Source organism: Carcharhinus amblyrhynchos, chromosome 4 (genome assembly GCF_965287045.1).
Source record: "Carcharhinus amblyrhynchos chromosome 4, sCarAmb.v2.hapA, whole genome shotgun sequence".
NCBI classification, from domain to species: Eukaryota; Metazoa; Chordata; class Chondrichthyes; order Carcharhiniformes; family Carcharhinidae; genus Carcharhinus; species Carcharhinus amblyrhynchos.
In genome coordinates this window covers 110,998,279-111,142,457 of record NC_137327.1, presented here as the reverse complement: position 1 = coordinate 111,142,457, position 144,179 = coordinate 110,998,279, and positions in this window count along the sequence as shown.

Here is a 144,179-nt window from a genome sequence, read left to right as displayed (position 1 = left end):
TCCAAGAAGCACGGGGAAGGGAGTAGGAGCAGAGTGCCCAACTGCATTGCCCTTCCACCTGATTTGTCAAGCAGGTGGTAAGGCTATCACTATAGCTTATGTTTGGAAAATTTTTGTGCCTCCTCTGGAACGTCTGGTCTCCGCAAATGCCATGCTCCCATCCTGATGGCAGGCCATCTCCAATTTGGGGGCATGCTTCACACTAATGAATCCTTAATTTGCCAGCTGGCATGAAACCTCAATGTTTCGACATTCACAGCCAGAAGCAGAAGAGCAGCTGCCGATCTGACATGCCTGGCATGCATCAAATTCGGGCCCATGTTTTATCCTGCATCCTGTCTGGTCGTCCATAGAAGGACAGCACACTCAGTCCAAAGATGTGCGGGTTAGGTTGATTGGCCATGCTAAAATTGCCCCTTAGTGTCCTGGGATGTGTAGGTTAGAGGGATTAGCGGGCAAATGTGTAGGGATATGGGGATAGGGCCTGGGTGGGATTGTGGTCAGTGCAGACTCGATGGGCCGAATGGCCTGTTTCTGCACTGTAAGGTTCTATGGTTCCCTGTTGACCATACTGGCTACAACCTTCTGACTCTCTGAGACCTCTCGCTCTTTCTGTTCAAAAACCCAGAGACTAAAAGCCTGTCCAAGTTAGCCCACTTCAGCTGCTATTGCCTTTGATGTCAAAGGCGAATATTTTGCATCTTGCACAGTAAGTCTCAATCTGGTACCCCCAAAGCCCCCTGCATCCAGTCCCCACGATAACCAAGCTACCAGGCCTATTGTTGGGCAGAAATCTGAACAGATGTCACTTTTGACTGTTCTATTTTAACTTGGATTAAAGAGAGAGTTCCAAGGCATAAACATTTAATAAAACCCTGTATTCATAGCAATTTCCAAAAAAAAATTGAGGTTATAACATGAAAACAATTCATTTCTCCCCTGTGTGATGAGAGAAACATTTGAACTAAAGCTTGACAGATTTTGACTATTTCTGTATTGCTCCTATCATAAAGAAAATACGCCAGAGTGGACTTGCTCGTGTGTTAAAATAATCAATTTTCTTTCTTTGAAATCGGTTCACTTATCTAGATATGGCTAGCTTTGATCTTAGGGGCTGCTTGTCTCCTTCTTGCCTTAATCAGCATTTGCAAACTGATCTTGAACATGTGATTCCCTGAAAGTCTTTGTCCTCCCATTGGACATTGTGTTGGCTGTTTGACCCCTATCTATCCCTTACCTTGTCTAGGAGCTAGCCAAAGGGTGTGACAATTAGAATTGCTACCAACCCAATTACAGACCAAAAATTGGTTTGTAGTTAAGTAGCATTCAGTGGATGCATTTCAATATCAAATCTGCTGATGTCTGTGGGGCCAGCATGAAATCACTTCACTTTCACAGTCAAGGTGGGTACAAATACCATCTTAGGCACATCTTCTTGTCCATCTGTACAAGCTACACAATCCTAACAGAAAGTGCAACATTTAATCCCCTGGCCATATCTCTCAAACCCTAGGAAAAAGGAATAGTCTCAATAAATTCCTTTAACAGAAATTGCAGGAGTCAAGCATGGGAATGGCTGCAAATTCATGAGCTTTGTTGCTAGTCATCTTTTAATCCTTCTATTTATACTGATGTACGAACCATAATTATCTAATCCTGGAGCGTATACTCTGTGCTATGTTGCTGGAAGATCACAGTTAAGTTTGGAACTGGGAAAAATCAAACAAATCCTTGTTTGATCAAGGCAGCCAGGGACGGCTGGTGTGGGATCTTGTTCAGAGTGGCAGTTTAGCTGGTGAACAGGTTCACATTCTGGCAATGTTATCAGAATCGAGATGATGGCTGCCGTTGTGAGTAAAGTTTTGTAGGGTGGGTGTCTTGACAATTTTTCTTTTTTTGGTTGGTGGGGTCTGGCCTTAGTGGAAAAATGGGTTGAATTTTCTGAATAACCGTAGTGCTTCAACAGTGTCTCTGATGTGACTGGAAATGTATGAGGCTCATTTTGTTGTGAGACCAAGCAAGGTGTGAGAATCTTTGGGTTATTGGCTCTTCTTTTATCTGTTTCAACATCGCTTACTTTCTTTAACTGTAAAGGCCGCAGCTATTTTGAAAAGTGTGTAAGGTGTGGAGATAATATTCACCCATTGAAGGTATTCTGTTATCAGTGGGGAGCAAGGGCAAACTTGGGTACCTGAGATCTGTTTTATCTGCACTCATCCCATGAGACTGTGTAGCCCCTGTTATCCTCTGTGTGAGAGTATACATTGTCATGCCATGTCTTGGGTTCTCCTGATTGTCCCTCTCTTTGGGGTGTCCTTTCATTGCTCAGAGGTTTTTGGGTGCTGTTTTAGGCACTGATTGCTGTGTAGCTCAGTCCTTATTATCCTGTAGGTGAAGGTGAACAAAGAACAAAGAGCAGCACAGTACAGGACAGGCCCTTCGACCCACCAAGTCTGTGTCATGACACAGATGTCTTTCTAATCTAATATTTTCTTGCCTCTACATGGTCCATACCTATCCCCTGCTTATTCATGTATCTGTCCAGAATGCTCTTGAATGTTGCTATAGAATCTATTTCCATTAACTCTGGCGGTGCATTCCAGGCATTCACCCCCTCTGTGTGAAAAACTTGCCTCTTACATCTCTTTTAAACTTTCCTCCTCTCACCTTCAACCTATGTGCCCGAGTAATTGACCGTTCAACCCTGGGAAAGAGGCTCTGGCTATCCACTCTATCCAAGCCTGTATCATCTTGTAAATGTCTAGCAGGTCCCCCCCTCATCCTCCAATGCTCCAATGAAAACAATTCAAGTTTGTTCAACCTTTCTTCATAGCCTATATCCTCCAAACCAGGCAGCACCTTGGTAAATCTCTTCTGCACCCTTTCTAATGCATCAACATCCTTCCGGTATTGTGGCAAGCAGAATTGTACAATGTACTCCAAAAGTGGCTGAACCAAAGCCTTATAGAGCTGCTACATGAATTTCCAATTCCTATACTCAACAACTCGACTGATGAAAGCAGCATGTCATGCACCTTCTTGATCACCTTGTCCACCTGAGTTATCACCTTCAGGGAAGTGTGGATCTGAACACCTAGGTCCCTCTGTAAGTTAATATTGCTAAGGGGTCTACCATTTACTGTATACTTTCCTTCTGCAGTAGACCTTCCAAATTGCATCACCTCACATTCATCCAGGTTAAATTCCATCTTTCGGCCCAGGTCTCCAGCTGATTTATATCCTGCCATATCCTCTGATAATCCTCCTCACTATCCGCTACTCCTCCGATTCTTGTATCATCTGCAAATTTACTAATCAGACCGCCAACATTTTTCTCCAAATCATTTATATATATTACAAAGCTCCCAGCACTGGTCCTTGTGGGACACCACTTGTCACAGACTTCCATTTAGAAAAGCACCCTTCTATTGCTACTTTCTGCTTTCTATGTCCAAGCCAGTTTTCGCATGGGTGATTGGATGAAAGAAAAGCAAGACTGGCAACTGAGCATTCCAGAATTTAGATGCTTCAGGCAAAATAGAGTGGGTGACAAAAGAGGTGGGGGTGCTGCTTTACTGATTAGAGAGTATATCACAGCTATGCAGAGGGAGGGTACCTTGGTGGGATCATGCAGTGAGGCCATACGGGTATAACTCAGGAACAGGAGCTGTGCAATCACACTGTTACGGTCGTTAAGTTCTCTCAACAGCCAGTGTGAAGTGGAGGAACTGATACATCAACAGATTATGGGAACTTGGAAAAATGATAGGGCTGTTGTGATGGGAGATTTTAATTTCCCCAATATAGGCTGGGCTTCCTTTAATGCTGGGGTTTGGATGAGGCCGAGTTTGTTCAATGTGTCCAACTGTACTTCTTGAGGCAATATGTTGATAGTCCAACTCAAGAAGGGGTTATCTTAAACCTGGTTCAGGGAAACGAGCCTGGACAGGTGATTGATGTCTTAGTGGAGGACCATTTTGGGAAGAGTTCTGTAAGTTTCAAGATACTTGTAAAAAAGGATAGAAGTAATCCCAAAGTGAAAGTACTAAACTGGGGGAAAGCCAACTATGACAATATTAGGCAGGAGCTCGGGGGTGTCGACTGAGGATGGCTATTTGAAAGTAAATCCACATGTGATATGTGGGAGCCTTTCAAAAGTCTGTTGCTAACAATTCAGGACAAGTATGTCTCCATAAAAATGAAAGATAAAGATGGCAAGATTCAGGAGCCCTGGATGATAAGAGAGTTTGTGAGTGAATGAAAAAGAAGAAAGAGGCATGCATAAATTTCAGGACGTTGAAAATGGATAAGGCTTGTGAGGAATACAAAGATAGCAGGAAAGAGATTAAACAGGGGCTTAGGAGGCTAAAAGGAGCCATGAATTGTCCTTGACAGGCAGGATTAAGGAGATTCTCAAAGCTTTTTCTGCATATATAAGCAAGAAGAGGGTGACTAAGGCAAGGACAATGGAGGAATTTGTGAGTGGAGCCACATGAGGTGGGTGTAACAAGTACTTTGCATCAATATTCACAATGGAGAAGGATGTGGTGGATGGTGAGTGTAAAAAGGAGGATATTGAAATTTTAGATAAGAATTAAAAGGGAGGAGGTATTGGAGGTTTTGAAAAACATTAAGATGGACAATTCCCTAGGGCTAGATAGGGTTTATCCCAGAATTTTGAGAGAGATGAAGGAAGAAATTGCTGAAGCCTTGGCCAAAATCTTAGAAGAGTGGATGTTGAGTACATGGACTTTAGTAAAGCCTTTGATAAGGTCGCTCATGGCAGACTGATCCTGCCATTGTGTGATGTGCCCATGAATTTATTCTGTTCTCCTGATCGTCCCTACTCCTACCATGTGAAGGGGGGCGCTGATTGTAATAATTACAATGAATTGGAGCTAATAATCTGAAACAATTGTGATGATAATTGTTGGTCTTTTATATATATATATTTCTTTTTGTGTGTGTGCGTGTGTGTGTAGAGTGATGATTATTTTCTGCTGTACTGGATGGGGGTTTGTTGCATTATGTGGCAAATGGAAACGTTTATTTTTTAAGTTGTGTTGCATTTGGGGGATCTAGAACACAGACATTCTTTTGAGGTAATTACCATGTCAGATCTAACCTGTAACTTCCACTTGAGTTCCTGCCTCTCCACCTCCATCTCTTGCAAGGTGCTAAGAAAATGTTATGCATTGATGATAATCAGAAGTAACTCCATGGTTTTCAAGGATATATAAGGTATATATAGAAGGTCATTTGAACATCTGAAAATGAGCAGCTTGGAAAGTAAAAAAAAATAAAAAATCTGAAAAAGGACCCAACTTGCATCAAACCCTATGGGCAGGACATACCACCCCCATTCCCTTAGCATGTTTTGCAGCAGCAGAGGCAGAATCTTTCATTCCCACCATTGTAAATGGCTTTTCCCATTGCTCGCACCTTCTGCTGACAGCACCCATGGGGAGGAAGTCATCATTGATGGGACTGGAGGGTCCCAGGGAATGGGATGGAAGGGCTGGAAAACTTTGGCCCAACCCAATTATTTTTAATGGAGATGGAATGAGGGCCAAGCAATCCATTCTGAAACTGTGTGTCAGTGGTAGAAACATTTAAGGAGGCTGCATGCCTTTATTTGAACAATCTTTCTCATTTTAACTCATGCTGGCTGGGTTTTCCAGATCTTGGGAAACCTGGCAGGTAGGAGGGCTGCATTTACTGTGATCCCACCTTGCTCTATCATGGGATGTTTTCATTGTCTACCCTTCACCCTCGCCAATTCTGTGGCAGGCGGGGTGGTAAAATTCTAACGAATATGTGGAGAGAGAATGGAGCTAACATGGTTTGATTTGATTTAATTTATTATTTATAATTTATTCACATTCCAAACTCTCCAACCAATTTCCATTCAATCCAACCACATTTGTGTTCTACCTCTATAACTCCCTAAGTTCCACCCAATTGATGCTCTACCTGTCTGATAATGCTCTGTCCTAACACATTGTAGCCAACACCAACTTCAACTTTCACCACGTTTTATTGACTGACTACATGCACTAGACCATGTTCTATCCTTATAGATGCATTACCTGGCTGACCACATTCTATCCCAGACCATGTTCTGCTCAACATTCAATAGCTTTCAGGCTCATTTGCTGATTCCACAAATTTTCTGAATTATTGTATTCCATATCATACTCGCCACAGTAGGTTTTGAAATCATGACCACTGTGTTGCTGGTCCAGCACCAAGACACTAGACCACCATACCCCAGAAAGATAAAATAACTCAAAGTGATATTTTTAAATATGCCAGAGAGCAAAATTTCACAATGGTGAAAAACAAATCTACCATTACATTAGCAATTACACAGCATAAGAAAGGGGAGCAAGAATAGGCAGTTCAGCCGTTCTAGCTTGTTCCATCATTCAATACCATCATGACTAACTTCAGTTCCACCTTTCCACACAATTCCCAAATTCCTTAATCCCCTTGGTATCCAAACATCTATCTATCTCTGCCTTATATATACTCAACAATAACACATTGACAGCCCTCATGAAGATCTGAATTCAGAAACATCTCTTCATTTCAATCTTAATTGGCCAAGCACTGTTTTAAGATTTTGACCTCCCCTCCAATGCCAGACTTCACTACCCACCACCCCACGCTGCTCCCCAACTCCCCATCATGCTACTGCCTTGAGAATATATCTTCTCATCATAAACCCAATTAAACACCTTGAGAATTTTATATACTTCAGTTAGATCATCTCTTGTTTGACTAATTTCAAAGAGATAAAGGCTTTGATTACTGAATCTCACCAATCCTTGAACCCAGAAATCAGCCTGAAGTGCCCTCATTTCATTCTCTCTCAGGCAAATATATCCTACATTAGGTAGGAAGGCCAAAACTGTGCACAGTAATCCTATTATAATTGCAGAAAGATTCCCTCATTTTTATAGTGCCTTTCTAATGCCTGCTTAGCTGCATGTTAACTTCTTGCAATTCATGTACAATGACACCCAGATCCCTTTGAACACCAGTGTTTCCTGGTCTCTCATTTAAAAGTATTCAACTTTTCTCTTTTTCCTTCTGAAGTGAATAACTTCATATTCCTCCACATTACACTACATCTGTCATGTTCCAGCCCACTCACTTAACCTCACAAGATCCCTTTACTGCCTCTTTACATCCTTCTCACTATTTATTTACCCACTTAACTTTGCAACAATGGCAAACTTGCACTCAGTCCTTCAAAGAACAAAGAAAATGACAGCACAGGATCAACCCTCCAAGCCTGCACTGACCATGCTGCCTGACTGAACTAAAACCCCCTACCCTTCCAGGGACCATATCACTTTATTCCCATCCTATTCATCCTGTCCAGCCACCCCTTAAAAGTCACTATCATATCTGCTTCCAATACCTCCCCCGGAAGTGTGTTTCAGGCACCCACCATCCCCCACAAACCAAGTTTCTCCAACTTCTCCTCATAGATAATGCCCTCCATACCAGGCAACATCCTGGTAAATCTTTTCTATACCCTCTCCAAAGCCTCCACATTCTTCTGGTAGCGTGGAGACTAGAATTGAACATTTTATTCCAAGTGTGGCCTAACTAAGGTTTCATAAAGCTGCAACATGTCTTGCCAATTTTTAAACTCAATGCCCCAGCCGATGAAGGTAAGCATGCCGTATGCCTTCTTGACTACCTTCTCCGTCTATGTTGCCACTTTCCGTGACCTGTGCACTTATATACCCAGAACCCTCATCTGAGTCAGTAATACAGATTACAAATAGCTGAGGTACAAGTACTGATCCTTGAGATATCCCACTAGTTACAGCCTGCCAACCTGAAAATTATCTGCTTGTCCCTTGTCTCTGTTTTATGTCCAATAACCAAGTCTCTTTGGTAATGTGTTTAACAGCAGGAGACAGAGAGTAGGAATAATCGGCAGATCCTCTGGCTAGTAGGGTGTGGTGTTCCAAATTAATCTGTGTTTGGGTCTCAGCTATTCACCACATTTATGAAGAACTTAGGGAAAGGAATAGAATACAAGGTAGCCAAAATTGCCAATAATACAAAGGTAGGTAACATTATAAACAGTTTAGATGGCAGCATAAAATTACAAAGACAATGATATATTAAGTTAATGGGCAAAACTGAGTCAGTTGGATCCCGATGGAGAACAAATATGAGGTCATCCATTTTGGGCCTAACAAGAATAGAAAATGGCACCTTCTCAATTGTGAAAAGCTATAAACTGTGGCGATCCAAACAAACGTGGACATAGATCATTAAAAAGTTTATTGACGAGTGCAGAAAATAATCAAAAAGTCTAATGAAACGTTGACCTTTGCGTCTGAAGGACTAGAATACAAGGGATTGAAAATCATGTTTCAGCTATGCAAAACCTTTGTTGGACCACATCTGAAGTATTGTGAGCAATTCTGGACACCACACTTTGGAAGGGATATACCAGTTTGGAGGAGGTGCAGCATTGCTCCACCAGAATGGCACCTGGATCCATCATGAGGAATGATTACATTATACAGGGTGGTTTTTGATCAAATAATTTGATCAAAGTTTGCAAGGCATGAAGAAAAACTGGTAGAGTAGACAGAGGAAAATTAATTATAATATTCAAAGAATCACAGCTATCATTCAATATCCCAGTTTTCTCTATCACTATGCCAAATACACATTGTCCAGCCTGCAAACAGACTCACCAGGAGTGACAGCAGAGTTGTATACGGTCGGGAGGGGAGGGTGGTTCTGGGAGTTCTTAACATTGACGTTAGATACCTTGAAGTTTCATGCTTCAGGTCATATGTGGCAAGGAATCCTCTAACTGATTATAACCAACTGCCTTTTCTCAAATGATGGAACAGCACTCCTCCGCATTGAACGTCATTTGGAAGAAGCAGATGGCTAACAAAGACATAGAATATGCTCTAGGAAGGGATTTCAATGTTTATCACCAAGGGTAGATCAGTAGCATTGTAACTGGTAGAGCCGGCATATCAGGACAAATTTGCAAGACGGGGCTTACAACAGATGATGAGAGAACTCACACAAGGAAAGTAACTCATCATCACCAATCTAAATGGTGCAGATTCATCAATCCATAGCTGTGTTGTTGAGAATTGAGACGAAGTCCCATCTTCACACTGAGGGTGACCTCCATCATGTCATGCTAAATGGAAGAGGTAGCTTAACCAATCTAGCAACTCAAAATTGGGCACCCATGAGGCACTGTGGGCCATCAACAGCAGCAGGATTGCAATCAATCACAATCTGTAGCCCTCATGGCCTGGCACATCACCATTCTACAATTACCACCAAGCCATAGAATCAGCCTGACTCAATGAGGAGTGCAGGAAAATATGACAGGAGCTATAGCAGTTGTAACTAAAAATAAGGTTCAAACCTGGGGAAACAAAGCACACGACTAAATGCATGCTGAGCATTGTACAAGGCAGAGTTAAGAAACCTCACAATCCACAGATCAGATCAACGCTGCTGTCACAATCTTACCACATCCAGTCGTGAATGGTGGTGGACAATTAAACAATGAACAAGAGGAGGATACTGCGTGCACATTCCCATTCTCAATGATGGCAGAATCTTGCTTTTAAGTGCAAGAAACAAAACAAAATGTACAGTGTGGATGATCTACCTCAGCCTCCTCTTGAAGCCCCAAAATCAGAAATGCCAGTTTCCAGCCATCTGGATTCATTCCAGAGATATTCCCTGATGGGTATGCAGATTGGATGAGATGGGTATCAAAGCTGAAAACCGAAACACAAAACACAAAACAATGTAGTTTAATTGAAGCATTTCTTACATCATTCAACAATTCACTTAATTATCTTCTTCCACACAATTATTTTAATTAACAATTTGAATCCCTCATAGGTGAAACACAAATATCTAAATTCGTACAAAATTATTACAGTCAAAAGCTTATTTCACAAGGAATTTAGTTTCATTAGCTTTACTTAGCTTGACGCTCATTTAATTAGATTCACATTTTTTGCTACATGGTTTCTACTAGTCAGTGTCACTATCTAAATCCTCAGGATCAAATTCTACACGTACACCTTTTCCCTCAATGTTTGTTAATACTCTGAATATTACATCATCGATGTCAAACACCTATGGTATCTCTCCCCACATTTTCGGTGTCGCTCTCCATTTCTTCAGTGTTTGTTTACAACATTGGTTATTTCATGATAGACTACATTAGAGGTTCTTCCTCCTTGAGCCAAAATAAAGAGATTACTTGGTGATCCTATTCTGTTGTTATACTTTCTGCTGTTTTTGAAGAAGTGTTTTAATTCTGTTGTTGTTCCAAAAGAGGAATATTCAGTGGATCGGGTGGCGGGGGTTGGGGGGGAAGTACTCCTATGAAAAGAGGGGGAGGAGGTGGAGCCCCATGGTGGAGGGAGTCCCATGGTACAGGGTGTGTAGTGGGTGGGGGGGGGGGGGGGGGGGGGGATGGGGGGAGATGTAGTGGGGGAAGTAGCTGGGGAGTGGGAGAAATCCCCTCAGGGTTTGAGAGTGTGAAGGAAGTCCCATAGGATGTCAGTGTGGGTGTATACAATGGTTACCCAAAATGGTTTTAATCCTTTTAATTTTTTCTGGGTAACTTTTTGTGTAACACAGTCAGAAACATCTGAAGTTTGCAATTTAAATTTTGTTTTGGGATGGTTCCCAGGACAGGGCAATTGCCCAAGGGAAGTTTGCACTTCCTAGGCAATTGCAGCACAATCATTCCCTGGTAACATCCAGGAGGTACCCCTTGAGGTCATCATCATCAGAATCCTGATCTCCAGTAGTCCTCTGAATGTTGGTGACCCTGAGTGTACCTGCTTCCGTCTGCTTTGGATTAGGATCTGTGCAGTGCTCACTAGATTGTGACAATGCCTGCAAGTTTGGAAAATGTAGCTCATTGTGTCTCACAACATATTTTATATGAAACAGAACACATGAAAAAAAAATGAAATATGAAAGTAAGCCAGGGACTTTTGACGTGTGATGTATTCTTTCTTGGTATGTATGGTTGAGGTTGGTTAAAGCATGTCTGAGTTACATGGCCAGGGCAGGACCCTGGGATCCCATGCTTGGAAGTTAAAGGTCAAAGGTAGGGGTGATTATAAGTTGACCCTCTTATGACATACCCCTGCTCCAAGGTATCATCTCATCTAGTTGGGTTGAGATTGGCTCTGGGATCTCAGGGGAATTTGCCAACAAACATTAAGAGACATATTTGCCTTTGCTACCCATCATTACATCTTTTAATCCAGTTTGCCAATGCACCTTAGCCAACTTGCCCCTCATACGTTAGAGCTCACGTACTAACAGGGACATTACCATTCATACACATGCACACACGTGGACTGATGCATGCACCAACACACACACACACACACACACACACACACACACGGTAGACATGTTTATCACTTGCCTGGGCATGTACTTTCCCATACTGTCTCTATCTGTCTTCATGCCTATGTAGTTTGCTTTGTTTAGAATTAAGGCTCAAATTTCAACTAAAATTCCATCATTTTATATTATTCCCTAAAGCCTGCTTTACTACAAAGGTATTAATTAATCCTTTCTCATTGCACAAGGCTAGATTCACACAACGCTAGATCTGAAATAGGCTTTGCCCTACTTGGTTCCAGCATTGATTGCTTCTATTTATATAGCTTTAATGTAATAAAATGCCCAAGTACTTCATCTGAGCATCATGAGGCAAAATTAAAGAGTGGGTTACACAACACAATATGGTGAGGTGATGAAAAGCTTTGCCCAGGAAGTAAAACAAGGATGAAAATTTTTAAATTGAGCCATTGCTTAACTGTAAGCCAGTGTTGGTCAGTGAGCCAGGGGTAGTAGGTGAGCAAGAGTTAACATGAATAAGGGAATAGGTAGCCGAATTTTGGATACTCAAAATTACAGGGGATAGAATATGGCAAGCCTGTTTGGAATTAGTTGACATATCAAGTCTGAAGTAAGAGCGGCATGTATCAGCAGCAGATGAGCCATAAGGTTGGGTGAGTCAGGCAAAGATATGGATGTGGAAAGATGCGACATTATTTATAGCATGGATATATGGCAGGATGCTCATCACAAGGCTGAATATGACACCAAAGTTGTGAACGCTCTGGCTCAGCTTCGCGGAGTTATTAGGGAGGAGAAAGATGAAGTCAAGAGGACATTTGTAGTGGGGATCAGTGCTGTCGACGTTCATTGTGGCCTGCTCTATCTTGGGAGTGGTCCAGCAAGGTCACCAACCTGGCTTGGGATGAGGTGTCTAGTGGACTGCCGCAAGGATCGGTGCTGGGGCCTCAGCTCTTTACCATTTATAGAAACGATCTGAAGGAGGGGGCTGAGTGTAGGGTGACAAAATTTGCTGATGACATGAAGATGAGTGGAAAGGCAAATTGCGTGGAGGGTGTGGAAAGTCTGCAGAGGGATCTGGATAGGCTAAGCGAGTGGGCAAGGACCTGGCAGATGGAGTATAATGTTGGCAAATGTGACGTTATCCACTTTGACAGAAATAATAGTAGGAGGGATTATTATTTAAAAGGTAAAAAGCTGCAGCATGCTACGGTGCAGAGGGACCTGGGGGTCCTTGTGCACGAGTCGCAAAAACCCAGCCTGCAGGTACAGCAGATTATCAAGAAGGCGAATGGAATGTTGGCCTTTATAGTGAGGGGGATAGAATATAAAAGTAGGGAAGTCTTGCTGCATCTGTACAGGGTACTGGTGAGGCCACAGCTGGAGTACTGTGTGCAGTTTTGGTCGCCACACTTGCGGAAGGATATATTGGCCTTGGAGGGAGTGCAGAGGAGGTTCACTCGGCTGATACCGGAGATGAGGGGGTTGGACTATGAAGAGAGACTAAATAGACTGGGAGTGTACTTGTTGGAGTTTAGAAGGATGAGTGGGGATCTTATAGAGACGTATAAGATAATGAAGGGGATGGATAGGGTAGAGGTAGAGAGATTTTTCCTGCTTAGAAAGGATAACAGGACTCGAGGGCACTGCCTCAAGATAAGGGGGCGCGCAGTTTCGAATAGAGTTGAGGAGGAACTTCTTCACTCAAAGGGTAGTGAGTCTTTGGAATTCTCTGCCCGTTGAAGTGGTGGAGGCTACCTCGCTAAATATATTTAAGTCACGGGTAGATAGGTTTTTGATAGACAAGGAAATTAAGGGTTATGGGGAGAAAGCGGGAAAGTGGAACTGATTCACTTCAGATCAGCCATGATCTTATTGAATGGCGGGGCAGGCTCGAAGGGCTAGATGACCTACTCCTGCTCCTATTTCTTATGTTCTTATGTGTCTGTGGCAGTGAATGCCAACTCAGCCCACAGAAGTGCAGTGATACAGTGAAAAAATAAATGAATGATCTCACTATAAACAGCCAGGATAAGTCAATCCTCTCATCCCTTTCAGTTCACACTCTCACACACCTATCAAAAAGTTACTGGGTAACAGCCCACTGGGAGCTCACGTACTAACAGGGAAATTACCATTCATACACATACACACATGTGAACTGATGCATGCACTGACACACACACACACACACACACACACACACACACACACACACACACACACACACACACACACACACACACACACACACACACACACACACACACTCACAGATACAGCACTCACTCAAGGTGGACATGTTTATCATCGCATGTACTTTCCCATACTGTCTCTATCTGTCTTCATGCAAGAAAGACTCAGCCACAACAAGAGCAAAATATCCCAGACCAGTGGTGAGATGCCAGAGATCAGGGCCCTCACCCAGTATGAAGGCTGTGCAGTAAACTGGCCAGAGAAGACTAGGACTGTACCTGTAGTGACAGTGAGGTCAGTTGTGCATATCCTAGTAAGGATCTTGCACCAGCTGATCCTTCAGATATCAAGACTGTGAGTGTAATGTTATGTCTTAGAGATTGTTCCCATGTGCTAATTATCCCTACTGTCTTTCATAGGCACTACAGCGAAGGATCTCAGGGACACCAGGAGCCAGCCCCAAAGATACATCAGAGGAGGATTTTGAGGATCCACTTTTGGAAGACCCATCACAGCACACACACAGATCCTCCACACTTCAGAGACACACGCCATGGTGGGACCAAGACCTAGAGCAGGTTTGATGTCACAATGTAGTGAGCACTGCACAGATTCTTGTCCAAAACAGGTGGAGGCAGGGACACCCAGAGTCACCAACTTCACAGGACTTCTGGAGACCAGGATTCTGCTGATGGTGAGCCTGTGGACTCATTCTTACTGTAGATTTTGGAACAGTAGCAATGGGTGTGTGTGTAACAGGCTGGTTAGTCAGCTGCACTCTGCAGATTGCAATATATGATGGAGTAATCTGTCTGCATTCTGTCTGAGGTTCCTCACCCTCATTGTAAAGTGTACTTGTGCAAGACATTTCATCAACATGAATTGCAAGTTCAAATAATGCTCATTCATGGTTGTGTAAGATAGAGGTTCATGGAGTCCCCGAAATTGTTTGTACTGTGGGAAGGTGAAGGTATTTAGAAGAAGAGATGTAGATGCACATGGAGGAGGGTAATCTTTCCTTGAACTTTATGCTCTGTCATCCATGAGCATTTGCAATCTATAAGCTCATGTTAAGAGGTTGTGTGTGCACTCCTGACAGACTTGTGTATTGTTGACTGGGGCAAATTTTCCTATTCCGCCTCCCAAGGGAATCGGAGCAAGCGAGGGCTGGACCATGGAAAGGTCAGTTGACCTCAGGAGGGATTTTCCTAATTTGGGGCAGCCAGAAAATCCTACCTTATGATTTTACATCTGCTAAGATGACAAATAAGTGTGCACACTTTGCCACCTCAGTGTGTAAGTTCTCTGTCCCCCATGGGCACAATTTTGTCCTGCCATTCAAAACTACAGCTTCAACTTTTTGAACCTTAAAATTGTCTAGTTTTCATCCAAAAGACAATCATCAAAAAGAAGATGCAGCACTGACCCACTCATTGCGCTTAGCCTCCCCTCCGGCAAACAGTTACCAAACTCTCCATATGTTTATCCAGGAGACCATTTGCTTTTGGAGTTACTATCACACTGCGTAATTACCAGGGTTGGTTCAATGGGTTATTGCAGGGAGATCAATGATTCAAATAATTGGAATTAATTTTGTATGGTTGCTTCATCACATTGAAGGCTCCAAATGCCTCCGTAACAATTGAGATGGTCCTAACATGTTTTAGCTGGCATTCCTCCTCATGTGGTAACACAGATTCCTGATGGGTGTGCCTTTAATCACACCCCCACCCCGCATCCCCCGCCAGTGTTGTAACCTACTCCTCCCAGAAGTCCAGACAGCCTTCCTATCAGTGTTTTTCTCTTACTTTCACTTCTTGCTGCACCATTGCTCGCTTGAGTTTTTATTACCAAACTAGCTTTGACTCTCCATTTGTAACCATAATTCTAGAGGAGCAAAACATTCACCTTTCCCTCGTAGCTATTACTCTCAGTCCTCCCCCTGTAATTCTTGATTCCATTGTAATTGAGGTTGATGTCCCTGTGTTACCCACCGAGTTGTTTGAGATGAAATTGCCTGTGCCCTATGCCCTCCTGGTCTTGAGGCCAATTGTACTGTTAAACTCCCCATGAGACCATTGAGTGCCCGCTCCTAAACTCTCCACCTACAGTCTGTTGGTGCCCCTCCCCTGATTGTGGCTATACCACCTATGGTGAGTACGATGTCAGAGCCCACCTCCCACAGACTACAGTGATAATCACACTCTGCACACACTATGTTGGGCATCAATGGACTGCATGCCCTCCCCTCCCTGAACTGGGGCAAGGCATGTCTTTGGGAGCCCAGCACTCTGCACTCTTCCCATTGTGACTCACTATGATTGAGACTCTCCCAATTCTGACCAAAGGATGTTTCCCCTCAACCTCACTTCCAGTCACCTTTCACAGTCCTATCTGTCCTGCCAGTCAAGCCCTTGGCCTTCAGCCCTTTAGCAAGCCTGTGGCTTGTCTTCTCACACCTCCATCAACCGTTGTCCAGCAACACATTACAATCCACTTCTGTCTGGTGTATAGAGTCTTGCCTCTGTAACAATTCTGAAAATGAGGTGATGTTACCTGAGAAGCACAGTGCTGGTTTCTGTGAGTGCTCCACAAGTATGTGAACTAATCTCAAAGTGAGAGACAAAGCACAAGCTGCCAGGTGTGCATCGCTCTAACTTCCATGCCGACATGCTTGGGGATCCAGTCAGGGGGATGATTTCAGCGAGGAGACATTATAATGATGTGCAAAAATATTGAAATTATATTCTTGACGTTCTGTGATGGAAAAGGGGCCTGCCATTGAAAACTGGAGCTCAGAATCGAGACATAGTTTTACCATGCTGTAAAACCAATTTCTGATCTCCTCATGATACTTTCTGCTCCTGCCTGCCATGATGCATATTGTGAATGGATGCAGATAATCCCGGCTTATGTCTTTGCAGTGGCTATTAGATCAAACACATTAATGTTTATCTGTGTTAATAACGAATCTATTTTGCTGTGAATGCTTCACACATTCAGACGTAATACCTTTAGCTTTAACTTATTTCTATTTTGTCCTCATGCCAGTTTGAAGCCCTTTGAAGCTGCAGACAACATACTGGGAAAAAGAACGGATTGCATATCAGGAGATACGTACTCAGAATCTTTTTTTTTGCGACTGTTATCCCAGTTGATATGAAACCTTGTAACTCGTCGATTTGATGCCAGAATGTTTTGCTGGAGCTTAGAGAAATCTGGTTTCACAGGAGGATTTTCATGCAGCTCTAGATTGTTGTACTCAATATTTACATAATTCCCAACCAAGATAAATTCTTGACCTTGGTAATGCAGGTTATTAAAACAACGACTATTCCAACCACGTCTGCATCTGGGATAAGGGAAGGATTTGCTGCATCAACCTGAAAAACAAACAGCAAGAATAGCACAAAAACAGGCCATTCGGCTTAACAGGTCTGCATTTATGCTTATGTTCCATTGTAAGCACCAAGATAAATATCAGGAGGTGTTTATTTACAGAAAGGATGATAATTGTTGGAGGAAATTAGCAGGAAGGATCATTAAGACAAGGCGGCTGGACTCATTAAGGAATTGCTAAATGCTTTGTTGGGAAATTGTATTTCAACAAGATGAGGCAAATGAGCTGAAGACCTTCTTCATCTAAATCTTGCCATTTGACATTTTAGTAGGAGTTAACATACTTCTTCAGAATAGAATGTAAGGAAGGAATGCTAGCAAATACAGTGTTTTTCATCTTAAGATGGGAAATGTCATGTAAGTGTTGAAACTTCTTACACCAAGGTACCTCTTGTCAATAAACCTATTTTATTCTGCGTTGACAAAATTATGAGTGTTGATAGGCATTCCAGATATAAGTGTTCTTCACTCTACAAGAGCAGCTTGTCACTAAGTGGTGGCACCATGGAGAATGCAACAACACAGAAAATACCTGAATCCATACAATACTGCCTCCAAATTAACGCATATAGAAAATAGTGGGAAGGTGAATTTGGACAGACCTCTATTGTACCATAGGAATCATAGACGTTAGATACATGAGGGGGAAAACATGAGTGAAGTGATTAGCAAAATTATATTAATGCAGCTTCAAGGTGCATCTGAAGGTTAAACCTCCTCTAGGACTCAGTCTTGGAGATCCATACTGTGCTGGATAATAAAATGACTCCACTTGATTCACCAATGTGCTCTCAAATATATGGCAATTCATAGCTGTGGCAACTATGGAAAAGAACTGGGCACTGCATTGTTTATTCTTGTTTCAAAATTGGAGTCAAATCTCCTGGCACTCTGAATTAACTAAAAGTAGGAGGGATTTCTGTTGAGAAAGCTTGACAGAAGTGATGGATCTGTTCAGCCAGGTCTCATTCGGGGGAAAGCTAGAATTCAACATCTACCAATTAGATAATAGCATAATGGACACACGTTGGTTTGCCTGTCAGTGAGGCTCACATCAGTTATTTATGAGGACACTATTCAGGCAACAAAAGCCATTCAATGCTTGGTGTACAAATATCACAAGGGTCCTACTAACTCTTCCATCATGCTAATATTCCAAATGCCCCCATTTTCATGAGATCATTCCACAACTGGCATCACTATTAAAGGGCAACAACAAATTAATAAACAAGAACATACAAGCAAAGAAATAATAGTGTTTGCATAAAATAGGAAATAGAAGGTATAAATATTCAAAATACTAAATGAGGAATAAATTTGGACTGACACATTTGTCAATTCTGTCTTTACATGTCAACAGTTATGACCCATGCTTAAAGAAACAGTCCAGTAAATACTTGGAGTCTCAATTAATTGGCTATAATTCACATAACAGTAGATGTAATGATAATTGGCAGCATTGTGGAGTTCAATGTTATAATCAGAATAACCTTAGATGGGTGACAGTTGCTGCTTTATCAATGGAAATCTGTTAATTTGGGATGCCTTTGGTCTCTGATGTTAACAACATCAAGTGCTATCCAGACATTCGCAAAGACTCCAAAAACTCCTCTACGATGGGACATAGAGTTCCTCTCTAATGGATATCTCTTATTCTATCAATATTTTGCACCCTCCAACACACAACAAGCTTTAACTCTACACTCATTGGGAATAACTGGGAGAAAATCCACTTTACTTTTGAAAAAAAAACAAGCCTTTGAATAGAACAGATTGAAACTCAAGCCCAAGGATATGACTACAACAGCAGTTCACATTTATATAGCACTTATGTCATAAAATGTTCCAAGGTGCTTCACACAAGTATTATCAAACTAAATTTGACATCAATAGCACTAGTGTTATTTCTAAGGCTAAAGAAATATTGGTTGCAGGTTATCATCTCCCAGCCATCTGACAATGCCAGGAAATGCCACTTATAAGCATTTCTGTCCTTCATTTACTACTCAACAAAGGGGAGAGCAAATTGTGTTTGCTCTCTGTTAATAGTGGTGCCATCTTAGACCATTTCCCACTTTCTTTGTAGGGTTGATGAAAACATCCGATTACTGTCTGAGTTCTGACTGAAAAGATAACTAACTATGGAGTGAAGCCAATGGGTGCAGTGTCCAAAGCATTTGTGATTACTGGTGTGAGCCTTGGCTCTGTTGCAGAATTCTCACCATTGAGTCAAAAGGCTTAGGTTCAAGACCCACTCTAGAGACTTGAGAACATAACCTAGGCTGATGCTTCAGTACTGTCAGAGTGCTGCACTATAGAAGATGCTGAAATTCTCCCATCCCACTGCATTAATTCCTTAGCGCAGTGAGCTGGGGGATTCCTGCGCAGCCGGTTTGTGGGGTACATGCATACATTACATCACGTTTCCATCCACGTAAGCTCCGTGCCAGAAATCGACGGGAATGCGGGGACATCAATTTAATAACCTATTTGAATATAATTTAAATGAGATTAGCGGAACTGGAACTGAAATCTCTGGGCCCTCGAGCATCTTCCCCACCCTCCCACTTGAGTGGCATATTCCAGAGAGATTTATAGTGGCTCCCCACTTCTGAGGAACTAGTGGCCCAACCCTGCTTGAACGGAGGCAGCAATTAGCGCCCACCACAGCGTCAGGCAGTGTGGGGGTGGAGCCCCCTCGATATTGATAACCTGGCAGTGCCAAACTAGGACCCTGGCATGTCCAAGAGGCAAAGTACCAATGCCCAGAGGCAGATTGGCACTGCCCATCAGGCAGGGGGCAGTGCCAAGGGGACAAGTCCCGATGGGCCAGGGCCTGATGGGGTGATTGGTGGGGGGGTGCCCTTGTCAGTCTGTAGTTGGGATCCATGGAGGAAGAGGGAGGCCAGCGATCGAGGCGGGCTGGGTGTGGGGGGGGGTAGACAACCTGCTGTGGGCGTTGAGACTATGGGGGCATGGGGAGGAGAGTTGGTACTGTGGGGGGGGGGTGCAGGGCCTCAGGTTCGATGCAGACTGTGAGGAAGGGTTCAGGGTTGGCCTGGGAATGTTTTGCGGGGGGCAGAAATCAGGCCGTCAGCAGGCTCAGACAGCATGCAATGCAGGGGTCATGGGAATGGCCAGCAATCGAGCTGACCAGCAATCGGGAGTCCGGCAGTACGGTGCTACTGTGCATGCACCAATCTGGGTGCTAACAGATCAGCGCACGCACAGTGGCCTGCTCAATGCTATGCTGCTGGTCTCTCCAGTGGGAATAGGCCTCACCCACAGGTTTATAATGATATACACATTAGTGACCCCTACAGTGCACAGGGTGTGGGAGATACTTGTCTGAAATCCCACTGAAAGAAACAGCTTGAATTACTCAAGTTTTCACGCAAATTCAAAACTTGTTTTGGGGAGAATTCCGGCCACAGTTTTTGGTAAGACTCTGATAATAAAACAGTCTATGCCTGCATTCAGCAAGGCCTGGATTACATTCAACTTTAGGTTGATAAATGGCAACTAACATACATGCCACACAAATGCCAGGCAATGGCCATTGCCACCATTAGAGATGCAGCACTGGACAGAAAAGTGGCAGATGGAGTTTAACCCTGATAAGTGTGAGTTGATTCATTTTGGTAGGATGAACTCAAATGCTGATTACAGGGTCAATGGTAGGGTTCTGAAGAATGTGGAGGAACAGGGGGCTTTTGGAGTTCATATCCACAGATCTCCGAAGGTTGCCACTCAAGTGGATAGAGTAGTGAAGAAGGCTTATAGTGTGTTAGCGTTTATTAACAAAGGGTTTGAGTTTAAGAGCCTTGGGGTTATGTTGCAATGATACAGGACCTTCGTGAGACCATATTGGGAAGATTGTGTGCAATTCTGGTCACCTCACTATAAGAAGGATGTGGACGCATTGGAGAGAGTGCAGAAGAGATTTACCGGGATGTTGCCTGGTTTGGAGGGTAGGTCTTCTGAGGAAAGGGTGAGGGAGCTAGAGCTTTTCTCCTTAGAGCAGAGGAGGATGAGAGGTGACTAAATAGAGGTTTATAAGATAATGAGGGGGTAGACAGAGTAGATGTGCAAAGACTATTCCCTCGGGTGAATGTAGGGGGCATAACTTTAAGGATCATGATGGGAGATATAGGAGGGATGTCTGAAGTAGATTCTTCACTCAGAGAGTGGTTGGAGTGTGGAATGCACTGCCTGCTGTGATAGTGGAGTCGGACCCTTTAGGAACTTTCAAGCGGTTATTGGATAGGCACATGGAGCACACCAGAATGATAGGGAGCGGGATAGCTTGATCTTGGGTTTGGTCATAGCTCGGCACAACATCGAGGGCTGAAGGGCTTGTACTGTGCTGTACTGTTCTATGTTCTATGTTCTAAATTGTGGCCTTGGCGATCTTTCAATTGGAAATAAAAATTCCCTGGCAATATTTGAAAAAGAATTCTCTTCATCAACAACTAAAAGAGATTAGCTGGTCAATATTCACGTTGTTGTTTGTGTCACTGTGCTGTGCGCAAATTGGCTCCATGTTTCTCTCTAACATTACCATCAAGCAAAGGATCAAGCTTGGTTCATTAAGGAGAACAGCACCAGGCACACCCAAACATGATATGCATACCTGGTGAAGCTACAATACAGGGCTATGTGCCAAACAATGAAAACATCATACTATTGACAGACCTAGGTTATCACACAACCAATGAACCAGGTCAAAGCTCTGCTGTCCTCCCTCATAGAGTCATGAATGACGATAGAACTTGCAGGAGGGAGAAGGTTCACAAATATCCCCATCCTCAATGGTGAGGCAACCCAGCGTGTCAGTGCAAAAGACAAGGCTAAAGTGTTTGCAACATTTTCAGCCTGAAATGCCAAAGTCCATCCCAGCGTCCTCCCGAGGACTCCAGCATCACAGATGCCGGTCATCAGCCAATCCGATTCACCCCACGTGAACATAGAACATAGAACATAGAACATTACAGCGCGGAACAGGCCCTTCGGCCCACAATGTTGCGCCGACCAGTCTTATTTTTAAAAAAAAACATTGACCCACTAATCTAAACCAATCCCTTTTCGTCCATAAACCTATCCACCAATCTCTTAAACACCCCCAAACTAGGCGCATTTACAACAAAAATCAAGAAACATCTGATTGCATTGGATACAGCACAGATGATGGGGCCTGACAACACCTCAGCCATAGCTCTGAAGGTTTGTGCTCCAAAACAAGCTGTTTTCCAAACCCAAGTTATTCCCCAATATTATGGAAATGTGATAATGTGGACAAGTACTTCCTGTTGCCAAAAAACAGCACATATCCAATCCAATCAAGTACCACCCCTTCAGACTCAATTATTAGCAAAGTGACGGAGGGTGTTGATAACAATGCTGTCAAGTTACCCTTACACACCAATAAACTGTTTAGCTCGGCTTCACTGTAAGAAGTGTCACAACACCAGGTTAAAGTCCAACAGGTTTATTTGCTAGCAAAAGCCAATAGCTTTTGGAGTGCTGCTCCTTTATCAGGTGAGGGACGAAGGAGCAGCATTTCAAAAGCTAGTGGCTTTTGCTACCAAATAAACCTGTTGGACTTTAACCTGGGTGTTGTGAGACTTGTTACTGTGTTTACCCCAGTCCAACGCCGACATCTCCACATCATAGCTTGGCTTCTCCAGGGCACTTGACTCCTGACCTCATTGCAGTTTTAGTCAGAACATTGACAAAAGACCTGAAATTCAGTGGTGAGGGAGACATCTAGGCAGCACGTGATCAGTTTTGGCATAAAGACACTCTAATAAAATTGGAGTGAATGGAAATTAGATGGAAAGGTCTCCTTGCCACTATCAGACTGGATACAAGGGAAGATGATGGCGTTTTTGAAGGCCAACCATCTCAACTACAGCACATCGCTGCTCAGGTTTCTCAGCACCGTGTCATAGGATCTCCAAATTCAGCTGCTTCATCAATGCTATTCCTTCCATCCTAAGATCAGAAGTAAGGATGCTCGCTAATGATTACACAATGTTCATTTCCATTTGCAGTTCCTCTGATAATAAAACAATCTATGCCTGCATTCAGCAAGGCCTGGATTACGTTCTACTTTAGAATGATAAAGGACAACTAATACGTATGCCACACAAATGCTAGGCAATGACCATTGCCACCATTAGAGAGTCTAACCACTTCCTCTTACCATCAGTGAATATCGCGCCCCTACCGCCACTGTCACCACTCCCCCACTCCTCCACCCCCACCCTACCTCCAACCACCGACATTCTGGGGGTCATTATTGCCCAAAGGCTTAATTAGGCCAGCCATATAAATACTGTGCCTCCAAAAGCAAGTTAGAATCTGGTAATTCTGCCAAAATTAACCCATCTCCTCACTGCCCAAAGGCTTTCCACCATCTATAAGCCACAAGTCAAAAATGTGATTGAATAATCTCGACCTACCTTGTTGAGTGCAGCTCCAAAAACATTCAAAAACCTCAATGCCATCGAGAACAAAGTGGTCCAGTTGATTGGCACCCCATCCACCTCCTTCGACATTTATTCCATCCACTATTTTCTGGTTTTTTTTAACTCATATTTGCTTAGGTCAACAAATTATACAGTGATTACTCCTTGAATGTGCTTATATTAAACTGGAATTCCAAGTTAAACATCTGAAATATATTCCAAACCCTCTCTGAACATGTTAATTTCTTGCAATCTTTTCTGATCGAGCAATATGCACAATCCAATCCTGAGTACAAAGTGTGTATATTTAATTTAAATTCTAAGTCCGTATATTCACTTCTAATTTTAGATAACAGAAAATGGACCTTGTAAAGTTAAGTTATACGTTTCATTGTTGAGATTGTTTTGAGTTTTTTTACAGAACTCTCAAAATAAACAGTTTACCAGTACAGGCCATCTTTCCAACTTCACTGTGAGGTTTGCAAGTCAGGTTCAGTGACATACTTTATTTGGAGCCAATCACCTGTGAGATAAACTGAATGATAGTACAAGGATCGTCGGGTTGATGCAAATTCTATTTGTCTTGAATCTCACCTTCAGTTTCTTACAATAGCCACAAAGCAGTTATTTTTATAATTTTTAATCTTTAATACAATACATTAGTGAAAAGCTAAATCTTAAGATGTCATAAAGTTTATGTAGATAAAGCAACAATGGTTCACTGAGAGCATTCTTCATTGTCTTATATGGGCATTTAATCACATTGCGGTAGTAGAAAGAATTTATAAAGGTAACACCCTTCAAAAAAAACCAACAAAATATAATTGATAGACTATCAGTTCGATGCAGCCTAAATGGGAGGGGGTGAGGATTCTGATCATTTAAATTGTATAGGTGTTAATTATAAAGAGTGGGGTTGGAGCTGAGAATGACCTTCAGAGAAATATGCAGAGATAAAGAAAAGTGAAAAAACCAGGAACCGAGTAAATGAGATATTGTTACGCCTATGTCATATGCCTGTAAACTTATGAGAAAGATGGATACTTTTATTTTTTTGAAAAAAATCCAGAAAGATGGCAAATCTATCTTGATAAGATGGACCTCGGGGATGGGATGATGATGCAGGGAGAGGGGGCAGGTGGTCAGGTGACCTACATCCATGCATGAACCGACTCGAGGTGGCATGGTGGCACAGTAGTTAGCACTGCTGCCTCACAGGGGCCAGGATTCAATTCCAGCTTTGGATGACTATGTGGAGTTTGCATATTCTCCCCTTGTCTACATGGGTTTCCTCTGGGTGTTCTGGTTTCCTCCCGCAGTCCAAAGATGTGCAGATTTGGTGGATTAGCCATGCTAAATTGTTCCTTAGTGTCCTCAGATGTGTAGGTTAGATAGATTAGCCATGGAAAATGTGTGGGATTACAGGGACTGGGAGGAGGAGAAGGCCTGTGTAACTTGCTCTGTGAGAGAGTCGGTGCAGACTGAATGGGTCGTGTGGCCTCTTCTGCACTGTGGGGATTCTATGGATTGGATAATTCATGTCTGGGTATGTTTCTGGGAAATCATTAAATCTTAAACAACCCTTTGGGGACATTCTTGAATAGAAAGCAAAAGCGCACTTGTGAAGTTAATATTTACTATTGTCTATATGTTAATAGAAACAAATACAATTGTCACCCCGACTTTGCGTCTACAAATTGAAATCTCACACAGATGGGTATGCAGGAAACCACATTATTATATGAAGGTCCAAACTTGAGTATTGCTGAAAAAAAAAGACATGTTAAAGTTTTTCATTTTGCACTCATCAGGACACCTTGCAAGAATACCGATATGAAGGTAAAACAAGAATTTACATTGTATTCTTGCGAAGTGTCCTGATGAATACAAGACAAAAAACTTTGACGTGTCTCTTTTTTCAGCAATTCAATAAATGATTAAGGTGCAAACTGTTGTCACTCATCCTCCTTTGTGTGGATAATGGGAATATCGATACTGTAGTCACATTACAGAAACTGGTTATGATGAAAATAACTTATTAATTCACAAAGACAGTCCAGAGCAGTCATCCTGAAATACAATATTCTCAGAGGGAAACCATCTTACATGGGAAAAAGAATAGCCTTGCCTAAAAATTCCATTTCAGTCAGGCAACTGGACCTACTTCATTTTACCTTCAAGTTATATTTTTCACTATGAGGGCTGAACCATAAATTTGACTGGCAAAGCGAGAAGCCTGCCGTTGCTTGGAACAAACTATTATGAGTTCATCACCAAAAACATCCAACTTCCATTTTTCTAGTGAACTATCGGACAATTCTTAGGCCTGCCACATTTCCAGGGAACATCTTGAAGAAAAAAAGTAATAATGAATTTTCTGTCTCTTCTAAAGATGTGGAGATGCTGGTGTTGGACAGGGGTGGGCACAGTAAGAAGTCTCACAACATCAGGTTAAAGTCCAACAGGTTTATTTGGAATCACCAGCTTTCAGAGCACGGCTCCTTCATCAGGTGAGTGGATTCCATGCTTGTTAACCTAATTCCACTCACCTGATGAAGGAGCAGCGCTCCGAAAGCTTGTTATTCCAAATAAACATGTTGGACTTTAACCTGGTGTTGTGAGAATTCTTACTCTCCTAAAGATATCAGCACCTGCTACATTTTCTTTGTAATCATCTTTTCTTTTGCATGTGTGTATTTTGTGTGAATGAGGAGCAAGCGTCATTGAATCAAATTTCAGGTAACAAAAAAAAGTTGGATCTTTCTTTTAAACTAAACATACAAGATGTTTTCAATTGTCTTTGTCCATTCTTGAGAGTCACAGCACTAAAGAGGGTAAAATACTCCTTCTCTAAAATATCTCTTGCGGTCAGTTGAGAGGTAGGATAAGGGAGAAATTATCCTCCATCACTCCCTTGTGCATAACAGAATCTCATACAGAAACAATTAAATGATTATCACCTTCTGTTGAATGTACAGAAATTCAAATAATACAGCAAGATAATAAAGAGCTGCAGTTCAGTCCATTTCTGAATTGGCTAGATGCAACAAAGGAAAAACTTGAATTTATGTCATGCCTTATGATTCATTCAAAGGAACTCAAAATGCTTTGTGTACAATGAATTGCTTTTGAAGACAGGAGTTTTTGATGCCGACAGCCATGGCAACCATTTCACACACAGCACCATCCCACAATTAAATAGTATAATTCTTAGGGAGCAAGAATTTTTTCAAACAGGTTTGTGGTTTTATTATATCTACGCACAGAGTGAATTTTCCCAGATGAATGGCCACCTCATCGGTTTCTGTTGACACTGGTTGAGGGAGGAATGTTGGCCAGGATGATGAAATTTCAGTTGTTCTGTAAACAATGGCAAGAGATCATTAGTATCCATTTCTTGCAGTTTGTGGGTGGCATGATAGCACAGTGGTTAGCACTGCTGCTTCACAGCTCCAGGGACTTGGGTTCGATCCCCGGCTCGGCTCACTGTCTGTGTGGAGTTTGAACATTCTCCTCGTGTCTGCGTGGTTTTCCTCCGGATGCTCCAGTTTCCTCCCACAGTCCAAAGATGTGTGGGTTAGGTTGATTGGTCATGCTAAAAAATTGACTGTTAGTGTCTTGAGATGTGTAGGTTAGAGGGATTGGTGGGTATAATATGCAGGAATATGGGCGTAGGGCCTGGGTAGGATTGTGTTGGTGCAGATTCGATGGGCCAAAGGGCCTCTTTCTGCACTATAGAGCTCTATGGTTCTAACCAACACCTTGAACTGAACAATTTTTCTTTTTTCCCTCTGCTGTATTTGCTTCGCCATAACCCAAATCAAACAATGATCGTACTCTGGTTAAATTCTTCACTAATGGACGCAATAATTTCCCACAACATCTTGTGTCAATTCAGAAAACCGAAAATATCACATAATTGATAAAGGCTAAGGCAGGGATTTTCCAGCCCCATCTGCAACAGGCAGGAATACGTAGAGAGTGGCCAAATGTCAATTTACGTCTCACCCCATCCATGACAATGCCCATGATGGTAGAGTCAGAAAATCCTGCCCTAAATTACTGTTTAGATTTAGTTACAAATAACATAATACACAGAAGCAAGAAGATATACGCAACATACAAAGCAGCATAAGGATTAAATAAAAAGTCAATCAAAATTTAAATAAGCAAGTGTGTAAAATGAGCAGCCAATTTACTATTCTATATTTTTAACTCACAGTAAACCTTCATTCCAATTGTCTTTGCAAGAACTAAATGTCAGCTGTCAGAGCACAAGGACATTTACCCTGTGGGTCCTACTTAATGTAACAACACATCATATGAAGCCAAAGAAATACTAGCTGCCTTCATTGGTAAGGAGTGGAATTTTACTTTGCAACAAATATTTTAATTGTATTTGTGTCACAAATACGTCAGGCAAAGTATTACATCCATTAACTTTGTCATCATCCTCTCCCATCAATAAAATGTATTTATGCCAATTGAAATAAATTCCCCCTTTATTATAAACAGTCCTTCCATTTTGTACTGATCCCAGTGATGTGTGCTAGTGACACCAGAAATAGGAAGATAAGAAGAGTTAATGTGTTGTTTGAGGCATGCTGCAGGAAGGAAGGCCCTAGGTTCGGAGCAGATGAAGAAGGACGTTGTTAATTCATTCATGGGACATGGGCATCACTGCCTGGCCAGCATTAATTGCCCATTCCTAGTTGACCTTGAACTAAGCGACTTGCTGGGCCATTTCCAAGGACAGATGGAAATCATGCACATTGCTGTGGCTCTGGAGGCACGTGTAGGCCAGACCAGGTGAAGACTGCAGGTTTCTTTCTTTACTGGATATTACTGAACCAGATGGGTTTTTCCAACAATCGATGATGATTTCATGGCCTTCAGTAGATTCTTAATTCCAGATTTGTTTCTTATTGAATTCAAGTACCACCATTGACCATGATGGGATTCAAACCCAGGTCCCCAGAACATTAGTTGAGTTTCTGCATTAATAGTCGAGCGATGATACCACTAGGCCATAAAGACAGGTTTAGAATATGAATGGTTAAGAACAGAATCCATTTGGCTCTGAGGTAAATACCTTTCTACAGTCCTTCCCATTTCAAAACCTTCCACATAAACACCCGTTTTACTTGCCCATATGCACATTTCTTCCACTGATAAGAAGCGGCATTCCACTAACATTTCCAATGTTAATCAGTAAGGAGCACCATGTGGACCAGTCACAGACAAATCCATTGCAGATTCCAGCCTCCAGGTGGTGATGCAGGGCTTCTCTTTTCAGAAAAAAAAATGCTCCTCGACCTTGCCAGCCATGTTATTTTCCCATCTATCAGGTACAGCCAGGTAAATTCTGAGCTTTATTTAATTTTACATTTAATTTACTTTTTCAATTTTTTTTAATGTTTACCCTTTCTGGGGGTGGCTTCAAGTCTTCATGGGGAAAATGTCCAAAAATGAGTTTGAAAGTTGACCAGTACACAAAGCGGATATCCATTATTGAGTTGACTGCTGCTACAAGATACACTGCAGTGAGATTCCTTTGACAGCATCTTCCAAACTTAAACCCTCATGGCCAGGGTTCTCCCAAAACAAAATTAAGTTTTGGCGTACTTACCAAAATAAATTTCTGACACTCTGTGCAACACAGAATGTCTCAACGTGACTCCCTCTGGAAAGCAGGGGGTGGGGCCTATTCTCACCCAAGGGGCCAGCTGCATAGTGCTCAGCAAGTCACTGAGCATGTGCCAGTCTGTCAATGCGGAGATTGGTGCATGTACACTGGTCCTCCATCACCGGCCTCCCGAGCGCTGGTTTCCAGTCACTAACCTGCATTGCAATCACCTTGATTGCCGGCCTTCCAGACCTCCCCCACCCTCTGATCTCTGGCATACCAGACCCCCCAGGTCAGCCTTGATGCCCCCCCTCAACCCGGCCAGCCTGATGCCCCCCATCCCATCACCACACGGCCATCCCAGATCTCATCCCACCCCCCACCCCCAACCTTCCTCAGGCCAGCCTCGATCTCCCTGCTCATCAACTGGTGACCCCCAACCCTGCCGCCTCACCCCCATGACCAAGTCCCTTCACCCGCATCACCAACCCCAATTGTCCTCCCCTTCCCTCTCCCATCGATCCCTCTTGCAGAGTGGCAGTGGGTCCCCCCACCAATCAGCCCACACAATAGGCCCCTTCCCTGAATGTCCATCCGGCCCCGTGCTCTTGGCAGTGCACGATGCCCAGTGGGCAGGCCATGGTGCTAGGCTGGCACTGCCAGGCCATCTCCCCTCCTTACCTCCGATCTCCCAGGGGGGCCTTAATGGCCTATGTTCCCATCAGCAGGGTGAGGAAGCCTGTTCCCCGTTAGTGGGGAGCATTCATAAACCCTGTTTGCGAGGACAACTCCTGGCAGCGTGGAGAAATGCCAGCTGGTCTGGAGAATACCATCCCGAGCTCACTAATCATACGGAAATTATATTTTCCATATGATAATCAGTACCATGCCAATTTCCAGCATGGAGTTGATTGCGCTAAACAAAAGCATTTGGGAGACTCGCTGAAGGCTCGAGCAATGCAGCGGGGCAGGAGAATCCCAGCCCATGTGCATGGGAAAACAAACATCTGCAGGTTCCCCTCCAGCCACACACTGTTCTGACTTGGAAATAAATCACCATTCCTTCACTGTTGCTGGTTTAAAATCCTGATCCTCCTTTCCTAAAAGCAGTGTGTGTGTGTGTGTGTGTGTGTACCTACACTACAAGGACAGTTCAAGAAAGCAGCTCTTCATAACTCTCTCAACGGCAATTTGGGTTGGATAAAAAATGCTGGCCTAGCCAATGATACCCAAAGCCCATAAATGAAAAAATAAAGGATCACATTTTATATCACAATTTTGAAGAAAATGAGGCATAGGGAGTTAGTTTGGACTTAAAGGCAATATACCTATTCCTTCAGAAAACAACCTTATATGTTAATAAAATTCTCCTGCTATTTTAACAGATGTTAAAGTTTCTGATGGTTAGTCTATTTAGAGACACAGATGAGACTAGAAAAGGAAGACAGTATTACAATCCTGTGCAATAAACGTGAATTTCAGGATGTAGATGGTTAAAAGTGTTTGACGGAAAATTAAGTGTTTGAAATGAAAAGGTTTCTTGGAGGCAGCTTCAGCAGCAATGCTAATATGAGAGTTCCATCTCAGATCAGTGAAGATAGGGAGGCCAGCAATGTTGGTAGATGAAAAGGGGCTACAATAAGAGGCAAGGAGATGGGAGCTTCTGGTTAGACATATAAGAGAAAAAAAAGAATTGTATCTTTGATGAGTAAAAAATAGATTTTCATTGCCTCAAGAAGAGTGGTTGGAATACCATGATCAAGTCATCACACTACAATGAGACTGATAGTTAAGAGCATTAAAGGCATATGATCTCAAGAAGAAAACATTTGTGTTAGAATAAAATAATCAATTACTTTTTTATACTAAAAACTTGAATACACATCTTTCACTGTTTAGCTAATCAAGAACAATTGAATGTGCCTCAGAAATCAATGGAAAATAAGGTTTCAAGTCATAAAATACTCAATATTTGTGTATTGATTGATTCTTTTTATTACGTATCTTAAAGCATGCACCGAAGTTCAGCTACAGGAAGCTGCCAGTTTGAGAATCCAAATTCTGTTAGCAAAATAATGTGCCAGATTCGGGTCAGGTGCAGCACCTAAAGAAGCCAGGAATGCATCATTGCTTTGCATGCAATCTATGTAAGAGTTCTAAGTAACTTTTAGTTGAGCTGACAGTTATTCAAATCATTTCAATTTTCTACATTTTCCATTTCATTAGACTATCCTGGTTTTAAACATTTAATTTGTTTCTTTCTGCATTAGAAATATTGTAATATATTGAACACTATTTCATTTTTATTAAGATTTCAGTGTTATAGGAATGTCTAAAAAGTGGGCAACAAGATCATCAAAGAAAACAAAAATTAAGCCTCTGTAATAATAAACCTTTGACTTTTAGGTAGTGTTGGGGAAATATTCAATAAGGCCCAGCAGCATGCCTGGGGATTGCAATGCACGACGACCCTGTTTCTGACGGATACAGGCAACACATCACCTTTAAGCTGTCCGCTTGTCTCCATGGTGCGACATGTAGTGTTCTGAGTGACTACACGCAGGGCAGGGAGCCTAGGTCCGTGTTAGGCCAGCATTAATTAAAGATAGCCTGCATCTCTTAAAGGGGAGGAACATTCTGGATGCAGCAAGAGCTGGAATGACTGGGAAGAGTTCCTGAGTAGGAAAAGACTGGAACAATAGGTAGAGAGAGGACTCTTAATTTCTCTGACGTCACGCTATAATGAGAGAGGTTGAAAGGAGGTCATTCTCCTGCCAGGGTTTGGAATGGGACTGAATGATGCTGAGGGATGAGGGTGAATGGGGTGGGGGCATTAGGACTAGGTAATGCTGGAGGTCAATGCCTTTGGTTTTCATTGGACTCTTCTTCCCATACCTGCGGAGGACTTAGAAGGGGAGTTTGATGGAACAATATATGGGAAGAGACAGGGTGGAATGTACACAAATGTTTGATGCATTGGCAAGCCTTGTAGCGAGCTTGTGGAAAAGGCCCACTTCAACTTGGCACAGAGCTTCCTGCAGAGATGGAGCCCTTGCTTTTCATATAGAAATAGTGTCCAACTGCATGACAATACTTGTAGACTCAGCCATGATGCTGTCACTAATGGCTGATGTTTCATTTTCCATTGCAGCATGGATAGAAGCCATCCGGACCCCAGGGTTTTTCAGCGGAACCAGCAACTGAGGTCATGAAATTTCTATCCCAGTTTGTTGTCCTGTAGGTTCACACTGTGGTCATCATTGCTGCAGAGTGGCATAGACTCAATGGGCTGAAAGGCCATTTTTCTGTGCCATATATTTCTATTACTCTATACCTCTATGATATCACTGCCCAGCAGAGCTTGCAGTGCCCTATCTTTGTATACAGGAGCTTAGTAAGCTACGATGTAGTGATGGTTGATGAACTGTGATATATTGGCAACGTTGTCAGCTGCAACCTTAAAGGATCAGCTATTATAGAACTTGAAAGCCACTGGTGATATTGTCCATAACATGTTCTCAGACGTTTTGGGAACAGAGACTGTCAGGTATGGGCACAAACAAAAAGTGAAGCTTTTTCAAGGAACAAATACTGCATGTCCTTGATAGGTATGTCCTGGGCAGCAGGGAGGAAATGGCCGAGTGAGGGAACCATGGTTCACAAAGGAGGGTGAATGTCTAGTCAAGAGGAAAAAGGAAGCGTATGTAAGGATGAAAATACAAGGTTCAGTTGTGTCGCTTGAGGGTTACAAGGTAGGTAGGAATGAGTTAAAGAAAGGGTTTAGGAGAGCTAGGAGGGGGCACGAGAAATCCTTAGTGGGTAAGATAAGGGAAAACCCCAAGGCTTTTTACTCTTATGTGAGAAATAAAAGAAAGGCCAGGGTAAGGTTAGGGCCAGTCAAGGGGGAACTTGTGCATGGAGTCAGAAGAGATAGGTAAGGCGTTGAATGAATATTTTTCTTCAGTCTTCCTGAGGAGAGGGGCCATGTTTTTGAGGATGAATGTGTGATACAGGCTAATAGGATGGAGGGGGTAGATGTTCTGAGGGAAGATATATTAGCAATTTTGAAAAATCTGAGGGTTGTTAAGTCCCCTGGGCCGGGTGGGATACATCCTAGGATACTTTGGGAGGCAAGGGATGAGATTGTAGAGCCTTTAGTTTTTATCTTTGGGTCCTTACTGTCCACGGAGATTGTAAAAAGTCTGACAACACCAGGTTTTAGGACTAAAACCTGGTGTTGTCAGACTTTTTACTGTGTTTACTCCAGTCCAACGCCAGCATACCCACATCACGGGGATTGTGCCAGAGGACTGGAGAGTTCCTCTCTTCAAGAAAGGAAATAGGAATGGCCTTGGTAATTATAGGCTGGTTAGTCTTACTTCGGTGGTTGGTAAATTAATGGAAAGGGTCCTGAGAGATAGGATTTATGACCAGTTGGAAAGATGCAGTTTAATCGGAGATAGTCAACATGGTTTCGTGAGTGGTAAGTCGTGCCTCACAAATTTGATTGAATTCTTTGTGGAGGTAACTAAGTGTGTAGATGAGGGTAGAGCAGTTGATGTCATATACATGGATTTTAGTAAGGTGTTTGATAAGGTTCCCCATGACAGGCTCATGAAGAAAGTAAGGAGGTGTGGGATAGAAGGAAATTTGGCCGATTGGATAAGTAACTGGCTGTCTCATAGAAGACAGAGGGTGGTGGTGGAGGGAAAATTTTCAGACTGGAGGCCAGTTACCAGTGGTGTACCGCAGGGATTAGTGCTGGGTCCTCTGTTATTTGTGATTTTTATCAGTGAGTTGGAAGAGGGGGTTTAAGGTTGGTTAGTAAATTTGCTGATGACACCAAGATTGGTGGAGTAGTGGATGAGGTGGAGGGCTATTGTAGGCTGCAAAGAAACATTGATAGGATATAGAGCTGGGCAGAAAAGTGGCAGATGGAGTTTAACCCTAGTAAGTGTGAGGTGATTCATTTTGGTAGGACAAACTTGAATGCGGATTACAGAGTCAATGGCAGGGTTCTGAGGAATGTGGAGGAACAGAGGCATCTTGCTGTCCATATCCATAGATCTCTGAAGGTTGCCACTCAAGTAGATAGAGTCGTAAAGAAGGCTTATAGTGTGTTATAGTTTATTAACAGGGGGTTTGCGTTTAGGAGCAGTGGTGTTACGCTGCAACTATACACGACTCGGGTAAGGCCACATTTAGAACATTATGTGCAGTTCTGGTCACCTCACTATAAGAAGGATGTGGAAACATTGGAGAGAGTGCAGAGGAGATTTACCAGGATGCTACCTGGTTTGGAGGGTAGGTCTGATGAGGAAAAGTTGAGGGAACTAGGGCTTTTCTCTTTAGAGTAGAGGAGAATGAGAGGCGACTTAATAGAGGTTTATAAGATGATGAGGGGGATAGATAGAGTGGACGTGCAGAGACTATTCCCTCGGGTGAATGTAGCTGTTACTAGGAGCCATAACTATAAGGTTCATGGTGGGAGATATAGGAGGGATATCCGAGGTAGATTCTTCACTCAGAGAGTGGTTAAGGTGTGGAATACGCTGCCTGCTGTGATTGTGGAGTCAGACACTTTAGGAACTTTCAAGTGGTTATTGGATAGGCACATGGGCCAGAATAATAGGGAGTGAGATAGCTTGATCTTGTGTTTGGACATAGTTCGGCACAACATTGAGGGCTGAAGGGCCTGTACTGTTCTATGTTTCTATGTTTCTACTGCAAGTTTGGTTTGAGGAAGGGACACACATCAGTGATCACTTTATTGGCAAAGTGTTGGTGGCATGGTGGCATAGTGGTTAGCACTACTGCCTCAAAGTGCCAGGGACCCGGGTTCGATTCCAGCCTTGGGTGACTGTCTGTATGGAGTTTGCATTTTCTCCCTGTGTCCATGTGGATTTTCTCCATATGCTCTGGCTTTCTCCTGCAGTCTAAAGATGTGCAAGTTAGGTGGATTGGCCATACTAAATTGCTCCCTAGTGCCCCAAAATATATAGGTTAGGGGGATTAGCAGGATAAATACGTGGGGTAACTGGGATAGGACAGCAAGGTGGGCTTGGGAAAGATGCTCTGTTGGAGAATTGGTGCAGAGTCAGTGGGCCAAATGGCCTCCTTCTGTATGGATTCTGTGAATTCCATGAAGTGTAGCCACCTCAGATGCTGCTGCTGCTGAGTTTCTGTTCAGAGAAGTGTTTTTTGAAGCGGTCTGGTGAAGATAGCCTTCAGAAGGAGCCTTTCTCCTGCCCCTTCAGCAAACAGCATTTCTTTACTGCCACCTCTACTCCATTTCCCTGTGCTGCTGTAGCCCAGCAACTATAACTATGGTCCCCATGCTTGGGAGCAGGTAGTAAACTCAAAAACCTGTCAAAACTACACCACTCCATCCAAAAATCTAGCACCAATTCTTTCTAACTTCTTAAGCTCCTGTCAACTCTTTCTATAACACAGGACTTCAATTAACTTCAATTAGCAGCAAAAAACACTTTCACCTGATGGGGTGCAAGGAAAGAGGAGGTAGTTTGGTGTTGTTATAATGATATAAGCACCAAGCACTCATAAGGGATTTGGTAAACATGTGGATTTATCTATTAGGCTAGGCACACAAGAACATTTATATATGAATAGAAAATTTAAAGTCAACAGCAGTACAGCTGTGTGTATGTGTGCTCTTCACAAAAGGAAATCTGAAACTCAGACTGGACCACATGACACAATTCCCTTCTACTGATGTAATGTTGCAATCCCTAAACGACATTGCAGAGTGATGTGGGCTCCTCAAATTACTGACACCAAGGATTTCCAACAAAGATAGTTTATCATAAGCTCAACAGCTGCAAACAATACTGTGCTCTGCTTAAGATTTCTGGGATGACTCCCACATATGACCTCCTATATAGCTACATCAGCATGTTCTCATGTGCATTCTTGGTCTACAGGCATATTTCAAGATCCCCCTTTCTTTTTCAAGACACTTCCACCCCTTCCAAAAAAACTATTTGTTATACATTTTCACGTTAGTTATTATTACATAGGTGTATATAAACAATGAATCCATGATTCTCTAAAGCATAGAGGTAAACCGTTGATACACTCAGATCATTTCATGGTAACCATGTCTGAAGATTTATTTAATTGCTTATAGTGATCTGTGGGATTCTTGGATACGGTTCCTGGTTGCAGTTGGGATCTTGTCATAGATACAATAGGACTGTACAGTCACTGAGGAGCTGTAATATATCCAATTTGCCCTCAGTTATGCCTCATTGTTGCACCATTTTGTGTAACGAGTGCATAAGAGCTTCGATCTGAAAAAATCCTTGGCACCTCAGTAGATACCTTCTGTGGGATCCCGGATGCAAATTTGTTGTCTCAACTGTAAACATGACAAGTCTGTCTCTGCATTTTTATCATGCATACTGGTCATCTTCTTTTGTAGTTTTAAAAGTCGCTATTTATTATCTAAAGGTTAGAACGGATCATGGATTCATTGTTTATACACACTTGTATGATGGTAACTAAATATGAATATCTATAACAAATAGTTTTTTTTTGGAAAGGGTGAAAGTGTCTTGAAAAAGAAAAGGGGATATTGAAATATGCCTGAAGAATAGGTGTATTGATAGGCACTGCTCTGCCAAACTTCAGCTCTGCTGGTGATGACGGAGTTGCCTTTAAAGGTGTCACTCTCGGATGTAATGTTGCAATGTGTAGATCTTTTTTGGTCAGCCTACATTTGAAAATTACCATGTGAATCATATATTCAGTTAGACCCAGAGTAATTAGTAGAGTAGGTAGTGTGATTGATATTCTATTTCTCATAGATATCCTGAAATGGCTTACCAATAGATTTCAGACAATAATCTGTAATTATCTCTCTTGGCACAGCAAATAAACTGAAAAATGCAGTTAAATTGTGCATGACAATTATGCTTGACATATTGTGCAACGGTCAAATAATGGGTACTTCGTAAAATGGTCAACGATTATGATGAAGTTAGTGCCATAGACATGAAAGGGGTCAAATGCAACTTTTGACTAAGGATGGGTGGTAACTTCACGTGGAACCAATAGTTCTTTATACTGATATGGCATATGCTCTTGACATGCCTCCTACTTCTTGACAACTTCAATGTCATTGTTCATACCTGGTCAATAGGCAGTCTCTCTTGTGAGACTTCTCATCTGATCTATGCCCAAGTATGAGTGATAAGCGTGTTGGAGAATATTAGGTCATTCTGGTATGATGACCTGACTGCCTTTAAAATTGACTCCCCGCCTGATGCCTAGCTGATATGGGTAAAGCCAAAATGATCTCATGCATTCATGAACATACTGAATTATATCAGGGCATACTTTATTTATGGTATCAATCTTGGCAAATAACAAATAGTTGTCAAATTCTTAGGGCAGATCATTTGGATCTTGGCAAATACAGACATTGTGGCAGCCTCTACGTTTTCCATCAGACTGATAGTGTGAAACTGTGTACACCACTCATCATGAATATCATTGTCACTTTCCACTTTGCCAATCACCTCATGTATAGGGTGAACAGTGGGAATCTTTTTCCCAGGTCGGAGATGACGAGCACAAGGGGTCACAGGATCAAGGTGAAGGGGGCAAGGTTTAACACAGGTGTCAGAGGGACATATTTTACACAGAGGGTGGTGGGGGCCTGGAATGCACTGCCAAGAAAGGTGGTAGAGGCAGACACGCTGGGATCACTTAAGACTTATTTGGATAGCCAAATGAACAGACTGGGAATGGAGGGATACAAACGAACTATCTAGTTGGACGCATGAGTGGCGCAGGGTTGGAGGGCCGATGCACCTATTTCCTGTGCTGTATTGTTCTTTGTTCTTTGTTGTTCTTTGTATAGGCTGAATTTTTGGGATGGCATGGGCCATGCCTCTCACTCAGGCACTCTCCAGACCTTCCAGCAACAGCTCTGCAGTGGCCGGAAGAGGAGCTGCATAGAACTACCTGAAACTATACCCCAAGAACAGGAGACCCAGAAAAGTGTGAGGGATTCCAGATTGGTAGGGTTAGGAGCACCTGGAAATCACCGGTCCTTAAGGGGCTTCTAGAATTCATGAATCAGAGAATTCTAATGGAGGCTGGGTGGGAAAATGGCCCTTAACATAGAACATAGAACATAGAACACTACAGTACAAACAGGCCCTTCGGCCCACAAGTTGCGCCGATCACATCAATACCTACCAATCCATAGACCTATCTATAACCCCCAATCCCATTAAATCCCATATACTCATCCAGAAGTCTTTTAAAAGACCGCAGCAAGTTCGCCTCCACCACCACTGACGGCAGCCGATTCCACTCACTCACCAACCTCTGAGTGAAAAACTTACCCCGAACATCACCTCTGTACTTGCTTCCCTGCACCTTAAATCTGTGTCCTCTCGTAGCGATTTAATTGGTGGCTTGAGGACCTAACTTCAGGCAAGTATGGGCTTCCTGTCTGAGGCCTTGCCCATCTCCAGTGTAAAATAATGCAAAGTCAGGTAGATAGGTACATGGAGGGAATCCCCTGCCCCCAGCTAAAAATCTGCCGGGTATGTGGGGGGAAGGGGGGCGGGCAGCGTAAAATTCTGGCTCATTCATTTCTAATGGGATACTGGATGTTGAGTTTTAAAGCTTGAGGGTACCCATTGTGTACAGTCTGTTTTGATCAGCTCATGAATGAATCAGCTTTGCTCTTGTGCAGTGCCACTACCAACAGCTCTTTCTGCCACAGGCCTTGCAGAATTAAAAGAAAACTGTGCATTTTCTTGGTGCATGCAGAAGGATGCATTTTCCACAGGCTGCTAGATTTGAGTGTTCGAGTAAAGTGCATCAACCATTGGGGTTGTACTTTGGACTTGCAGGCTTCATTGGCCTGTGAGCATCACAATATACTATCAGGACCCTGCACACTTACATCCATCCTTGATTAGCTCTTCCATGCTCTATGTTTGGTGGAACGGCAAATTGCGCGGAGGGTGCGGAGAGTCTGCAGAAGGATCTAGATAGGCTGGGCGAATGGGCCAGGAAATGGTAAATGGAATTTAGTGTTGGCAAGTGCGAGGCGGTCCACTTTGGTAGGAATAATGGTAGGAAGGACTTTTACTTACATGGTGAAAAACTGCAGCAGGCGACGGTGCAGAGGGACCTCGGGGTCCTTGTGCATGAGTCGCAAAAACCCAGCCTGCAGGTGCAGCAGGTGGTCAGGAAGGCTAATGGGATGCTGGCCTTCATAGCGAGGGGGATTGAATATAAAAGTAGGGAGGTCTTGCTGCGGCTGTATAGGGTATTGGTGAGGCCGCAGCTGGAGTACTGTGTGCAGTTTTGGTCACCGTACTTATGCAAGGATATTTTGGCCTTGGAGGGAGTGCAGAGGAAGTTTACTAGGCTGATACCGGAGTTGAGGGGGTTGAGCTATGAGGAGAGGCTGAATAAACTAGGCTTATACTTGTTAGAAGAATGAGGGGAGATCTCATTGAGACATATAAGATGATGAATGGGATGGATAGGATAGAGGTGGAGAGGCTCTTCCCGCTCAGAAAGGACAGTAGGACTAGGGGGCACAGCCTCAAGATAAAGGGGGGGCGGTTTAGAACGGAGTTGAGGAGGAACTTCTTCACTCAAAGGGTGGTGAATCTCTGGAATTCTCTGCCTGTTGAGGTGGTGGAGGCTGCCTCGCTAAATATTTTTAAGACGCGGGTTGATGGGTTTTTGATAAGCGAGGGGATTAAGGGTTATAGGGAGAGGGCGGGAATGTGGAACTGAGACACGACAGATCAGCCATGATCTTATTGAATGGCAGGGCAGGCTCGAAGGGCTGGATGGCCTACCCCTGCTCCTATTTCTTATGTTCTTATGTTCTTATGTTCCTGGGACATTTCCATTTGAGTGGATGCAATCACTATCTCAACAGTTTTGTCTGCTAGTTCCACATTTGAAATATGTTAGTACATACCCTTTTCTCTGTATCTGCTGACAAAGTGGTCAATAATTCTGCAGACTGTTGTCAAAATGACTTGAACTCTAGTCAATGAATGGAAAAGTTCAACGAGATTCTGAACCAGATTTCCAATGTAATCCATATCTTTTGGGGATCTTTTAGCTCTTTTTCTGCTAAAACTGATGTGTTTGGCCTATGCAAACCTTCACTTCCAATTTCGAGGTAACTTTGACTTGTTTTTCTGCTTCTAAACCAAAAAACCATGGGATAAGTTTTCTGATGCCACCCACAATGGGAATTGTCCCAAGAGGGACGGATAATTTAACAGATAATTAAAAAGTCCATTGATCTTGGGAGGGAACTCCTGGTCCTCGGGTGGGCAGAATGGTAGATAAGAACATAAGAAATAGGAGCAGGAGTTGGTCATTTAGCCCCTCGAACTGGCTCCACCATTCAATAAGATCATGGCTGATCTGAAGTGGATCAGTTCCACTTACCTGCCTGCTCCCCATAACTCTTAGTTCCCTTAATGATCAGAAATCTATCTACCTATGACTTAAACATATTGAACGAGGTAGCCTCCACCACTTCAATGGGCGGAGAATTCCAGAGATTCACTGCCCTCTGAGAGAAGAAGTTCCTCCTCAAATCTGTTCTATAGCTCTTATTCCGCACTATAGCTCAGAGTGCTGTTTAAAGATGTCAAATTTGGGTAATAAGTCAAATGCATCTCAATTCAAATGTGGGAATTTTGTATTCTGGTAATATCTGTATGATCTTCTCTCTGTTTTGCTTAATTTACGATGACACAGTGGTTAGCACTGCTGCCTCACAGTGCCAGGGACCGGGTTTGATTCCCAATTTGGATCACTGTCCGTATGGAGTGTGTACATTCCCCTCATGTCTGTGTGGGTTTCCTCCGGATGCTGTGGTTTCCACCCAAAGATGTGCAGGTTAGTTGAATAGCTATGGTAAATTGGCCCTTAGTGTCAGGGGGACTAGCAGAGTAAATACGTGGGGCTATGAGGATGGGGGCTGGGTGGGATTGTGATCAGTGCAGACTTGATGGGCCAAATGACCTCCTTCTGCACTGTAGGAGTTCTATGATTCTACTGCTTAGCAGCTCCCAACGCCACCCATTATAATCACAATCTTCTCTGGCTCGATAGTTATGACATTTTTGTTAGTTTCATTTTGTTTGACTCACCCTTGCTCGCTGTTGGTTCAGCTCACAAACTGGTCACTTGCCTGTCCCGACTGAACTAACCCTCTGTGCGCTGTCCCACTGACTGACTGTCAGACTATGCACTGTAATCTCAGGAAAGGTCTGTTTACTTTCCAGCTCTTTATCCTGGCATTCGATCTTCAAAGATTTTCTTCACAGTCAGTAAGCTGCGTTTGCAACAGAATCCCACTGCTGCCAACATGTTGTTTTGTTATGATTATATAAGTACTAATCACTCTAAGGGACTGGGCAAATAAGTTGTGGGTTCATTTCCTTCAACTAGATAGATGAAAGCATTTAAAAGAAGGCAGAATGATTGAATACAGCAGCAGCAGAGCTGCCTTCGAGTGTTCTTCTCAAAAGCAAAGTGAAACTAAGACTGCACTGCATTTCTCTTCTGGTGATGTCATGCTGCTAACTTTTAAAGGCGTATTACAAGTGGTTGTTCCACAGTGTGTGTTTAAGAGAGGGCAGTAACAGAACCATCAAGTTCAGAAATGTCAGGTAATATCATGATTTAGCCACTCTGCATGCTTGCAGCACACACATCACACCGACACACATACACTCTCACACACACACACACACACACACACACACACATGCACACAGGCACATGCACGCACACACATGTTTTTGACATAGTGATAAGTGAATGCCACACTGGGAGTCGTCAGGGCCAGACTGCCAGACACTGTTCCCCTGCCTCCTTCCCCTGCCCCCCACACTCACAACTCATTCCACTAATTTCCCCTCCTCTACACTCTCTACTAGCCCCCTAGTCTCCTACATGCTTCTCCCCACCTCCTCTACAACCCACTCTACCCTAACTAGTTTCCATTACCTGCCTGCTGAAATGCTGAAACCAGGGATTCTGCAGGGCCACATTTTGTGACCCTGATTTTTTTTTCACCTTAATACATAGTTCTTAATTTTATGATCCCTTTCATTTATTTTTTAAAATAATTCTGTTAACTCTCAATTCAGTTGATCACAATAACTACTCCTGTATGCACTGGATACACTGTATGAGTGGCACGGTGGCACTGCCATCACAATGCCAGGGGCCAGGGTTAGATTCCAGCTAAGTCACTGTCTGTGTGGAGTTTGCACTTTCTCCCCATGTCTGCGTGGGTTTCCTCCCATAATCTGAAAGGCGTGCTGGTTAAGTTATGCCGAATAGACACTGGAGTGTGGTGACTAGGGAAATTTCACAATAACTTCACTGCAGTGTTAATGTAAGCCTTACTTATGACCAATAATTAAACTTTACTTTTACTTTGCTTTTTAGTGAAAGATGCAATATTAACTTTGACTTAAGAATTACTGTTGCTTAGAATTGTGATCACTCAAAAACCACGGTTCTTTCAGCCAACTCAAATACAAAATATACAATTAATTAATGGCTGGAACATTCCTTTACTTCAAATCCATTTATTTTATTAACACACGTGACGCGACAGTCACTGACAAAGTCAACATTTATTGAGCATTTCCTTTGAGAAGGTGGTGGTGAGATTCCTTCTTGATGGCAGAGTGTCTTGCTAGGCTTTTCAGAAGGCAGTTATGAGTCAACCACATTGCTGTGTATCTGGACTCATATATAAACCAGCATGGTAAAGATGGCAAATTCCCTTCTCTAAACCAAATGGATTTTTTGAATAATCCTGTAGTCATATGGCCAACATTATTGACACAACCTTTTATTTAATTCCAGATTTATTTACTTAATCAGATTTAAACTGATCCGCTAGCATAGTGGGATTTGAACTCATGCCTCTGACTATTAGTCCAGATTCCTGCATTACCAGTCCAGTGACCGAAACATAACCACTTCATTATCATTCATGATTTTGACACAGAAAGGCGAGGAACCTAAATTTTCCTTAGAACCAATAGATTTATTTGTCACACTGTTGGCGACAGATTTACTGAATCAGCTGTCTTGTAGTTGAAACCTTCTTCCAACGGCACGCTGTTTCTTTAAGGGAGATGATTGAAAAACGTCTGGAGCTACACTTGCTATTGCTTCTAAACCTCATTGACTTTAAAAGTACATTTCACAGTGAGCATATAACATCCCCCTGGAATGTACATAAACAATGCAGCACCTTAGGGAATGTCAGAAGGTTTTTGAAGGATTCACGAAGGAAACAAATGTTTCATCAAAGCCTATGAAAGACTAACAGATTGTGTTGCTGTTATTACTGGCACATACGGTTGTATTCTGTCTCATCTGTTATTTAGTACTGCAGGTGATTGGATGATGAAGACTGCAGTAGATAGAAGGGAAGATGACACTAACAGAATCAGGAAGAAAAAAGAAAATTCAAGGAGTTGGATTTAAGTCCGCTCTTTGGAGATATGTGGCAGAAGATGAATGCCTGAGCTAATGCTAGAAAAAGACAGGACAGGATTGAGAATAGGTATGAGAAACAAAACGCAGGTAATTATAATATATACAGTAAACAAGCGCCTAAATCTGAGAACACAAAGATCGGAGAGGGTAAGTTGCTTTATAAATTTGCTCGTAGAGGTGGGCCTGAGGGATATCATTGAACAAATCAAAAGGAAGGAGGAAAACAACTTTCATTTAGAGAAATTAGTTTAATAAATCGAAACAATACAGAATACCAAAGTCATTTTTACACATGGACTATGAAGGAAAACTGAATTAAAGTATGGCAGAATTAAATTGTACTCAGAAATATTTTTTTAAATACATTTGCATAATTATGGTGCCCCAAGGTCATACACCATTACTATTTTATTGTTTAAGTACCTATTGATCAGGTGGAGCTTGGGAGCAGACATTTTTTGCAGAACTTCCCATAAATCAGGAAAGTCGCCTCGCCTTCGAAAAAGCCTTGTGAATTTCTGCACAAGAGGAGTTAGTGTTTGGCTCTTGTTTGCTGTCAACTAGCAGTTCGAGGGTATATAAAACAATAATAAGCAGTGATTGAGAGACAGTGGCAAGTACCTAGTTATCTGCTTACAGTCTTGAGCGATTATTACACATTTCAAAAGAAATTAGCTCTGCTTTGTTGGACCTAAAGCTGACATAGAATGCAATCACACTTGTGAAGATCGAAGGAGGACAAAAGAACCACATATTGATCAAGTTATTTTTAAGGCGTAATTAATCTGGATGAGAGATGATTTGAGAAGGAACCAAACTTTGCCCACATCTGGAATTAATGATAAAAGCTCGGAAAGATAGAAGGGCAAAACCACAAATGGTATGAAGGCCAATGGTGGAAGAAGACATGAAATCAATGGATCTTAAATTAAATGAGCTAAGTGAAGTCATTTAAAAACAATGAAGCTCAAGGAGACAAGTTGCTGCCTCATCTATCACTTAATACCAAGTTGATAACAAGAAAGCTACAAATTTAAATTTAGGCCTGTCTGTCATTTTGAACTCGTATAGTTGATTTGAGAAGGTTGATTTTGTTTTTTATATGGTTACAAGGTTAAGTGTCACATACTAACATTAATCGGACTTGTTATTGTCAAAATGGGTGCATATGGGTTGGGTGGGATGGAGAAATTTTAAAAATCTCAAACTTGAACCGAACCCACTGCGCACTTACCCATTTCTTATTTTAATGGAAGCAGGATATGTAATGGACAAGGAACGCACTCCCAGGAACCAGGGTGCACATTTAAATATTTTAATAAGGCCACATGCTTCAGATTTGATCACTATTATAGATTCAGCCTCAAATAGCTTGATTTCCAGGCCCTGGGACGCTTGACAGCTAAAGGGAAGCAAAAACAACAATTCAGAAAAAGATGCCTTACTTCTTGACCAAGAGAAGCAGGAGGGCTTGTTCTAGTCACCCAAAATCTAATCTACTTCCCTCCTCATCATCAAATCCTCCTCTGCACTCCTACCATGGTCAGATATGATCTCCTTTTCACCCAACTCTCTCATTTTTCTCATGATCTGTCTCCAAACCCCACAATCACCTCCCTTAGTAACACAGTCTACTCTGTACCCACAATCACCTGTTGCAGTGTTTACCCCAGTTGCAGAGCTTTAATTGTTCCTGGGCTGAACTTCTTACAGCACTCCCTATTGACTAGAAAGTCAAGCCTGCTAATCACGTTAATTTCCAAGCAGGGAATCTGTTTAAATTAAAAACATATATGCTTAGGGAGTCAATATGCCTCAGAATTCAGGGCCTGATCAGAAGCCTTTGACTGCCATTTTTCTTGTAAATTCCTTCCAAGTAAATATTGGAGTTACTGAATCCAGTGTCAGGGTTGCAAAAGGTTATTTTGTCTGAATGATTTCTGCTGCAAGTTGTTCTACCTTCGTACGTGGCATGAGAATATATAATTCTAATATCAAATAATAGTCTACAAGCTCTGAAGAACCACAGATATGTATTGTGACATGTATTGTTTGCACCAGTATTTACCAATGTGATCGGGAATATGTGAAACATTTATTGTTGGTTTATATTTTTGAATCGGAGGATCACTGAAACCTACACTGTAACATGTACTGATAGTTTTAAAATGTAAAGTTTTTGAAGTTTATTTATTAGTGTCGCAATTAGGCTTACATTAACACTGCAATAAAGTTACTGTAAAAATCCCCTGTTCGAGTTCAGTCAGGGAGAATTTTGTCTGGCAAATGCACCTAATCAGCACGTATTTCAGACTGTGGGAGGAAACCACAGCACCCAGAGGAACACACACAGACACAAGGAGAGTGTGCAGACTCCACATAGACAGTTATGTAAGCCAAGAATTGAACCCAGGTCCATAGTGCTGTAAGGCAGCAGTGCTAACCACTGTGCCACCCATGGTACATGATTTAAGTAATTGTACTAACTCAGGTGCACCGTGAAAAACTTCGATGTGCAAGCAATATGGACAGGCAGCTAGCAACTTACTTTTACCTAGGGACTTAGGTATGATCAATACTCCAACAATGACATCCCCTTCCCTTATTAAAAGTGACTTCTACATCTGGTACGAGAAGCTGTTATCAGCTCTTTCAGACCCTTTGGGAAACCCAAAGCAAATGTGAATCACAAGCCAGGTTCACTGAGAGAGTAGGAGAGAGCGAATATTCCTGATAGTGCAAACGCAAGAACTTCTTTGAGATATAAAATACAACAATTACACACTAAACCTGGAAGAATTTTTCTTTATTATTATAATCAATGTAAAAGTTAGCTACTGCGTAATAGCTAAAGTTGTCACATAGCTCTGGAATAAATGAGTCTTATTTCTGTTAAGTAATTGTTTACATCGTTTTTAAGTAAGTACTTGTAAGTCAGTACAATTTTTAGAGAAATTAAAATTTATAGAATAATTTAAATTTACAGACACTCAGGGGAAGAAAACGAGTTTCAGGTATTCTTGTAAAACAGATTGATTTTTCAGGTTTTATCTTGACTGCTGAGCAAAGGTTTTTGAATAAGCTAAAATGATATATAATTCATAATGTATGTGAATTATTTATCAAGAAAGAGCAGATTTTATGAATTTCATTAATTAGAAGAGTTGCACAAAGAAGATGCCTGATACAATTGAGCTTTCTGCAAAAATATGCGATGGTGAACTCCCCGAATACAAACTAAACTGAGGATATCAGAACTTGCAATAAACCACAATGAGCAACCAGCAGTAATGATCACATACGCTTTTGTCATTCGTTTGAGTCAGAATTGATCAATCCCACAGGGCCACAATTAATCTGCAGGTTCACCAAATTACGGTTTGCTGAGGAAATTATTCCTGGAGCTAATTGCAGAATCTTGCTGTGTTTGTGCATGCCAGTCCAAACATGGGAAAACTGCAAAATCAAAGTGAGAAGGGGATAATGGCACATTTTAAAAAAAAAATAATGATAATAAAACGAGTCTGCTAATTTAACATTGTATGTTTGTAAGCAGAATTTCTCTACTGAGGTTGCGGTTTGATATCTTTTGGAATGGTTTAATTGTTGTGGAAATTATTTGCATTTTTTTAATTTAGTAGATCGAGTTTTGTGGATTACATACCTTGTCAAGATATTCCACATTTAGCAACAAAAAGCACAATGTGACCAAAAGGTTGAACCACATCAATGAGTTTCCTTGTAGCAAGTCAAAACCCTAGAACTCCTTGCCTAACAGCATTGTGGGGGCACCGTCAGCTGACAGACTGCAGTGCTTGAAGAAGAATGCCTTGCATTTATATAGCATCTTTCACAACCACCAGACATCTCAAAGTGCTTTACAGCCAACAAGTGCTTTTTGAAGTTTAGTCACTATTGTAATGCAGGAAATACAACAGCCAACTTGCATACAGCAAGCTCCCACAAACACAATGTGAAAATGGCCAGAGAATTCAATTCTGATGAAGAGCCATCCAGATTTAAAACATGTGCTCTATTCTCTCTCCAAAGATGCTCTCAGACCTGCTGAGATTTTCCAGACTTTTCTGTTTTTGTTTCAGATTCCAGCATCTGAAGTAAATTATTTTTATCTTTTGTTTAATGATGTTGATAGGGAGATACATTTTGACCAGGATAACAGGGATAATTCCCTTCATCTTCTGTAGAACAGTGCCAAGGGATCTTTTACCTCCATCTTAAAGGAAATATGGCATTTTAGTTTACCATCACATCCAATGCCTCAAACATTGTAACATTCCCTTGCTGAACTCCCTTGTCTGCATAGCATGCAAGAAACAATATTTTTCAAAATAAATCAAATCAAATCAAATCCCTTTGTGCTGTACTGGAGTGTCAGTCTTGATTTATAAGCTTGCTTTTAGTGCAAAAGATAATACTAAATTTGCACTGAATGCACTTACTCCTTGAAATTCATCCACCTTTTGCTTTAATTTGATTAATTTCAGCCCAACTGCACTGACAAACTTTACATGTAACTGCCTTGGCTATTAATATTGAAAACTTCTCTCCACAGACTTCCAGCACTGGTCAGGAAGGTCAGGAATGATGACTTCCAGGTCTGTCTCCCTCTCTACATCTTATGATGTGCCCTTATATACTATACACCATATTTGGAATTACCATAATCAAAAGGGATTGTGCTGCATTTATCCACATTGAACAAATATCTGCTACACATAAATCTATTCTCCAATGTAGCTGCGTCAGCCTGTGCACAATTGAATCCAACGTCTTACATCGGGATGACATTAATAAAGTTAAGGTCTGCACTTGCAGTGCCTCAAGCCAACCATTGAGAAAGGTGGTGAAGAGCAATGATCCTAACACCAATTTTTGTAGAGCTCCACTTGAGAGTGGAGAGCTGCTACGGTTAATAACCACCCTTTGCCTCTGTGAGTACATCCAATTCACAATCCATCTTCAAATCTGACCACTAATCCCACAGGGTGCAACCTTACTTAACTGCAGCCAGTGCAGCATTTTATTGAGGGCTTTTTCAATTCAAGGTACACAATATTAAACACTCTACTGTCTTTGACCAACACTGAGACCTGTTTTAAAAAATCCATCATATAGGCGTGACAAGACCTCCATTTGCAAATCTCACCTTGGGAATTTATAATAACTCCTCTAATAATTAAGAATATAAGAACATAAGAACTGGAGCAGGAGTGGGCCACCTGGCCCCTCGAGCCTCCTCCACCATTCAATAAGATCATGGCTGATCTTTTTGTGAACTCAGCTCCGCTTACCCGCCTGCTCACCATAACCCTTAATTCCTTTACTGATCAAAAATGCATCTGGCCTTGCCTTAAAAACTTTCAATGAGATAGCCTCAACTACTTCACTGGGCAGGGAATTCCACATATTAACAACCCTTTGTGTGAAGAAGTTTGTCCTCAACTCAGTCTTAAATTGGTTTCCCCTTATTTTGAGGCTATGCCCCCTAGTTCTGGTTTCTCCTGCCAGTGGAAACAACTTCCCTGCTTCTATCTTACATAAGAACATAAGAAATAGGAGCAGGAGTAGGCCAACTAGCCCTTCGAGCCTGCCCCGCCATTCAATAAGATCATGGCTGATCTGTCGTGGCTCAGTTCCACATTCCCGCCCTCTCCCCATAACCCTTAATCCCCTCTCTTATCAAAAACCCATCAACCCGCGTCTTAAAAATATTTAGCGAGGTAGCCTCCACCACTTCAACGGGCAGAGAATTCTACTCCCTTCATAATCTTTTATGCTTCTATAAGATCTCCCCTCACTCTTATGAATTCCAGTAAGAATAGCCCCAGTCTACTCAGTGTCTCCTCATATGCTGGCCCTCTCAACTCCAGAATCAACCTAGTGAATCTCCTCTGCACCCCTTCCAGTGCCAATATGTCTTTTCTCAAGTAAGGAGACCAAAACTATGCACAGTACTCCAGGTGTGGCTTCACCAGCACCTTATACTGCTGCAACATGACCTAGCTGTTTTTAAACTTCATCCCTCTAGCAATGAAGGACAAAATTCCATTTGCCTTCTTAATTACCTGCTGCACCTGCAAAGCAACTCCTTGAGATTTCTACACAAGGAGACTCAGGTCCCTCATCACAGCAGAATGCTGCAATTTTTTACCATTTAAATAATAGTCCATTTTGCTGTTATTCCAACCAAAATGGATAACCTCACATTTACCAACATTGTACTCCATCTGCCAGACCCTTGCCCACTCACTTAGATTATTTATATCCCTTTGCAGACTTTTAGCGTCCTCTGCACACTTTGCTCTTCCACACATCTAGTAACTTCCCTCTAGTAACTTCCCTCTAGTAGCTTGTCTATAACCAAAGTCAATCTAACTGACCTATAATTCCTTTGACCTGTTTGCATCTTTACATATAAACTTTTCTTCAGACTGTAGCAGCAATGCATGATGGGAAAAGTAGCCAATTTTACACAACATAAGGTCTGTGAAAAAGTTTATTTTTGCAAGCAGATGTTATAAAGTGTACTCAACGAAGAAAACAAGACCGTCAGATGTGGGCTGTTTTTGCAAGCTAGCATTGGAGAAAAAGTTAACTAGCCACCCAAGCACATGGCAAAACAAATTTCTCGATCCAGGTAGAAACTGGATAAATGGGACAACCTAGCAGGCTCAGCTGGATTAATCATCATGTAGGAAGACTGCCCCTGAGTTCAGGACTGAGAGAAGAAGGCCCATCAAAGACAGTCCGATCACCTCACCTTACAACTGGTAGTATTTAAGTCCAAGCCATCAGTTTTGTGGTTCATTGTTAGTAACAGTCAACACTCTGACAAGTGAAGTAAAGAGCAATTCAGCCTTATCAAGTGTTTAAACAAATAACGTATAGATTAATGGCACTGTGGTTAGCACTGTTGCCTCACAGTGCTAGGGATCTCGGTTTGATTCCTGGCGTGGGTGACTGTCTGCGTGGAGTTTGCACATTCTTCCTGTGTCTATGTAGGCTTCCTCTGGATGCTCCAGTTTTCTCTCACAGTCCAAAGATGTGCTGGTTAGGTGGATTGGCCCTGTTAAAATTGCCCTGTGTGTCAGGGGGACTAGCTAGGGTAAATGTGTGGGGTTATGGGGTCAGGCCTGAGTGGGATTGTGGTGGTGCAGACTCGATGGGACGAGTGGCCTCTTTCTGCACTGTAGGAGTCTATGATTCTATGAAGTGATTTAAGTCAATTAAAGAGTAGTTTTGTATTAAGTGTTTTAAACATTAATCATGAGTGACTTGTATGAAATATCTCGTGATAGTGTCTCTTTGTCATGTCGGTTGACAACCCAGTTTGAGGGTCAGCAAGACCATGGAAACAATCCCAGCCCTCAGTAAACTGACAGATAAGTTGTTTGATGTTAGCCCATAAGCAAACAAAAAACTAGAAACCCCGTATTTGTATACCTGATTATGTACAACATTTTAAATAAAGAGCTATTTACCATTTATATAGATGATCTGGAGGAGGGAACCGAGTGCAGGGTGTCGAAATTTGCTGATGACACCAAGATTGGGGGAACGGCAAATTGTGCGGAGGGTGTGGAGAGTCTGCAGAAGGATCTAGATAGGCTGGGTGAATGGGCCAGGAAATGGCAAATGGAATTTAATGTTGGCAAGTGTGAGGTGGTCCACTTTGGTAGGAAGAATGGTAGGAAGGACTATTACTTACGTGGCGAAAAACTGCAGCAGGCGACGGTGCAGAGGGACCTCGGGGTCCTTGTGCATGAGTCGCAAAAACCCAGCTTGCAGGTGCAGCAGGTGGTCAGGAAGGCGAATGGGATGCTGGCCTTCATAGCGAGGGGGATTGAATATAAAAGTAGGGAGGTCTTGCTGCAGCTGTATAGGGCATTGGTGAGGCCGCAGCTGGAGTACTGTGTGCAGTTTTGGGCGCCGCACCTGCGCAAGGATATTTTGGCCCTGGAGGGAGTGCAGAGGAGGTTTACTAGGCTGATACCGGAGTTGAGGGGATTGAGCTATGAGGAGAGGCTGAATAAACTAGGCTTGTACTCGTTAGAGTTTAGAAGAATGAGGGGAGATCTCATTGAGACGTATAAGATGATGAATGGGATGGATAGGATAGAGGTGGAGAGACTCTTCCCGCTCAAAAAAGACAGTAGGACTAGGGGGCACAGCCTCAAGATAAAGGGGAGGCGGTTTAGAACGGAGTTGAGGAGGAACTTCTTCACTCAAAGGGTGGTGAATCTCTGGAATTCTCTGCCCGTTGAAGTGGTGGAGGCTGCCTCGCTAAATATTTTTAAGAAGCGGGTTGATGGGTTTTTGATAAGAGAAGGGATTAAGGGTTATGGGGAGAGGGCGGGAAAGTGGAACTGAGCCACGACAGATCAGCCATGATCTTATTGAATGGCGGGGCAGGCTCGAAGGGCTAGATGGCCTACTCCTGCTCCTATTTCTTATGTTCTTATGTTCTTATGTTCAAATGCCCCAGGAACCTATGGATGTGATCCCAGCAGTTAAGCCAGATTCATTGTGCACTTTTTCCTTCTGTACTAAACTTGGTAGAACTTGCTAGGTCAATGGGACAACACCCAGCTGGCATAAGGCCTATGGTAACAACTATCCCAGGCAACAGAAATTCTGGCACTCTCTAATCTTACAGAGAAAAGATTTCCAACCATTCCCTCATTTTAAAAAAATTCCTATTCTTTGGGAGTGCAGTTTCACCCCTCTGAAGGCCAATATGTTTCATCTCATAATTAATTCGTTCTTACAGGATGATGGGATGATCACAGAGAAATAGAGATATCATAGATAAATCATATATGTAATCCTTGCAGTGCTGAAGAAGAGCCTTCAGAACACTGAGTCTGCACCAACTCTCTGCCCCATCCCCATACCACACTAATCTCCCTAACCTACATACGTTTGGACACTATGAAGAATTTAGCATGGCCAATCCACCTAACCTGCACATCTTTGGACTCTGGGAGGAAACTGGAGCACTCGGGGAGAATGTGCAAACTCCACGCAGACAGTTACCGAAGACCGGAATTGAACCCAGAACTCTGGCACTATGAGGCAGAAGTGCTAATCCCTGTGCCATCATGCTACTTATATGATACATTGGATTAGGAATTGGTTCTAACCAGTCAGATAGAACATCACAGCCATGGTTGTGGATCAGCCCAGAAATGGATGACTATTGTTGCACAGAGATCAGTGTTAAATCAGTATTTATAACAATTAGCAACCTGGACATTGGTATTGTGAATGTAGTTAACAAGTTACATGCAATTCAAAATTCTACTCAAAGTATTAATGTTGTAATGAAGTACAATCTTCTATGGAAAATTTTTGATGTCCTGGGTAAAGAATTTGACCCAGACAAATGCAGACATAAGGTCTTGTGGAATAGCATTCCCAGCTCTGGGCTAGATGCTTTGAGTTCAAGTCTCACTTCAGTATTTGATGGCCACGGAAGGTGCATTCATAATGTGGCCAAACAGGTTGATTATCTGCCTATACCTCCATCCAATATGCCTGATGGCAGGTGGTAAAATTGAGAGAGCTTTCTGTTCAGTCATATTGCAGAAGGCAACAACAGGGCACTACAGTATTTTGTCAAGAATGACCACGGATCCTTCAAATGGAAGTCCATGGTCACCAGTGCCTTGATAGGGCATGGTACCAGAAGGAGGATGAAGCAAATGTAATCTGATGCACAAGGGTAGAACCAATGCAGAAACATTTACCATATACAGAGAACAATGCTGAATAGGCGAATGGAAAAAAAGATCAGACTACTCAACATTGTGAACAATGCTGATAAAACATAGCCAAAGCAAGCACTATATTAAGTTGGATTAATAAGATCAGTCAAACAAATCAAAGGTTGCCATTCTCTCTTTATCTAGGCTAGTAGTTTGGCCTTACCTATAGAACCACACTCAGTTTTGGTTCCCTTAGATGGTGAATGATGGAGTTGCCTTGGAAAAGAGAAGGAGGAGAATCACAGGAATTATCCCAACTTAAGACTTTAGATAGGCTTATTATAAACCAGGAATGTGACATACTTGTGAGGATCATTTAAGCTATACAAAGTAGCAGTAAGTTATAGGCAGTGTCGTGTATTCTGGCTCTCTGTATCCCTTCAAAAGACAGTTGACTCAATTTTTGGTTGGGAATAAATCAGGACTTATAAAAGGTAAGCAATGTATTAGTTAGCAAAAACAAGGTCAATGAAATCTCCTGGACTGGGTTTGATTGCTAGAAGGGGCTGGAGTGGAATTTTCCAGATGTTTATTTTTCCATATCTCTCCAGTGATTTTTGTTCAATTTTGTTTTCTCTTGAGATAGCACAAGGCTGTTATAGAGCTGTGGGTGGATGCTTCAGGCATCATGATTACAGGGGAGTCTTGACGGGCCAGTAAGTCCTTTCATAAGAACATAAGAACATAAGAAATAGGAGCAGGAGTAGGCCATCCAGCCCTTCGAGCCTGCCCCGCCATTCAATAAGATCATGGCTGATCTGTCGTGGCTCAGTTCCACTTTCCCGCCCTCTCCCCATAACCCTTAATCCCCTCTCCTATCAAAAACCCATCAACCCGCGTCTTAAAAATATTTAGCGAGGTAGCCTCCACCACTTCAACGGGCAGAGAATTCCAGAGATTCACCACCCTTTGAGTGAAGAAGTTCCTCCTCAACTCCGTTCTAAACCGCCCCCCTTTTATCTTGAGGCTGTGCCCCCTAATCCTATTGTCTTTTTTGAGCGGGAGGAGTCTTTCCACCTCTATCCTATCCATCCCATTCATCATCTTATACGTCTCAATGAGATCTCCTCTCATTCTTCTAAACTCTAACGAGTACAAGCCCAGTTTATTCAGCCTCTCCTCATAGCTCAACCCCCTCAACTCCGGTATCAGCCTAGTAAACCTCCTCTGCACTCCCTCCAAGGCCAAAATATCCTTGCGTAAGTGCGGCGCCCAAAACTGCACACAGTACTCCAGCTGCGGCCTCACCAATGCCCTATACAGCTGCAGCAAGACCTCCCTACTTTTATATTCAATCCCCCTCGCGATGAAGGCCAGCATCCCATTCGCCTTCCTGACCACCTGCTGCACCTGCAAGCTGGGTTTTTGCGACTCATGCACAAGGACCCCGAGGTCCCTCTGCACCGTCGCCTGCTGCAGTTTTTCGCCCCGTAAGTAATAGTCCTTCCTACCATTCTTCCTACCAAAGTGGACCACCTCACACTTGCCAACATTAAATTCTATTTGCCATTTCCTGGCCCATTCGCCCAGCCTATCTAGATCCTTCTGCAGACTCTCCACACCCTCCGCACAATTTGCCGTTCCCCCAATCTTGGTGTCATCAGCAAATTTCGACACTCTACACTCGGTTCCCTCCTCCAGATCATCTATATAAATGGTAAAAAGCTGAGGCCCCAGCACCGACCCCTGGGGCACTCCACTAGTCACCATCCGCCAATCCGAATAGCACCCGTTGACCCCCACTCTCTGCCTCCTATTTGACAACCAATCCTCTATCCACGCTAACACCCTACCCCCAACTCCATGTCCCTCGACCTTCTGCAATAACCTCTTGTGAGGCACTTTGTCAAACGCCTTCTGAAAATCTAGAAAGACCACATCCACCGGCTCTCCTCTATCCACCGCCCTAGACACATCCTCATAGAACTCCAGTAAATTTGTCAGACACGACTTCCCTTTAATGAAACCGTGCTGCGTCTGCTCTATCAAGCAATTCCCTTCAAGATGCCTCGCAATTTCCTCCTTAATGACAGATTCTAACATTTTACCTACCACAGACGTTAAACTAACCGGCCTATAATTCCCCGCCTTTTGCCTGGAACCCTTCTTAAACAACGGCGTAACATTAGCCGTTTTCCAATCATCCGGCACTTCCCCGGAATCCAGCGACGTTTGGAAAATAACCACCAAGGCATCCACTATCACCTCCGCCATTTCTTTCAGAACCCTCGGATGCATTCCATCCGGTCCTGGGGACTTGTCCACAATCAGCCCCTCCAGTCTGTCGAGCACTGCCTTTCTAGTAACAGTAATGTCATTAAGACCCTCCAGTCCTACCACCTTTCCATCGCTAACACCCGGCAAATTATTCACGTCCTCCTCTGTGAAGACAGAAACAAAAAAGTTATTCAATACCTTAGCCATATCCCCATCCCCTACCACTAGGTCCCCTTTCTCATCCTTTAAAGGACCAACATTCACCCTAGCCAGCCTCTTCCTTTTTATATATTTATAAAAACTCTTGCTATCCTTTTTTATATTAAGCGCTAGCCCAGCTTCATAGTTTCTCCTACCCTTCCTTGTCAACTTCTTTGTCAATCTTTGTTGACATTTAAACCTCTCCCAATCCTCTTCTCGCCCACTACTCTTAGCTACTCTGAATTCCTCCACTTTTAGTTTAACACTTTCCTTCACCTCCTTCGTTATCCACGGCTTATTACCTCTCCTCCTACTATCCTTTTTGACCATCGGAATAAATTTCCGTTGAGCACCAAGAAAGATCTCCTTAAAGATCCTCCACTGCTCCTCAACAGACCGTCCCTCCAACGCGCTCTCCCAGTCCACATTCGCCAATTCTTCTCTCATCCTACCGTATTCCCCTCTATTCAAACAAAGGACGCGTGTCCGGGAACCCACTTTCTCCTCCTCCATCTGCACCAGAAACTCCACCATACAATGATCACTCTCCCCAAGAGGATCCTTCACCACAAGGTCCCTAATTCTACCCGCTTCGTTACATAGCACCAGATCCAAGATAGCTCGCTCCCTCGTTGGCTCTAACACACACTGTTCGAGGAAACTATCCCGGCAGCATTCCAAGAACTCCTCCTCGAGCCCACCACGTCCAACATGGGTCGACCAATCAATATGCAGATTGAAATCCCCCATAACTACGGCCGTCCATTCCTGCACGCCACACTTATTTGCGCGTTAACAGCCCGCCCCATCTCCAGATCATTATTTGGGGGCCTATAGACAACACCCACCAGCGTCTTCCTCCCTTTGCTGTTCCTAATCTCCACCCACAACGATTCCACCCTCTGCTCCTTGGCTCCAATATCATCCCTTGCTACCACCGTGATGCTATCCTTAATCAGCAGAGCTACGCCCCCCCCTTTTCCCTCCTGCCTATCCTTCCTAAACACTTGATAGCCCTGTACATTCAGCTCCCAGTCCCTGTCACCCTGCAGCCACGTCTCTGTAATGGCCACCAGATCGTATCCATTTGTGTCGACCTGCGCTATCAGCTCATCCACTTTATTCCGAATGCTTCGTGCATTCAGATAAAGTGCTTTCATCCCAGCCTTCACCTGGACCCTATTTGCCGCAACACCACCAACTATACTCACGCCCCCTACTCCCTCTATTATTGGGACATCCTCGGCCTCTTCCCTTACATGTACACGCTCCTTAACTTTAGACCTCGTAAGGTCACCTACCCTCGCACCCTCCCCCCCCACTAATTAGTTTAAAGCCCTGTCTACAGTCCTCTTTACTCGATTCGCCAGCACTCTGGTCCCAGCACGGTTCAGACCAACCCCATCCCGCCCGAACAGGTCCCACCTACCCCAATACTGGTGCCAATGCCCCATAAATTCAAACCCATTCCTCCCACACCAATCCCTGAGCCACCCATTCACTTCCTTAATCCTGTCAACCCTACGCCCGTCTGCACTCGGTTCAGGCAGTAGCCCAGAGATAACCACCTTGTCGGTTCTACTTTTTAATTCCATTCCCAGCTTTTCATACTCCCTCCCCAGATCCTCAGTCTGCATTTTGCCTACGTCGCCGGCACCCACATGAACCACAACGACCAGATTCTCACCCTCCCACTCCAGGTTCCTCTGCAGCCCAGCTGCGACATCCCGGACCCGAGCACCAGGCAGACAACACACCCTTCTGTGCACTTTGTCATTGTGACAAAGGACAGTGTCAATACCCTTCACCCCACTATCCCCAATCACTACTACGTTCCTTTTCCCCTTCTCTTTGCCTATGTCCTGCTGCAGCACTGTACCGTGTGCAGCTTTCTCACCAACCTCACCTGCCTCGTTCTCGTCCAGCCTGGAAGCAAGAACCTCAAACCTGTTATGCAGATTAAGAGGCTGAGGCCTCCGCTCCTCACCCCCCTTCCTCCTCCCAGCAGCCCCCTCTTGTCCCTGACCCTTGGAGTTAGCCAGTCTAGGGGGGGTGGATGTCACTTGCACCCCATTGACAATGGCACCCTCTCTCCCCCTGATGAGCCTCAGTGTCTGTAGCTCAGAGGCCAGCTCATTTACCCTGAGCTGGAGCTCCTCCAGCAACCTGCACTTACTGCAGACATGGTCACTGGGATGAACCCTAGGGTCCACCAGTTCCTACATCATACAGAAACCACACATCACATGCCCCTCCATAATTCACTGTAGTAGTTTTGAAAAAATTTTTTTGTTTTTTTTTTGTTTTTCAAACGAACTCACCTGGCCTTTTTTCCTTCCAGCCCTTTTTGATATTAAGCCCTAGTAGCTCACTCTGCTTCCCACTCACTCCGCTGCCCGCTCAGACGCTGCCCGCTGTCTACACCAGGCCTCCTTTTAAACCTGGCGCTGATTTAAAGCTGATGGCCCACAACTGCCTGCTAACCACTCCCTCAGAATTCTTAAAGCAGTAAATACAATAAATAAATGCTTTAAACAGTTCTACAAAGAACAAAGTGCTTTAAACTTATTTTAAACAGGTTTTTAACAGGTAAAATCTTAGCTCTCTCTCTGCTCCTTCACTCGTCTGCTCCAGCAAACAATGCAATCAAACAAACAATTTCCTGCTCTTTATTTGATACTATTGTATATTAATTGAATGTATCGACCCCAAGTGCTATGCTGGGACACAGTGTCACATTTTGTTCAGGTTGTGATGGGTCACAATGCTCAAAACCACCACATTTCCCATACTTCTCCCAATCCGTTAACAAACCAGGGCACTAAGTAGACAAAATGCAGTCCCTGTGTTAATGTATGTGCATGTACCCAAACAGCAACAGCAATATCTATCTTGGTAGTATATTTAATGTACAAAATGGTTCAAAAGTTGAATAAGCAACAGGAAAGAAGATAGGAAAAATGACAGAAGACTCGTTTGAAAAGGGTTCACTTTGAGGACAGGTGGCATATTGAGTGCAAAAAGGGTTAGGAAAAAATGTTAGCGTGCAGGTCTGAGAGAAACTAAAAACTTTGCTGCAAACATTGCAGCAGAGAAAGATTGGAAATATGCAGAGCTGAAGAACTGTAGGACTTTAGAATTGTACAGGTGAAGACCATCGCAAAGTTAGATATAAAGCCATTTAGAGATTTGAAGATTTGAGTGGAAAGACTGGGAAATAAGGAGCTATTGCTGTTTGAGGAAAGGGGTGGTGAGTGAACACAAGAAATCAAAGCAGCAGTGCACCTCATGACCCATCAAGCCTGCTCCACCATTCAGTACAGTCATGGCTGATCTGAGCTTCAACTCCATTTTCTCACCTACTCACAATATCCCTTAACTCCCTGATAAACCAACAATCTGTCTACCCCAACCTTAAATGTATTCCACAGTGAAGCATCCACAATCCTATGGTGAATCTCTGGAATTCTCTGCCCGTTGAAGTGGTGGAGGCTGCCTCGCTAAATATTTTTAAGAAGCGGGTTGATGGGTTCTTGATAAGAGAGGGGATTAAGGGTTATGGGGAGAGGGCGGGAAAGTGGAACTGAGCCACGACAGATCAGCCATGATCTTATTGAATGGCGGGGCAGGCTCGAAGGGCTAGATGGCCTACTCCTGCTCCTATTTCTTATGTTCTTATGTTCTTATGTTCTTATGAGGGAGCGAATTCCAAAGACAAACAACCCTTTGAATGAAGAATTGTATGTAGATTTGGTGTCCTTATCTAAGAAAAGATATACTTGCTGTGGAATACAGTGGGGGTTTTCTGGGGTGGCAGGATTGTTGTACAAGGAAAGGTTCAGTCGACTAGGCCTGTATTCGCTGGAGTTTAGAAGCGTGAGAGGGGACCTCATTGAAGAGTCAGACAGGGCTGGGCAGACTGGATGCAGGGATTTAATTTCCCCTTGCCGGGGTGCAGGTCAAAAGTTTGCAGTCTCAGGTTACAGAAAAGACCACTTATGACCAAGTTGAGGAGATGTTTTTCACTCAGAAAATGGTGAATCCATGGAATTCTCACCACATAAAGCTGTCATTGAATACTTGGAAAGAAATAGATTTCTAGACATTAATGGGCTATGGGGAAATTGACGGTTAGTTATGAACACAGTGAATGCTGGAGCAAGATCAATGGGTTGAATGGCCCACACCTAGTCCTATTTTCTATGTTTCGTCCAGGGTACATCAACTTGAGGAGTGATGTCCTTTTTATGGAGGAAGTACAGCAAAGTTTTACCAGGCTAATTCCTGGAATGGCAGGTCTGTAATATGAGGACAGATGAAGTCGATTAGGACTACATTCACTGGAGTTTGAAAGAGTGAAAGGGGATTTTATAGAAACTTATAAAATTTTAACAGCTTTAGACAGGATAGGCTCAGAAGAATATTCCCAATGATGGAGAGTCCAGAACCAGGGGTCATAGTTTGAGGAAAAGGGATAAACCTGCTTGAACTGAGATGAGGAGAAATTTCTTTACCCAGAGGGTGGTGAATGTGTGAACCTCAATTCCACAGAATGTAGTTGAGGCCAAAACATTGTCAAAAAGAAATTAGATTTGGCTCTTGCAGCTAAAAGGATCAAGGGATATGGGAGGAAGGGGGGATGAGGATATTGAATTTGATAATCACCCATGATCAAAATGAATGGCGGAGCAGCCTCAAAGGGCTGAATGGCCTACTCCTGCTTTTAGTTTCTATGTTTCTATGTATTGAATTTGTGATTCTTTCCATCTTTAAAAGATAAGGACCTTTTATGATGTTTTCTATTTAAAACAAGAACAAACGTCAAGAAGTATCTGAGCTGTTGCATTTAAACACTGTTAATGACATTTGCTTTTTGCAGAGGTCAATGGTAAGACATTGGAACCTGAGTACTACCTACCAATGGTCCTCAAATGCTGATTTTGTCAGGTATATTTCAATCTCTCTGTGGAATGCACTGCCTATAATTATACTGGGTTACTTTACTGCAGTACAACTCCCCTATGTTGAGATTTAGCAGTTTTTCAGCTTGGATGATTCATGGTACAACCGAACAGATTTTCCAATGCAACAGCAGTCTTTAACCCCTTAACAAATGGAACAAAAGGGAAATTGGCTGGTCAGCAGAATATTAAATATGAAAGTCAGCAGTGCTAACATTATTCCTACCAGAAACCTGGAAACTCTTACCACTGGAGAAGACGTGCATTGATTTCTTTGACAAAGAAACCCTGAGGTGATCTTGTCCCAGTGCAAGCTTACCACCTGTTATGCAAATGTATTTCCCAGGAACCAACATCCAGGGCCCTTAGGCACTTTTTATATCACTGAGAAATTATCATTCATTGTTAGCAACGCAACTTACTGTACCATGTGTGCAAATTACTCAGTCATCTCGACAGTGTGACCTGGCAGACACTCTATAGGTTTTATGTTCCACAATTTCCATTTTGATGATAACACTTCCTGAATTAAATGATTTCAATATTGTTCACTAAATCTTGGCCTCGTTTTACCACTCCATTCCTTTACCCATCCCTCACCCAGTTTTGCCCTCTCCTAATGACATTTCAGATAATCTGGGATTCAAAACAGAAAATGTTGGCGACATTCAGCATTTCAGACATCTGTGCATTCTTTGACAAAAGGATGAACCCGGTATGCTATCTATGAGGGCAAATTTAATTTTTGATCCCTGAGCAGTGATGGAGGTGTGGGGATAAATTTGGAGGTTGCTACTGGAAACTCGGAAGTCAAGGTTTCTCCACGTGTTCTGGTGCTTTAACACCACAGCCTGTTTGCAACATCACTGTCAGATTCCCCACCGGGAAGCCAACCCGTTTGACTGCCTGTCGGGTGGGGAGCACTTTAAAAGAGACCGCAGGGCCCACCGTGATATGGGATGGGGGCCTAATTCATTCAAGGGGAGGGGGTCTTGGAGTCAATTCGGGAGTGGACTTTTGACAAAGGGTCATCTGGACTTGAAACATGGGCTTTTTTCTCTCCTTACAGATACTGACAGACTGGTTTTTAAAATTCCATTATGTTCAGAGTTCCAAGATTCATCTACACCAATACAGACAGGGAGTTGTGTCTTATCCTTGATAATGTCTAATTCCTTCCTCCCCTCCCTTCCCAATCACAGCCACCACATAAATTCTTACAAAAGAGAAAATCTGGAAAATCTCACTGGTCTGGCAGCATCTGTAAGGAGAGAAAAAAGCCAATGTTTCAAGTCCAGATGACCCTTTGTAAAAAGTCAGTAGAAGTGGGCTGTCCAGGATTGAGAAACTATGAGGTTGGAAGCTTTGGGGGGAAGGGATACGGAGGAGATGAGGTCAGTAATGGTGTTGGAGATAATGGCTTGATGTTCAGTGGTGTGGTCATGGTCCAGGGGAAGATAGGAGAAAGCACCTGAAAGTTAGTGCTCAACCTCTGCAAAGTAGAGGTCAGAGCTTTTGACAGAAGGTCATCAGGATTCAAAACGTCAGCTCTTTTCTCTCCTTACAAAGGCTGCCAGACTTGCTGAGATTTTCTAGCATTTACTCTTAGATTCAGACTCCAGCGTCTGCAGTAATTTGCAGTTATCCAGTTTTTTACATAAAGCTTTTAATTCACTTCTTAATATCCCATGTGGGCTGAGTGTTGAGCAATGCTGGCACTGAACGCTGGAGGAGAATTTTGGACCTTGTACGTCTGGCCTTCCTGCTGACGGAAGCTTTGTGGAAACATACAGTCTTCTGGGAAAAGGAAAGGCAAGTTGTGAAACATCTGGAACAAATATTTAAATCGGTTGTGCTTAATTGTGCACAATATCTTTCAGTTGATTTGACAAATAATTGGAGATTGAGAAGCAGTGAATAATTTTATTTCAATATATCCAAACATGGAATATTTAATTATGATTTATAAAAAAGTTGATTGCTTTGTATGTAGTGTTAACACAAAATTCCATTATATTCAGAGTTCCAAGATTCATCTATACCAATACAGACTTGTAGTCTTATTCAGCGATGTGGTAATTGTCCCTTTAAGGGCAAGACAGCACAGTAAGCATCATGTGGCCTGTGTGATCAATTGCGACTCAGAATGTGGCATCACCCCATGGTGAGGGTGGCTCTTTGGCATATAGACATTTTGGGAGCTAGCTATGGCCCATGAAGCTGTTGTACAGTGCTTTGTGTTTCTAATGAAGTCTGTTAAAGTACATCTTTACATCTGACAATGAGGATAAATTATCCTGTCATTGCCTCTGGTTCAACACCTGTGAATATCCTTCTTTAGTTGAAGTCTGAGAAAAAATAACTACTCACCTATCTTTAGGTGAATAGATACATTTGACTTCTCCACAGAGGATTGGACACACTACATTGAGTGGCTTATTTCCAAGCAAATGACATAGCAGAGGAGGAAACATGCAAAGCAATTTTCCGAAGTGTTTGTGGGACTCAGACCTATAACCTTATCCACAGTTTTACAACCCCAAGCTCGTTTGACTCCAAATCAGTTAGTGACCAATGGATTTAGTGAAGGCTAAATTGCAACCTCAACCATCGATCATATTCCAGGGATTCAAATTTATTTAGGGGATAAAGGCCACTGGTGAATTGATTGTGATTTACGTTGCTAAACTGAAGCAATTATCGGAATATTCTGATTTCTGAATCACCTCAAACGACATGTTATAGAATAGGCTAGTCTGTGGCATGAATAGCACTATTCAACACAGATGGCTTGCAGAGATCAGTATAAATTTTAAATGAGCAACTGAGATAGTGCTGGCCATGAAAAGTGCTGAGAAATATGCACACCAGTTGCAGGGTGCACAAAATGGTGCCATTTACCAGTTAGGGTAGAAACCTGCAGCTAGTCATAGCACCAAAACCACCAAAGCAGCCATGAAGCAGGAAACAATTTTAACCACCAACAAAACAACAAGGTGTAGAATTGACAATAGTCAGTCATGCTTAAAGTAGAATGTGGAGGTAGCCATATGCCTGGATCATGTCGGTTTAAAGAGGCTGAGTGTTTTTATTGTTACAAAAGGGGACATTTGATCAAGCAGTACAGAGCTAAGTCAAAATCACCAAGTAATTGCAAGTAATCAATGCGGAAGAGCCTGATACCAGTGATTCTATTATTCTAAAAGCAGACAAGATAAACCCGATTACTGTAATGCTCTGGGATAGTGGGAAGATGGAAGTGGATACAGGGGCATCAGCCACTGTGGTGGGCAAGCATACATTTCAGTTCGTGCGAGAGGAAGTCCAACCAATGAACTTGAAAAGCATTTCTGCCAAGTTGAAGACCTATACAGGTGAAGCATTAAAAATAAAAGGGACCACAATGATATCTGTGAGCTATGGCCAACAGTCTACTTAGTTGCCTGTGATAATAGTGACAATTGAAGGACCAAGCCTTCTCAGCCACATTGGCTTAAAGAAATCAAATTGAATTGGGCCAAAATTTTTCATGTGTGGAAAGGGGGACTGCCCAAACAGGTAAGAAAATATAACAGCATCTTCTGTGATGAATTAGGCAAAATCAAAGGGCTGCAAGTTAAGATTTATGTAGATTCGGAGGCAACTCCCCAATTCTTTAAGGCAAAACTAGTTCCATATGCATTATGAATGAAAGTGGATAGGAGGTTGGAAGAACTAGGTATTGTCCGGCAAGTTCAATTCTTAGAAAGGACAGCATCTATAATCCCCTTAACAAGACCATCTGCATTTGCAGCGATTGCAAGCGAACAGTAAATCAGGACACCAAGCTGGATTAAATATAAGATCCTGAGAATTGAAGACCTGTATACAAAGCTGACAGGAGGTCAATCTTCAACAAGGCCACATATGAGTTAACTCAAATTAGATGATGCTTCCTGGAGTATGTCGTGATAAACATACACAAATGTCTATTCCAGTACATGTGCCGGTCTTTTTCATATCTTTGGCATGTGCAATATTCCAAAGGGCAATGGAAAGTCTGCTACACAGGCTGCCATGGTTTGCAGTACATCTTGATGATGTCCTTAAAATTGGATTGATAGAGGCTGAGCATCTAGTCAACTTAGAAGAGATGTTAAAGAGATTTCCGAAGGTTTCCTCAAAAGAGGTACACCTTTCAACTCACCGCATTGACCTACCTGGGGCACCATGTAGAGTCACAAGGATTACACCCTGCAAAAAGCAACATCAAGGCGATACCGCCCCCACAAACACAACTGAACTCAAACTGTTTTGAGGGATGGTAAATTACAAAACATGTTTTTTACTGAACTTATTGATGGTGTTGGCCCCTTGCATATTCTGCTAAAGAAACACCATCATTGGTCTTGGAAGGGTCCCCAGGAGGAAGCTTTCGATCGAATAAAGCAATTGCTGCATTCCTCAAACCTGTTAGTAATTTGTCCATTAAAGAATTGATGTTGACTGGTGATGCCTCTCTGTATGGTTGAAAATTCATAGCCAGACAGAATGAACACCCACCATTGAATTCTTTGCAAGGAGATCAGCTGGGTAGCCTTGTTCTCTTTAAAGAGGCACAAGAGTTGTTTCTGACCAGAAGCAATGGTAAAGTGTAAGTATTTAACTTAATGTAAGTACTGATGGAATTTCTTGACACCAATAACCATTGATAGTCCTCCCTTGCCAATTTGTAAGTAACCTTTCTCAGCCTCTGAGAGGGTTTGTGACACATATCCTATCAGCCTTTCAGAACCGTTGTCAAACTCAAGGGACGACGCTACACCAACGCCTCAGCAAGAATTCAACAATGGCTGTTTATTCTGTTTGCCTATAAGTATACTTTCAAGCACAAACCTGGAACATACAAGGCAAATGTGAATGCCCGTAGCCATCTTCCCTTGCAAGAGAGTATCACATGTACTCCAGCACCACAAGAAATCATTATGATATTAAATGTTTGAAAAACATTGCCAGTTTCGGCAGAGCAGATCAGGGACTTGACCAATCGAGATCCACTTCTGTGTGAAGTGAGAGACAAAACACTTACGGAATGAATAAATGAGCCAATTTCTGAGGAAATGAAACCATTCTTTACCACAGAAATTAATTGGGTTGTCAGGATGGCACCATACTCTGAGCAAGAGTAGTCAAGAGGAACTTCTTCACTCAAAGGGTGGTGAATCTCTGGAATTCTCTGCCCGTTGAAGTGGTGGAGGCTGCCTCGCTAAATATTTTTAAGACACGGGTTGATGGGTTTTTGATAGGAGAGGGGATTAAGGGTTATGGGGAGAGGGCGGGAAAGTGGAACTGAGCAGCGACAGATCAGCCATGATCTTATTGAATGGCGGGGCAGGCTCGAGGGGCTGGATGGCCTACTCCTGCTCCTATTTCTTATGTTCTTATGTTCTTATGTTCATTCTTGTAGCAGGCAAAGAGTTGCTTCCAACTAAATTAAACAGCACTCATCCTTGTATCTCTAAGATGAAGAGCTTGCCAGGAGTTATGTGTGGTGTCTTGTATTCATGCTGATATTAAGAAGCAAGTCAAGCACTACCAACACTGCCAACAAATGTTACCTGTTGCAGCTCCACTGCACTCTTGGGAATGGCCTGGCCGACCATGGGTACAAATCCATTTTGATAACGTTGGTCCATTCCGGAGCAGAATGTTTTTGCTCGTGATTGATGTACATGCCAAATGGGGAGGCAATTTTGAGGTGAAGTCACCCACATCACCAGTGACTATCAACAGATTATGCCAATGCTTTTTAACTCACCGGTTACCTGAAAACGATGGTATCAGACAATAGACCCATATTCACAATCATAAATCATAGAATCCCTTAAGTGCAGAAGCAGGTCAGTCGGCCCATCAAGTCTGCACCTACTCTCGAAACAGATCCTATCCCCATAACCCTATGTATTTATACGACTAAGATCCCTAATCTACACATCTTGAGACACTAAGGGGGAATTTAGCATGGCCATTCAACCTACCCTAAACATCTTTGGACAAGAGCTGAGTTTCAAAACTTCACCACTCTCAAAAGTATTAAACACATTATAACTGCTCTATCACCCAGCATCAAATGGACTGGCTGAAAAAACCATCCAGACTTTCATGTCTGGCCTAAAGAAATTGTCAGGTGGAACCTTAGAGACCAAAATCTCATGATTCCTCCTTGGTTATTGTACTACTCTACATGTAACAGTGGGAATTCCATCAGCAGAACTGAGAATGAAACATTATTTCGAAACATGACTGAGTGTCCAACTTTGTCAGGGAGGGTAGAAGCCAGCCAAAATAATCAGAAAGCAAGCCATGATTCACAGAGTAAAGCATGATCATTTACGGTAAATTAAGCCACGTACATGAGAAGCTTTGGCACTGGATCAAATTGGATCCCTGGCATTATTGTCTCTAAGACCGAATCTCTTTCATGCGGTGGCACAGTGGTCAGCACTGCTGCCTCACAGTGCCAGAGACTCAGGTTCGATTCCTGGCTTGGGTCACTGTCTATGCAGAGTTTACATGTTCTCCCCATGTCTGCATGGGCTTCCTCCTCCAGGTGCTCCAGTTTCCTCTCACATTGCGAAGATTTGCTGGTTAAGTGCATTGGCCATGCTGATTTCTCCCTCAGTATACCCGAATAGGCGCCGGAGTGCGGTGACTAGGGGATTTTCACTGTAACCTCATTGCAGTGTTAATGTAAGCCTACTTTTGGCATTGATAAATAAACTTTGAACTTTGAAATTTTGAAATTTGAAAATAGATGGGGAGGGACAGATTGTTCATAAACAATTGAGGAGCAGAAGTATCCTGCACAGTCAGTGTTGCCATCAAGAAATGTTTTTGAACCTTAAAACATCAAAATACCTGATTGCCCTGTTGTAGAGATAATTGATGTCTCTGTGCAACCAAATAGTGAAAAATTGCCTGTGCCAGAAGGGCACCCACTATTACAATTTCTTTTCATGTCAATCCTGTCGCAGTATCTCAGGCAACAGTGTTATGCCGCTCTGCAAAGAACACAAAACTCCACCAAAGGCCTGATCTATAATTGTCCAACTCGTGTATATAATGTTTGGTTAATATTTCGGACCAAGTGAATTAGTTATTGAAGATTGTACAAAGAACTTAAAGGGAGAGGGAAATAGTACTTGTTCCTTTAAAGGAACGACAGTAAATTAAGGGTCACATGGCCTGTGCAACCAATCGAGACTCAGAGTATGGAATCACCTCATGATGAGGTAAGTTCTTAGGTAAAGAGAGGTTTGGGAGTCAGCTGTAGCCATGTGACCACTGTACCATTCTTATTAATAAAGAAATACCATTTATGTTCATTAATGAATTCTGTGAAAGTGCATCTTTACAAGCATTGAACTCAAAAGTTCATCTTCAATCCCCATAAATAGATTCAGTATTGCATTCCTTCATCAAAGTGTGTAGCAAGTATAAATCTGTGTTTGTGTGTATTCATTCAAGTACCTCACAAGTCAACTACAATAATTTAATAATACAGTAGGCCAGCACACATGAAAAATTGAAGGGTTCCTTATTACTGTCTGAAAAATATATTTATATATATTCATGTCTTTCAGCAATGAAGTTTCAAAAGAGAGCCATTTATTTTAACATATTAATATTCAGCTTTTTTGTCATTCTGTTCCTGTTCAGATCTAGGATATCCATTGTTCTGTCAAAAGCAAGTATATGTAGTTTACTTCACATCTCAACCTGCAAGATTAATGTTCCTTGAAAACAGACAGAACGTAGGCTAGTCTGCGAGGAGTACCATTGCTTGCACTCCAACATGAAAGCCATGCCAAAAATCATATGAATTATAGCAATATAAATCATGGCTAATGTTTAGCATTGTGCAATAATTTACAAAATATAAATAAAAGCTATCACAGGTATAACTACCTAAAGATACTGCATCATTGGCTAGCAATGGTTACTGTTTATGAATCACAATTTTTATCACTCATCTGTGATGACAACCGAATTTGTATTACTGACAGTGGTTTCTAAGCTTGCAATGGTGCCAAAGCTTGTAACAGTATCATAATTAGTAGTGGCATCATAACTGCCAACAGTATTGTAGCTGGTAATTATAGAACCGTTATCATATCCGAGGAGTCCACCCAAATCATTCTGACAGCAGCTTTTGTCGCCTTCAGCTGAGTTTGATACACATCTCTGTTCATCCTAACCATGATTTTCTTTAAGCCGTAAAAAATATTTCTGCTGCAGTGTAATTTTGTTGGGATGTGACCAGTTAGCCAATTTGATTTTGTTTTGCCATGTGTCCTGTTTTTAACTCTAGTCAGATACGTGGCTCCCTTCTATCACCACGGTGACTTAGCAAGTGCTCACACAGCATCATAATTAGCCCTATGTAATGTGATCAGTCAATCAGTCTTGCTCAAGTTATCTGCTACCTTTGCAAATTTAGCCTTCTTCATATCTTATTAACCATCAGCCTTTCAGCAACTTTGACTTGAAAGTTAAATCGAATAATGTTCGAATCACTTTTTCTATCTAATGCACGGTTTAATACTTCATCATAGTCATGACTAAAAATCAGTATTAGATTTACAGCAATTTCCTCATTAACTTGTGTGTAATATTTCAACTATCTCTTCAGCCAAATAGCTGGACTATCATTGGACTGTTGGTACTTGGAAAAAGGAAATCCTACACAACATCGATATATCGCAGCTGCTCTTTAATTTGTGCCCAGAGTGAATGATTATAATGGGGCTTGGTCTGGAGGTCTATAACATGTGCCAATGATCTATTTTTGGCAATTAGCTTAATCTACCTGAATACAAATTGCTTAATTGGTACCTTGTGAAATAAAATTCTCCCTCTCAGAACAAATAATCACTCATGAACAAATAGAGCCTTGCCTCCTTTCTTTACTAGCCTGTCCTTTAGGATCCATTAAATTTTAGTTGCACTTCTGGCCCATTGTTTACATGCAGTAATGTTTTTGAGATATATGTAAGGCGATTGTATCACCACCCATCTGTCAGGTAGCAGGACTGCTGAGCTACATTTGATCTGTTGGATGTGGGATTGCCAAGCTCCGTCCATTACTTGCTGTTTTCACTGTTTGACATGCAAGTAATCCTGTATTGTAGCTGCACAGGCTGCCACTTTGTTTTTAGGCATACCTGATACTACTCCTGGTATGCTGTCCGGCACTCTACAGTAAACCAGGATTGATCATCCCAGCTTGATGGTAATGGTAAAATGGGTAATATGGTAGATCACAGATTGTGGTTGTATACAATTCTGCTGGTGCTGATGGCCAAAGCACCTGATGGATGCCCAGTTTTGAGTTGGTAGATCTGTTCGAAATGTATTCCATTTAACAGTGTGGTAGTGTCACACAACACATTGGAGGGCATCCTTAACGTGAAGTCAGAATTTTGGGTGGAATTCTCTGGTGCCCCATGACTGGAAATTCCTGCCCAAGCTCAATGGACCTTTGAATGGTCCGCTAAATTTTCTGTCTTGCCTGCTACAATTCCAGCAGTGGATGAGACGGAAGAATTTCAGCCTTTGTCTCCACAAGGACAGTGCAGTGGTCACTGCTACCAATACTGTCACAGACAAATGCATCTGTGGTGCACCAGTTGATGCAGACCCAGTCAAGCAGTTAGTTATGTCCTTTAGGATCTAGCCAACTCAGTTGTTAGTGGTACTGATAAACTACTCTTAGTGATGGACATTAAAGTCCCGCACCCAGAGTACATTCTGTGCCCTTGTCACCTTCCGTGTGTTCTCCAAGTGGTGCTCAGTGTGGAGGAGTACTGATTCAGCAGCTGAGGGGGAGCAGGAGCTGGTAACCAGCAGGAGGCTTCCATGCACCTGAAGGTGTTTGACCTGAAGCCATAGGATCAAGAGTTGATATTGCAAAATCCCAGGTAAACTCCGTCCCAATTATATATCACTCTGTCACCATATCTGGTGAGTCTGTCCTCTCGGTGGAACAGGATATACCCAGGAATGGTGACAGTGGTCACCAACGTATACATTTTTGAGTCTGACTATCATAATCTGTTGTTTGAATTGTCTGTGAGACAGGTCTCCCAATTTTGGCACAAACTCACAGATATGGCCCTGTTGGTTTTGTTCATTTTAGTCAACTTTGCAGCATTTTTTGACATAACTCAGTGGCTTGATAGGCCCTTTCAGAGGATGGTTAAGAGTCAACAAGCTGTAGTCTGGAACCATACGTAGGCCAGAATCATAGAAACTCTACAGTGCATAAAGAGGCCATTTGGCCCATCGAGTCTGCACCGAGCACAATCCCACCCATGCCCTACCCCATATCCCTACATATTTACCCACTAACCCCTCTAGCCTACACATCTCAGGACACTAAGGGGCAATTTTAGCATGGCTAATCAGCTTAACCTGCACATCTTTGAACTGTGGGAGGAAACCGGAGCACCCGGACGAAATCCACGCAGACACGAGGAGAATGTGCAATCTCCATACAGACAGTGACCTAAGCTGGGAATCGAACCCAGGTCCCTGGAGCCGTGAAGCATGATAGCACAGTGTGACATGGTAGCACTATGCTACCATGTCGCCTTTCCTGAAGTTCGTCCAAGTGAAGCAAATGGGTTTTTATAACAATCATGGTCATGATTACCAAGACTGCTTTTAATTCCAAATGTATTAATTGAATTTAAATTCCACCAGCTGCCGTGGTGGGACTTGAACTCATGCATCCACAACAAGGCCTGAACCTTTGGATTATTCGTCTGATGACATGACCACGAACGACATCACCGCCTCTTCATTTTTGCAATCCATAATTTTTCTGAGTAGGCAAGAAGGATATCCATCAAAAGTCAAAGAGATAACTCAATTATTATGCAAATTAGATTTTGATAAAATCATCAGAGCCCACCTATTATTAAAACCATAGGTCTGCATGGAGGTGAAGTAGGCATTTACTGGTACAAGGCTGATCAAGATCATGAAGATGAGGTTTGGGAGTTAAAACAAATGAGCTTTTCTGCCAGATTGACAGGGCCTGAAAAGGAACAAATTAACATAGCTAAAAAGGATGGCATGGGTGGCACAGTGGTTAGCACTGCTCCTTCATAGCTCCAGGGACCCGGATTCGATTCCTGGCTTACACGTTCTCCCTAGGTTTGTGTGGGTTTCCACTGGGTGCTCCAGTTTCCTCCCACAGTCCAAAGATGTGTGCGTTAGGTGCATTGGCCATGCTAAGTTGCCCCTTAGTGTCCTGGGATGCATAGGTTAGAGGGGTTAGTTGGGTAAATGTGTGAGGTTACGCATATAAGGCCTAGGTGGGATTTGTTGTTGATGCAGACTCGATGGACCGAATGGCCTCCTTCTGCACTATGACTAGATTCTAATTTAGGATTCAAAAGAAGAGGGCATTTTTAGACTTTCCCTGTTGGGCCAGGAGGAACAGAAATGTTTATACCTCTGGCTGAGTTAATATTAATAAGAGCTGTCATCTGGTTTCTTCCCAAAAATAAGCTACTCAGTGTCCCCTTACTAATTATAGCCTCCTCTCCCCCAATTGCTGCTTCACATTTTCAGCCTAATTCCAAGCACTGAACGCATGCAAATGATAGCAATATTTTCTAAAGTGCGTGTCACCAAAATTTCTTCCGTAGCAACTCAGTTATGAAACTGAATGGTATCATAACTGACAAAAATACCATAAATGATAATGGTGTAGCAGAGATCAGCATTAAGGTAGCTTGCAATGATATAATTTATAATGGCAATTTATAAGGGCAATTTGATAACTTGATAACTCTGAAATGATATCATAGCTAGTAATGATACCAAAAAGCTGGTGATAATTTGGCAACTGATAATGGTATAATAACTAATAATGGTCACAAATCAGGCAATGGTAGCACAGTTAGCAATGATAACATAACTGGCAATGGAAGGCTGATAACAATATCACAGATAATAGTATGATACTACCACTGCTGTCTGGGACTATTGGTGACAATGGTACCAAAGCTGGAAATGGTTTGATATCAAAATAATTTGCATTAGTGCCCAACATGTAACAAAGTCATTTTAATGTTAACATTTGGAGCTAAGAAGTAAAACTTTAGAAAGAAACAAAAACAGAAAACATAAACAGAGAATGCTGGAAAATCTCAGCAGGTCTGACAGTATCTGTGGAGAGACAATAAGGCCAACATTTTGAGTGAAACATTAGCTCAATTGATTGTCCACAGATGCTGTCAGACCAGTTGGGATTTTCTAATGTTTTGGTTTTTGTTTCAGATTCCAGCAATAGTTTGTTTTTAAAACATTAAAAAGGTTTGATTTAGAGGGTTTCTCAGAACCGCACTGTCAATTTTATTTTGCCATCCAGGTGTTAAACTGACAATGCGGATCAGTCACCTGTTACAGGACCATTTCACTTGTATAGAAGTCATCGAGCAGTCAATCTCAATTTTACCTCTCAGCAGCAAGCTGGGAAAGGGATCATTCAGTTCCTGGACGGAGTTGCTAGATTACATTAACAAAGCAGTCAAAATAATCGATTTTTTAAAAAGTAAATAATGGCAGAATCTTACAATCTTTGAAGAATTTTTGGTTGCGGGACCAAAGGTGGGGCTGGTGATGCCTGGCCGCCCACCTGCACTATCTTAGCCGGTTAAGGATCCACATCTGGGAACAGTGCCCAGTTAAGAATGGTGGGTAGAACCATTCTGGCAGGTCCTTGCTGTGGGTGCTCAACCAACCCCAATGAGATTGCCTGCAGCAATGGCCTGCCAGAAACCAAACCGGGAGAGTTGGGTGCTGCTGCAGCAGACAGGAGATTGTGTGGGTACGTCAAGATAGAAACCAGTGGTTGCAGCTGTAACTTTGTGGTGGAAGCATCTCTATGTCAGGGTGATGAAATAAATAAAAGGGATGGGGAGGTTGCTCAATGCACCTCTGGTTTGCAGCCATACTGCTCATTTATCTATGTCAGAATCACTTGGTCCACTGACCTGATAATGACCTTTCAAATTTCTCTCCAGATCTTGACTCCAGTCCTGTTTCCGCTGGCACTATAGCTTTCCAGCCAGTGTATCACCCTTGCATTAATCATGCCTGTGGAAACTCTCACCAGTGTTGGAAACTGTTCTACTAAGCACATAGATTTAGTCCCATTACAAGGCCATGTGTTCATTTTGCCTGTATTTCCCAAAAACTTTCACTGGTTTAAATAATTAACCCACAGCTTGAACTCTCCTTGTGTCTGTGAAGATGCTTTAATTATACGACATTAACAAAATCCCATGTGCATAGACTGGAATACAGTCACACTTGGGCTAAATTAATGCCATTCAGTAGCCAGCATGCTTCCAATGCAATTGGAAATAGTTAACAGCAAATAGTTATCACCAAGTGAAGAGCTGAAAATGCATGTGACTAGCTTTTCAACATGTTTCTGATGTGTTTTTATTTTCTAGTTGAATTGATCAAAGTGGGACTCCACAAATGTCAGAAGCATCCAGGCTGGCCCCATTTCTGTGTCCAAGCCTAGTGTTCCAGAGTCTGACTAGGCTACCTTTAGGAAGGAAGCAGTGTCCTGCAGCTTGTCTGAAAGGAACACCACACTGAGTAACAGGATTCCCCAAAATCCCTGGAGACCACTGAGGGAAAGTTTCCTAAAGTGAGGAAGCACGTGATACAAAATCATCATTTCCCCCCACCACCACCGCAGCCCCCCACACCCCCCCCCCCCCCCACCCCCGACCCCCAGGATAGGCTCAATAAGAACATCACAACATAAGAAATAGGAGCAGGAGTAGGCCATCTAGCCCTTCGAGTCTGCCCCTCCATTCAACAAGATCATGGCTGATCTGAAGTGGATCAGTTCCACTTTCCCGCTTTCTCCCCATAACCCTTAATTCCCTTGTCTATCAGAAGTTTAACTACCTGTGACTTAAATATATTCAGCAAGGTAGCCTCCACCACATCAATGGGCAGCAAATTCCAGAGACTCACCACCCTTTGAGTGAAGAAGTTCCTCCTCAACTCTGATCGAAACTGCTCCCGCACCCCACCACCCCTCCCCACCCCCCCACAGCTTATTTTGAGGCTGTGCCCTCTAGTTCTGCTGTCCTTTCTAAGCGGGAAGAATCTATCTATCTTTACCCTATCTAGCCCATTCATTACCTTGTAAGTCTCTATAAGATCCCCCCTCAGCCTTCTAAACTCTAACGAATACAGGCCCAGTCTATTCAGTCTCTCTTCATAGGCTAACCCCCTCATCTCCGGTATCAACCTGGTGAACCTTCTCTGTACTCCCTCCAAGGCCAATATATCCCTTCGCAAATGTGGTGACCAAAACTGCACACAGTACTCCAGTTGCTCAATGGGGGGAAATATCCCATCCCGCCCACCATGATTTCCAAGTAAGGCCTGTTGACCTTGGGTGGGATTTTCTGGCTTTTGGGGTAAGTGTGGCCAGAAAATCCTGCCTATTATGTCTATGTGAACTGTCTGAATGGACTATGCATTGGGGACTGTAATAGTTTGCAATGCTCCGTGTAAATATTCTCTATTGTATGTGTATATGTTTCAGTTGTGGGAGGTGTGGATTAAAGGGGGAGGGATGTGATATATGTATATATGTATGTTGGGGTATTGGGTTACATACTGTCGCTTTAAGAGTGCACGTCAAGTGACCCCTGGAGGATTAGCTCCTCCCAGAGTGGAACTCAGTTAGGCAGCCTAGGATTGGACTGTGAACAGTCCACACAAGTAATAAAGCATTCCCAATGCTGAGGTTACAAGGCCAATTTTGTTGTTCATCTTGCAAAACCCTTTGCTAAAGACATTTATAAAAGATTGCATTCACAAAACGGTAGTAATTAATCTGCCCAGTTGATTTTTTTTAAGCGCAGATAATGGCAGATTCTTACGGCCTTTGAAGAATTTTTGGGCATTGCAGGGGCTGGTGATGTCTGGCTGCCTACCTGCACTATCTTAAAGGAGACAGCTACTTAAGAGCTGGGTCCGAGAGCAGTGCCAAATTTAGAAGATGCGTCGAACAGGAACTCAACTGACCCCAGTGAGAGTGCCCGCAGCAATGATCTGCCAGAAACCAAACTGGGAGAATTGGGTTCTGTTGCATCAGACAGGAGATTGTGTGGGTATGTCAAGATAGAAACCAATGATTGCAGCTGTAGCCCTGTGACAGACGCATCTCTATGTCGGGGTTAGGGGGACAAATAAAGTGGGGGGCTGGTCTCTTGTTTGCAGCCATACTGCTTCTTGCATAATGCATAGCTTGTTGCATCGCCATTTCTGGCGCTCATCCATCTGGTCTGCTGCCTCGACACTGACCTTTCTCTCCTGATCCTGACTCCGGTCCTGTTGTGCTGGTGTCATAACATTCCAGCCAGTGTGTCATCCCTGAGTTAACTCATGCCTGTTGTATCTCTCACCATCATTGGAAAGAGTTCAAAAATCAATGCTCATCCTCACCTGAACCGACCGAACACAGATTTAGCCCCATTACAAGGCTTATTTTGTTTGTTTATTTTGTCTGTATTTCTTGAAAACTTTCACTGGCTTATGGAAGTAACCCACAGCTTGAGTTTCCTCCTTTGAAGATGCTTTAATTATATGGAGTTGACAAAGTTCCATGTGCACAGACTGGAATACAGTCACACTTGGGCTAAATTAATGCCATTTAGTAGCCAGCATGCTTAATGCAATTGGAAATAGTTAACAGCAAATAGTTATTACTAAGTGGGAAAGTGAAAATACATGTGACTAGGTTTGCAAAATGTTTCTGATGCATTTTTTTCATTTTCTAATTGAATTTCTCAAATGAGTATTGAAGACAGTTCTCCAAGAATAATTCCCCAGGCAGGAAATGCACATGTGAAGTAAATGCATGTGAATAGCACATGTTAGCAACAAATTTGTATGTTACCATTTGTGCCAAATTCTCCAAAATGACTAATACTCTATGATTCAGTCTCTGGAGCTTAAACCTCTTTCAAAAGATCCACAGGAAACTGTGTAGTCCAAATTTTATTGAATCACTAGCCAGAACAATTTGATTAGAGTGACTTCATGCAGTTGAGGTTTTTTTGCTGTCTCCATTGCTAATGTTGCCTTGAAGCTTTTTAAATTATATACATTATCCTTTTCTGACAAGTAAAACTTAGCACTTGAGATTTCACATTTGTTTTATGTTCTGCATTGTTCAGATACTTAACTCACTTTTTTCTACTTGTGTACCTGTAAGAAAATAACAAAGCAACGGCAGAGGAAGGGGGAATGTCTGGTCATTAATTAGTGTGAGGATGGGCTGGGGTTGAAATTGATGGGCAAGATGTTAGTGCAAGTTGTCTGGTAACTGGAAAACTCACCTGTTGGTGGAATTTTGAGCTCACGTCTGCAGCAGGGATAAACAGTAGCAAAATCCCACAAGAGTCGGGTTGCAAGATTCTCGCCAGCGAGATCTTGTTTCCCGATTTTTCATGCCCCTTGCTGGGTGGGAAACTCATTTACACACATTTTAGTACATTTAAAAATTATGAACGGGCTCCCTTGCAACATGATCCTCCCCTCACTGGATGTTACAACAGTCTTATCAGCACTGCATTCAGTCAGTTGGACTCGGGGGTTCCAAGGTATGTAAAGTTCTTGGGGGGAGAGGGACAGGCAGGCGCTGCCACATTGCACAGGTTGGAGGGAGTGGCCTAACGGTATTACCGCTAGACCATTAATCCAGAAATGCAACCAGTGTTCTGGGAATCCCATCATTGCAGAGGGTGGAATTAGAATAAAAAATACCTGGAATTAAGAATCCACCGTTGACCATGATCCTATTGTTGATCATTGGAAAAGCCCATCCCTTTCACTAATGCCCTTGAGGGAAAGAAATCTGCCACCCTTACCTGGTCTGACCTACATGTGAGCCTAAAGACTCAGCAGTTTGGTTGACTCTCAACTGCCCTCCAAGGCAAGTAGGGATGGGCAATAAATGCTGGCCAGCCAGCGACACCCATGTTCCATGTTTTCTGATAAAAGTGCCAGAGCAAGCCCCATTAGAATCCCATGTGGAGGAGGGGGTTCCCCTTATATGTGGTGGGGGCAGGGGGAGGGCCAATGTCTGTGAAAGGGAGGTGATGGCTGTGAAGGGGGCATGACTTCTACAAAGGGGGACAGAGTGCCTGTGATAATGCCGCAGTAACGGTGGAGGAGGTTGAGAAAGGGACCCCGCGATACTTGTATAGTTGTGGTCGTGGCGGGTGGTGGGGATCCCCAATACTGACGTGATGGAAGAAGTGCGGGGGTGCGGTGGCGGGGGGGGTCGGGGTCGCCTAGAGGCTTATGGGGGATCATCTGTGAGCGTGGGGAAAATTTAATTCCAGCGCTAATTGGAGCAGCCTTTAAAGGTGGTGCCCCAATCTCTATGGAGCTGGCTTTTCTTGCTCTGCTAGTCCTCACCCACCAGAGTGAAAGCATAAACTATGGCACTAGATTTCTTTGCACTACATGCCGGGACATCTGGACTGAAACCTCGGCTATGCATCCAGAGTGATACATGCTGGTTTCCAATCAGCACCAGACACTTGGCAAATTATGGTAAAATTTCCACCCATTGTGAGGAGAAGTCTTTGGGGCAAAACTAGTTCTCAGTGACCTTGAACTCTTAAATTAGAAATACTGTACTTGTTGGAGACCAACTAAATGTTGCCTCTGAACTCAGGGCAAATATCATTACTTGAAAGAATATCAAAACTTTCTGATAATTCCATGGAGGCATTAGTTGAGAAAGTAAAAGTGATGAAAAATAACCTGTTGCTATCAAATAACATATTTATGCTGTACCTTTAACATTGAAGTGGCCCAATTTGTTTTTCTCAGGGGCATCAGAGAAACAAAGTCTGACACCAAACCACAGATGCTAGGTCAGATGACCAAAAGTTTGGTAAGAGGTACGTTTTAGAAGTGTCTTAAAAGAGGAAAGCAATGTAGAGAGACAGAATAGTATAGGGAGGAAATTGCCTAGCTTAGGGCCTAAGGAACAGATGAAAAAATTATATTTATAACAAGAGGCCAGAATTAGAGAAATGCTGATATCTTGGAGGGCTGGAGGTGATGAGCTAGGGAGGGGCAAAGAAATGGAGGGATTTGAAAACAATTATGAAAATTTTAACACCAAAGCATTTCTTGACCAGGAGCCAATGTAAGTCAGAGAGCACCAGGATGACAGCAGAATGGGATTTTGGTGCCAGTTAAGATATCAGTTGCAATAACAGTCTAATGGATCTCTGGGGTCTAAAACAAACTACATTAATTTGGCCCAAGAGCCAAAACATCCTTTAGATTACTGAAACATCTCAACCCCAGGAAACACATTATTAATTTGACAGCTCTGGTACTTTGATGTATGTTGTCATTTGCACAATGTTTATTCACACAAGATACTGGTTTCAGGTGGTTGAAGGTTCAGCTTTTGACAGTTTCAAACATCTGGATGATTGACATTTTTATTGAGATGCAGTAAAAAGGAGATTTTTTGAAAAATGTTAGCAATGATTACTTTCTAAAGCTGTCCTATTGTTGCTATCAGATTAATTGGAGCTATACAATGTATAGAGGGTGAATTGGCATGGATGTCCCATATGTTGATATGGAGGTATGAAGGGACATCAGGGTTGGATGGGAGTTTACCTTGAAATTGGGGGTAAGGATGGCTCTTGGGAAGTGTGTAGAGCTGAAACGGATGTGAGGGTTGGTGGGTCTTCCTGTTTTTTATTATAACTGGGACAGAACTACACATCACCAGGGTAGGTCTTTTGAACAGCTCACCGCCACCTCTGGCACTACCTACGAACCTCTTTCTGGATAAGCTGACTTGACTGCATCTCACACCTCCTCCAGCCAAAGAGAAAGTTTCATCCTTCCTGACACTTTCTCCTGCTACTCATTTCAAAGTTAAAAATCTAGCCCAGGCTGTGTATTCCTTTGATTTAACAAATTGCAACAGAAAGCAGTACAGGAAGAAATTCAATGACTATCATGGTCTGTTCAAGACACCTATTCACAGAGTTGTTATTATTAGTACATTGCATCTTTTCTTTATAAAAGCATTAATAAAGTTTTTTGATATCACTGCTTCTTGACATCCCCAGTTGACTTTCCTATCAACCAATTTGTGATTATCCTTCAGTAACAGTATTCCTGATGTTTTTCTCCATTCTGCCTGGCTATTAATACACATATATGCATGCATGCACACATGTGCCATATACATAATCTCTTGCATGCAAGCCAATTTACATGAGGTTCATGCTTCACAAGATGCCAGGTATCTGCCCATCTCCTGTAGGTAGCCTCAAGAAATGAGAAGGACACCTGCCGTGGAATAAATGCTGTGACAAGAACCTGTATGGGAATGGTCATGCATTGCAGCTGCCACACAGGGTTTGGCCTGCTAGGCAACTCTCCCACTCTTACCTGTCACGTTGGCATGTTGGAAGGATTTGCAGGCTGCTGATCAATCTTTTTGACTGCGTTATACCTCATGCACTTCCAGTTATCATCAAGTCCTGGAGTGGAACCCAAACCCAAGCTTCTGATCACAGGTAGGGAGGCCACCCATTGTTCCTTAAGATCTCTTCTCCCCACCGCCCCCCCCTGTGCAAGTCACAATTCTGTGCTGTAAAATCCAATGGCTCTATGAGGGAGCTGAGACCAGGCTACTCAAGTAGAAGATCAAAAACTGTTGCCCACAGGACTTTCTGAGGCTCAAATTACTGTTAAGGGAAGTTCCTTGAGTCTTTTTGTACCACAAGAGCCAAATATGTTTTGCAACATTGTTCCTGAGGTGCTATCTAAGAGAAGCAGTGGAATGCTTAAAAGATGTATTTAACATCTGTTTTATCATTCCCAAAAAAAATTTTGAACGCTGATGGTGATGTGAACTGCTGATGCAGGATATTCCTGAATTAAGAGGGAAATTTTCAGCAGTTAAGTGAACCGTCATAAATAATGCAGTGAATGATTGTGAACCCTGGGAGTGGGGTGTTACCTATTAAGGTTTAAAGATTTTCATTTATGACTGAGGGAAAATTAATGTGTACATTTAGAATTGGCCTTCAGTAATAATCCTCCAGCATGTGGCAATGGTCCAAGATGCAATTCCGGACACTCCAGATTTGTTCCCTGAAATAGCTATTTTGGCGAGCATTGATTCTGAATCCACCGCTGAGATTTCCAGTGAAGCTCCCTCCATCAAGACTGTATAAGAAGTTAATGAGTTAATTGAGGTAAAATTGCCTAATTACGATGTTCCACAATAAATAGTGGACAAAATTATTTTCAAGAAATTTTTAGAAACATAAGTCACTAACAGTGAAGTCCACTCACGAAAGCAGGGTAACGTTAAACAGTTGTTAAATTACTTAATCTGAGTGGATAAAAGGATCATTACCTACTTACTGATCACATGAAAATGGACTATACTTTTCATTAAAGCCTATCATATTGCTATCAGCCAAATATGGAGTAAATGGCATACAGCATGAACAGTGCTCTTTCCTAGAAAGGAGGCATCAAAAGGATGGGGAATTTTTTCAGCTACATTTGCATTTTGATGAACCAGATAATGTTTACCTCATCAAGGAAAATCTGCATGCTGCTAATGTCATGTTATCATAAAGATATAAGAGTTTGGGCTAATTTACTGTCAGGACACCAGTTGCTTGTAATGGGTCAGGTAAATTTGTTATGGGTTCATTTATTAAGTCTGGACCCATGACACTTATTACACATGGTTATAAAATTGAAGGCTGTGTGTCTGTATGTGTGTATATATATGTGCATGTGTGTGTGCATGCGTGTGTGTGTGTGTGTGTGGGTGCCGCATGTGCATGTGTGGGTACGTGTGTGTGTGTATGTGCACGTGTGTGTGTGGGTGGGGGTGTGTGTGTGTTCTCTGCCCAAAGCAAGTGCGATCTTCCAAAGCAAATTCCAAGTGCCAAATGAACGAGAAAGCAGGAGAGAATTGTGCTGATTTTTCCAACAAGCTACAATTTGCAATCTTATGGTACTTAGTGCAAAAAAAGAGCTTGGATGCGATTCTTGTCAGCGAGCAGGTGGGGGGGGAGGTGTGGGCGGCGGGGAGGAGTGGGGTGGCAGAGCCCCCCATTCTTTTCCTCTACCTTATTCCCCTTCCCTTACCTTTCCTCCCTTTTGCTTCTCCTTTTCTAAATTTTACTTCTGTCCCATCCATCCCCCCCATCCCCCCCATCCCCATCATCTTCATTTTAGCTCCTCTGCCGTTTGGCCATTCACACCATTTATTCGCTGTGTGGACGGCCATTAGTAATCTTTTCACTGGTTTCTGTGACTATGACTCATTGTTCATTCCCTCACCCTGCAGCATAAGCATCTCCCACTTTCTATGCCTTTTAACTTTGACAAAGGGTCATCTGGATTCAAAACGTCAGTTCTTTTCTTGCCTTACAGATGCTGCCAGACCTGCTGAGATTTTCTAGCATTTTCTCTTTTGGCAATGCCTAAGTTGGTGAAGCCACCTGCTGAGCCCTTGGGGCACCATTGCGCATGTGCCGTCATCTCCTAAATGTACTGGAAGTTCTCCTACCAGCCCCCTCACCCACCCTACAAACATTGGGATCCCCATCCTACCAATTGCCTCCTGTGCTAGTCTGCTCTGACACTCCATCTTCCTTGCAATTAAGCCAAGTATTCTGTTTGGTTTATGAATTACTTGCTTTACATGCATGCTAAGTTTTTATGATTTTTATGCAAGGGTACTAGATTCCTCTGTGCTGCTGCATGATATGGGAGTCAGCTAGTTGGCTAGAATATCATCTGGAATTACGTAAGAACAATAATGTGTGTTCGATCCCTATTCTACCTGTGATAGTTCACGGACTCCTGCCTCTTCACCCTGCCCCATACTTGTGGAATAGTGCCCCTCAAGTAGCAAGCAAGCAAAAATGTTTCTCTGATGCAGTGATATTTCTTTAGGATTCCCTTAGTGTCCAAAGGTGTGCAGGTTAGGTGGATTGGCAATGCTAAATTGCCCCTTAGTATCCAAAGGTATGTGGGTGAAGTGGATTGGCCATGCTAAATTGTCCCTTAGTGTCCAAAGATGTAGGTTAGGTGGATTGGTCATGCTAAATTGTCCCTTAGTGTCCAAAGATGTAGGTTAGATGGATTGGTCATGCTAAATTGCACCTTAATGTCAGGGGGATCAGCAGGGTAAATCTGAGGGTTCCGGGAATAGGGGTGGTTGGTGCAGACTCGATGGGCCAAATGGCCTCCTTCTGCACTGTAGGATTAGATGATTGATGACTATGCATAATTCACATAGCCAATGTATCCATTTAAATAATGCTGTGCTTTTCCACTCCTCTTCCCAAGTTGCACAACCACACATTTTCCCATAATATACATCATCTCCCAATTTACTGCCTGTTTGCTCAGAATCACTACAGTGCTGAAGGAGGTCATTCAGTGTGAGTCTGCACTGACCATAATCCTACCAGGTCCTATCCCCATAACCTTCATTTACCCTGCTAGACCCCCTGACACAAAGGTGCAATTTAGCATGGCCAATCAACCTAACCTGCACATCTTTCAAGTGTGGGAGGAAACCGGAGCATCCGATGGAAACTTCTGTAGACACAAGGAGTGCATGCATACTCCACATTGACAGTGACCTGAGGCTGGAAATGAACCTGATCTCTGACACTGTGAGGCAGTAGTGCTAACTACTGTAGCATTTCCATGCTTAACTTGTGTAGAAACAATTATTCAAGATAGGATTAGTCCCTGGGAAAAGTGTAGCTTGCTTAAGAAGAGCGAGCACAGAATTCTAAAGGGGAAATAGTGTTTAACAAACTTGCTGAAGTTTTGAGGCAACGTGAAGAGTCAGTGAAGCTAATGCTGTTGATGTGGTGCACATAGACTTTCAAAAGGCATTTGACATAGTGCTACGCAACTTGTGAGAGATGCTATAGCTCATTGAACAAAAGGCACAGTAGCAATGTGGATACAAAATCAGTTGAAAAGTAGAAAGCAGAGATTAATGCTAAATGGATACTTTTTGGACTGAAGAAAGGTTTGTAGTGGCATTCCCCAGGGGTCAGTATTAGGACCTTGTTTTTCCTGATTAATGCCAGTGAACATGATCTTGGTGGATGGAACAATTTCAAAGTTTGTGCATGACACAAAACTGTAAACTGTTAGGAAGACAATATAGAACTGCAAAAGCATGTACGCAATTTGCTGAAATAGACAGATAGGTGGCAGATGGAGTTCAATGCAGAGTATGTGAGGTGATGCATTTTGGTTGAAAGAACATGGAAAAACATTATAAAGTAAGGAATAAAATTCTTAAGGGAGTGCAGAGCAGGCGGAACTGGTTGTATATGGGCATAGATCACTGAAGATGGCAGGACTGATGTAGACAGCAGTTAATGAAGGATATAGTAGCCTGGGCTTCATTAACAGGGATACAGAGCATAAGAGCAAGGAGGTTATGCTGAACTTATATAAGGCATTAGTTGGACCTCAGCTGGAGTATTGTGGCACCACTCTGAGTGCCACACTATAGGAAAGATGTGAATGCATTGGAGAGAGTGCAGAAGATGTTTATAAGAATGGTTTCAAGAATGAGAAACTACAGTTATGAGGATAGATTGGAGAGGTTGGGAATGTTCTCCTTGGAGAGAGGAAGGCTAAGAGGAGAGTTAAAAATAATGCAGGGGCTGGACAGAGTAATTGGAGAGAAACTGTTCTCATTCATAAAAGGATCAGGAATGAGAGAAAGCACAGATTTAAAATAATTTGCAAAAGAAACAAATGTGATGTGAGAAAAAGCTTTATCACACAGCAAGTGGTTTGAGTCCAGATTACACTGCCTGAAAGATCGTTGTATATAGGTTTAGTAGAGATATGCAAGAGGGGCATTAGATGACTATTTGAATAGCATCATTGTGCAGGAGTATGGAGAAATGCAGGAAAAATGGCATTCGATCATGATGCTCATCTGGAGAGCCAGTGCAGACACAATGGGCCGAATAATCTCCTGCACTGTCACAATTTTGTGATACTATGATACATCTACGTCCCTTTTCAGACTCTCCCTCCTCAAACCTTGCTTTCGTACACATTTTTATATCAACAGCAAATGTCGTTATGATACAGTTTGTCCCTTCCTCAAAATCTTTAATATAGATTGCAAATAATTGAGGTCCTAGCATTGACCATTTTGCATTCCATCAGTCACAGTTTACCAATCTGAAAATGACTCATTTATCCTGATTCACTGTTTCCTATTAGTTAGTCAATCCGCTATCCATGCTAATATATCATCCCCCAACACTCTGAGACAGAACCTTTTGCAGTAACCTTTAATGTCCAGTAACCTCAAATGGACTTTTGAAAATCCAAGTACACTACATCGATTGATTCCCCTTTATTCACACGACAAAGAACTCTGATAAATTTGTGAAACATGATTTCCCTTTCACAAAACTGCTGTTATGGGGGAGCTCAAACTGCTGAAATCCCTATTCCCTCCCAATTGTCTGTGATCAATAAACTTGTCAAAGAAAGATGTGTCTTTCACTCCCTAAGTATATAGGCAAATTACATAATTATCAGCAAGCTGTTCATGTGTTTAAATAAAGAGGTTAATTTATTTATGCACTCACCTCAAAATCTAATAGCATAACTCATTCATAACCCAAATGCACTCTATCATTTCCTTCCTTCTCCTTTCCTTCTCCCCTATGTATTCTATGAATTTGTCTGTAGTGAGCAAGGAACAATACTTTTCACTGTATCCTAATACATCTGACAATAGTAAATCAGATCAGAAATACACTCAGTTCTAGTACTCATGAAGAGATTAATAATTTTAACAGGTTAGAAGCTAAGGGAATGGTTCATTACTCATCTGTTTGTTTTTTCCCTGCAAATATTCATTACAGGCCAAATGAAGAAAATGTTTTCACTCCTGTAGCCCAGGTGGACTTTCAACTAATCGTAAAATTAGTTGCTTATAGCCTTGTTACCAGGACTTCACTTTGCTGTTTGAGTTGACTCAAATGGTAGAGGGTTGGAGACCTAATGATATTACAGCATTTGTTTTTTTAAAGGCATTGTCACTGCTTTATCTGCTGCTACTGTTTGACTTTTAGCAGTCAGCATTTAAAGATTACACAGGGGCAAACATGGCTGTTTTAGAAACATAGAAACTAGAATCCACTCAGCCCTTTGAGCCTGCTCTGCCTTTCATTTTGCCCATGGCTGTTCATTGAATTCAATATCCTGATCCCCCCTTCTTCCATATCTTTGCTCTCTTTTGCCTCTAGAGCAATACCTGGAACAAAGAACAAAGAAAATCACAACACATGAACAGGACCTTCGACCCTCAAAGCCACCGACCAAGTTGCCTGACTGAACTAAAACTTCCTACTCTTCCAGGGATCAAATCCCTCTAATTTCTTCTTTAAATCAGACAATGTTTTGGCCTCAACTATTTTCTGTGCTCGTGAATTTCACACATTCACCAGCCTCTGCATGAAGAAATGTCTCCTCACCTCAGTTCTAAATAGTTTAGCCCTTATCATCAAATAATGACTCTTACTCCTGGACTCTCGCATCTTTGGGAACATAATGTTTCACTATGTGAATCCTCACAATTGCAGTTTCTTTTCCATGTATGATGGTGATCTTGGATTGATTAAATCATATGTTGGTTTATTGAAATAATCCTTGAGAAGTGAAGAAGTTTCAAAGTCACCATTCTTGGTTTTTTAATTCAGAAATGTTTTCCAATTTTCTCTGGATGGATGTAGTTGACACGTCTTAGTCAAAAATACTTGTCCTTGTGAGACTGAGGCAGTTTTTGAATTCACAAGCAGAAGGAATTTTGCAATAACTTCATTCCAGTGTTATTGTAAGCCTTACCTATGAGCAATAAATAAACTTAAGACTTAAGCAGAGTCATCTGACTTTTGGCAGGTACTTTTGCAACACATTTTTAAAAGAACAAATCAATTTTAAAGAATTCGCGTTGAATAAAGCTTGTATCTTGAAAGTTGGGACTAAGATGTGACTTTCATAGGCATAGTACTATGTTCAGTCCACCTGATAGTATTATGATTTTTCTAAGGTATTGTCCAGATCACAGAGAGGTCAGCTTACAGGAGCCACTAATAAGGCTGAATCTGAGCAAATATTGACTCAGAAGAATCATAGAATCCCTACAGTGCAGAAAAATTTCATCTGGCCAATCGAATCTGCACCAACTCTCCAAAACAGCATCTGACCTAAACGCTCCCCTCTGCCCTATCCCCGTAACCCCATGCATTTGCCATGGCCAATCCACCGAACCCGCACATCTTTGAACTGCACACCTTTTGGCTGATCTATGAAAATAGTGGCTCTAAATCTAACCTCATTAAACAGTGTATGATGCCCTTGAAATTTCTGGACAAAAATAGGCCAGATAGACCATGAACCCGTTCCTTTCATTGACCATGTAGAATTTTCATCATGAACGTTTCTGTAGCGGTTTCATACAAATGAATGGCTTTCCAGGTCATTTCAGAGTTAAACACATTGGAATGACATATCATAAGAAGTCTCACAATACCAGGTTAAAATCCAACAGGTTTATTTGGTAGCAAAAGCCACTAGCTTTCGGAGCGCTGCTCCTTCATCAGATGAGTGGGACTTCAGTTCACAAACAGGGCATATAAAGGCACAAACCTGGTATTGTGAGACTTCTTCCTGTGTTTACCCCTGTCCATCGCCAGCATCTCCACATCATGGTCACATATATAAGAACATAAGACCAGCAGATTTCCTCCTCTGAACAATATGAACCAGTTAACTTCCTACAGCAACCCAGTAGTTTCATGATCACCATAACTGAGACTATCTTTTAATTTCAGATTTACTAATTCATTGTTCCCCCCCAGCTGCCATCATGGGATTTGAACTCACATCCTCAGGGTCACAAGTCTAGTGACATTACCACTATGCTACCACAATCCTAATTATAGACTTTACTTTTAGCCTGTTCAATCCCAAGATTCTGCAAAATGTCTCTTCCTTAATACCAACCCCACCTCCCACCCATGCCCACCTTCTCCACTGAAGTAAAACGGAAAGCTGCACAATATTTATCACAATATCTTGCATTTCACCTCGCATCATTTACTGTTCTTGGCTTCTAACTTATGTGGAATGTTTGCGAATTCTCACAGCATGTGCTGCCAACATCAGGGCATTTTCTGGATTTCTTTTAGATAACTGTGGGATGCCACAAGTGAAGATTGTCTGAATACATTGATGATGGTCAATCAGCTAAAATATTGCCAGCAAAGTCTGGGGAAATATAACTATTTGACATCTCAGTGTATCAAGGATTTAATTGTGTAAGAAACAGGCCAGAGATTCATTCAACTCATTCCTGAGCTAGTAAAGGTTATTGTCCTCTGGTAGGTGGGAGTCTGGGCTTCCCTCATGGTCATTGAAGTTTTGTCACATTCATAAAATCATAATCCCTGCAGTGAAGAAGGAGGACACTTGGCCTATTGAGAATGCACCAATAACAGTCCCACCCAGGCCCTATCCTTGTAACTGTATGTAATCCCCCAACACTAAGGGAAACCCCATCCAGACCTGTTCGTCCAAATATTTAATCTCCTAATCCACACAATTTGGGACCCTCGGGGCAATTTAGCATGGCCAATCCACTTAACCTACACATCTTTGGAGTGTGGGAGGAAAGCAAAGCACCCAGAGAAAACCCATGCAGACACAGGGAGAATGTGCAAATTCCACACAGATAATTACCTGAGGCTGGAATTGAACCTGGGTCCCTAGTGCTAAGAGGCAGCAGAACTAACCACTGTGCCACCGTGCTGCCTCGATTACTGCAATAAAGTTCAATGTCACTTCAAAACTTAGCATTGTGGTTCTGGTAATATGCCAATCTGAAAATAAACACAACCTAGTAGCACTGGGATGAAGGGCTTATCCTATGAAGAAAGGTTGAACAAGTTAGGCCAACGCTGTTGGAACTCATAAGCGGTGACCTTATTGAACCATACCGACTCCTTCCTTGATGGGCTTGACACCTGGAGCATGTTTTCCCTTGTGGGGGAGACTAAAATTAGGGACACTATTTAAAATTAAGAGGTCTCTCTTTTGAGAAGTAAACAGAATGTTTTCTCTCAGGGACTCATTAGTTTTTTCCCAACAAGCAGTGGAGACTGAGTCATTGAATGTATTCAAGGTTTTTGATTGACAAGGGAGTAAAGGGCTATGGGGTCAGACAGTAAAATAAAGTTCAGACCACAATCAGATCAAGCAATCAGATGAAGTTAAGGAAATTTGGCATGTCTACTACGATTCTCACCAATTTTTACAGATGCGCCATAGAAAGCATCCTTTCCAGACATATCACAGCTTGCAATGACTCCTGCTCTGGTCAAGATTGCAAAAAGCCACAAAGGGCTGTGAATGTAGCCCAGTCCATCTCGGAAACCATCCTTCCGTCATTAACTCCATCTATACTTCCCACTACCTTCGAAAAGCAGCTAGCATAATCAAGGGTCTCACGTACCCTGGACATATTCCCTTCTATCTTCTTCCAATGGGAAAAAGATACTAAAGTAAGAGATCACATACCAACCAACTCAAGAGCACTTCTACCTTGCTGCAATCAGATTTTTGAATGGACCTACTGTATAGTAAACTGATCTTTCTCTACACCCCAGCTATGTCTGTAATACCATATTCTGCACTGTATTCTCCCTTTCCTTCCCCCCAGTGTACCTGATGAACAGTATGTTTTGGCTGTGTGGTGGGTAAGAAACAATACTTTTTACTGGATCCCAGAATGTGTGACAATAATAAATCAAATCAAATCAAATTTTTAAAAAAGCCAAGATGCTATCGAGTGGTGGAGCAAGCTCGAGGGGCCAGATAGCCTACTCCTACTCTTAAGTTCTATATCTTATATTCCTAGGTATATATCTATTTTAGTAGAGGCACTTTTTAAAAAATCAGATGCCACCTCCAGTAAAATAGTGAAAAAGATAATCTCATCCACTTGTGTTAAACAGTCATTCCCCTGATATCATGCACTTGTTATCCAAGAATTAACTCTTTACTGTGAATGCAGCTATTCACAATAACACATGCACTAAATAAAACTAAAAATTCTAGCACAACACAACCTTTGTGCCCCCCTCTATATTAGTAAAATTATATAATGTGTCTGCTTTATAAATACTCTTTACAAGTAAATGCTCTTGTACGTTTGTGGTTCCGAAATATGCCTTCATAGTCAAACATATTTCATTTAATATTTAGTTTGAATATGGAACTATAATTAGATAAAGATTAGCTTCAGTTTTCAGTCGAGAATAGCTAAGGCTCATTGAGGAAGCAAGATCAAAGGTATCCCAACACTATTGTGATTCAACTAATTAAAGTGGCAAACAGGTTTTTAAATCTGTAAGACATATTTGAAACTACAACCTCATAGAATGGTACAGCATAGAAGGAGCTTATCCAGTCCATCCTAGCTGTGCTGCCGTTATGCGCTGCTCTTTCTTCATAGCACTGGATTTGTTTTCTCTTTAAGTATTTATCCAATTCTCTTTGCATTTTACTATTGAATTTTCCTTCCATCATCGTTTTAGGGCAAATTACAATCACTCATCATATGTTAAAAAAATGTTTTCTTTTGCCAACCACCTTAAAGCAATGTCCTTTGGTTACTGACTCTTTTGTGACAGAAAACATCTCACCTTCTCTGGTCTATCAAATACTATAGACAGGAGAGGCAAACTGAACTTCTTTATCCTGTCACCATTTGTCCACTTTGTGTTTTTGAATTACTTTTTAACATTCCCTGTGGCATATTTCCCATTACAATTGTGTAATGAACTCGCAGCAAATTTTCTTCAATATTAACTCGGCAGGTTAATTTAATTAATATTGAAACACACATGTGCACAAACACAGAAAGGGGGATAGAAAAGAGAGAGTTTTACAACTATGGAGACCAACAGTAAAAGAACCACACAAATGAATATTAGCTCACACAATTTCCAGGATCCAGGGGTGGGATTTTCCAGCTGCACTGGCCCCCAAACCAGAAAATCCCGTCCAAGGTCAATGGACCTTTGCCCCGCCCCCGTCCAGTCTGATTCCTGTGGTGGGCAGGACAGGAAAATTCCAGTCCAAAAGTCCAGAGGAAGTGTCTCTCATGGTAGTATTCAATTCAGTTAATGAGAGATAGTAGTACAACAGTCCTTGAAAGCAAATGAGGATGCTTTTATAACAAAACAACCTTTGAAGGGTTGAGAGATGGTGGCCAGCACGCTGGTGAACTGGGGGTCCAGCTGTTGTTCTCTTCAGGCTGGAAGTAATCAGGAAACTGACTTGTGAGGCTAGAAATGTAAATGTAAAACTGTCAAAGAGGCGAGAAACATTCAATCACGTGGTATGGCATGTTAATGAGTTAATTGTAGCTTCACAAGCAGTTTCTATGTCACTGGCAAAAATCTATGGTTTCCCTTAGGAATGAAATGGTGGCTGTTAATATTTTAATACTGGTTACAATGTGGTTTTACAAGATTCCACAGGATTGAGTGCGGAACTATTTCGTGCTTGTAATCTCTGATGGAAAATTCCAGGACAAATGGCTAATCTTCTGAGTCATGTGTCCTTCTTTGGCTTTTGCAAAAGTCAATTATAAAATAACATTCACAGAATAACATTTGATGTCCAGATTTTTGATTATATCTTCCTGTCAGGTCACAACAGATTTAATGTTCCTGATCATTCCTTTCAAATCACCCCTGAACCTTCTCTGCTGCAAGGAGATTGGCCCCAGTTTCTCCAGTCTCTCCATACAACTGAAAGCCCACATCCCTTCTCCCATTCTGAACTTTTCCTCCTGCATTGTCTCCAAGGCCTTGACATCCTTCTTAAAGTGTGTTGCCAGAATTGAGCACAATATTTTAGTTCAAGCCTATTCAATGTTTTATGACTGTCCAGCATAACTTCCTTTTATACTCTATTCCTTGATTAAGAAAGCCAAGAGCCACATATGCTTTAAAAAGAACGCTTCCTTGTCATTCCATCTATAATGATTCACTTATACCCACAAATTTCTCAGTTTCTGTGGCCCCTTTAAGATTGCTCGATTTAGTTTGTATTTTCCACCTCCTCATTCTTCCTACCAAAATGCACTGCTTCACATTTCTATGAACTAAATTTAATTTGCCTTGCCTTTCACCAGCCTTTTTTTGTCTGCTGAGTCTGTTGCTACTCTCCCTTTCGCTTACTATTTATATATTATACGAATCTGAAAGAACAGTAATCCTAACACTGATCGCTGGGGAACACTACTAATTACTTCCCCTCAGTGGGAAAAACAACCGTTGACTTCTGCTCTCTAATTTCTGTCACTTAACCGATTTTGTATCCGTGCTGCCACTGTCCCTTTTGTCCCATTGGCTTTCATTTTTCTAACAAGTCTATTATATATTATTTTGTCAAAACCACCTTTGTAAGCTTCAGGAACACATCAACTTCATTATGCTCATCAACCTTTTCAGTTACTTCACCAGGCTTGTTTAAGTTCGTCAGAAATGAATTGCCTTTAACAAATCCATCCTGATTTTCAATTATAAGTGCACACTTTTCTGAACGTCAATTAATTTTGTCCTGGATTATTGCCATGACCTGAATAAAAAAGAGCTCTCCAATGATTAATTACAATGAATTACCAGTCATATTTACTCACATACAGGCTGCTGCTTTGTAAAACTCACACACCAGCTTTAAATCCTTCCCCTAAGGGAAGAAAATACTTGCGTTCAGCCCACATCCCAAATTTAAATTGACTTCCCAAGCTTTAAAAAGTGAGGCCTGTTTTAAAATGAATGTGATAATCAGGTTAATGATATCGACTTCATAATTGATGGACTTGATCTGACTTGACGTTCAAATTATTTGACTTAACTCATTGGCCAGAATAATCCAGCCATTCACACCAGCCGCTGCTGCCAACGAGGACAGAGAATTTGACGCTCAGCCAAATCTCCATTCACTGCAGGCGGACCAGAGAATCCCACTGGAGTGAACAGCTGGAGAATCCCACCTATAATGGCAGGATCATGTGCACACTCTGGTCAATTGTTGCTTTAATCCAAGAATTTGTTATAATTGATCAGCTGATCAGAATGGGATTATGTAGCATGTTCCACGTAGTGTTTGATGTGATAGTGTGCTTGCTATGTGTAATGTATACTCATTTAAGGATGCAATAATGTAAATGGTAATGCTATTACAGCAAGTGATGCAATGTCACTGATGCAGCACTATGTTAGTTAGGCAGTCTGCACAGTAGTTTATGTAACAGCAATAAAAAGTCTACCAAATGTCAATGTTCAACTCTGATACTTGTTTTCAACTTCATTTATATTAGTCAAGAAAGAGATAATACAAAATGAGTACACCCCAAAGCCTTTATATAAAATGATATCAGAAGTCACATAACTGTGACAGGATACAGTGTATGAAGGTATTTATTGAAACATGGCATACAGGTTTCAGTCATTTGCATTTTTCTTCAGTTCTTGGAATAATTGACACTTGTGAGCCATTTCTATTTATAGAAAATATGAAGAGCATTCTCCATAGATTGCCTTACTACAGTGAGGAAAATATTATTAGCATTAATTATGTGCATAGGTACGAGCAATAATCAGAAGGCTGGTACAATGATGAGGTATTCATTGTGCCCTGTGGTTGAATGTACAAATATTTTCCCAGTAAGCGTTTGCGTTACTCTCTCTGTTCTTTAGGGAATTGAAGGGAAAAGATGAACCAATGTGCAAAGGCCTTCTCTCAAAGATATCTTTCCCCATTTCAGTAGAGGGATATTTAGTAACAATTTCTACATTTTATTTTTTAAATAGAAAAATACAAGTGTTATAAGGCACCTTCAACACACTGAACTGTTCTAAAGCACCTTGCTGGAACATAATCTGACAACATCTGATGCTGAGTCAAAGGAAGGTGCATTAGTGCAATTAGCCAATAAACCCTGTTAAAAAGGTAGACCATCTTCAAAATGGAGGTCAGGAGATTCCAGGGAAGTAGTGGTCGGGTAAGGGTGGGGGGGGCAGGGGTGGTGGTGGTAGTGAAAGGGCATTGAGATAATGAGGGTTACAAAAGAAGCAAGAGTTGGAAGAACACAGTTCTCAAAGCATTGAAGGAAGTTACAGATATATGGAGGGATGGGGCAGAAGAGGGATTTGAACATCAGCCTCACCACTAAACTCTCTCATGCATCAGGTCTATAACAATCAACAAGCTAAAAGCAAAAATAGATTTTTTTTGGTGGCTTGTAAATGGTGTTACGACTTACTAGTGTGAAAAGGCGAGTTGCGTTTGCATGCTACCGAAGAGTGTTAGAGCTACAAATCATTCCATTAACCGTATTTATCAGAAGGTTCACATTTGTATGGTGCTTTACAGTCAATGAATCTGTAAACTGGAGTCACCACTGTAAGTCAGCAACTAATCAGCAAACTTCCACAAACATCAAAGTGAAAATGGCAGGGTAATTTTGACTGAGGGATCCTTGAGTAACTCCCCTGTTCACCCAAATAATAAAACCCTATCCTCTATTCTGGTATCTACTCTGCCATGCCTGGTGTGGTTCCCTCCAGCAAGGTTTACAATAACTCCCCATTAGCAGGGAACAGGCATCCTCACCTTGCTGTTGAGAACACAAGCCATTGGGCCCTCACCCAAGAGGTCGGGTGCAAAAGAGGAGGTGCCCCATGGGCAGTGCCAGCCTGGTAATGCCAACCTGGCACCCTGGTGCTGCACAAGTGGCAAACTGTCACTGTTGGATCTGGTGCTATGTAATGAGGCGGGTAGAATCAGGGACCTTGCGGTGAAGGATCCTCTTGGGGAGAGTGATCATTGTATGGTGGAGTTTCTGGTGCAGATGGAGGACGACAAAGTGGGTTCCCGGACACGCGTCCTTTGTTTGAACAGAGGGGAGTACGGTAGGATGAGAGAGGAATTGGCAAATGTGGACTGGGGGAGCGCGTTGGAAGGTAGGTCTGCTGAGGAGCAGTGGAGGATTTTTAAGGAGATCTTTCTTGGTGCTCAGCAGAAATTTATTCCGATGGTCAAAAACGACCGTAGGAGGAGAGGTAATCAGCCGTGGATAATGAAGGAGGTGAAGGAAAGTGTTAAATTAAAAGCGGAGGCGTTTAGAGTAGCTAAGAGTAGTGGGTGAGAAGAGGATTAGGAGAGGTTTAAATGTCAACAAAGATTGACAAAGAAATTGATAAAGAAGGGTAGGATAAACTATGAAGCTGGGCTAGTGCTTAATATAAAAAAGGATAGCAAGAGTTTTTATAAGTATATAAAAAGAAAGAGGCTGGCTAGGGTGAACGTTGGACCCTTAGAGGATGAGAAGGGGGACTTAGTGGTAGGGGATGGGGAAATAGCTGAGGTCTTGAATAACGTTTTTCTTTCGGTCTTCACGGAGGAGGACGTGAATAATTTTCCGGGTGTTAGAGATGGAAAGGTGGTAGGACTGGAGGGTCTCGATGACATTACTGTTACTAGAGAGGTGGTGCTCGACAGACTGGAGGGGCTGATTGTGGACAAGTCCCCAGGACCGGATGGAATGCATCCGAGGGTCCTGAAAGAAATGGCGGAGGTGATAGTGGATGCCTTGGTGGTTATTTTCCAGACGTCGCTGGATTCCGGGGAAGTGCCAGAAGATTGGAAAGCGGCTAATGTTACGCTGTTGTTTAAGAAGGGTGCCAGGCAAAAGGCGGGGAATTATAGGCCGGTTAGTTTAACGTCTGTTGTAGGTAAAATGTTAGAATCCGTCATCAAGGAGGAAATAGCGAGGCATCTTGAGGAGAATTGTTTGATAGAGCAGACGCAGCACGGTTTCGTTAAGGGGAAGTCGTGTCTGACAAATTTACTTGAGTTCTATGAGGATGTGTCTAGGGCGGTGGATAGAGGAGAGCCGGTGGATGTGGTCTTTCTTGATTTTCAGAAGGCGTTTGACAAGGTACCTCACAAGAGGTTATTGCAGAAGGTCAGGGGGCATGGAGTTGGGGGTAGGGTGTTAGCGTGGATAGAGGATTAGTTGTCAAATAGGAGGCAGAGAGTGGGGGTTAATGGGTGCTATTCGGATTGGCGGTTGGTGACTAGTGGAGTGCCTCAGGGGTCGGTGCTGGGGCCTCAGCTATTTACCATTTATATAGATGATCTGGAGGAGGGAACCGAGTGTATGGTGTCGAAATTTGCTGATGACACCAAGATTGGTGGAAAGGCAAATTGCGCGGAGGGTGGGGAGAGTCTGCAGAAGGATCTAGATAGGCTGGGCGAATGGGCCAGGAAATGGCAAATGGAATTTAATGTTAGCAAGTGCGAGGTGGCCCACTTTGGTAGGAATAATGGTAGGAAGGATTATTACTTACGTGGAGAAAAACTTCAGCAGGCGACGGTGCAGAGGGACCTCAGGGTCCTTGTGCATGAGTCGCAAAAACCCAGCTTGCAGGTGCAGCAGGTGGTCAGGAAGGCGAATGGGATGCTGGCCTTCATAGCGAGGGAGATTGAATATAAAAGTAGGGAGGTCTTGCTGCGGCTGTATAGGGCATTGGTGAGGCCGCAGCTGGAGTACTGTGTGTAGTTTTGGGCGCCGTACTTACACAAGGATATTTTGGCCTTGGAGGGAGTGCAGAGGAGGTTCACTAGGCTGATACCGGAGTTGAGGGGGTTGAGCTATGAGGAGAGGCTGAATAAACTAGGCTTGTACTCATTAGAGTTTAGAAGAATGAGGGGAGATCTCATTGAGACGTATAAGATGATGAATGGGATGGATAGGATAGAGGTGGAGAGACTCTTCCTGCTCAGAAAGGACAGTAGGACTAGGGGGCACAGCCTCAAGATAAAGGGGGGGCGGTTTAGAACGGAGTTGAGGAAGAACTTCTTCACTCAAAGGTTGGTGAATCTCTGGAATTCTCTGCCCGTTGAAGTGGTGGAGGCTACCTCGCTAAATATTTTTAAGACGCGGGTTGATGGGTTTTTGATAAACGAGGGGATTAAGGGTTATGGGGAGAGGGCGGGAATGTGGAACTGAGCCACGACAGATCAGCCATGATCTTATTGAATGGCGGGGCAGGCTCGAAGGGCCAGATGGCCTACTCCTGCTCCTATTTCTTATGTTCTTATGTTCTTATGTCCAACAGGCAACAGTCAGTGCCAAAATGACAGAGAAATAGGGGGTGGGGCATACAGGGGGCAGAGCCTAATGGGGAGGTGATCAGTGAGTGGGGAACTACCATTCTGCGAGTAGGATCAGTGGGAGAAAAAAAGCTGGAGGCAATGGGGGCTGGCCATGGTGAGGGGGAGGGCGGTCTCAGGCCTAGTTATCGGGGTGGTGGTGAGTCAGGGTTGGGGGAGGGGGAGGGGGAGGGGTTGGCCGGGGGACGAGGGGGGAGAGATCAGGGCTAGTTGAGAGTGGTCCGGTAAGCCAGCAATTGGGAGTGGGGTTGGGAAGGCCAGCAATCGGTGGAGTTGCGGGGCAGGCCAGCGATTGGAAGCCTGCAATTGGGAGGCTGGTGATGGGAAGGGTCAAATCAGTGCATGTGCAGTGGCGCACTTAGCGCTGTGCCGCTGGTTTCTCAGGTGGGAATAGGCCCCATCCTCTACTTTTCAGAGGGAATCAAGCTGAGATATCCTCTGACCCTCAGAATGTCAGAGATTCACTCTGATAAGTACGCCTAAACACTCCTGCTTTCCCACCTGTTGGGCACTTAGTTTTATTTTCAGAGAATCCAGCCTTAATTTTTCTTCAGGAAATGCAGGTCAAAAGTAGTAAAATCGACTAGCAGCACGTAGAAGCTACAAATATTTAGCAATTCAATTATCAGCTTTAAAAAGTCTTTAAAAACAAAGACTGGGACTGTCCCCTCCCATTGATCCCTCCCATATGGAATGGCTGGCACCACAGTGGTTAGCACTGCTGCCTCATAATGCCAGGGACCCAGCTTCGATTCCCAGCTTGGTCAGTGTCTGGGTGGAGTTTGCATGTTCTCCCCATGTCTGGGCGGGTTTCCTCCAGGTGCTCCAGTTTCCCCCCACATTCTGAAAGACATGCTGGTTAGGTGCATTGACTCAAATAGGTGCTGGAGTGTGGCGTCTAGGGGAATTTCACAGTAACTTCATTGCAGTGTTAATGTAAACCTTACTTGTGACGAATAAATAAAGTATACTACATTCGGGGTGGGTGTTTTTGGCGGCATGACTGGAAATTATCGCGAGAAGCCCCTAGACGTGTCTCCTGGCAGCATAAATGTAGGACAACATCGGCCATCCTTCCCATCAGTGGCAGGCCACATTTCCCACTGCCCAGTGTCAGGTATGTAATTATAATAAATTTGCATCTCATTATAGTGGCCACAAGTTGGAACCATTTTCCCTCATCATATTTATATTCCACTTTGGCGAGATCTCAGAATAACGCAATTGATTACAAAAGGTGTGTACCTGGCAGCTGGAGGGGAAGCTGGAGGTGAATGCACAGAACTTAGTGCAGCGCACACAAGTCTTTCAATGCAGGGAATCAGAGGGCTCAAAGGCAAGTCTCCACAGTGTGGTACTGGGACAAAGGCAGTAGTAAGGAATTAGGGATAGGAGTGGGTAGAGGGAAGGGGGAGGTGGAGGGCACATTGGGCCTTGCAATTGGGAAACATTTCAAGATTGAGTACTCCCCATAGATGAGACGGTTCAATATCATCTACATTGCCATGCTTACAGTCTGCTTTCTGGAACAATAATGCCCACTCAGACAACATTAACTCCTGAGAGTGCCAATGGTGCAGACTACTAAAATCAACATAATTTCAGACCCATTGGATAACTGGGCAAATCTGAGGATCCTCTGGTGGCTTGGACTCTCCAGGAACATTCTATCACTTGAAGAGTGATAAATCTGTGCAAGGCATCCTTCACATATAGCACTCGGATCACTGAAGCTCCAATGTTACGGAGGGAAACCGACAAATCAGAGGCAGCCTTGCCAGCGATCTGATGTGAGACCTGTTCCTGCACATTTTTTGAACTGAGTGTTTCACAATCCAGCAGAAAAACCCACCATTGTTGTCGACAGGAAAAACATGGCTTTTCCTGCCCAGAATTGGACATTGACAATTTCTGGGATGAATCTGCCCAAGGTTTGAAGCTCTATGGTTCTACCTGTTGGAAATCAAAGCATGAATTTCCATCCACACATTGGGTACACAGAGCGAGGAAAATTCCCAGATTCACAAACTCAACTTTTATAAATGTCCCAGACCTTTGGTCCAGATTGTGGGGGACAGAAATAGTGAGGGGTCAGAGGCAGTCCAATCCTGGTAGAGGAGCTCAAGTGTGGATAGTAAGCAAGCCTTCAGAAAGGGCCATGTAGTATGTAGGTCATCAAAGCCGAAGTCCCTATGCCTTGAAGAAGAATCATAAAATTCCCTACACTGCAGAAGGAGGCCATATGGCCCATTAAGCCTGTACCAACAACAACATCATTGATTTGTCAGTTGGGTGGGGACACTGTAAATGTTAGTCCAACTATTATCTGACCCTGGAACAGATAGGGCATCAATGGCTTTCCCTAGGGGAAAAAATGTCATTATTGTTGCCTATTCACAATATACTGTGCTGAAGCACTAAAAGTATGAAGTGGATTCATTAACCATAGCCATGATTAGCTGGTACCAATATTCTGCAGTGATGTAGTTAGCTGCCAAGATTTGTGTCGAGATAAATGATGAACAGTGCCATGTTCATTGTCCCATCCGCTTGCCTTCTTCTTAACCATCTATCAGGATGCACCGACACAATTGACCCTTTCCCTTATATCTGTGCACTGTCGTAGCACAACAGTGTGACAAAGCAGGAAGAAACTTGTAAGTCTATAAGTGGTGACGGAGCACAGGCCTGCTACCTTGGAGTGGTAGCCTCAACACCTGTGGCACTGCGCATTTGTACAGAGCCACTTTCTCCACCAAACTTTAACAGTGATCATTGATGATATGAGTGAAAATTGTTAGTGTGGATAAATGTCTCTGATCAGTAACTCAGCATTTTCATAGATGTCCAGAAAAGGAGATCAATCCTCTATCTAGCTGGCAAAAGCAGGTTCACCGTGGTTACACTTTTCACATTGCATATCTCACATTTGAGCCTTTTTTGAACTTGGTTACATAAACTTGTCAGTGAGTCAGTTTACGTTTGTACACTAGAGAACTCCAAAAGATTGGTAAAATCAAGAGCATTCTTACCAATGATAATGAAAGCGGCACACTAAGATCCATCTTGGGGTGAAGTCATCAGGAGCAATGTTGCCAGCTGATTAGTAATGTTTTGAAGGGCTTTCATAGAATAAAATGAATCATAGGATTCCTACAGTGCAGAGGAAGGCCATTCGGTCCATCGAGTCTGCACTGACCACAACTCTATTCCTGTTACCCCAGATATTTACCCTGCTAATCCCCTGACACTAGGGTCAATTTACAATGGTCAATCAGCATAACCCGCACATCTTTGGACTGGGGGAGGGAACCGATCACCCAGAGGAAACCCACGCAGACATAGGAAGAATGTGCAAACTCCACACAGACAATAACTTAAGCCGGGAATCGAACCAAGGTCCCTGGCGCTGTGAGGTAGCAGTGTAAACCACTGTACCACTTCTTCCTTCGCTGGTCCATGACATAAGACTCTAATGTTCAAAGGTTCAAACACCAAGATGTCCCTTGTCTCTTTCACATTTCATCCAAGATTGACTTGAAGAATAGTTCAGTGATCAGACTGCACAAAGCGATGCTGGGCAGCAGGTGCAACTCAGGCATGTGTGCTGGCTACATGGCAGTCATTCACAAGGTTCTGTTATGCATTGGCCTAGCTATAAGCATCACAGTGTGATAGGCAATATTGCTCCAGGCAATGTTACTCATCTGCTGTTTCCCACTATGTTGGCAGTATTTGCATTCCAAGTGGCAGTGGAAGGGTTTGTGAAGGAATAAGTGGTTTATGGAAGCCTGAAATGTTACATCTGGCATCCACCTCTGAAGTTGGAATATTGGCCAAAATGGATGGTGTGCAATTTCTTTCAAAGAGCTGTTATTTCACAGTTATGGACTTGTCTTGTGCAAAGTGCCTTATCCCCATGCTTGTTTGCACATAAAACCCTATCAGCATGTAAAGGGTGTATAAGACTTATGTAATAATGGCACTCAACATTTAAGTATTATTTGATTACGGACAAGGTTGTGGCTTTGGCATCTCATTCATGGGGACTGGCATTGATGTGATGTGGCCAGATAGGTCTTGTTCAGAACCTCTGGCCAGATGAGTTCATTATGACGGTGAAAGTTACATTTTGATGTGAATGAGCCAAACCTTTGATGTTGATTCTCACCCAGGGAACAGGCATTCCCCTGAGTAATTATGGCATCAACGTAAAGGCTCTTTAACTGAAAGTGTGGTTTTTGGCAATTATGATATGGGAGAATGTTATGATAATTGATTTTGTACAAGGACCTGTCTGGCCATGATTCCTTCCCGCACACATTACATTCTGCAACCTTTCCTTTCCTTCTCTATGAACAGCATGCTTTGTCTGTATGGTGCACAAGAAACAACACTTTTCACTGTGTACCGATACATGTGACAATAAATAAATCAAATCAAAATCAGTTAGGCTTAGCTATGTGGCAATGTCCCCCAGCTGCTTTGACATTGGTGGCGTGTCCATCCTTCTCTATTTTGGAATTGTCAAAGTATGCGGGGATTCCTCTTCCTTATCCTTCTCATCTTGATTCTTCAAATCTATTCCCAACAGGCCTACTCTGTGCCTGTTGCATTTCAGACAACTGTGAGACCCAAAATCCAACTTAAGTGGAGGCAGCTGCCTCCGTGAAACATGCAACCATGAAACATTTGACCTGCCCCATTTCTGCCCTTAGCAAAATGGTGGTTGCCATTTCTAGGGACAGGGCTTCCAACTTCCAGGCATGTCCATTATTTTTGCAATGATAGCAATACTCTCCATCGTTGCAAAAATCCAAGCCAAAGTTTTTCATCAATACACTGCATTTTTTTTACGCTTTCTTTAGTGTTGGATTTTGGATACCATGATGACTGAACCTTGAGTTTGCTTATTACAGAACTGAATATCAAACTATCAAAAGCTGGCTAACTGCTTTGCAGAAACAGATTTAGCCTCAGAAAATCTGGCAGATGATTAAGAAAAACAATCCTGTGTTATATTCTTTGTGACATATGGGCCTGTATTTTTAGGATGGCGGGGGGTTTGGCCTCCACAATCTGAAGAGTCGGCAGAGAACACATCCAAAACAACTCTACCCTACAGGCATTTGGGGCAGCACGGTGACACAGTGGTTAGCACTGCTGCCTCACAACGCCAGAGACCCAGGTTCAATTCCCAGCTTGGGTCAGTGTCTGTGTGGAGATTGCACGTTCTCCCTGCGCCTGTTTGGATTTCCTCTGGGTGCTTCAGTTTCCTCCAACAGTCTAAAAGATATGCTGTTTAGATGCAGGCACATGTAAACAGCACATCCGAACAGGCACCGGAGTGTGGTAAATAGGGGAATTTCGTTGTAACTTCATTGCAGTGTTAATGTAAACCTTACTTGTGACTAATAAATAAAACTTTAACTTTACACACAGACAAACGTTGATTGATATCAGATGGGACTTCCATCCCTCACTCGAAAAATTACTGAAGGCTTGCTCTCTATAACATGGCATGTTCCGGGCCAAGCTGTTCGAGCTATAACACTCTCATTTCTTCAGCAATGTGAAAAATTGCTCAGGTATGTCCTGTACACAGAAAGCAAGAGAAATCCATCCTGGCCAATTACAGACAATCAGTCTACTCTCGCTCATCAGTCAAGTGGTGTAAGGGGACACCAACAGTGCTATCAAGCAGTGTTTGTTTAACAATAACCTCACACAGTTTTGATTCTGCCAGGACCATTCAGCATTTGGCCCCATTACAGCTCTGGGTCAAACATAGGAAAAATATGGAAACATACAAGATAGGAGCAGGAGGAGGCCATTTGGCCCTTAGAGCCTGTTCCGCCATTCATCATGATCATGGCTGATCATCCAATTAAATAGCCTAATTTTGCTTTTTCCACATAACCTTTGATCCTATTCGCTCAAGTGCTATATCTCCTCTTGAATACATTCAGCATTTTGGCATCAACTACTTCCTGTGGTAATGAATTCTACAGACTCATCACTCTCTTATCTCCATCCTAAATGGTCTACCCTGAATCCTTAGACTGTGATCCCTGGTTCTGGACTGCCCCACCATCGGGAACATCCTCCCTTGCATCTACCTTGTCTAGTCCTATTAGAATTTTATAAGTCTCTATGAGATGGCCCCGTCATTTGTCTGAACTCCAGTGAAAACAGTCCTCACCTAGTCAGTCTCTCCTCATACATCAGTCCTGCCATCCCCAGAATCATCCTGGTAATTGCATTCCCTTGAGATCAAGCACATTCTCCAAAAGAGCTGAAATCCACAGCAACAGGACTGCAGTGGCCAGCAGATGAATGGTCTGGAACTCCCTGAGATACTTCAGAACCGGAGACCCAGGGGTGTTTCAGGGGTCCCAGGGTAGGGAGTGTGAGGAAGGCCTGTGGGATTGCCAGGAGGACGATCAGGGTCTGTGGAGATAAGGCAGGGCCAGAGAGAGAGAGATCTAGATGTCACTAGGCCTTAAGGAAATGTGCCCCAAGTTAGAAGGGGGCTTTTGATGGAGCATTGTGTCCCCCCCCAGCATTCCATCCCAACCCCCACCTCCCACTCCCCACCTCCTCAGCTGAGATCTAACTTACTTTACTTTTAGGTTTAGTTCCTGGAGTGCTAATCCACTTGCCAGCCTAAAAATGAAGATTGGGTGTGAATGGTCTTTAAGTGACTATCATTGGCCAATTGATGGCCCAGTTGGCACAAGGGTGGGCTTCCCATCTTGAGGCCCTTTCCACCCCAGTGTGAAATGCCTGCAGTGTAGAATGTCAGACAGGTGGGAACCTGGAGGGAATCCCATCTCTGCAATTTCACACTCCCCTCTCCTCGCCACCTACCTAAAAACCCACAAGTGAGGGGGAGAGTAAAACTCTGGCAATGAAGCTGAATGGCTGCATCAAAGGTACAGCAGCACTTGGACAAGTTCGGACTTAAGTTGCAGATTTATCCAACATTTAATGTAGGGGTCCAATCTAAAGCACGTAGGAGTTTATGTGTAGATATAGCAAGGTGTAGATAGCAATTAGCGAAGGGGAATGTGGGTGCTGAGGGGGTGTTGTTTATTTCGGGGACCTGAGGGTACACCCACAGAAGAGTTTAATTTTTCGGAATTAATATTTTGTATTTTACAGCATTTTAGATCCTACTATCAATCTTCTTTTTCACTCAAAATATCAACTTCTCTTATGAAATTGCATTGTTCCACAGACAACACAATATTATATGCAAATTAAAATAAACGTATTAAAATCTTTCTGCTGAATAAAAGTTCAGAACAATGTTCAATGTTAAGTATGTGTCCATTAAACATCAACTTAACCTACTTTAATAGTTTTCAACCTGTCAAAAAAGATGTACTGTTTTCTTTGTACTGTACTGGTTGTGAATTGCTTTAACATGTCCTCAGGCCATAAAAATATAGAAACTAAAAACAGGAGTAGGCCATTCAATTCTTCGAGCCTGCTCTGCCATTCATTTTGATCATGGCTGATCACCAAATTCAATATCCTGATTCCCCTTCCTTCCATATCCCTTGATCCCATCAGCCCCGAGGGCTATATCTAATTTCTTTCTGAACTCAGGCAACATTTTAGCCTTAACTACTTCCTGTGGGTGTGAATTCCACACATTCACCACCCTCTGGGTGAAGAACTTTCTCCTCAACTCAGTTTTAAAAGGCTTACACCTTATCTCAAACTATGACCCCTAATTCTGGACTGCCCCCAATGTTGGGAACATTCTTTCTGAATCTACCCTGTCTAACCTTGTTGGGCTTTTATAAGTTTCTAAGAGATCCCATCTCATTCTTCTAAGCTCCAATGAATATAATCGTAACTGACTTAGTGTCTCCTCATATTACAGACCTGCCACCCCAGGAATCAGCCTGGTGAACCTACTCTGTACTCCCCTTAAAGGAAGAACATCTTTCCTCAGATAAGGATCCCAAAACTGAACACAATGCCCTATATAATTCCAGTAAAACATCCCTATCTCTGTACTCAAATCGTCTCGCTATGAAGGTCATGAAAGGTGTAAAAGCCTTCTTTATCCACTGAAAGTACAAATCATTGCTGTGTGCCCGAAAATAAAGTAAAATATTCAGAAACTTGTTTACAGGAGCAGCTGGAAGTTCCTCTTCAAGTCACGCAACATCCTGACTTGGAACTCCGACGCCATTCCCCCACTGTTGCTCTGTCAAAATCTTGGGAATTCCTTTCTAACAGCACTGTGGCTGTACCTACACCAGTTGAACTACAACAATTCAAGAAGGCAATTCACCATCACCTTCTTAACATAAGAACATAAGAAATAGGAGCAGGAGTAGGCCATCTAGCCCTTCGAGCCTGCCCCGCCATTCAATAAGATCATGGCTGATCTGTCGTGGCTCAGTTCCACATTCCCGCCCTCTCCCCATAACCCTTAATCCCCTCGCTTATCAGTATGGGCAAGATTTGCTGGCCTAGCTTTGAAGTGCCCCTATCTTCAGATGAAAATGATGTCAATCGAATGTACTCACACTAATTACTAGGGAGTCAACTTAGCTCAGATGGGTGGAAGGTTGGTTCCTGATGGAGGGGAACATGAAGAGTGTGAGTTCAATTCCCATACCGTCTGGGGTTATTCTCCACCTTGCCCCACACCTGAGGTGTTGTGATCTTCAGGTTAAATCACCACTGGTCAGCTCTCCCCTTTGAGGGGGAGAGCAGTCTACGGCCATCTGGAACTATGGCGACTTTACCTTTTACCGACTATTAATGGCATTCTTCACATTTGGTTTGACACAATCAATGGTGAGTGGATGAGGGTAAGGGTAAGGGATAGAACTTAAAAGTGAAATACTGTAGATGCTGGAAATTTAAAATAAAAACAGAAAATATTGAAAATACTCAGGAGGTCTGAGATCCTCTGTAGAGAGAAACAGAGTCACAATTTAGATTGATCAGCACTGGGCAAAGTTACATATGTAATAGCTTTGAAGCAAATGAAAAGGGTGGGAAAACAGCAAAAGATGTGTGGTGGGGTAGAAATCAGGAGAAATTAAATGACAAAGAAATTTGTGCCCCAAAGCCAAAGGGAGAGCTAATGGGATGAGTTAAGATATGTCTTGAGAGTATTTGAATGTTTGTCAGCAGAACAAAAAACATAGAAACATAGAAGCTAGAAGCAGGAGCAGGCCATTCGACCCTTTGAGCCTGCTCAGCCTTTCATTACGATCATGGCTGATCATCAAATTCAATCGGTGGATAGTGGTTCACACTGCTGCCTCACAGGGCCAAGGACCTGAGTTCAATTCCTGGCTTGGCTCATTGTCTGTATGGCGTTTGTATGTTCTCCCCCTGTCTGCATGGGTTTCTTCCGGGCGCGCAGTTAACTGTGCGTTAGATGGATTGGCCATACTCAATTGCCCCTTAATGTCAGGGGGACTAACTAGGGTAAATTCTTGGGCTTATGGAGATAGAGGCTGGGTGGGATTGTGGTCGGTGTAGACTTGATGAGCCGAATGGCTTCCTTCTGCACTGTGTGATTCTATGTCCCATGATTTTATGATAATACCCTGATACCCCCTTCCCCCTCCAACCCTTGATCCCTTTAGCTCCAAGAGCTATATTTAATTTCTTCTTGAAATCACATAACATTTTGGCCTCAACTACATTGTGTGGCAGTGAATTCCACACATTCGCCACCCTCTGGGTAAAGAAATTTTTCCTCAACTTAGTTCTGTAAGATTTACCCCTTATCCTCAAACTATGCCCTGTAGTTCTGGATGCCCCCACCATTGGGAACATTCTCTCTGAATCTACCCTGTCTTAATCTGTTAGAATTTTATAAGTTTCTATTTGATGCTCTCTCACTCTTCTAAAACGCCAATGAATATAATCCTAACTGACTTAGTGTCTCAGTAGGAGAAAAAGAGAAAAACAATTTGCTGTTTCTGTTAGATGTGGCCCTAAGGAAATAACAACACCATTTCGAAAGCATACTTACTACACATTTATAAGGGTCAACAGGTCAAATTCTCCAACTTTATGGAGGAAATCCTGTCAAGGATGGAATAGTATTTATTCCTAACAAATATAGCAGTTCGCCAATTAAGAATAAATCCATCAAGTACATTGCAGTTACTAACTTAACATTCATGCAGTAAGAGAGTGAAACCAAAAACAGCAGAGTAAGGGAAGCAAAATGGGGAAATATATCCCAGGCTGAAATTGTTAAACACAAGGTTGAGTCCAGAAGGCTGTAATGTATCTAATTAAAGGATGAGAGGCTGTTCCTTGAACTTGTGTTGAGTTTCAATGGAGCACTACAGGAGGCCGAGGACAGAGAGGTCAACGTCAGAGCAAGGTGGAGAATTAAAATGACAAGCCATCAGATCTCGGGGTTACGCTCATGGACTGAACAGAGGTTCAAGCAGGAAAAATAGCTTCAGCAGCCTTCAGTTTTAATCTGTTTGCTTCCAACACTGCCTGCTTTTCTCTGCTGAGTGATGTGATTGTTTTCTTATTGGCTGCCTCCAAAATTGCTAACTTTGTTGCGAAATGCTAACAAGCTATTAGAAAGAATAAAGAAGACCTTTAGTTTAGTGCACAAATGTTAAGGTACTAACTGCAATGTACTGGATGGATTTATTCTTAATTGGTGAAATGCTGTATAGTTAGGAATAAATATGATTCCATCCTTGAAAAGATTATCTCCACATCATTAGAGAATTTTATATGTTGACCCTTAAAGATGTGGAGTAGGTATGCTTTCGAAGCAGTGTGAAGTTCTTTCCTAAGGGCACAGTTAATAGATACAGAAAATTGTGTAAGAAAGTGAAAAGTACTGTTTGTCATTAGTTCAATAAGTTAAAATCCGATAAAGCAGCAACAATTCATTCATGTTTTCTGTTATGGGATTTGGCGGGTGGGGGGGGGAGCAGATTTTGGGCCTGCGCACTCTGTCCATGGGAATGGCAGCATATGCTCAAAATCCAGAATGAATTGGAAATCGCAAATCACGCTTGTGAGTTTCTGAGTTCTGATCTTCCAGCCCCCTCGCTGGTAGAGTAGCTTGAAACACGCCGTGGGACCTCAGGAAGCTCATTTTAATGCATTAGCATGTCATTAGCAAGCACTTTTTCTCCCTCACCAGTGCCATTTACAACAGTTCTATGTAAGCGTGAACCTGGCGTCTTCACCTCTAAGGTGGAGTTCAGAGGTAAGCGCTCAGGCAGCCATCAGTCTCCAAGGTGATCATTGCACAGGGGACACCAGAGAAGAATTGAGAGACATAGATAAGTGCAACTTGGGGCTGGAGCTGGGGTTTCCAGAATCACCATATCAAGGGAAGGGGTCCAGGAAAGTCACTTATAGATCTTACCTTCCCTTCATTTTGGGATGCCTTTGCTTTAAAGGGGCTGTGAAGGCTTGTATTCAGGCTGTGCTTCCCATGTCCTGCTGGGTTCCTGTCCGTAACACCGCCAGTGGAGTGATCTTCTTTAGGGGGGGACTGACCAGAAGGTAGAAGTGTCACAAGGCATTCACGCAGACATTCCTCTGAGGATTGCATTGCATCTGAGGGTGCTCCATCTTCCGACTTACAGCACAGTTACTCACATTTTGATAGGTTCACTGAACAGTTGTGCTTGCATCTGAATATTCACAATTGTGATCGAGCAGATGTCCATGGCAAGAAGAGTTATGGAGAGTCTGTGCCAAGGAATGCAATTGTGTCCAAAATCTACTCAGCTTGACATTGATGCTGAATGGCAAGGGTTGCCCACAATAATAAAGATGAAGAAGGAGTCCATTCCCTTCCTTGTGATTAAAAAAAACTACTTCAATTTGTTCCACATTTTTGACCACCCTTCTCTTCTGAAGAAATAGATCTGGTACTACACTGCATTCATTGTGAGATCTTTATGAACAAGTCAAAAATGAAAAAATCAATTTCAATCTACTCTTCATAAATTATTTTTGTTAACATTTTTAGAAACAATCTGTGACAATTATATATTCATTTATCATCTTTTGCGTTGACAATATATTTGCATTTACTATTTGCATGTGGTTAGCTTCCCCCTTTGCTGATAGACTGCTGTTATTGGTTTAGCCTGTTGGTCCTCCTGAAATCGCAAACCTCTTCAGGGTCTCACTGGACGTTCAGACTGTTGAGATTGAGGTTACCTATTCTCTACCCTTAACAACACACGATCACACAAGGACCATTAGAAATTAACATTGAAGATGGCAGTTACCCTTCAGTAACTTAGAAAATTAAAAATACAATCTGGGCATCTCCAAGTCTTTTGTCTTCCTATTACCATACTCCATGTCCCTTGCCCTCTGTCCTTTGTCCAGTGTTTCTCACCTACGCTGAGAAGTTGTCTGTTGCTTAACCAACTACCTACTGCAATTGATTGGGTGCGAACACTCAGTAATGCAGTCCTGATCATGGCGACATGTCTGGAAAGTTGCAGAGTGCCAGCATGTAGATTAATCTCACATTCTGCCTTTAGCACCTTTAACTATTTGCATATTAAACTGCTATTATATCCATTATTATATCTGTACATGGCCCCATTTGTATAATAAACAAGGCAAATCACAGAATCAAACAGCGAGTCTTAAGAGTCTCTGAAATCTCCTGTCCAAAGAAGCCAATTCCTACTGTTGCCAGTACAGAATGAGGTTTTGCTTGCCTTTAGGCCCAACACTCCTTCCATGTTTGCTGTTTGATAATGTCAAATTTCAGTTTTTAAACATAAGTGAACAGTGAAACGGGACGATTTTGTCTGTGCAAATTTCTTCATTGCACATATAATGTCATTTGCATAACGCTGCTATTTTCCCTTCTGTCACTTTACTTGTCACCGTTTCTTGGTGTCAGCACAGCATCACAGCATTTGTTTTTTTTTAACAATTGCTTCATTAACATATGCCACTGTACAGCTGCTCTGCCGCAACAGTCATGTCTCACGTTGATGTTTGTAAGTAGAGCAACTTTTTTCAGCCCACCAACCAGGTCCTCGCAGTCGCACACAATGCAATATGTCTTTCAGTGACAGGATGTCATATCTGGTGCTTCCTTTCCTTTTTCTGATGTTTTCCTCCTTTACCAAAAACCTGCCAATGTTTCTCCAATTGAAGATCGCCAAGGATCCTGACAGCAAATTTGAATTCTCTCAATTGATCTCATGGTATTTTCCAAAACAAAACATGTTCCGGATATGAATGAATAAACCTTCCATTGTCTCCACCTGTTGGGTGGTGTGTAGTTGCCAGGAAAGCAGAATGGACCATTGTTGCAACTATAATAAGAGCAAAACTCTCCGGATGATGGAAATCTGAAATAAAAACAGAAAATGCTGGAAAAGCTCAGCAGGTCCGATGAAAAGTAATATGGACTCAAAATGTTAGCTCTGTTTCTCTCTGTACAGATGCTGTCAGACCTGCTGGGTGTAATCTTATCTGCCATTCATGCCACACTCCTGCTGCAGCAAGGTTGGAGAATTTGGCGTCCAGCCAAGTCCCTGTTCACTGCAGCGGAATGGGAAAATCCCACTGGAGTGACCGGTGATAAGATTCTGGCTGCTGAGTTTTTCCAGCACTTTCTGTTTTTATTGATACAGATATGCTGAGATTGGCTGCCCACTTTCCATGACAGCTAATCAAATGACATTCTCACTAACAATATTTCAACAGGTGCTCCCCACAAATTTATTTGTCAGTCGTATATTACAAAGAAAATTAAGTTAGTGGATGTGCTTTAACTTATGGATTACAAGGTTACAGCTGCTAACTCTGTTGTAACCTGCTATCCACAAAGCCAACACCAACAACTCGTAGTTTTATAATATCTTTTAAAGTAGCAAACATCCTGAGGTGCTTCAAGGAGCAATATCAATCAACATTTGATGCCAAGCCACATCAGGAGAAATTAGAATAGGTGACCAAATAGATAGGTTTTGAAGAGAATCATGAGGGAGGAGAGTGAGTTGAAAGGCACAGAGTTTCATAATGCTTCTAAACAGCAGTCGATATGACTGCCAATTGATAAGAGATTAAAATAAGAGATAATCAAGAAGGCAGAATGCTGGGGTCTTGAAGGATTGTAGGCTCGTATGGGTTAAAAGTAAAGTTAATTTATTAGTGTCTCAAGTGGGCTTACACTGCAATGAAACTACTGTGAAAATCCACTGGTCACCACACTCTGCCACCTCTTCAGGTACGCCGAGGGAGAATTTAAACATGGCCAATGACCAGCACGTCCTTTGGACTGTGGGAGGAAACCTGAGCACTCAGAGGAAACCAACGCAGACACAGAGAGAACGTGTAGACACCACACAGACAGTGACCTAAGCCAGGAATCGAATCAGAGTCCCTGGCATTGTGAGGAGTCAGTACTAACCACTGTGCCATCATGCCACCCAGAGATAAGGAAGGGGGTGGGAGATATGAAGGGACTTGACAACAGTTATGTCTGAGCCAGCAGGGAATGCGAATTTATAGTTTACATAACTAATCAAATCAGTGAAATCATAGAGGTTGCAACACAGAAGTTGGCCAATGGCTCCCCTGCCTGTGCTGGTGACAGCTTTTCAGCTGTAGTTATCTAATTTGATCTAATCAAGTTTCTCTGTCCTTTCCCTGCATTTATTATATTCCTCCTTGTACTTATCCAATACCTTTTTCACCTTTAAAATCATGTTATAATTTTGCTGCAATTGTGAGCTTGACGTTAAAGCATTCCACATTTTGATATCCTTCTGTACGTTAAAGAAAAAGAGAGCCTGCATTTACATATCACCTTTCGCAACCAGAGTTTTTTCGAAGTACTTCAGAGGCAATTAAATAGTTTTGAAATACACTCACTGTTGTAATTTAGGACAACATGGCAGACAATTTGCACACAACAAGGTTCTGCAAACAGAACTGAAGTAAATGAGTAGATCAACTCTTTTGAGGTGTTGATTGAAGACTGGTGCCATGCATGAAATGGATTCTCCTGCCATTGTTTGAATAGTGCCATCAGATCTTTTACATTGACTTGAGAGAGGAAATGAGACTTTGGTCTAGGATCTCATTAAAATGTCTTGTAACCCACCATGTGATTTTTTTTTAAATCTTAACTTCCCTCTTCATTCTCTGAGAGATAATCCTATAGAATAAAAGTGTAAATGTCATCGCAGTATTCTTTCCTTTTGAGAGATAGTTGACTGATGGTGAGTTTAACTTGATGATCACGACAGGCAGGGAGGGGAGGAGGGGGTGCGGGGGAGGGGGCGGTGTTGCAAGGCTGAAGGCAGGACTCTCATGAATAACCTCAGCCGGTGCAGGAATTAACACTATTGGTGCCACTCTGCATCACAAACTAACCGTCCAGCCAAATGAGCTAACCTACCCCTCGATAATCTGACAGAAGATTATCTGCATAGGGAGGCAGAAAATGTAAATAAATTAACAAATTAAAGAGAATTATGGATAAATATTCGGCAGCAGAGATGACAGAGATAGATGGCATAATTCTAGAAACTTCCAGATTGGTTTCTCTTCCAGTCCTGTGTGTTCTATGATTGTGAGACATACTCATAACCTTTTATGATGGTGAGTGAAATTACCTCTTGCCCTGGAACCCTGGATTGGCATTCCAGCACATTCCTTTATTTTGTGTAAATGGGATTCAAGTGTGGAGCAGGTAATTTCATTATCATACACAGAGAGACATTGGTTAATTATGAAATATATATATATGTATATATATATATATATATATAACCAGTGCAATGTGCATTGATAGGTTATGGAAGCTTACCCAATAAGTTGTGGCACAAAGAGATAGCTTCACAATTGACTGGTGACTCATTTCAGCAAAGTCCAGTCAACACTGAATTCCATTTCTGTGTCAACAGCTTTCATTCTGTTCAGCTCATTTAGCTTCTCCCATTTTACTTGGGGTCACCATAATACAGGTTGATCACCCTTGTCCATCTCCCCCTGTCAGCCACCCACTCCTCTTTCAATCCAGATGCATTTAAGTCTCTCTCCACTATGGGGGGAATTCAATGCAATCTGTGTGAGAAAGATGGGAGGGAATGCTGACTAGAGGCAATTTTTACCTTCCCAACATTGCTAGTAATAGAGATGTTGTGGGTATAGAAGTCAGTGAGAAGGAGTGTGATTCAATTAAAGAAATTAACATAGACAGAGTTTCTGAGTGTTCTGACAGGTTTAAAAGTAGACATATCTCCAGGGCCGGATAAAATGTATCCCATGCTGTTTACTGAGCCAAGGGAAGAAGTAGCAGAGGCGCTGGCAATAATTTTCAATTCTTCTCTGACCATAGGAGAGGTGCCGGAGGATTGGAGGACAGCTAACCTGGTACCATTATTCAGGAAGGAACAAAACAGGAAACTACAGGCCAGTCAGTCTAACTTCAGTGGAGGAGAAACTACTGGAAGCAGTCCTGAGCAACAAAATTAATCTGCATTTGGAGAGACAGGGATTAATCAAGAACAATCAGCATGGCTTTGTAAAGGGGAGGTCATATCTGATCAACTTGATTGTGCTTTTCAAAGAGGTGACCAGGTGTGTAGATCAGGGCAATGCATTGGATGAACCCTTCTTGGACTTCAGCAAGGTTTTTGATAAGAGGTATTTTTGACATTGGAAGCTGATAGTGAAAGTAGGAGCTCATGGAATCCAAGGAAATTTGGCAAATTGGACTCAGAATTGGTTGAGTGGCAAGAAAGCAGAGGGTGGTTGTCAAGGGATGTTTTTTGGACTGTAAGGCTGCAGGTCCCATGGGGATCAGTGAGGGTCCTTTCAGTTTATGGTGGATATAAATGATTTAAACTCAAATGTAGGAGGGTAGATCAATGAGTTTGCAGACTATATGAAAATTGACTGGTTGGTAAACAGTGAGAAGAATAACCTTAGATTGTGGGAGGATATAATCTGATCAGGTGGGCTGACCAGTGGCAAATGGAATTCAACCCAGGTAAGGGTGAGGTGATGCACTTGGGCAGGACAAACAAGACAAGGAGGGAATATTTGATGATTGGCAGAACCCTGGGAAGCATTGAGGATCAGAAGGACACAGGTGGGCATGTATGCCAATCCCTTAAGGTAGCAGAACAGGTGAATAAAGTGGTTAAGAAAGCATATGATATGCTAATCTTTATTAACCAAGGCATAGAGTTAAAGAACGGGGATGTTAACCGAAACTATATAAAATATTGGTTAGACCAACAGTTAGATTAATATGTGCAATTCTGGAATCCACATTATAGGAGAGATGTGATGGTATTGGGAAGGGTGCAGAGGAGATTTACCGGGAGGTGGATTTGGAGTGTGTTGGAGCTGCTTTTCCTTTATGGGAATGTTTGCCGGAAAGGGGCAGAGGAAGCTAAGAAGCTTCACAGTTCAGGTCGAGGGTAAGTGAGGGAGAGTGGTAGCTGATAGACAGAAAGTCAAGGTTGATCAAGGGAAGTGTTATGATCCTAGTTAATGTTATAACTGGACAAGAAGATCCTTCCAATAGAACCCTGGCTCAAAAGACCATGACTTTTACTATTCTTAATAAAACATGGAGGAATAGAATCATGAGACCGCTAATTAGTTTTAACAAAAAATGATTTATTAAGCATGAAAGAATTGGATTATAATATAATACTTCTTTACTCCCCCCCGCCTTAGTTTAACAATTGCACAAAAATTTTAGGATTAACATGGATTACAAAGTACACCTCAAATTACTATGGTCTCATTAACACAAAGTCCCTTCTAAGCATACAAGATGACTATGGTCAAATACATGTACTCTACTCAGAACCCATGTTAGTTTCTGTGACTTTCTCCTCAGAACTTCACTCCATGATGATCACATAAAGTTTCCAAACGTCATTCTCAAAAACACACTTTAAAAATCTTCTCTCAATATAAAACTTTCCCTCCATGGTTTGCGTTCAAAACACAGCCCAGGTTTTCCAAATGACAAAATTGCGATCTGATTTTTAACTGCTATTCCAGTCCAGGATATCACACCAACTCTTTAGGATTTCTTTGTCTTGACTGCTGAATAAACTGCTCAGAATTGCTTTAACTCTTGATTCCCAGACTGTATTAAAATCTCAAACACTTGCTTTACCTTTGAAGGCTGTTGTTCGGCTTTAAATCTGGTTACTGCAATTATCTCTTTAAGTCAGAACACTTTGTTTACTCTTCTTTGAATTTTTCTGAACAATACCTTGGTCTCTATTCTCAACTTCAAGAGTCTTAAGTGTTCTTTCCATCCCAATTCCCTTGTTATCTGGACTGTATCGTGTACTTTAGGAAGCCTGCTCCTTTGCTACTCCTGTCCTGTCCAGCTTTTCATTTGAAATAGTTGAGAAATGTTCATTCTCCAATATCCTATATCCAACTGCCTACAAATTCAGCTGAAAGTGAAACTTAAAAGCTTATCCAACTTACAAGGCCTCAGTTGCTAAGCACTGCTTATATATCTCTGCTAGCCTATTTATTCTTCACGTCATAGCCCTCTCTAAGCACAATAGGACCCCAATTGGAATTAATATCACGCACGTACAAACCCCTTTTTCTAGCATGAATCTAACTATTGGTTTTACTCTTCCAGGCACAGAAAAATTAATTCAAACACACTTAAACTATATTTTGTTTATAATTTTGAACAATACAAAAATATAAATCTCTTAAAATAACATTTGTTTTCCTAACAGAAGTTTGAGGATGATTGAAGGAGAATCAATGATCAACAAGGGCTGACAGAGTTTGGTGAAGAGCAGATTGAGGGCAACCAAGAAATGGTCAAAGGAGATGAAGAGATGGTCCAGGATGAGAGAGGAAAGGCCATGAGTGAAGGAGGGCTTGTCAAAGGATAATGCAACAACATGAGGCTGGTGAGGGAGGAAGCCTGGATGTGGTGGGAGCAGATCAGTCTGTAGTCAAAGGAAAGTTGAGAGATTTCAACTGATGCATCGGCACAAGGTCTGGAAGAAGGGCCATGTAAACAGTGGGAGACAAGTCTTTGTATCCTAGTTTCTCTCTGTGTTTCATTTTCTGGAAGCTGTATGAATCTTTTTCATCCAGTATTTCTGGAGTCTTGAGCAAGGGAGGAAAGAAGAGGATGGCTCTGAGTCCAACACAGCAAAGGTCAGAAGTCCAAAAAATGGCAGCAGGAATCTCCAAGGCTGCTCAGAATGGAGGAAACCAGGGGCCAGGACAGTGATAGGAACTGCTGTGCTGTAGGGTGCCCCAAACCCACATCAACTATCTGCGAATGATAAGCGGGCAATATAAAGATGACTGAGGCTGTCTTTGGAGGCAGCCACAGACCTTTGTGCTCTAATACAGGAATTTGCTTGCCAGCAGATCCTTTCAGACTGAGAACATGTGCAGCATTTCACAGGCAGCCCCTCGTCAAAGCATCAGGGAGGTTACCGAAGCCCTATTTGAAAGTGTCAGAGAATATAGAGTCATAGAGTCACAGAGGTTTCAGGATAGATTCAAGATAGATTCGGAGAGCCAAATGGCAAGAATTTGGGACCTAACAAGGGATTTTCATAAGTACCAAGAGTTGTTGACTGCATTCGGTGGCAATTATAGCTCTCTGTGATCAACTTGCAGCATCAATCAACTGAAAAGGTTTCCATTCCATCAACACCCAATTGTTCTGTAATCCCTGGAAATGAATCCTCCAGGTGTGCACTCAGTTCTTAGACCAGGTCATGATTCCTATCTTCCCCAATACTCAGAGGTGTCACAGCTGTTTGTGGCCTCCAAGCAACTACAGTGAGGGATCCTGGGTGATAGGGTGGAAAAATGGTGGCACTGACATGAATCCAAAGCCTGCAAGCTCTAGCCGAGGTGAAGTACAATTCTTTAAACTGCTCCAAAAGTACAGTGATCAAGCAGACCGTCAGCTTGTAAAAGATTAGTTTTCAATGCCTGGACTGCTCTGACAGTGTGGTACAGTATATGTCAGCAAGAGCCAAACCTCTTTGGGGAGTATCTGCGACCTTAATCATCTAGAAGGACAGCATGTGTATGGGAACTCCACTGCCATCGAGCAGGTCCCCTCTAAACTGCACACCATCCTGACTTAGAATCAGATCACCAATGTTTTACTGTCACAGGGTTAAGATCTTGGAAGTGTAAGAAATCATTGTATAATATCATCATAAAATCTTAAGCAATGTATTGGATATCTTAGAAATCTAATGAAGAAAGCTTCCACACTGAAAGACACAGGATAGGGCCGTTGTTTTTTACACTGTAGAAGGAGACCATTCAGTCAATCGAGTCTGCACCAACTCTCTGACAGAACCTCTTACCCAAACTCTATCCTTGCTCTATCCCTGTAACCCCACACATTCACCATAGCCAATCCATCTAGGGACATTAAGAGGCAATTTTACTGGGGCCAATCCACCTAACCTATGCATCTTTGGACTATGGGACGAAACCAGAGCACCCCCGGAGGAAACCCACACAGACACGAGGAGAACATGGAAACTCCAAATAGCTGCCCTGATCTCCAGCCAGTTTCACCACCTTCATACTCTGCAGGTATGCGAATCCTCAAGTTGGACACTCCACCATTCGCCTTTGCCTGCTCCTTGGCATTATGTGCCATTTTCTCCTGTAGACTTAAGGATGGAATGAGTCTCAGGTCAGTGGACACCAAGTCATCCCGCCTATCAGCATATTCTGCCAAATCATGGTGCCTTCCTGGTTACTTGTCAACACTTCCTTTCCCATGGTAGTTGCAGTATGATGGTAGGAAGAGGCAGTTGCTCGTTGCCCACTTGCATGTATCTGCTACATGCTAACACTTCGTTGGCTCACCTGCCAGCTCCCTTCCGTCACTGTGATGCATTGCTTGTTGCCCTCATGAAAATCATATTGATATACTGCCACCTTTCCACTCACCGTTGTTGTGCAGAATAGTCTATTGACAAAGTGTACCCCATGGCTGCTAACTTTGTTGCAAGTTCCAGTCAGACTACCGTGGTCAGGGGGTGGGTCACTTGATGCTGTTGTTGGGGAAGAGCACCTCCTGCTTGTTTTTTATTCTTTCATGGGGTGTGGGAGTCGCTGACTGGGCCAGCATTTAGTGCCCATCATTAATTGCCACTGAGGAGGCTTTTGTTTTGAAGAGTCAATCACATTGCTGTGGATCTGGAGCAACATGTAACCCAGACCTGGTAAAGGTGACAAATTTCCTTCCCTAAAGGAATTAGTGAACCAGATTAAGGAGAGAACTAGGAAGCATAGGTTGGACTAGGAGACTACAGGGTCTGGGAACGTCCGAAATGTGGAGTTTTTTCAAGGAGCAGCTACTGCGAGTCCTTGATATGTATGTCCCTGTCAGGCAAGGAGGAATTGGTCGAGCTAGGGAACCGTGGTGCACTAGGAAAGTTGATTCGCTGGTTAGAAAGATAAAGGAGGCTTATGTCCGGATGAGACTTGAGGGCTCAGGTAGTGCACTAGAGAGCTTTAGATTGGCTAGGAGGGAGTTAAAGAGAGAGTTAAGAAGGGCTAAAAGAGGACATGAGAAGACTTTGGCCGATAGGATTAAGGAGAATCCTAAGGCGTTCTATAGATGTGTTAAGAACAAAAGGTTGGTTAGGGCAAGATTAGGGCCAGTTAGAGACAGCAGTGGGAATTTATGTGTGGAACCGGACGAGATTGGAGAGGCATTGAACCAATATTTCTCTTCGGTGTTCACGCAGGGGGACATAAATGTAGCTGTGGAGAACACTGGGTTACAGGGTTGTAAACTGGACAGTATTGCAGATGGTAAGGAGGATGTGCTAGTTATTCTTGAGGGTTTGAAAATAGATAAGTCCCCTGGGCCGGACGGGATTTACCCTAGGATTCTCTGGGAGGCAAGGGAGGAGATCGCAGAGCCTCTGGCTCTGATCTTCAGGTCGTCGTTGGTCACCGGTAGAGTGCCAGAAGATTGGAGGTTAGCGAATGTTGTCCCATTGTTTAAGAAGGGGAACAGAGACTTCCCCGGGAATTATAGACCAGTGATCTTACTTCTGCTGTGGGCAAGGTTTTAGAAAAAATTATTAGGGATAGGATTTATAGTTATTTGGAGAGTAATGAAATGATTAGAGATAGTCAGCATGGTTTTGTGGAGGGTAGGTCATGCCTTACTAACCTTATTGAGTTTTTTGAGGAAGTGACCAAAGAGGTGGATGGGGGTAAGGCAGTTGATGTGGTATATATGGACTTTAGTAGGGCGTTTGATAAGGTTCACCATGGAGGCCTTCTGCAGAAATTGCAGATGTATGGGATTGAGGGTGATTTAGGAAATTGGATTAGGAATTGGCTGGCGGATAGGAGACGGAGGGTGGTGGTTGATGGTAAGTATTCGACATGGAGTTCAGTTACGAGTGGTGTGCCTCAAGGATCTGTTTTGGGGCCACTGCTGTTTGTAATTTTTATAAATGATCTGGATGAGGGTATAGCTGGGTGGATTAGTAAATTTGCTGATGACACCAAAGTGGGAGGTGTGGTTGATAGTGAGGAAGGGTGTCTTAGTCTACAGGGAGACTTGGACAAGTTGCAGAGCTGGGCCGAGAGGTGGAGGATGGAGTTTAATGCGGAAAAGTGTGAGGTAATTCACTTTGGCAGGAATAATGGATGTGTAGAGTATAGGGCTAACGGTAGGACTCTGAATAGTGTGGATGAACAGAGGGATCTAGGTGTATGTGTACATAGATCCCTGAAAGTTGGGAATCAAGTAGATAGGGTTGTTAGGAAGGCATACGGTGTCTTGGCGTTTATTGGTAGGGGGATTGAATTTAGGAGCCGCAGCGTCATGTTGCAACTGTACAAAACTCTGGTGCGTCCGCACTTGGAGTATTGTGTGCAGTTCTGGTCCCCACATTATAGGAAGGATGTGGAGGCTTTGGAGAGGGTGCAGAGGAGGTTTACCAGGATGTTGCCTGGTATGGAGGGGAGGTCCTATGAGGAGAGATTGAGGGATTTGAGGTTGTTTTCGTTAGAAAGAAGGCGGCTGCGAGGGGACCTTATTGAAACATATAAGATGATTAGAGGTTTGGATAGGGTGGACAGTGATAGCCTTTTTCCTCGGATGGAGAAAGCTAGCACGAGGGGGCATAGCTTTAAATTAAGGGGTGGTAGTTATAGGACGGATGTCAGGGGTAGGTTCTTTACCCAGAGGGTGGTGAGGGATTGGAATGCCCTGCCTGCTGCAGTTGTAAATGCGTCTAGTTTGGGGGCGTTTAAGAGATCCGTGGATAGGTTTATGGATGGAAAGGGTTTGGTTTAGGTTAGAGGGTCATTGTTTTTTAACTGGTCGGCGCAACATCGTGGGCCGAAGGGCCTGTTCTGCGTTGTAATGTTCTATGTTCTATGTTCTAGATGAGTTTTTACAACAATCATCAATGATTTTATGGTCATTATTAAACATTTAATTCCAAATATTTGTTCAATTCAAATTTTACCATCTACCTTGATGAGATGTAAAACTGAACCCTCAGACCCTGGATCTCTGGAATACTAGTCCAATGACAATACCACTATGCCATTATTTCCCTTCTGCTCTGCAGGATGGTATCACTGGACCATGGAATCAAATATTGCCAAACTGAGACAGGTGTCCACAGCGGGTGGCAAAGGCTGAAGCAGTGATGCTGGGGTTTCTTTCAGACACTACCAGACCAATGTTGCTGTAGGCATCGAGTGATTGTATGGGTTCCATTTAAAAATGGTGCTTGTGGGGGGAACCTCTGGCTCCATCAGTTGACGATGGACATGGTGACTTCCTGTCCATTTCACTGCTTAAATGCTCATGTCTCGTGCCTCTGCATATTGTATTCACTGGTTGCCAGTGGAAGTGATGCTCATTTCCAGAACCACCATCGGAAACTGCAATATGATTGAATTCTGCTCAGCATCTTTCCATCTGGCCTCAGACCTTCCACTCCCTCGTTCCTCCAGTCCAATCTCCATCACTCACCTTTCTCATTCTCTCTCTCATTCTATAACACATGACCGGATAATTTCATTTAGTTTCTGATTGCATCCTTTCTGGTTACTTCACAAATCCATCTCAGAATCCACACCTCATTAGTATCCAGTCCTTGGCCCTCCCTTCATGATGTTGCACAAGTTTCTGCAGCAAATAACAAGGAGGTTCTTCCTTTCAGTTTCAGCGATACTTTTCTATCAACCACTGAACTTCTTCCAATTATGCTAACCAGAACTGATCTGTTAATCCTTAATTTCTTTTTCCATCTTTTGCTGCCCTGATTCCAGGTACTTGAAACTGAGTCTCCAAATAGCTTCACCCACAATATTTACAATCTCTGACCCTATTCCCTAGGCTAAAACTGACAGACCAATAAAATCCTCCACATAAATTAAATGTTTATCAACTTGGTGTTTTGTAAGTAAATTAGGTGTAATTTTGTGCCTATATTCCCCATCAGCGTAAATGGTGATACTGCCAGAACATCTAGCAAGACTAGTATTATGGTTCAGATTATAAACTCCAAAGTTTTTATGGATGCAATCTGGATCGTAAGTTTGGCCTCTTGAATTTGTCTAGGATAAGCATGATATATTTCACTTCAGGTATGATTCAAATGACCCACCAGGGAGCTTTTATCAAACAAAATTTGTTTAAGAATATAGTTAACTTGTATAGTAAGAAAATTAGCAAGAACACTTATCTTAAACAAGAAACAAAACAATGACTATAATGTATAACATATATCTAATATGTTCCAATCAAATCAATTCCATAGACAAAAGACCCCTTTCACAAGTTTAATATAGCAAAGACTAATATTAACTAATACTGGACTTGAAACTTATGGATGAAGTCTGCAATTCTCTGGATAGACTCAGAACAGTTTGAAGTCAGAGCAGCTTCCCAAACACCAGGGACTCTAGGCAATCCACCAATAGCTAATTTCTCCCTTCAGAACAGCAAGACCTTGCTTTCAGCGAACTAGCAGAATTTTCAAAACCAGAGAGAGAGAGGACTTCTTTTCAGCTTGATGCAATCAGTTTGATGCCACATCTAAAACTAAAACCCAAGCCTGTAGTTCCAAGCTGAAAAATGAAAAAAGCTACTGTTGCCTGATCTGACAACCAGTCTTTTTCCCTAATGACGCAGAGTCATAAACATCCCAGTAAAAATAAACAAACCCCCCTTTAAACAGCAATAAAAAGACTCTCATGGACAGCAAGGCAACCATGAGAAAGACAAACTGAAAATGTTTGCTTTTAACTGCAGAGTACATGATTTAAAAAAAAAACACTTCATAAAGGTTCACTAACATCATGGTAGGGAAAATGATATTCACGCTGGCGAGATCCAACATCCTGATTTTCCCCACCTGTCACTGGTGACATAATGAGGTTGCCACCCGGAAAAGAGCAGAGCCTCATTTCCAAATGTTTTAATAAATATGTTCCAATCAAATCAATTCCATAGACAAAAGATCCCTTTCACAGGGATACAGCAATAATAATAATACAGCAAAGACTAATATGAACGTGATACTGGACTTGAAACTTATGGATGAAGTCTGCAATTCTGCAAATTTTGCAAGTCTGCAAAGATGTGCAGGTTAGGTTGATTGACCATGCTAAAATTGCCCCTTAGTGCCCTGAGATGCTTAGGTTAGAGGGATTAGTGGGTAAAACATGTAGGGACATGGGGAAAGGGCCTGGGTGGGATTGTGGTTGCTGCAGGCTTGATGGGCCGAAGAGCCTCCTTCTGCACTGTAGGGTTCTATGATTCTATGATGTAATCAAAGGGCTTCCCATTCACTGAATATTCATACCTCGCTGACATTACATAAGTTGACATGGTTTACAACAGGTATATAAAACCGGAATCAGTCGAGCGGAACTCATCAGGGGTGCCAAGTTCCTATAGCCCCTAGGAGGAGATGGACATGGCTGGTTAGTATCCTGGCACTGTCTCCTTGCATTGCCCTGGCACAGGTTGGCACTGCCTCCTAGCCCCACCCCCCTTGCTTGTATGAGGTAAGGGGTTACCACAATGCCTATGGGAGGGATGGCCCTGATGCCTGTATTGTCGGGGGGTGGAGGGGGGAGGTGAAATGCTTGTGGGGCGGGGTGTGGTGGGGTGCCCCATTGGCAGGGTGTTTGTGAGGGGTGATGGGGGACTTTCTTTTTAAGCAAATCAGATGTCTTTTAAAGATGATGCCCCAATTGCAATCAGACCCCACCCTGCCAGAATGATGGCAAAAACCGCCCACTATTTTGTTTTTTTGCACTAGAATGCAATATAATCTGAAGATAAAACTTGGCAGTGCTGCTGGAGACTTACATGCTGGTACCCTGTGCGAAAATGGAAAAACTCTACCCATGATGATTGACTACGTCTTTCAAATTTCAAAGCATTAACTGATACGCCAAATCTTAGCTTTCAAAAGAACATGTTAGTTTCTGGCTTACCAATTGCACCTCTTATCTTACATAAGAAACTCTCAAAACTTCTGTGTTTATTTTTGCCCTACACTTAGCTCATTGTGTTGAGGTGAGTTTTGACACAGGTTTTGACTCCTAGAGTTAACAAAAACAGCTACTTACCAATTCTGGGCACATTCTGCAGGCAGCAGGATGGTACCACAAAGTTCTTTGTGGTAAGCCTTCTGTTGATGTGCTCCTTGCTATATTCTGTGACATTGTGAAATAGACAGCTGACATTTAAAGTGGTCTCAACGCTTTTTGCAGTATCCCCTATCACCTCGCTGTCTCCCAGTAACCAAACTATGTCTGGTGTCAAAACCAACAGATGACAAGTGAGTGACTGTCTCAGCTCCAGTGCAGGTGCTGTGCTACCTAAAAAAAACATTGCCATGACAACATGCTGCTGAACACTGGAGATCACAAGCAGAAGTAGGAGGATGCTGAAACTACTGCTGCAAGCACTGACAGTGGAGATCAGTATGATGTACAGACTTGTGAGGCTGAACCAGTCTTTTTAGTTAACATGTTGATGCACTCCCAGCCAGACTCCCCACAGAAAGGGGTGTTATTGAACAGGGTGTTAGGAATCACCTTCCGATGTTTTTAACCGACGATGCCATTCCACTCAGTGCAATATCAAGGTTAAAAAATATCAGGTACGTTTCACAAACAGTGAGTTCGGGCATGGAGCTTTGTTCAAGTAGGTCAGAGAATGGACTTAGTGTCAGTGTGCATGATTCACATTACTTCCACTTTTTACCAGGATATCATTTGGTGACAAGTTTTCACTCCGGTGAAATGTGTACTGAATTCTGTATCGGCTTTTGGCTGCCCTGCTGCCAATTAGCGTTGCCTATTGCCATATATAAAGAAAGATTTGCATTTATATCCTGCTTTGCATGGCCCACTGGGCATTTCAAAGCACTTTGCCATCAATGAAGGAAATTTTTGAAGTATAGTCATTGTTGCAAAACAGGAAACGCAGCAGCTAAATTTGCAGACAACAAACTCTCATAAACACCAATGTGATATGAGAGTTTGGTGGTGTTGATGGAAGGGTAAGTATTGGCCAGGACACCAGAGATAATTCACCTGTTCTGCTTCGTAATGATGCCATGGGATCTTTAATGTTACCAGAGAGGGCAGCTGAATCTCAGTTCAATGTCTCATCCAAAATCTCTGACTATGCAGCACTCCCTGGAGTGCCAGTCTTAATTTCTTTTTTGTGGACAAGTGCTGGGATGGAACTTGAACACGGACCTTTGTGACTCAGAGGTGAGAGGTCCACCAACTGTGCAACAACTGATACAATATTCTTTTTTTAAAGTTTATTTATTAGTGTCACAAGTAAGTTTACATTAACACTGCAATTAAGTTACTATGAAAGTCCCCAAGTTGCCACACTCCAGAGCCTGTTTGAGTGCACTGAGGGAGAATTTAGCATGGCCAATGCATCTTGCCTGCATGTCTTTCAAAATGTAGGAGGAAACCAAAGCACCCGAGAAAAGCCATGCAGACACGGGGACAACATGCAGACTCCGCACAGACAGTGACCCAAGCAGGAATCGAACCCGGGACCCTGGCACTGCCAGGCAGTAGTGCTTCCTCAGTGAATTGTGATATAAGACTGAGAGCACAATGGCCCAATTTACGTTTGTCACTAATATTGCCACTTGTGAATGTTGGCAACCTGAGTTGGCACAGTACTACAGCTTGCTGTTTGTGTCATGTTTCAGAGAGGTGATCCTCTAACCTACTGCTCCATCTGAAGTGATTGCCTTATGAAAAGATAGCATACTGGTTGCAGGGTTTCACTGATAGCCTGCTGGGATTCTGATGGTCCTATGCCTTATTGGGAAATGCATTCCCGTGCATTACATGTGGGTTAGTCATGTCTAGGATTATAAATGGTGATTACTTGGTTAGCTTTCAGGCAACTGATAGTCATTCTGTTTTTAGTTAATACAGGTACCACAGGCTTTTCTTTGTGTGGGGGAAATCTTCACAATCATTATGGTATAGCAACAGCATAAAAAAACCATAAAACGTATCTAAAATTTACTCATTCTCTGAAGCTGGGAATACAGCCCAAGTAACAGACACATCACCAGAAGTAGAAAGGATCCCTTGAGATTTCAATATAAATATATTTTTCTACAAAATAAAACAATCTGAATTACTTGATTCCACAATGCAATCTGTCCTGTTTATTCTCTGGCTTTCTCGCGTTCTGCTGTCACTGTTTTCTGATACAATCAGAAGTCTCACATCACCAGGTGAAAGTCCAACAGGTTTATTTGGTAGCGTGAGTTTTCAGAGCACTGCTCCTTCATCAGGTGAGTGGAGAATTGAGTTCACAAACAGGGCATATAGAGACACAGGCTCAATTGCAAGATAATGGTTGGAATGTGAGTCTTTACAGGTAATCAAGTTTTTACATGTACAGACAATGCAAGTGGAGCGAGAGATAATGACAGGTTAAAAGGGTGTGAATTGTCTCGAGCCAGGACAATTTAGTAGGATTTTGCAAGCCCAGGCCAAATGGTGAGAGTTACACATAGTGTGACATGAACCCTAGGTCCTGCTCGCGATTCTGCATTGTCATGTGTCTTGAAGGCCACCATAGAGAACGCTTACCCGAAGAACGGAGGCTGAATACCCTTGACTGCTGAAGTGTTTCCTGAAAGGAAGGGAACACTCCTCCCTGGTGATTGCCAAGTGGTGACCGTTCATCCATTGTCATAGCATCTGCATGATCTCGCCGATGAACCATGTCTTGGGAAATGGTACATCCACACAACCATGTCACAACAACCTCTGCAAGATGTGCTGGATCATCAACACAGATGCCATCATCAGACATGAGAACGCCATCCACCAGGTACATGGTACATATTCATGTGACTCTGCCAATGTTGTCTACCTGGTACACTGCAGTAAAAGATGTCCCGAGGCATGGTATATTGGCCAGACCATGCAGACACTATGACAACAGATGAAAGGACACTGTTTGACAATCACCAGATAGTAAAGTTTCCTTCCTGTCAGGGAATACTTCAGCAGTCAAGGGGATTCAGCCTCCAATCTTCAGATAAATGTTCTCCAAGGTGGCCTTCAAGGCACACGACAACACAAAATCACCAAGCAGAAACTGATAGCCAAGTTCAGCCCACATGAGGACAGCCTCAACTGGGATCTTGGGATCACATCAAACTATGTGTAACTTTCACCATTTGGCCTGGGCTTGCAAAATCCTACTATCTGCCTTTGCTTGAGACAATTCACATCTCTTTAACTTGTCATCATCCCTCTCTCCACTCGCATTGTCTATACCTTGATTACCTGTAAAGATTCACATTCCAACCATTATCTTGCCATTGAGTCTATGTCTAGATATGTCCTGTTTGTGAACCCAACTCTCCACTCACCTGATGAAGGAGCAGCACTCCAAAAGCTCATGATACCAAATAAACGTGTTGGATTTAACCTGGCGTTGTGAGATCCCTGTCCAATGCCGGCATCGCCACATTCTGATACAGTCAAATTGATGATTTTGCTAATTTTCCTCCTTCCTGTGCTAGAAGGGGAATCTGTCGCTTGGTGGTACAGAGCTTGAATATTGCTAAAAAGTCAAAACTTTTCATCTTACACTCCTCAGACCAAAAGCAAGAACGCCAAGTTTCAAACAACCACAACAGTTCATGATGCTACCAAAAAAGGTCACTGACTGGTTGGCAAGTCAACTTTGATTGGCCAAAATCTTTCTCCACAGCCAATCAGATTTGACTTGCTAACAAATCAGCTTTCATTTCCCCTGGAGCATAAATTGCTGTAATTGTTTGAAATTTGGCACTCTTGTGTTTGTCCTGATAACTTCAAGTTGAAGAGATTCGGCAACGTTTAAGCAAATGTTCATTACTCTTTAAGCAATATTCAAGAGATTTTTATGATGCTAAGTCTGCCAGTCTTCTATTCACTGTAATAGGTTCATCATCCGTAATATCACCATCTCCACCCTTCTCCATCCTCCACGTATTTATTACCTTTGAACTCAACCATCTCAATGTTTTACAGACCAACCTCCCACTTGGAATATAATGTTCAATTCTATTTGCCACACCACCAGAAGGATGTAGAGGCTTTGGACAGGGTACAGAAAAGATTTACCAGGATGTTGCCTGATATGGAGGGCATTAGCTATGAGGAGAAGTTGAAGAAACTTGGTTTGTTTTCACTGGAATGACAGAGATTCCAGGTCGCCATCTAATCAAAGTTTACTAGATTATGAGGGGCATGCACAAAATGGATAGCCAGAAGCTTTTTCCCCTGGTGGAAGAGTCAATTAGTAGGGGACATAAGTTTAAGGTGCGAAGGGCAAGGTTTAAATTACACATATCAATAGACAAAAGTGACTAACTATAAATGGATAGGAGTACTCAATGTAATGCCTAAAACAGCAGGATCCCAGGATTCTATGTAATAAAAAAGTTGATTTATTCATAGCATAAAAACATGGAACTGATCATGGGTGTAATAACTCCACTGAGATGCAAGTCCCACCACCATGTTAATTTATTTACACCATAATCTGTAAACACCAGCTCTCCAGTTGTTCCCTGTTGAATGCAGGCTGGAAGTCTGACACACCTGCTTTAAATAGGGAGCATGAGGTTCCCTGATTAAACCATCAGTTAAGACTTATCAGGCAGCCCTTTTAGGTACCAATCAAATAAACTAACTCAAATTAACAAGACTCATCAGGTAATTCATAGTCCACCAAGCCAATCTCATTAGCCTGGCTGAAGTCATCACAATGGGTTAATCAACTGACCGTAATAGTCATAAGTCCATCCTTAACATGAACCATTAAGCAAAGATCTTGGACTGAGATGTGCTACGTAAAATGGCTGATGCTGGCAATTTGAATGTTAAAATCTAAACTGAATCTGATGGGCGGATAATCTGTAACCCAGAGTGGTCACAGAGAATGACATAACAGTCACAGAGAATTGCAATAACATTTCAATGGGTGCACAAGTTACATAATCGAGAATGAAGGCAATATCCTATCAGTTTGCATCCATTAGGATTTTGTGAGGAGAAATCACAAAACAATAAGTGTTTATGTTGCATCCATGTCCATCAATCAAAGTTACTTTGTCTTACTCTTACAGTCGAAGAGGTATGAATTGCACAAATATATTTATAACAATGTTATTTTCAGAGGTGTTAGGAATATGTAATGCTGACGGCAAAACATGTTTGCACATTTTGCATTACAATGTACGATGTATCTAGAAGAAGAAAAGTATTGCCTTTGCTATATTACTTTAGGATTATGCGATTAAAGTATTACTCATTTCACCACGCATTTAAAATTTACATAAAACAAATTCAAAGGAAAAGGTTGAGAGCTTGACTGACAAGCTGTCAACATACAACTCCTTAATATGAAGCAAAGGTACAATTTGTTAAAAATATCTTAATGAGTTGTTGACTGAAATCTGAATAATGAAATAACTAATGGGGGAGTGTATTCTTTGAGCACAACAAAAATGTATATTGATGAACAGACATATCAATAAAAATTCAGAACACTAATATTCAGAATACTAAATTTTAAATAACATTTTCATTGAGACTGTCTTCAGGTTATGATTACATGTGGTCATCCATTTTAGAATAAAACTTCTGTTTATAGCCAAAGCCTTGCGATCCTTTGCAGTAATTTGCCTGGCTTTTTTGTGATCCTAGTCAGTATTTGCTGAGATAAGACTCATCCGCTCATCAGTGTCTTCCTTTTCATATGCCAGCTTTAGATAGCATAGCTGTAAACCATTCTTTTGTAGTCTTGTTGAAATTCACTTTGAGACTATTATGCTTTAAAGGATAGAGCGAAGAACTGTGTAGTCTTTGTTCTGAGTTTTTAGTGAATTCCTTCTGATGAATTGCCCATTTGGTTGAAAGCCGACTGCTGATCATCATCGCATCAGATGTGCTATTTCTGTCAACAACTCTCCAGTGATTTAATAGCCAAGTATGTGTTATGTGGTTTACACATTTCATGTTATACTTCTGTCACTCGTCGCTCATTTATAATTCTATAGAGTAGAGAAGTAAGATTTGAAAAATAGGCACTATCTGCAAAACAAATAAAATATTCTTTTAGTTCATGTTTAGCGTGATATACAAAGCAATATATTATCTTCCTTTAATTTGTCACATGGCGAAATAATTTGGTATCAATGACAAATTAGGAGCAAATTAGTAAGCCCTTTAGTCCCTTGAACCTGCTCTGTCATTCAATAACATCATGGTTGATCTGACTGTGGTCTCAGCTCCACATTCCACTTATCCTCAATAACTTTTGACTCCCTTGTTAGTTTTGAATTTAGCTACCTCTACCTTAAAAAATATTCAATAACCCTGTCTTCAAAGCTCTCTAGGGAAGAAAGTTACAAAGGCTCATGACCCTTTGAGAGAAGACATTTTTGCTGATCTCCATCTTAAATGGAATATCCCTTATTTTTAAATGGTGTCTCCTAGTTCTGGTCTCTCCGACAAGGGGAAATATCGTTGCAGCATCCATCATGTCAGGTCTCCTCAGGATCAGATATGTTTCAATAAGATCACCTCTCATTCTTCCAAACTCCAATGGATACAGGCCCTGCCTGTCAACTTTTCCTCTTAAGATAACATCTCATCCTAGGTATCGTGTAGGTTCTGTAAAAGACTCAAAACATAACTATGTTTCTCCCTCCACAGCTGCTGCCAGACCTGCTTAGTTTGTCCAGCATCTTCTATTTTTATATCAGCCAATTGAATCTTCTCTCAACTGTTTCTAACACACATATTCTTTTTCAAATAAGGAGATCAAAATTGTGCACAGTGCTCGAGATGTGGTCTCATCAATGCCCTGTACAACTGTAGCAAAACATCCCTACTTTCAGATTCTGTTCCCTTTGCATTATAACCACGAGGACTCTCTCCAAATCATTTATAATAACCGTACCCAAGAGAACAAGTGTGGGCCTCCCCATTTGTCTTATATTGTTATATTGATTCACTCTTCCCTTTTCTGTGCCTCTACTTCTCTCCCCTTCTTCCAGCCAACTATCTTAACATATTTTCTCTCTCATAGACAGTTATCTCACTCCTCTTTCCATCATCTCAATCACTGACTTTCTTCCATACTTATTATGCAAGAACTTGTCTTATCTCCCCTTTCCTCTCCCAAGTTTCCAAATTGCTCCACATTCTCCTTCGAAATGCTCTGGCAGATTCTAATCCAAAGGGCCTTTACTTCACTTTCCCCTTCAACATCTTAAGTCCATCCTTTTTCCAGGCCTTAGCATTAGTTCCTTTCTAGATGCTGTTTTGTACTCTGAAGACATATAAGTCCTTGAAGCTGGCCAAGAAAGCTGCTAACAAATATTTCAGACCTTTGATTTTGTAGATAGAGTAAATCATGCTAAACTTCTATGAATCATAGGTTTGATCTGTGCTGGAGCATTGTATCTATTTGTGGGAATCAGTCTTTATGAAAGATGTCACGGTCTTTGAGGAACAGAGGAGATTTATGTGGATGGTATCAGGGATGCAAGACTTCAATTGAATTCAACAAGGGCGGCGCAATGGTGAGCACTTCTGCCTCATAGTGGCAGGGAGTTCAGTTCGGTTCCAGCTTTGGATGACTTTCTGTCTGTAGTTTGCATCCCGCCCCCGCAACCATCCCCCCCCCCACCCCCCGTTTGCGTGGGTTTCCTCCGTGTGGTCCTGTCTCCTCCCACAATCCAAAGCTGAGCAGGTTAGGTGGATTGGCCGTGTTACATGTGCAGGGTTATGGGGATGGGGTGGAGAAGAGGACTTGTTTGGGTACACTTTCAGAGAGTCGGTGCAGACTTGATGGGCCGGATGGCCTTTTTCTGTAATGTAGAGGTTCTATGGTTCTAAGGTTCTAATTGCATATGAAGACTCCAAACTGGAATTCTTTTCCTTAGAAACAGAGAAGGTTAAGGGGAGATTTCACGGCAGTGCTTAAAAGGATATTGAGTAAATTAACTTATTGTAAAAACATGCAGTCTAAGGAAAGGCAGTAAAATGCCACGACTTTCAAAAAACCAGTTAGTTTAACGTCTGTGGTAGGTAAAATGTTAGAATCCGTCATTAAGGAGGAAATTGCGAGGCATCTTGAAGGGAATTGCTTGATAGGGCGGACGCAACACGGTTTCATTAAAGGGAAGTCGTGTCTGACAAATTTACTGGAGTTCTATGAGGATGTGTCTAGGGCAGTGGATAGAGGAGAGCCGGTGGATGTGGTCTTTCTGGATTTTCAGAAGGCGTTTGACAAGGTACCTCACAAGAGGTTATTGCAGAAGGTCAGGGGACATGGAGTTGGGGGTAGGGTGTTAGCGTGGATAGAGGATTGGTTGTCAAATAGGAGGCAGAGAGTGGGGGTCAATGGGTGCTATTCGGATTGGCGGTTGGTGACTAGTGGGGTGCCCCAGGGGTCGGTGCTGGGGCCTCAGCTATTTACCATTTATATAGATGATCTGGAGGAGGGAACCGAGTGCAGGGTGTCGAAATTTGCTGATGACACCAAGATTGGGGGAAAGGCAAATTGTGCAGAGGGTGTGGAGAGTCTGCAGAAGGATCTAGATAGGCTGGGCGAATGGGCCAGGAAATGGCAAATGGAATTTAATGTTGGCAAGTGTGAGGTGGTCCACTTTGGTAGGAAGAATGGTAGGAAGGACTATTACTTACGTGGCGAAAAACTGCAGCAGGCGACGGTGCAGAGGGACCTCGGGGTCCTTGTGCATGAGTCGCAAAAACCCAGCTTGCAGGTGCAGCAGGTGGTCAGGAAGGCGAATGGGATGCTGGCCTTCATAGCGAGGGGGATTGAATATAAAAGTAGGGAGGTCTTGCTGCAGCTGTATAGGGCATTGGTGAGGCCGCAGCTGGAGTACTGTGTGCAGTTTTGGGCGCCGCACCTGCGCAAGGATATTTTGGCCCTGGAGGGAGTGCAGAGGAGGTTTACTAGGCTGATACCGGAGTTGAGGGGATTGAGCTATGAGGAGAGGCTGAATAAACTAGGCTTGTACTCGTTAGAGTTTAGAAGAATGAGGGGAGATCTCATTGAGACGTATAAGATGATGAATGGGATGGATAGGATAGAGGTGGAGAGACTCTTCCCGCTCAAAAAAGACAGTAGGACTAGGGGGCACAGCCTCAAGATAAAGGGGAGGCGGTTTAGAACGGAGTTGAGGAGGAACTTCTTCACTCAAAGGGTGGTGAATCTCTGGAATTCTCTGCCCGTTGAAGTGGTGGAGGCTGCCTCGCTAAATATTTTTAAGAAGCGGGTTGATGGGTTCTTGATAAGAGAGGGGATTAAGGGTTATGGGGAGAGGGCGGGAAAGTGGAACTGAGCAGGGACAGATCAGCCATGATCTTATTGAATGGCGGGGCAGGCTCGAAGGGCTAGATGGCCTACTCCTGCTCCTATTTCTTATGTTCTTATGTTCTTAGAGCAGGCCTCCTTCTGTGCTGTATCATTCTTTCAATGATATTGGAATTATGGAGACCTCGTTCTATCTCTAAGCCTCTGCCTCCCTTCTCAAATCCTCTTTATCTAGATGGGTAATCTCCACCACTGACTTCCTTATACTCCATGTTTATCATTGATGTGTTTTCTGTCTCAACGATTGAATGCATGCTATTATTGGCATAACATTGAGAGATTTGAGGCATCAATGACATGTTTCAAGAGCAGAATGAAACATGTTTCAAGAGCTTGACAGCAGAATGGTCTTTTCTTTCTTGAAGTAGCATTTATATAATCTATTCATGCTCATTCCAAACATTGGAGATTTGGAAGCAAGTTTGCAGAAAGGGGGCTTAATTTTATATCTGATTGCTGGTGAACTAGACTGATCTCAGTGTCAGAGAATCAAGTCCTGAATAGCCATTTACTTTTCCTTTGTTGCCTTTCTTGTCTCTTAGGTTGATATCAAATGACAATGGCAATGAATACAAATCCTTGTGTTGTGTTACCCCCAGTAAACCAAACCTTCCAATCCTTTGAGCATAACAGCAAACAAGGTTGTGTGATAAAAGCCAAGGCTGTCATTGAGAAACAACTCTTCAAAAACAGTGCAATATCCTGAAAGTCTGCAGAGCATTTCAAAACATCTTCACAGATCAAGTAGACGAATCGATAAAAGCTGGTACCTTCGATGCCACAACATATGGAGAGATAAAATGGAGAGATAAAGCCTTTATAACCCTATCATTTTTTAAAAAAAAAAGCCTTACTCGGAAAGGCAGTCCAAGAATCTGTTATTTCACACGCAGTGAACAGTCAAACCCTACAAATTATATCACATTTACACCGTCTGTATTCATGTGATGAAGTCAATAAATCCCAATTACTGTAATATCAATGGTCACACAGTGAAATTATTTGTGACAATGGTTCAGAAAAATCTATAAATTCCTATTTAAATGTCCAGTATTTATATATGACTATCTTTCACTTTGACTTGTTATTTTCTGTGTGTTTCTTTTAAGAAAAATAGGATAGAAACTGATTCTCATTGCACCCATTTTCTGGCCATCTGATTTGTACCTACATCATAGCCCCTTCCATATTACTGTTGGTAGTTTTCTAGGTGCCCCTGGTAGCCACTTCATGCAGATAATAAGCTCCTTGTGTTAGTGAGTCTGTATCTAAAGCCTGTTTGAGGAATATTGGCAACAATTTTCACATAATGTATCAGAACTGAGGCCTGATGAGATTGTCTGAGGTAATAATACTGCCTTGGAAAAGTCTCCCTCTTCCTCAATCTGTATTGATTGCATTGTTGAGCTCCCTTTCTCAGATGTTGTATACTCCTGCATGAGCAAGAGGGAAAGAGTAATCTTCTGCATAAAGAAGGAAATCTTCTCTACATGGTTCAAAATTACACCAACATTTCCTCTTTGGTAACCTTACACATTAGCATGGTTGCTGTGTTGTTAACTTAGACATACACTCTTCTAAGTTTGGGGAATATCATGCACCCTGAGTACCCCTAAGTGTTTTACACATTGCATGCTGCGAACCAAGGGGGCACATTGAGCAGTGAAAGTCTCACTTACATTCCAGAATGCAGCAGACCATTGCAGCATTTATGGCACTACACCCAGATATGCCAAGACACTGACCATTTCCACTATCTGTGTCCACTCCCCCTTTGTTATTATAGGAGACAACTTGCAGCCAGATGGGAAAAAGAACATTCTTCCTTCTGTTTACTGTCTCTATCACGATATCAAGATCTCAGTCCATGAAAGGGCAGCATGGTGGCGCAGTGGTTAACACTGCTGCTTCACAGCACCAGGGATCCGGGTCCAAATCCCGGCTTGGGTCACCATAAGACATAGGAGCAGAATTAAGCCACTCAGCCCATTGAGTCTGCTCCGCCATTCAATCATGGCTGATATTTTCCTCATCCCCATTCTCCTGCCTTTTCCCCATAAGCCCTGATCCTCTTATCAATCAAAAAACCTATCTATTTCTGTCTTAAAGAACCTCAATGACCTGGCCCCACAGCCTTCTGCGGCAAAGAGTTCCACAGATTCACCACTCTCTGGCTGAAGAAATTCTTCCTCATTTCTGTTTTAAAGGATCGTTCCTTTAGCCTGATGTTGTGCCCTCTGTTCTAGTTTTTCCACATCCATTGTATCCAAGCCTCGCAGTATCCTATAAGTTTCAATAAGATTCCCCCTCATCCTCCTAAACTCCAATGAGTACAGACCTAGAGTCTTCAACCAATCTTCATATGACCAACCCTCTGGTTCTAGTTTTTCCTACTGGTGGAAACACCCTCTTCATGTCCACTCTATCCAGGCCTCACAGGATCCTGTAAGTTTCAATAAGGTCCCTCCTCATCCTTCTGAACTCCAACAAGTTCAGACCCAGCGTCCTCAACCATTCCTCATACGACAAGCTTTCATCCCAGGGATCATTCTTGTGAACCTCCTCTGGATCCTTTTCAAGGCCAGCACATTCTTCCTTAAATACGGGGCCCAAATTTCTCACAATACCATCCATTTGGAGTCTGACCAGGGCCTTACACAGCCTCAGAAATACATTCCTGAGCTTGTATTCTAGCCCTCTCGACATGAATGCTAACATTGCATTTGCCTTCCTAACTGCCAACTGAACCTATATCTTATGAGAATCTTGAACAATGATTCCCAAGTCCCTTTGTGCTTCTGATTTCCTAAGCATTTCCCTATTTAGAAAATACTCTATGCCTCCATCCCTCTCTCCAAAGTGCATAACCTCACACTTTTCCACAGTGTATTCCATCTGCCATCTCTTTGCCCGCTCTCCTCACTTGTCCAAGTCCTGATGCAGCCCCCCTCTTCCTCAATACTACTGGTCCTTCTACACATATTTGTATCATCTGCAAACTTAACAATAGTGCCTTCAGTTTCTTCTTCCAAATCGTTAATGTATATTGTGAAAAATTGTGGTCCTAGTACCAACCCCTGGGGCACACCACGAGTCACCAGCTGCTATTCTGAAAATGATCCATTTATCCCCAGTTTCTCCCTTCTCCCAGTCACCTAATCCTCTATCCATGCCGGGATCTTACCTTAAACACAATGGGCACTTAACCTATTTAACAGTCTGTTATGTGACACCTTGTCAAAGGCCTTTTGGAAATCTAAATAAATTATGTCCATTGGTTCTCCTTTATCTAATTTCCTTGTTACTTCCTCAAAGAGCTCTAACAAATTTGTCTGACATAACATCCCCTTGACATAGCCGTGCTGACTCAGAACTATTTTGTCATGCACTTTCAGTGCTCTGCGACCTCATCTTTAATAATAGACCCACAATCTTGCCAATGACAGAAGTCAGGCTAACCAGCCTATAATTTCCTATCTATTGCCTCCGTTTCTTCTTAAATAGCAGCATTACGTTCACTACTTTCCAGTCCTCTGGACCTTCCCTGCCTCCAGTGATTCCTGAAAGATCACCACCAATGTCTCCACAATTTCCTCAGCTATCTCTTTTAGAGCCCTGTCACTGTGTGGAGTTTGCACATTCACCTTGTGTCTGCGTGGGTTTCCTCTGAGTGCTCCAGTTTCCTCCCACAGTCTAAAGATGTGCTGGTTAGGTGGATTGGCCATTCTAAATTAATAGAGGGAGTAAGGGGCATGAGTATGGTTGGCGGCGTTCCAGCAAATAAGGTCCAGGTGAAGGCTGGGATGAAGGCGCTTTATCTGAATGCACGAAGCATTAGGAATAAAGTGGATGAGTTGGTGGCGCAGATCGACACAAATGGATATGATCTGGTGGCCATTACAGAGACGTGGCTGCAAGGTGACAGGGACTGGGAGCTGAATGTCCAGGGGTATCAAGTGTTTAGGAAGGATAGGCGGGAGGGAAAAGGGGGGGGCGTAGCTCTGCTGATTAAGGATAGCATCAGGGTGGTAGCAAGGGATGATATTGGAGCCAAGGAGCAGAAAGTGGAATCGTTGTGGGTAGAGATTAGGAACAGCAAAGGGAGGAAGACGCTGGTGGGTGTCATCTATAGGCCCCCAAATAATGATCTGGAGGTGGGGCGGGCTGTTAATGCGCAAATAAGTGTGGCGTGCAGGAATGAAACGGCCGTAATTATGGGGGATTTCAATCTGCATATTGATTGGTCGACCCATGTTGGACGCAGTGGGCTCGAGGAGGAGTTCTTGGAATGCTGCCGGGATAGTTTCCTGGAACAGTGTGTGTTGGAGCCGACGAGGGAGCGAGCTATCTTGGATCTGGTGCTATGTAATGAGGCGGGTAGAATTAGGGAACTTGCAGTGAAGGATCCTCTTGGGGAGAGTGATCATTGTATGGTGGAGTTTCTGGTGCAGATGGAGGAGGAGAAAGTGGGTTCCCGGACGCGCGTCCTTTGTTTGAACAGAGGGGAGTACGGTAGGATGAGAGAAGAATTGGCGAATGTGGACTGGGGGAGCGCGTTGGAAGGTAGGTCTGCTGAGGAGCAGTGGAGGATCTTTAAGGAGATCTTTCTTGGTGCTCAGCAGAAATTTATTCCGATGGTCAAAAAGGACAGTAGGAGGAGAGGTAATAAGCAGTGGATAACGAAGGAGGTGAAGGAAAGTGTTAAATTAAAAGCGGAGGCGTTTAGAGCAGCTAAGAGTAGTGGGCAAGAAGAGGATTGGGAGAGGTTTAAATGTCAACAAAGATTGACAAAGAAGTTGATAAAGAAGGGTAGGAGAAACTATGAAGCTGGGCTAGCGCTTAATATAAAAAAGGATAGCAAGAGTTTTTGTAAATATATAAAAAGGAAGAGGCTGGCTAGGGTGAATGTTGGTCCTTTAGAGGATGAGAAAGGGGACTTAGTGGTAGGGGATGGGGAAATGGCTGAGGTCTTGAATGACTTTTTTGTTTCGGTCTTCACGAAGGAGGACGTGAATAATTTGCCAGATGTTAGAGATGGAAAGGTGGTAGGACTGGAGGGTCTCGATGACATTACTGTTACTAGAGAGGTGGTGCTCGACAGACTGGAGGGGCTGATTGTGGACAAGTCCCCAGGACCGGATGGAATGCATCCGAGGGTCCTGAAAGAAATGGCGGAGGTGATAGTGGATGCCTTGGTGGTTATTTTCCAGACGTCGCTGGATTCTGGGGAAGTGCCGGAAGATTGGAAAACGGCTAATGTTACGCCGTTGTTTAAGAAGGGTGCCAGGCAAAAGGCGAGGAATTATAGGCCTGTTAGTTTAACGTCTGTTGTTGGTAAAATGTTAGAATCCGTCATCAAGGAGGAAATAGCGAGGCATCTTGAGGGGAACTGCTTGATAGAGCAGACGCAGCACGGTTTCGTTAAGGGGAAGTCGTGTCTGACAAATTTACTGGAGTTCTATGAGGATGTGTGTAGGGCGGTGGATAGAGGAGAGCCGGTAGATGTGGTCTTTCTTGATTTTCAGAAGGTGTTTGACAAGGTATCTCACAAGAGGTTATTGCAGAAGGTCAGGGGGCATGGAGTTGGGGGTAGGGTGTTAGCGTGGATAGAGGACTGGTTGTCAAATAGGAGGCAGAGAGTGGGGGTCAATGGGTGCTATTCGGATTGGCGGATGGTGACTAGTGGAGTGCCCCAGGGGTCGGTGCTGGGGCCTCAGCTATTTACCATTTATATAGATGATCTGGAGGAGGGAACCGAGTGTAGGGTGTCGAAATTTGCTGATGACACCAAGATTGGTGGAAAGGCAAATTGTGCGGAGGGTGGGGAGAGTCTACAGAAGGATCTAGATAGGCTGGGCGAATGGGCCAGGAAATGGCAAATGGAATTTAATGTTGGCAAGTGCGAGGTGGTCCACTTTGGTAGGAATAATGGTAGGAAGGATTATTACTTACGTGGAGAAAAACTGCAGCAGGCGACGGTGCAGAGGGACCTCGGGGTCCTTGTGCATGAGTCGCAAAAACCCAGCTTGCAGGTGCAGCAGGTGGTCAGGAAGGCGAATGGGATGCTGGCCTTCATCGCGAGGGGGATTGAATATAAAAGTAGGGAGGTCCTGCTGCGGCTGTATAGGTCATTGGTGAGGCCGCAGCTGGAGTACTGTGTGCAGTTTTGGGCGCCGTACTTATGCAAGGATATTTTGGCCTTGGAGGGAGTGCAGAGGAGGTTTACTAGGCTGATACCGGAGTTGAGGGGGTTGAGCTATGAGGAGAGGCTGAATAAATTAGGCTTGTACTCGTTAGAGTTTAGAAGAATGAGGGGAGATCTCATTGAGATGTATAAGATGATGAATGGGATGGATAGGATAGAGGTGGAGGGACTCTTCCCGCTCAGAAAGGATAGTAGGACTAGGGGGCACAGCCTCAAGATAAAGGGGGGGCGGTTTAGAACGGAGTTGAGGAGGAACTTCTTCACTCAAAGGGTGGTGAATCTCTGGAATTCTCTGCCCGTTGAAGTGGTGGAAGCTACCTCGCTAAATATTTTTAAGACGCGGGTTGATGGGTTCTTGATAAGAGAGGGGATTAAGGGTTATGGGGAGAGGGCGGGAATGTGGAACTGAGCCACGACAGATCAGTCATGATCTTATTGAATGGCGGGGCAGGCTCGAAGGGCTAGTTGGCCTACTCCTGCTCCTATTTCTTATGTTCTTATGTTCTTATGTTCTAAATTGCCCCTTAGTGTGAAGGGGACCAGTTAGGGTAAATGTGTGGAGTTGTGTGGGTAACGCCTGGGTGGGATTGTGGTCAGTGCAGACTCGATGGGCCAAAATGGCCTCCTTCTGCACTGTGGAATTCTATGATTCTAACCTTACTGAGGAAACCCTTTGCATCTTTTGGCTGCTGTCTCTTTCCACCATTCTAGAATTAGAGTAGAAGAGGTTCATGAGTCAGAATGTATTCACCAGGTGCGTGATGCATCAGCTTGTCAAGATGCGAAGATAGTATCGAGAGGATGTTTAACAGTCTGACATATCAGTGATTGGTTTGCCATATAGAGGCTTGTCAGCCTCACCGTTGCTCTTTGAGTTATCAGGAAAAACTGTGATAACACAAGAAACCAAGGAAATCCAGTAAATTGGAATGTGTTCTGCCAGTTATATGTTTTTTAAAAACTTTTAAAAAATGGAAACTGTAAACTGACAGAGACAGTCTGGCCAGCTTAATGGAACTATGTTTTTGATATTTTGATGAGCCTGGCAGCACTGCAAACAAATGTTTACCTAAGGCAAGCTGATAACAATGGGGAAGAGAGCATCAAGGTTTTGATAAGATATCAGTGACTCAAAAGAGAAGGTGCAAACTTCAAAGTTACTTTCTAAAAGGTGGACTCACAAAATGATGGTAAGTAAGTTTGATTTCTTGAGAAGTTAGTACAGATAAGGGAAGATCAAAAGGGATAAATTATATATCAGAAGCACTCCAACCTGTGTAAAATAACAGTTTTGATACCTCAGCCAAACAATCAAGGTTTTAATTCATAACAAGCTGTGTCTGTGAACAAAACCTGCTTGTACATCAAGTTGTTTTGTCCTACATCTGATGCAACCCCAAATATATAACGGTCTGGTGTCGTAACTATTACTGGATTTTGCTTATAATTTTTAGAAACCTAATCAATGTTGGTTGGGGAGAATTAGCTCTCAATTGAGGGAAATAAAGGTGTTTGGGACTGGGTAAAGTTGAGGTTATTGTGTATGGCCATTGAGTTAATTAACTTTACTCATAGTTGACTTCATTATTTATTTCATTGTTGAATAAACATGTTTTCTAAAATCATCACAAATACATCTGGGAATTCATTCACTGGCTTTCAAATCATTTCTCATCAAAATATAAAAAATACAACTAAGGACAGTTGTTTCAAGCTTCCCTTTTAGGCTTTGGAACACTTTTGCATGTACCATCAGCCACTGAGATCTGTGAGGGCCTCACATGACTTGGTATGAGGCAAGGCGGGGAGTAGCTATGGAATTTTCACTGTATGATCTTCGCTGTTGAGCTTGCAGGCAGGGGAAAGTTGTGAGTGGCAATGGGGTGGAAGCCTGAGTGTGGGGTGAAGTACCTAAAATGAGCTCCTGTGTCCACTTGCATAATTATATTGTGAACTGCAGCACGTTCATTTCGAAGAGTGCAGTTGCCTGCAGACAAAAGCAGAAGAAGGCTGGTTAGGCAGGAACTTCAGAAGTGTATCTCCACAGACAGTAGGTGAGGACAACAATAAACCCTACAATGGGTTGAAAGTCACAAAGTTATTCTTCATATTGCACTGTCTTTCACAGGGCAACAATGAGTCAATCAGCAATTACGTGGGTAATGATATTGGGCCGGATTCTCCAACCTCGCCTGCAGCTGGGATTCTCTGGATCTGCTGTAGTGAATGAAGATTTGGTTGAGTTCCAAATTCTCTATTCTCACTGGCAGCAGTGGCATGGCGAGAACAGTTGGCAAATTCCGGCCAATGTGTAACAATCAGGTCAAAGTATAGCCATGTGCTACAGTGTTTTCAATCAATTCCTCAAAGACCTTCCTTGAAGTTTAATGATACTAAGATGGAGAGAGGTGGGCCTTTTATCAGGCCTGGGATGAGATGGATCCAATTCCAGACCCAATGCCCTTTCTGGCCTCAATTATACCTCTACTTTGCTGTGAGAGGCGATAGACATGATTCCAAACCAGTTGCAACTCTGCAGGGTCAAAATACAATGGTGATCATGGCATTTAGGAGGCGGGATCTTAATGTCAGGAAATGGCCTGACTTCCAATTGCCGCCTCAGGATCAATATCTGGCCCCTAGTCTGTGGAGTGGGAAAAACACCGAACGTGCCCAATGTGACAATCAGCCCCACAATAATTTTGAGGCCTTTTTGATTGCCTTGCCTCAATTAAGTTGATCTTTGCACAGGTGATTCCAACATGTTGGCCGTGACTGACATCAAACATTTAGAAAATAGCCATCACAATAATACACATTTTAACTGATTTTTAAAAATATTCAGTTAGTGTTAAGTTAATATAGAAGGAAGATGTTTTCAATGACATTTCCTCAAGAGAACAGATCCCAATCAAGATATTGATTAGCAATCAGTCAGGGCTTGCCCAGCACTGTTACAATACCAAGAGAGAAAAATTGGTATTAAAAGATACCTCAGATAATCTGCAATACATCAAACAAACTTTTTTGCATTCACATTGAAGTTATTTTCATTGATTGTATTCATTGAGGCATTAAAATTACTGTTACTTTTGAATTAGGTACTCACTTCATTTCTTGATATTTTTCTTTTAAAGTTTGATTTTTTTCCAGATTTGATTCTGGGGACTTATCGTAATTTGTATCAGGAGAGGGAGCTTTGATCTATTCAGATACAGAGTGGACAGAGATGGCCCTTGCTAATCTTTTGCAGTAGAACTTATGAAGTCCATTAGGTTTATTTGGTAGCAAGAGCTTTCAGTGTGCTGCTCCTTCATCAAGTAAATGCAGGATTGTTTCACAGACGGGGCATATATAGACACAAACTCAATTACAAGATAATGGTTGGAATGCGAGTCTTAATAGGTAATCAAGATTTTGTGGGCAGGTCAATCTTCCACATTTCCACACGGGGGTAAGAGTCAGTGTTGCAGTTGTACTGGAATAACTCAGCTAGGGGTGCGGCAGGTTCAGTAGCACAAAATATTGCCTGGATCCAGTGCCTTTGCAGTATCCAGTGCTTTCAGTAGTTTATCGCTATCATGTGGAATGAATCGAATTGGCTGAAGATTGGCATTTGTGATGTCAGGAACCCCAGGAGTAGGCTGAGATGAATCATCTACTCGGCACTTCTGGCTGAAGATAGTTGAAGATTTCAGACCACTATTTCCTTACAATTTCTTACTCCATTCGAAAAGCTTCTCCAGCAAAAATAAACCATTGTTTGACAAAATCAATAAAGGAGAGGCAATTTATGAACTTTAATAGCATTTTCCCAGTCATCCTTTCTGCTGTAGCGGTTGACTTTTGTTTGTGTAGCTTACAGTGCTGTGCCAGAAATTGAAATGGTGTTTTGCAAAATAACTTTAACTGCTGTACACAAACAAAAGTAAAGAGTTGCACCAGCAAAAAGAAATAATGGTTGAGAAACTCTATTAGCATCTGCAAATTGTTCCTCGCATCAATTTCTGCCAAACATTTCAGATTTGCAGCTGCCCCTAGTCATTGGAACTTGAAATTAGAACTTATGGGAGCACATGTTGGCTGTTCAAGCCAGCCTTCATAGCAGAGTGGATCACTGTCCACAGTCACTCTCCTTCCTCTGATTCCCTTTTGCTGTCACTCAAGTCCTCAAACAGTTAATGGCATCTCATGCACTGCCTACCCAAAAAGCAATCCTCACTGTTATGCAACATGCAGCGTTGTACAGTTAATCCTGTGGGACATAGTAGAGGTGGCCTCCAGACCTGCCCCAGCACTGGAACCTTGGCAATAATGGGAGGAATTTTCTTTTCTAATTAATTTGAGAAGTATGGCAATTGCTACCAAAGCTAGCATGCATCCCTGTCGATAACTGAGAAAGTGGCGGTAAGCTGCCTGCCTGAACCATTGCCAGCCATGTCATGAAGGTACCCTTTTGCAGTCATGGTGTTGGAAAAAACTCAGCAGGTCTAGCAGCATCTGTGGAGAGAGAAACAGTTAGCGTTTGCAAATGACTCTTCTTCAGTACAATGGGAACTGCCCATTCTAAAGATCCAGACTTCAAGAACTTCAGTTGAGAGTAATCAGCAAATCAAAGCAGACAAAATGGAACTGAATCAATCAAAGTTCAGGGGCTGGGTTACCTGGATTTGTTCTTTTGAGATTTTAATACATGATCTATTTGCAACCACCCCATCCCCATATTTTTGCCATTGCTTACC